Source organism: Mauremys reevesii, linkage group 5, assembly GCF_016161935.1.
Source record: "Mauremys reevesii isolate NIE-2019 linkage group 5, ASM1616193v1, whole genome shotgun sequence".
Lineage (NCBI taxonomy): Eukaryota > Metazoa > Chordata > Testudines > Geoemydidae > Mauremys > Mauremys reevesii.
In genome coordinates, this window is record NC_052627.1 from 23699787 (window position 1) to 23805250 (window position 105464).

At 42.0% G+C, this 105464-nt stretch overlaps 3 long non-coding RNA genes across 3 annotated transcripts; 2 read left to right on the forward strand and 1 right to left on the reverse strand.

Annotated features, from left to right (window-relative positions):
- Positions 1–4052: 4052 nt before the first annotated feature.
- On the reverse strand, positions 4053–10590 carry LOC120405784. The gene is made up of 3 exons (XR_005598868.1): positions 10085–10590; positions 4284–4373; positions 4053–4188 (listed from the first exon to the last, which is right to left on the reverse strand). It is a non-coding gene; the product is annotated as an uncharacterized LOC120405784 (long non-coding RNA).
- Positions 6712–21484, forward strand: LOC120405781. Its single transcript, XR_005598863.1, has 3 exons — positions 6712–6884; positions 7996–8191; positions 20628–21484. It is a non-coding gene; the product is annotated as an uncharacterized LOC120405781 (long non-coding RNA).
- A 15467-nt stretch (positions 21485–36951) lies between these two features.
- On the forward strand, positions 36952–97819 carry LOC120405780. Its single transcript, XR_005598862.1, has 6 exons — positions 36952–37443; positions 60421–60643; positions 60898–60947; positions 85248–85382; positions 86658–86756; positions 97364–97819. It is a non-coding gene; the product is annotated as an uncharacterized LOC120405780 (long non-coding RNA).
- Positions 97820–105464: the final 7645 nt, after the last annotated feature.

Genomic DNA, 105464 nt, shown 5'->3' on the forward strand with positions numbered 1-105464 from the left:
TTCTATTTCAAATTCTTCAATTCATTTGTTGAGTGAGGTTTCTATTGCTGCTTTATCGTTAGCATTTTTAAAAAACGTATCTTGTTTAATGTATACCATTTTCAGCGCCGGGAGTGGAGGTATTGCTCTTATTGTTGCATTCACAAATCACCATCATTGTCACTATGAACAGTATCAGAAAGGGATTCATCATTTTCATCACTTAAAAAAACGAGTTCATTATTTGATAAGGCACAATTTTTCACATACGCATTTTTGAGACTCTTGATTTTTTTTTTGTAGACATTCCTTCCTTGCTGTCGGTAAAGAAATCTTTTGTGATTAAGTTGTCATTCTGCTCCTTGTCTTTCTGATTTTTTTCTTCAGATGTTTATTTTATATCAAAGGATCTGTTACTTTGTTGAATATAAAGGTACTTCAGCACTTCCTTCATCCTACTGTAGCATTTGTTATCCCTTTTTGACCCGAGTGGTTAGCTGAATTTTGGTGTTTAGCACTTTGTTTCGGTTAGGAGGAGAAATTGATGGAGTCAGGTGTGTTTGTGATGCAGTCCTGTTTATTTGGAAAGATTGTACAAAGTTCTGTTCCCCTGAACACTACAGGAGATAGGTTCTTTGGTCACAGTTCAAAGCCCCTTTTTATGGAGTGCTTAAGCCCAAAAAGTCTCTTCAGGCTTTCCTCAGGCCCACACTTCCAGTGCTTATTCTGGCTGTGTCCTTGGCTTTCTGCTGTTTCTCTTTCAGCTTCTGTCACATGCGTACACATACCTCAGCCAAAAAATACCCAGCAAAAGCTCTCTGCCTACATGTGCCTTAGTTTTGGATAGTTGTGTGTGTGTGTGTGTGTGTGTGTGTGTGTGTGTGTGTGTGTGTGTGTGTTGGGTGAAGGTTGCTAATGTTTCCATTATCTAGTTTGAAAACAGTTTAATTTTCTTAAATTTATCAGTAGTGAAGGGCAGCTGTTATTCCCACCAGTTTCACTGAGGTTTAACCCAACCCCTAACAGTATGTCTTATTATAAAATGCTTTGAGATCAACAGATGAAGTGTTCGAGAAGAATTGAGTATCACATAGGTCTCTCTCTAAAGATATAAACACACAGTATGGGCCCGATTCTGAGTTCACGCCTGTCTGATATTGGTGTAATTCTTTTGACTGTGATGAAATAATTACTGATTTACACCAGCTTAAGTGACAGAAGAATCAGGCTGTGTTTATATTGAAACATATCTACGTAAGCCGTGCCTTGTTGGCATGGCACTCTTTCCGCCACCAACTACAGGTTGGTCAGCCAGCTATAGCTTTGACTGAGAGAGCCGGGTCTTTTAGCTTTGACAGCAGAGTCTTACATGTTAAGATCCAGAGGTCCCAGCTTCACTCCCTGATGCTGCCAAGGGGGTGATTTTACATGTGGTGATCCACAAGGGAATTGAACTGGGAAGCCTCTGCAGCTCCAGCTGCAGAGGTTTGAGCTCCATTGCTGATGGCATACTGAGTTACATATAACTACAGTAAGGGTGCTTCCATGGAACGAGAGTTAGGCAGATCCAGTTATAGAATCTAGGCCTCAATCTGTGTATCAATATAGTATAGCCAAGAGTAGGTAAACTGTCTATAAATCATAAAAAATAAAATAAAAGTTAAGTGATGTTTATTGGTCAGGTTGTTTCAGACTAATCTTTTAGAAAGGTACATTTTTTGCTGCTTTTGGCCACTGTTCATTGTTTTTCAAAGAAAAAATGTGACATGTTGTAGCTAGGTTAAGTTGTTACATTAATGAAGGGTCAAGGGAAATTTGCCATTGACTTCAGTGGGAGTAGGAGAGGGTGACCAGATGTCCCGATTTTTTGCGGGGGGGCGGGGGGGAATAGACCCAAAAATCGGGACTTTCTTACATTAGGCTCCTATTCTCCCCCCCCCTCCCTCCCACACACCCATCTCAATTTTTCACATTTGCTGCCTGGTTGCCCTAGGAGGAGGATTAGGGCTTAAGTACTTCTAAGAAATGAACCTGGACAATGATATCATTACACATCCATAATAGCACAAGAAAATGGATTTGAAAATGGCTCATCTATGCACAAATTTAAGGGAAGAAGAAATCCTGATTGTTAGAAACATAATCAACTTACATAATTTAGAGTGCTACAAGTTCTAGTAAAACAGTGAAAATGAAAATACTCCCAAGGCCCATAAAGTACTGAAGGTAATCAAATAATGTTTTATTGCCAATAATTATTGGAAATGTTAACCTATGTACTACTAGGACATGAGATCTCCAAACTATTTCCTCAGTCTAGCACAAACATGATTAGATTAATTAAGTGTCATGATGTATTTGGTTGAGCATTAGGCCACAAGATAATTCTTAATGATTTATTTATAACACAGATTTTCCCTAAATTAAATCCTCATTATGAGAATGACACACATTAAACTTTTATGTTTGTTTGGTTTCTGTTATCAAAATATTGCTGGAGTAAACAGAGAGATGGCAAAATTCACTAACATGCTCCAAATGTAGTAGTATGAAAATGTCTTCCTTTCCACACTTTTTAAAAAGCCAGTTTGGAGGAAGGTTTACAATGCAAATTGTCAATCTAATTTGAGAATTTAACAAATTTGATATTTTGCTGCTGTGATTAGCATAGTCATGAAGAGTTCAGAGAAGATATACTCTTCTGTTTTATTGGTAGTTTTTTCCTAGGGAATTCTAATTGGAGGTTATTCTTGATTATTCACTGTGTGGTGACTTGAGAAATAGGAAAAGAGGCAAGAAGATTCCTCTAAGGGAGAGAAAAATACTCAATTCGTCATTGTAGTGTTCCCTGTTGTACTAAAGAAATGGAGCGCACAGAGAAAAAGTAACATTCTCCCCCCCCCCCCCCGTTTGAGTGTAATGCCCTAGTTATGCTCAGGGGCGGCTCTACGAATTCCGCCGCCCCAAGCAGACGTGCCGCTGGTCCCGCGCCTATGGTGGAGCTTCCGCAGGCATGCCTGCGGGAGGTCCACACGAGCCGCGGGACCAGTGCACCCGCCGCAGGCATGCCTGCGGGAGGTCCGGTTGTCCCGCGGCTCCGTTGGACCCGCCTGCCACCCTGCTGGCAAAAGGACGCCCCAAGCGCGCGCTTGACGCGCTGGGGTCTGGAGCCGGCCCTGGTTATGCTATTGGTGGGCATTATTCCTAGGACCTCTAGCTCCAAAGCACAACCTTTACTACTTGAACTGAAAAAGAAAAAAGCCTATTAGCTGGGATAAGCAATAATCAGATATGAATTTGCAACAGGGGACTATAACACATTTTGCCAGTATTTTTACGTAAGGATATTCAAGTGAGTTCAATGAGAAGTCTTCACTCACAACAGAAATAGTAAGTCACATTTTCTCTAGCTCTCAGTGGGGCCAGAGGATGAAGCATCATTTCATGCTTAGAGAAGATCGCTATTGATGAGGCACTGGGAGGAAGCGTGTGCTGCAGCTGTACCTGCTCTGTGAATCAAGGGCAATCTGTAGCCTACACCCTTCCAAACTACTGTACCCCTTTCAGGAGTCTGAAGCCCAAACCCCTGCCACCTGAGACTGAAGCATGCAACTTAGCAGGGCCTTCTGCGGCAGGGGCAGTTTCCTTGCTTGCCACCTCCTAACAGCAGCCAGGCACTTGCAACCCCCCCCCTAAACCGCTCCCATGACCCCCCATCAGGTTGAGAAACACTGACCTAGATGAGTTGATGTACCCCCTGGAAGACCTCTACATAGCCCTGGTTGAAAACTATTGTAGCCTAATAATTTGATACCTGTGAGAAGTGATAAATTCACCAGAAAGGCAATTCCAGGTCTCTCTCCAACTCCCAAGAAAGTGGTTAATGTTTAAGACAAATTTTCAAACATTATTTTCCATTGTTCTCATTCAGACACTGCCTTTCCCAAGGCAGAGTAGTACAGTAAGGCACAGACTATTAAGTCTTCTTATAGTAGGTACTAGAAAAATACTGTGTGAAGAACAAGAATATACTGTAGCAGCTCTATTTTGTCTCAATACCTTGGTTCCATTCTGTCTTCTAAGGAGGTTCAAAACTGAAACATCTAAAGATTTTAGTACTTATCCATCCTTGTCTGCTGTAGAAGTCAAGCTGGAGCTGGCTTCTTGTTTCAAGGTGGTCTGAAATAACTCAGCATATTGAGAAAAGTCCTGGATTAGACCAGGAACATAATAAGCATGTGAAAGCAAAACAAAATGAACACACACTTTTTAAACTTCAGTTTCTCATTGACCTCTGCACTTACGGTGTTGAGCTAGACTCAAAATTTTTCTTTCACTTTCTTCAGGTCCAGGCCAAGGCGGCCCATTTGATATCGGAGGCCCTTCACAAAAACCTGTGGAACAACATATAATTTTCATCATGATCTTTCTAGAAGTGAAAGACTTAGCATCCACCTTGTTGGCCAGGTTTTATTCAAAAATGTTTCGATAGATAAAAGTAAAAGTGAAGACAGGCGATGAAAAGCCAGGGTAGAAGTTGAAGAGTGGTGGGACTCTGAACAAGCATTGGTTGCTATAGTCGCAGTTCCAGCATTCCAGTTTAGCAGTTACTTCTCTACTTCATCCTTTTCTTTCTTAGCCACTAACAAATGGAGAGTGGGTGTAATAAAAGATTTTACCTCACCCATCTTGTCTCTCTAAGCATGAGTTCGTTTCAAATCCTGATACAGCTACACTTAATGAGTAATAATTAAAGCCAAAATTAATATTCTTACTCTCACTCTAATAAATAAGACCCCTCCCCCCAATCATGCAATGTGGTGTATTAATACACACCCCTGCACTCCCATACATGGGTATGGGAGTCCATGCCAGCAGATCACACTGCAGGATTGAGGTCTATACTTGATTAACACTGTCCCACAAAATTGTCATTTTGTGAGGTATTTCCCTATTTTGCACTTATTTGAGAAAAATCATCCTTCAAAGAATCAATCCTTAATATCTAGAGACACATGGAAAAGTGTAGTGTCTGACCAAAAAATTCATGTACTAAGGAAGGGATTTTCAAAAGCACTTGTGTCTTAGGAGCACAAGCCCTATGTACTTTCAGAGAAACTTACTGTCGTGTTCATAGCATAAACACAGAAGATGGATGTTAAACATAGAATACCCTTTCTGGAAGGCTGCACCATAACACCACTGTATTTCTTAAAATCCAGAACCTTAACAGTATGAAACCGTAAGCAGACAAGCAAAGCTAGGTGGAGAGAGGCAACTAACTCAAACTTGCTTTGAAGACGTCTCTGACTAATGGCATGCTTTGCTCAAGAGCCACCTAGCCTGCAAGCAGGACCAGGAAACACTCCTCCCTCTTCAAGTGATAGCTTAACACTTACAGCAGAGTCCTCAATGTACCCCCCTTACAAAATCAGAATTGGAAGGCTGGAAAGGACCTCAAGGGATCATGTAGTCCATCCCCATGTGAGGAAGGGTCAAATAAACCTAGAACTCTGCTGACATCTCTTTTCAACCTGTTTTGAAAAAACCTGTCCAATGAGGGGGATTCCACAACCTCCTTTAGAAGCCTATTCCAGAATTTAACTACCCTTAACTAGAAAGGTTTTTTTTTCTAATGTCTAACCTAATCCCCCTTGCTACAGGTTTCTAAACCTTTGATCATTTTTGTTGCTCTCCTTTGGGCTCTAATTTGTCCACTTTTTTCTTAAATGTTGCTCACTGAACTAGACACAGTATTCCAGAGGAGGCTTCACAAGTGCTGGTTAGAGCAGGGCAATTTCTGCCCCACTCCTATTAATACACTCAGAATATCAGCATCGTTCACTTTTATTCAATTTGTGAGCCTCTATAACTTGCAGATCCTTTTCAGCATTACCACTGCCTATCCAGGTATTCTCCACATCAGCTTTCATTGTACCTTAAATATTGTCTCTTGGAGGAACTCCCAGCCCTCATGAACTCCTTTTTCCCTTGGAATTTTTCCCTATGGGATCTTACCCGCTACTTCTGACTTTGTTTTTGGTTTGGCTTTTAAGTCCCTTGACCTTACTTTGCTGTCCTTTCTCCTTCTTTTCATTAGACTCATGAAGCATATCATTTTATGATCCCTTTTACCAAGTTGTCCACCATCAGATTCACAACCAATTCTTCTTTGTTAGTCAGAATCAAGTAGAAAATGGCTACTCCCAGTAACTTTACACCTTCTAAAACAAGTAGTTATCTGCAACATACATCAAGAATTTGACATTTTGTCATATTATTTAAACAGATATCTGGGTAGTTAAAATGCCCACTTACTACCAGGTCTTGTTTAGGATAGTGCTGTTTGTTCTAGAAATGCATTTTCAGCCTTCTCCTCCTGATCTGGTGGTCTGATGTCACCCAGTTTCCTCACCCCCACCCTTTTTATCTTCAAGAGACTTTCAGGGGGTCTGCCTGTCACCACCTCTTGAACCCCAGAACAAGTCTATGTATTCTTGATGTACAATGCAACACTCTCCTTTTTTCCTTCCTACCCAATCTATTTCAATATTCCAGTCATGAGATTTATCCCACCAAGTCTCTGCAATGCTATAAGAGAGTGACTCACCCACTAAGGGCTGGGGTTAGCTAATCCTGATTACAGGATGAGCCACACCTGGGAGAGATCAGGGTTATTGCCCTGTTAAGAACAGCAGAAGGCTACAATGAAGGGGGGAAAGCTCAGGAAGTGATATAAAGATTGCAGGGAGTGGGAAAGGCTTCTCCAGGGAAAACCCTGAGATGTAGGGAGCTGTGAAAAGAGATACTGCAGTGAACAGGAGGTTTCTGCTACAGACTCTGATTGGAAGAAGAGTTTGTGGACCTAGAAGCCAGACAGATGAAGAAGGCCAAGCTCCAGCCAGGTAAAGCCTGAGAGACTTGGTACAGGTACCTAGTTCTGGGCAGAAGGGCTTGGGGCTCCCTACCTACAAGGAGAAACTCATGGAACTGGGTGGGGTCCTGTTGGGAAGGACTCAATAAATGGGATCCCAGGAGGTGAATGTTTATTATTTGCCCATGGAGGGGGCATTGGAGAGGAGCAATTGATAGCAGGGCACCACAGAGACCTCTTACCACAAAGGTGTGTTCAGGAGGCTGCCAGTCCTGTTTCACAAGCCAATTGTTATAAATTTTGCTTGTGTATCATGACTTCAGTTGTAAGTCACTTAGGCTTTTTTGACAGTTCCATCCCAAGAGTCCTCTGTCAAATGTTATTAAGATAGTAGGTGACATCAGGTGTTTTAGCACCTTTTGACTTTTGCATACTGGAGCAACTTTTCTGCCACTTGAATCAATCCTTCCTAGCGGCTTCATGTCATGTCCTTTGCATGCCATGTTGGTCTAAGAGTGATGTTGAGAGGGGAAGGGCAGAGATTTTCAGCACTGACTATTGAATCTGGAAGCCGAATTACCATTAATTTTAACGGAGCAGGAAAATTCTATTCTCCGATAAGAGAATACCTGGAGTTAGTGCAGAAAGATATTTGAAAACTAGAGAGCAATGTGTGAAAATTATGAGGGGCTGTAAGGACAGAGTCATGTGAGAAACTGAGAAATTATATATATATATATGTAATTTGGATAACAAACTGAAAGAGACCATAACTGGCAACAGGAATTTGCAATGGGTAATCACAAGGATGGAAATCTATTTAGGGTGGTACAATAAGGAGTAACTGGATTAAATTAGAGTAAAAGGCTTTTTGGCTGAATACTTTTCAAGAAGTTTTCCTAGGAAATCTAGTAGTTTCCCTAGGATGCCTCAACTAATTTCCTGTGAACATACAAGCTAAGTGTACCTAGTGATTAAGGGCACCTATTTCCCCTAATGTTCATGGATTCCTCTATAGCATGTTCCTCCTTTCCTCTGGCCTTTAGAAGCTTGTGTGTGTTTGGAAAGGAGGCAAGGCATAGTGACAGGTTGGCAGAGGACTGCCAGGTCTCACCAGATCATCTTCCCTCCCAAACCTGCAGGCCACAGTTGCAGAGTTACTACAACTTGCTATAACACTTCTGTGCTGTGGAACTCTTCTCTTCTGACTCAGCAACCACTGACTGGTGGTGGTGGGGACTGCTATAACCTGGACTCCTGGATGCTATAGTGAGCTGTGGGGATGCATGACAGCTGCAGAGGCCTCATCTCCATTAATAGATTCTCCAAGAGCCACAGGTTTGTGGAACAGAATGTCTAGACACTCCCATAGGGGAGGGCATGCCCTACTCTGAAAGGGGAAAAGATAAATCCACAGAAGCATGGAGAGAATAGGGCCCCAAATCTATTTTTCCTCCTTACACAACTTACATTTTCCCTTTAACACCATTATTTCCCTTACCCTCTATCCCAGACTGTTCTTCCCTTTCAAAATTGTAGTTCCACATGCCTATGGCACCAAGGAGAAAGATAGAAAAGTTCATTTCAATATTTAGCCCACTCCTTGGTATCAAGGAGAGCCCTGTCACAGTTCATGATAGATTTGAACAAAGCTAGAACCCTCTTATTATTCCATGGATCACTCTGAGGTCTTTTTCCCCCCCTTTCATTCTGCTTTTTTAAAGTGACATTTTATTAAGCTACTTCATAGCTCCTAGGAAACACAAACTTGCTTGTCACGTAAAGACAACAGAAGTCAAAGCATAATGGAATTTTCCTAGAGTGGACTCATCAGTTTCAGTTAGCAACAATGAACACTGAGCTGTAGTTCGATCCAGGGTTCAGTTGACATCCAACACTTGAAATGTCTCCAGTTATTTCTAAACAGGAACCAAACCTTAACACTGAACTACAGCTTGGTCTTAGGTACTTCTATAGATCAGGAACAACTCAGCTGAAGCCAGTGGAATTATTCCCAAATAAAACTGGTGAAATTAAGATCAGAATCTGGCTTCACATCTCCATTTATCGATGCTCGCAAAAATACACATGCGCATATACACTTGCTAATTAAATGCTTGTTGCAAAATATATACAAATACCAGGGTATACTCTATACAAACACCATTAAAAATGGCATTAAGGTGGCAAACCCAAGCATTCAAAGGTTAGGATATTCCAGAATTAAGGTTTTCCTGTAAACCTTTATTTGATCCCCTTATGCATAAGTATTATAATGCTGCCTTAATTACGTGATCACATACTATTTTTCCACCCACAAATCTCTCTCATTCAGTGCACAGGATTAATAATACTCAATGAAGGAACAGCTATTCAGTATTTTGTTTTTTGCTTGTTCAGTGTCTGACTAGAGGCCTTATTTACTTGCCAGTATTCAGAATAGGGTTTGAAGAAATGTCTTCATGGCTTCTTTTATATGGCTTATTTATCTTCACAACACCCTGTGAAATAAGGTGGTGCTATTATCCCCATTTTATAGATGGGGGATTGAGATACAGAGACATTAATGTCACCTGTCCACTAATTCTAGGTGCCCACACTGAGATGCTTGTGGCTGTTTTTCGCAGGGGGTGGGGACTTGTATGCCACCCCCTGCAGCCAAGAGGAACATTACAGGAAAAGTTCTGCTCAACTTTTGTAGCCATGGCATGGAGTATGCTCAGTACAGATTGAATCTTGAGAGAATTTAGCTGGTGAACCCTAATAAGCACGTACACACAATCTTTGAAAAGCTTGTAGCTGGGTCAGGTTTGGCTGGATTTTCACAGAGATGGCAAAAGGCACATCCCTGCCCCTGATTTTAACTACAGGCATCATTATCTGTGCCACCTATCAAATGCATGTACCAAGAATGCCACTCTGTGCATAATATGTATACATACGCATCTATTTCCAAACAGCATTTAGATGAAAGTTAATGGACTATTTCATGCTATTGAAACAGTTAGTGTTCTCGGTGTACATGCAGGAAGTGAACTTCACTGTTTGTGAAGTGGGGGTGAGAGGAAAAAATTTATTGTTTAGGCTACATACACCCAGTAGAGTGCATGTAATTTAATTATACTGTGATTCCTTATTTTAATCCAAGATAGTAGAGTTAGATCAGAATGAAATTATTAAACCAATCTAGCCACTCCAAAGTTTGCCTTGTGAAGGGCTTGCTCTACTCACCACTGGATAGTGCTGCCTGCTAGCAGTTCTGGGGACTAGTACGATCAGGCTGACTTCCCTTCCTGTTGTTACACCCTGTTGGTTTCTCCTCTGCTGTGCCTCTCTCAGGAACTACAGGTGTCCTCTTCATGACTCAGCCCTCTAGCCAGGTCACTATTGTGATTTCTCCTTCCTGGGGGGAGTTTACCAAGGTTCCTGCTCTTCAGCAATCTCATGTGGTCTTCTGCTTCACTGCCTCACAGTGCCACTCCCACAGAGGCTGGCAGAGGAACACAGACAGGGCTTTGGAGCTGTGCTCTGGCTCTGCTCCAGCTCCAGGCAAAAACCTGCTGTTTTGCACTCTGCTCCAAAGCCCTGATCCCAGGCCCATGCTTTATTCAGGTTCTGCCTCAGAGACCCTCTACACAGCAACCAAGGTCTATTCCCTGTACCTTGCTGCTTTTCCCCTGAGCTGCTTACATCTCTTCTGGCCTTTCCCCATCCTCTGGGTTTGCCAGTTTCTTTACTCCTTCCTCCCAAAGATTAACTTTTGTCTTTCTAGCCTCCAAACACTCCTCCTAGGGAGTAACTGTAGCTTTTTCCAGTCATCTCTGTTGCTAGCCTGTCCTTCACAGGTGAGTGTCTCTCTAATTAGCTGCCTCCAGCCTAAAGCTCCCTTGTTTGTAACCTAATTAGCTGAGTGGGCCCACCTGGCTTAATTCAGCTCTTGAGGTGTGCTCCCCACACTAGCCCTGCATCACATACCCTTAAACACACAACTTAGCAAGCCCCAAGCAATCTATGCTGCTGTCACTTAAACTAATCTTTGGTCTCTTTCTATTGGACTGCAGGGTGATACACTGGGGATTGATTTAGCCTCCTATGCTTTTAATATCTACAGCTGTGCTAATTCTTTTCTAGAAGGAAAGTACACTTTTTTGCCACAATTTTTCAAGTGAATAGGCAGTCCAAGTAAGTAGCAACCCTTTTTTTGCCATCAAATTTGTGGGTTTTTTTGCCTTACATGAAAAGAGTTTGATGGTCTCCAGTTCCTAGCAGCCAGCTGTTGACATTACTGAAACCACACAGGTAGCACTCATTGACAAACTTGGTAGCAGTTTCCACAAAAAGACTAAGTTAAGAATAATTACTAACTTCCAGATGTGCTGCTTCCAAGTCAGGAATGAGGTACACAGAAAGGATAACATGGAAAATGTTGCCTATTTATTGCCTTTGTGCATCTATTCCTGAGTCAGAGAAAAATGACATCCTCTGTTTTCATTAAGGATGTGATTGAACATAAATGATGGCATTAAACAGTAAGAATTATAGTACTATGCGAGTCTATCTTGGAACCAGAATTCTTCAGACATTCAAGAAAGAGTTTTACCCAAGGACCCTGGAAATGGATGGATATGGAAGAGGGGGCTACCCCTGTGCACCCTTGTGTGGCCAGGGTGCTTTGGCTCTGCCCTTTATTCTCTCTGTTCCAGGCTCTTTTATGGATACTCCACAAACTTGCTTGTCTAATTGCTACACTTCCAGGGATCTAGGCTTATTCAGAAAATGAGTCCTAAAATCTAGCCCCAAGACATGGCTTCTATCTCAGACACTGGGTGAGCAAAAGGGTTCTTTCATCTAGTCCTTTGCATTTCTTCAGAGGTCTTAGGGACTGACCTGTCTTGGGATTCAGCTTGTACTTGTCCTACTCAGAGCTGATTTCCCAATCAGGTCTGATATAAGGAGCCAGCTGCTTGTGATTCCCTCCCTGTGCCAGGTGTCTTGCATTAGGTCATTTAGCAAGCCTGCTGCAGGCTTCAGGTCTCCTACAGGTAGCTCTCTCACTCCCTTTGCACTCTTACTGTGGAACTGAATAATATACAGAGCCAGTCCTCCAAACTGAAAGCAACTGTAAGAATTTCCTAGGTGAGGAGTGCTTACTCTGCACACATGATTTTCTCTGCCCTAATCAATCCCCCCCCCCTCCACCCATCCCTCCCCAGTACTAGATGAGCAAAGTATTGACAATGCAGAGAGACTACAGCCAATGAACCAGACATGAATTCAGAAATAATTCATACCCCCACAAACACCTAGTATAATATTTTCTTAGGAATTGGGGGTTTGTTAGCTACACTGTCACAAACAATTTAAAAAAAATTGTCCCAAGAGCCAATACAGACGTAGAGAAAAGATGTGCTAGTTATCTGAAAGGTGATTCCTCAAATAATGCAACACCTCTCTAAGAGCAGAGTCCTGTCAGGGGTTAAGAAGCTAGTAATGAAATTAGCATGATTTCAAGTCCTGGTTTGAATTCTTGAGCTGTTGCATAGGAACTGGTGTTGCTAACAGAATATAACCCAAGCCATATAGTGATGTCAGCTGTCTTCTGATACATTTCCTTGCTAAAATCTCCACAGGTGCTCCTAGCGCTGTGTGGTGATATTTACCCTTTAAACAGGAAGAATGAACACAGAACCTATGTGGTAAAACATTCCATCACTCAGCACAGACAAAACTGGCCATCTCATTTCCTTTGACAGGTACAGTGTACCATCCCGATGATATTCCTTATCCTCACTGTCCCAGAATAAGATTCCAGAGCATCTCTAAATGCTAGTTTCCAGCATGCAACTGCTATTGCTGCTTCACCTCTGGATTTGCCCACTACAGCTGGTAGAAAGCTTACTATTTATTCATGTTGGCAGGTTGGTAGCAATAATCACACAGCCAATCGGACATTTTACAATAAAAGCTTAGGTTGGAATCAAATGAAAATTATACTGAAGGGATGTCCTGAAAATAGTTAAACCTCAATTTGTAAATTAGAGAATAATTCTCTCTGACTTTCAAGCACACAAAAGACATGATGGGGCTCATTAGATGGTCAAAAAGCTGCAAGATGTATTTCTACCCAATCTCCCAGATTAGTGGCTTAATTCATTATAATTCATTGTTCAGTCCACTAAGACTAAGGCTCTGGTAGCATTTCCATTCTAAATCACATTATTTAATTGCCTACAACTTAGCTGTTGCAGATGGGGGTGGGGGAGGAGGGGCTGGTATTTTGGTAAGAAGGTTGCCAGGTGTTTGGTTTTTGACTGGAATGCCTGGTTGAAAAGGGACCTTGGTGGCTCCGGTCAGTATCACCGACCAGGACATTAAAAGTCCGGTCAGCGGTGCTGTGGCACTAAAGCAGGCCAGTCCCTACCAGTCCTAGCACCACATTGCATCCCAGAAGCGGCCAGCGGGTCTGGCTCGTAGGCGGGGGGCCATGGGGCTTCGTACTCTGCCCTGAGCACCAGCTCCGCACTTCCATTGGCTGGGAACCATGGCCAATGGGAGCTGGAGGGGGTGCCTGCTGGTGAGAGTAGCACATGGAGCCTCCTCTTCTCCCTTTCCCCTGCTCCTCTTGGAGCCAGACCTTCTGGCTGCTTCCGTGGTGCAGCACAGTGCCAGGACAGATAGGGACTCTAGTCTGTCTTAGCCCTGCTGCACCACTGCCTGAGGTAAGCCTGAGCCCCAGCCCAGAGCCTGTACCCCCACCTGCACTGCAACCCCCTGCCTCAACCTGCAGCCCACTCCCGCATTCCAAATCCCTTGGTCCCAACCCTCCAGTCTGGAGCCCCCTTCTGCACCCCAAACCCTTCAGCCTCACCCTGGAGCCCACACCCCCTCCAACACCCCCCCTGCCCCAGCCCAGTGAAAGAGTGAGGGTGGGGGAGAGTGAGCCAGCAAGGGAGGGGGAATGTAATGAGCAGGGGAGGGCCTTGGGGAAGGGGCAGGGCTAGGGTGTTTGGTTTTGTGCATTTAGAAAGTTGGCCACCCTATTTGGCAATATACCACCTTGGGCTGTGGTCTTGTTAGATGTAATAAAACAAGTGTCAGATTGAAGGTCTACTACAAAATACCATCTAAAGTAAACCTAGAGTTCTGAATTAAGTGAAGGTTACATAATAGGTGACTCTCTTCCCTCTTAAGTATGAACTGAGCCAATCCCCGCCCCCCGAAAAATGTTAAGAACCTATGTATTGTAGGTGATAGGCTATATTCTTGCTTGGCAGAGCTGAAGAGGAAGGGTGCAAAAGTGGCTTTAAACAACCGTTGTGCTCCCCAATCTAGCACTGGTCTGCACTGGCACAAGTTAGGGGGTCAGCCTTCAGGCTGCTTGATGTCCCTGAGTATTTGTTGTGTTCACTTATTGTCTTTTTATACTTAGATTATACATTTATGTGTATGGACAGTCCCTAGCTCAATGGGGTGGTGATCCATGACTGACTGGCCTATAGGCAGGGCTGCCCAGAGGATTCAGGGGGCCTATGGTCTTCGGTGGCGGGGGGCCCCTGCTGCCGAATTGCTGCCAAAGATCCAGAGCGGAAGAAGCTCCGGGGGCCCAGGCCCCGCGACAGCTTTACGGGTCCCACGGAGTGAGTGAAGGACCCCGTGAGTGGGGGCCCCTGTGGGGCTTGGGGCAAATTGCCCCACTTTCCAACCCTCTGGGTGGCCCTGCCTATAGGTGCAAGAGTAATAAAAAATAACTACGTGCAGCAACATGGCTGCAGGAAGAACTACAGCCATAGTTGTTCTTCCAGCCCAGCTCCCTGCATTTGCAGGATGACTTAGAAGCCATTACTCTAGCTCTGTGCTATTCAAAGGTCCTTATATGCATGGGGAATCCTCCAATGGCCTAGTATGTCAGCTTCTGAAAAAGTGTGACCGAGAAGTTCGTTTTTCTCCTCACTTGCATCCTTATGCAGATGAAGAGCAGGTTTTGTATCCTGCCCCATACTGACATACTTCATGCTGCCTGCCACAGAGGGAGGGTTGGACTGGAGGAATCCTGCAACAAAAGCCAGTCCTTCACTGCCCTGAAAAGAAAGTTGGGGTGGGATTTTTTTTGTGCCAGAACATTCTAAAATATTTCTGTTCTGTATTTGAGGGTGTGTGTGGGAGGGCGGGGGGACACACAGATTTGGACTCATGAGATATTTTCTATTCCACTAGTATCTCAGGAGTTGTCAGAGTTGCCAGGCAGGCAGCTGAGACAGAAACAGATGCAGGCTGGAGCAGGATCTGGTTAGTGTGGAAAAAGCACAAATAGAGCAGGAACAAGGGATGGCTGGAGCAGAAGCAAGAGCACCCAATTGAAACTATTGGTAATGGGAGTGTTCCTGAGTAGGTCGGGCCACTGGGAAGGCTAGAGAGACTTCTTTCCTTAGGAGCCTATATACCTACATTGGGATCACCCCTGGGTGGTCCTTGCTTGTGGATTGACTGAACCCTAGTTAAAGGTCTGGGGCTTATAACAAAACCTGCAGGTGATAGCTTGCGGTGACTCATCAGGCTTAAGAAGGCTTGGCCTCAGATATCATGGGCAGTTGTTAAAGTGAAGCTACTGAAGGTAGATATTTTAAAATCAGCAGGTCCAGATAACTTGCATCCAAGAGTTTCAAAAGAGCTGGCTGTTCACGTTGACTTTCAATAAGACTTGGCGCTCTGAGTAAGTTCTAGAACAGTGGTTTTCAAACTTTTTTTCCTGGCAACCCAGCTGAAGAAAATTGTTGATGCCCACGACCCAACGGAGGTGGGGATGAGGGGATTGGGTTGTGGGAGGGGTTTAGGGTTGGGGTGAGGACTGTGGCGTGAGGCCAGGAATGAAGGGTTCAGTGTGTGGGAGGGGGCTCTGGGCTGAGGCAGGGAGTTGGGGTGTGGGAGGGAGTCAGGGCTCTGGGCTGGGGGTGCAGGTTCTAGGGTGGGGCTGGGGTTTGGGGTGTAGGAGGGGGCTCTGGGTTTGGGCTGGGGAAGGGGATTGGGGCATGGGCTTACTTCGAGCGGCTCCCAGTCAGCGGTGCAGTGGGGGTGCTAAGGCAGGCTTTTTGACTGTTCTGACACCGTAGACTGCATTGTGCCCTGGAAGAGGCCAACAGCAGGTCTGGCTCCATATGGCTCCCTCCTTTGGCCACCACCCCACCCCCACAGATCCCATTGGCCGGGAACTGGCCAATGGGAGTGCACAGTTGGTGCTCGGGGTGGGGGCAGAGCACGGAGCCCTGTGGTCCCCCTACCTAGGAGCCAGACCTGCTGCTGGCTGCTTCCCGGGCACAGCGCAGTGTCAGAACAGGTAGGGACTAGCCCGCTTTAGCCGGGCAGCACTGCCGACGGGACTTTCAGTGGCCCGGTCAGTGGTGCTGACCAGAGCCGCTGCGACCCAGTGCCTTACATTCCATGACCCAGTACTGGGTTGTGACCTGCAGTTTAGAAACCACTGTTTTAGAAGACTGGAAGATAGCTAATGTCATGCCCAGGAGTGAAAGTAACTTACAGGACTTAATGGTACTGCTGGAGTCCTGAGGGGGGGCGTGGCCTCATCCGGAAGGGGCATGGCCTCTTAAGATTTAAAGGCCCTGGGGCACCAGCTGTGGCTGGGAGACCCAGGGCCTTTAAATCAACCCAGGGGTTCCCAGCTGAAGAGGTGGCTGGGAGCCCCCCGGGGGGGGGGAACTCTGAGCTTTGCTGCGCTGGGGCCGGGATTTAAAGGGCCCGGAGCTCCTGCCGCTGAGGGGAGCCCCGAGCCCTTTAAATCCTGGCCCCAGCCTGGCCGCCAGAGCCGTGGCCGGGATTTAAAGGTCTCTGGGCTGCCGGCAGCTGCAGGGGGCTCTGAGCCCTTTAAATCCCAGCTGCAGCCAGGATTCAAAGGGCTCTGGGCTGCCCGCAGTCGCAATCCAAGGGTCTGGGATTGGGGGTCAGGAGGCAGAGGCAGCGCTGGAGCAAGGTCAGAGTAGGGCACGGACAAAGCTGGAACTTAAGCTGGGCTTGAGCAAGGCTGAGACAGGAACAGGAACCGGATCCAGAGCAAGGTAGGACTCTAGAGAGTCTTACGATGCAAGACTGCAGAAGGGTTCCTGGCTGAGTAGTGTCATTGAACACACTGCCTGGCAGGGTTGAGGAAATACCTGAGCCTGGGGGTTAACTGGCCCCATGCTCTGCTCAGGGATAGGCTGCTGCCGTGTGCCTGAAGGCTGGGTCACTACAGGCTCCCTTGGAAGTTGTTGCCCCAGACCTGAGTGATGTCTCACTCTGGCTCTATTGGAGGGGCAGCTAAGAGAGCAGTCCTAGTTTGGCTGTGGGTTTGTCCCACAGGGGGATTTTGTCTTGAAGCAGTGACTCTGGGGGGGGGGGGAAATGTGGTGGCTAATCAGCTGAACCTGAACTCCCACTGTGACCAAAAGGGCTAATGTGAGCCCTGGATGCCTACAGAGCTCTAGACGTACATACATGGAGAACAAATATTTAATAATGGACTCTTCAGTCTAGCAGAGAGCACAGTCCAATGGCTGGAAGCCAAAGCTAGACAAATTCAGACTGGAAATAAGACATAATTTTTTAACAGTGAGAATTAACCATTGGAACAACTTACCAAGGATCATGGTGGATTCTCCATCACTGACCATTTTAAAATCAAGATTGCGTTGTTTTTCCCTAATAGATTGGCCCTAGGAATTATTTTGGGGATGTTCTGTGGCCTGTGTTACACAGGATGTCAGATTAGGTGATCATAATTTTCCCTTTTAGCCTTGGAATCTATGAATTTATTGCATTTCTGGTGCATTATGGTGTCCTTGTTACGGTTCCAGCACTGATCTCTCCATAGCCCTCTACTACAAGAAGACTGAAGCAGTTGCAAAAACTTCTCCTGGGCATCCTTAACTCCCTGGGCAGAGCTCTCCCATACCTTGAATCACCCTGAATGGTCATGGGGTTGGGAGTCTGGAATTGCCCCAAGAAAGGAGAGAAATCCCCCAGTACTGTTGAAGGCATGGTCTCACCATAACTTCACTAGCCCCTGTTTCTCACTCTTCCCAGGTCAGCTTTCTTAACTTCCCACCCATTCTCATACTTCCCACACTGGTACCCATAGTCAGCCAACCAAGAACCATAATGAACAGATCCCCATTCTGGTCCACTTTGGAATGATTCTTCCCATTTTAACTTCCCCTTTGAACAGAAGACTTGAAGGGGGGGCACTTTAAAAAGCATAATTGGTAAGTAGGAGCCTAACTCCAGTTGGCTCGCAGGGTATGTCTACACAGCATTTTGGAGCCTGCAGGAGTGAACCTCCATTCTATTTTTAAGTTGGAGATTGACCTGGAGCTCAGGCTCTGATGTCTACCCATTTCACTAGGGTGCAGAGCCTGATTTCCAGCCCAAGTAGCAACTTGTACATGGCTATTTTTAGCGCGCTAGTGCAAGCCCTGCTTAGCCAAATCTGTTGACCCTCAGTGGGAGGTTGGCTCCCGCAAGCTCCAGAATGCCATGTAGATTTACCCTCAGTGTGAATCAGGCACTTAGCTGACATTTATGCCTTTGAAAATGTCCCCCTTGGTTTAACATTGTTGTAAATATGCTTGTAGGAGATGAATATGGCTATACATAAACAAAGGTCAGTACTAAAAGCATGACCTCATTTTCCCCCTAGCTCTACATAAGGTATCTCAGCAGTAGTCAGGGCTGCCATGCAGGTTGACATTTTCCTTTTCCCAGTATTAACAATTCCAGGATATTAAGTGCCAGGGTTATTTGAAATACAAACCATCCTAGACGATTAGTGCCAATATGATGTAATATTCTGGTCAGTTCACTCCACGATTTAATATAGAAGCCAGCTAGCTATTTATGCTAGGCTGCTTAAAGTACTATACAGCACACACTTGAGTTTATTAATCTCAGAGTGAACTGAAGTACCTTCTCTGACTGCACAATTCAAGATGAACCATATATTTTTATAAATAATATGGTCATAGATGATTGTTATACATTTAAAAGTTGTTAATGGATTGTACACAGGTGTGATCAATGGAAATTGAGGGCATTCAACTTCTTGTTGAATTATTGTATTTTATAAACCTGTCACTCATCGCTTAACATCAGTTTCTAACGCATTGACCACTGTTCCAGATCTCTCATATACAGAGAACCACTAGAGTAAAAGACACTCACCCCCATGCCATGTTCAACCTTCTGTCAATATTACTATTGTATTACAGTATCACCTAGAGGTTCAGGATCAGTTGGGCTGGGTGGTGTGTGTCTCTAGTGAAAGACAGTTCATGCCGTGAAGTGCTTACATTCTAAACAGACAGGGCAGACACAGGCTCTCCCTGTGATGTACTGGCACAGCTACAGTCAGAGGAGGCAGAGATGCTAGCTCTCTATACATAATAGAGAGGGGGCTACTGGCAAGACGTGCTCTGTAAGGGCCCCAGGGTTCTGGAAAGTCCTCCCCTGGTCTAAAGTAGCCCAAGTTCGATTGCTATATGGCACACTGCAGGACCCTTTTGGTTTACTCGCCCTTAAAGGTGGGGCAGATGAACTGAGATACAGGTCGGTGTCTGGCAGTGGCAGTATTTATCTATTGACGGCTGCTGCTGCGTAGAAGGGTTGAGCTGATCTGCACTGCATTTAATTTTTGTAAAGGTAAAGTAAGTGGCAGGATGATTAGAACTTGTGAATGATCACATCTGACTTCTTGTAAATCAAAATAAACATAAACGGTCAGAGAAAAGAAGTTCTATTATTCCTGCTTTACAGATGAGGGACTGAGGTACAGAGAGATTAAGTGACTGGTTCAAGGTAACAAAAAAAAAAACCTATAGAAGAGCTGAAACCTGAACCCAGATCTCCTGAATTCCAGTTCAGATTAAGATGTAATAGCGATGGGACTCTACAGATAGTCCTATGTCAGTTCATTAAAGACTATTAAGTAGGTAAGTTTCCTTATCTTTGCCTCAGTGGACTTTCTGATATTAATATTATGCAACAAAGGTTGAATTGTGTGTAATGGCTTTGGAGATGGTGCTCCTGAAATACCACACTGACCCTCTAAGGGACAATTCCAACCCAAGGAAGATTGAGTCCTATTGGAACTTCTGGGACATTGAACAGTGTCATCTCACCAGAGACCTGAAACACAGGATGCTGAAAGGATTGTGGTTAGACTGGCTCTTGGTAGCCTAATTGTACAGTGGAATCCAGGCCATAGCACTTCCAGGATGGTCTTACCATTGTTGGCATGGATACTTTGTAAGAACATTCCTGTTGGTTTAATTTGCTATTTTGTTTTAAGATGGCCACGGCCTTTAGCAGGACTGGCTCTAGGCACCAGCAAAGCAAGCACGTGCTTGGGGTGGCACAATTCCAGGGGTGGCATTTTGGTGGTTTTTTGCTTTGACAGTTGCGCTGGCCCTGGCCTTTAGTACTACACCTCCTGCATCAAAGGCTGAGACTAAATTCACTATTTGTCTAGGTAGGTTCTGGGAGGGAGCACAGGGTAGTTTGTATTAGCTGGCAGTATGGGAGGAGTAGCGTTGATGTGGTGGTGTGGTTTGTCTTTTTTCATTCTGATCTTTCTCCATTGTTCCCTATCCTGAGTTCCCCCTACGTAATAAAGCCCTGGCTACTGTTTTATTACTCTGGGAATTGTGATAGGTATCTCTTTTGTGTTCTATAACAGATTGTGTGTTAAATATTTCCCCAAAGGACAAGCCCCCTGTGCTCTCTTCACTAGGAGAGGCTTCCTTGGGTGAAGGCACCAGGCGCCCCTTATAGATGAATCCAAGATCCATACCCCTGAGAAGAGCATGGAGAAGGCTGCAGCCAGGCCTCAGGGCAAGGAATCGAATGATATGTAAATCAAAGGTTACAAGAAACTTTATCCATTCTAAAGAGATTAATCTTGCATCATCTCAATATGTTTTCTCTTCTACCCTTGTTGAGGACTTTATTTGGAGTAATTGTCACATATTTTAAAAGCTTGTCATGCTTTGGAAGGATTGACAGGGTGCAATACTGCAATTTGAGGACCCACGTCAACATTAGTTGCATTAGAGTTCACTTCACTGCTTCCATCTAAATTATGTTGACTGGCTACCTATATTATTCAGAGAAAGGAAAGCTAAGTGTACAGGAATTGAATGGTGTCCCTTTAAATCAGTGGTTTCCAAACTGGGGTATGAGCTCTCATCAGCGGGTATGTGAGAAAAATCCTGTAATGGTGGACAACACATTTTATTTAGTAAGACTTGGCAATCTAATCATAGGTGTATTATGATCCCATCTCAGATGGGGGTATGCAGTAGATGACAGTATTTGGAAGGGGGTAAGCAGCCTAAAAAGTTTGAAAGCCTCTGCTTTAAATAATGAGAGCCTCCAGTAGTCCTCACTGTCTTCTGCATTTTAGAAGTCACCAGAGCAACAATGTGTTCATGTAACTAGGCCTTGCATGTTGTATATAGTTAGTAAACATGGATGTTATGAGCACAATTAGGTCCAGTCATTTCTTCATTTTATGCATGTTGTATAACAGTGGCTTTCAACCTTTCCAGACTATTGTACCCCCTTCAGGAGTCTGATCTTTCTTGCATACCCCCAAGTTTCACCTTAATAAAAAAAATAATTGCTTACAAAATCAGACCTAAAAAGACAGAAGTGTCACAGCACACTATTACTGAAAAATTACTTACTTTCTCATTTTTACTATACAATTATAAAATAAATCAATTAAAATATAAACATTGTACTTACATTTCAATGTATGGTTGTAGCGAGGCGGTGGGATACCCCACAGACCTGCTGAGGGACGAACCGCCCCTAACATGAAGGTGGGCGGAGCCCTTGGGTCCTGCACCCGCCCCTCAGAGGTCACGGCGCTGACCCGGAAGTATAAAAGTTCACCAGCAGAGCTCAGTGGAGAACCAGCCAGAGGAGAGATCAGACGTCTGTGACCAAGCTCCCTCTTGGGAGACAGCAGCAGGCCCCGGCCGGCCGGAGGTCGCACCGGGCCAGCTGAGCCTACCCCTCGCTTTGCTACCCCGAGGACTGGCTGAGCCTGCCCCTTCCCAGCTACCCCAAGGAGGAGCCAAGCCTGCCCTTCACTGCGTACCCCGAGGAACCGATGGTGTTCGAGACCACCGAGGACGCTAGCCTGACCCAGGTACCCTACAAGGGGGAGTGTGGAAGTAGCCCGGGGGCAGCCAGTGTGGCTGCAGCACTGCCTGAACCTATGTCGGTGTGTTGCGACCAGGATCCCCACTGACAGCAGCGAGTCTTTGCGCTGCTAGGGCCCCGGGCTGGGACGCAGTGGAGAGGGAGGGCCTGCGTCCCACCTGCCACCCACTCCTTGGGTGACAGGCTCCCCCTTGTCCTTTTCCTGGCCTGGAGAGGCTAGGACACTTTGACTACTGACTCAGCCCCTGCTTAAAGCCTAAGTCCTTGACTGTTTGGTAGCTGCCCCACCCTGACCCAGGGCCTGGGCTGTTTTTGAACCACTGACTCAGCCCCTGCTTAAAGGCCTGAGCCCCTAACCGTGTGCTTGCCGTCCCACACGGCCGCAGAGCCCGGACTGATGGTGACTTAGAGCGAGGCGGTGGGATACCCCACAGTCCCGCTGAGGGACCACCCTCGGCAAAGCCCCTCTACAATGGTATATAGAGCAGTATAAATAAGTCAGTGTCTGTATGACATTTTAGTTTGTACTGACTTCGATAGTGCTTTTTCTGTAGCCTGCTGCCAACCTAGGCAAATCTGGATGAGTTGATGTACCCCCTGGAAGACTGCTGTGTACCCCCAAGGGTACGTGTACACCTGGTTGACAACCACATTTGTATAAGATCAAAAGACACTGACATAGAGAATCTACAAACAATAAAAGGCATAGAACATTAATACTACTTCTGATTAATTCAGGATCCATAAAGCAACATGAACCCCTCTATAGTTAGTTACACATTAAACCACAAATATGGTCTGTCATTCACAGGAAACCAAAAAAAAATGAGGGTAGGTTAAAGTTATTTATATTAGAAGCACTGACAGGTTTTCCTGGAGGAAAAAGATCTTCCCTGTATATTGTCATAACATGTTTTCTCAGGTTACCTTTTTTCGAATGTAAAGATTCTCATTGCTAAATATGGAATTTGGCCAGAGAGGCCCATTAAGTTCAGTTTGAATTTTGTGGCTAAATCCCCTAATAAGCTTTGAAAAATGTCATAATTAGTGTCTCTGTGTATAAAATTTGCTCTGTGTATTTTGAACATAGGCCACACATGACAACAAGACTGCTGCAGTCATTATAAAAGCTTCATATTCTGGGACCAACAAAATATTGTGTATTAGAGAGAGGCTGAAGCCACAAACTTCAAATCTGGCATTTTGGCTTTTGCCCATCTCCAATAGTCATTCACTTTGCTTCTTTCTACAATGAGTTATTAGGACAGTATTTTGCTTAATTAAGGGCCACCCTCTGTTGCCAGTGAAGTCAAGGGGAGTTTTGATATTTAATTCCATGGAAGCAAGATGGACCTGAATATATCAAGGCCAGATGATGATCATAATAGCCTGAGCAATTTTCCAGTAATGAATGGACTAGACATGGAGCCCATATTGCCATTTTATACAAATTGTTTACTTGAATTCATGCAAGCACCAGATTGCTGCATTTTTCTTGTGAATGAAATTTGTACTGATAAAACAGTATTATTACTCCATTAGTTTCTAGACAGACACACTGAAGACAAGAGTTGTAGAATATAACCACAAACTGCTCAATAACATCTCTGCAATCCCAGGCGTGGACTTCTACATAGACTGCCACTTGTGCCAAATTATGTGATGTATGTGATGTGCAAAAATGGGGACTAGGATGAGCTCCCTAAATTTGTTAGTCTCAAAGGTAAGTCTACATTACCCACCGGATCAGCAGGTAGCGATCGATCTATCGGGGATTGATTTTTATCGCTTGTAGTGTAGATGCGATAAATAGATCTCTGATCGCTCTCCCGTCGACTGCTGAACTCCAGCTCGGCAAGAAGCAGAAGCAAAGTCGACAGGGAAGCCACGGCAATCGATACTGCGCTGTGAGGATGTGAGGTAAGTTGCACTAAGATACATCAACTTCAGCTACGCTATTCTCGTAGCTGAAGTTGCGTCTCTTAGGTCAATCTTGCACCCCCATCCCAGTGTAGACCAGGCCTAAGGTGCCACAAGTACTCCTGTTCTTTTTCCCTAAACTATTTTCACTTGAGACAAAAGACAGGATTTATTTTTTAAATATATAATGGATTGATTTAAAAACTTGGATCCAAACAAGCCCAAATCCAGATCTGAAATTAGATATTGTGGCCCATCTGATACGTTAGAACAGCTAAGGTCTTGTCTACATGGGGAATGGGGGAGGGGTTAAACCAGACCAAATCAAATTAATTCAGTCTGAAAATGCTTGCATACATGACACAATTCCTTGTAGCACACTGACTCCACATTTATTCTGAATTCTTGAGTTCTCTTTCAAAGGCACCTAACTTTGTTGCAAATGAATTAGCAATGTGTATTGTTTGTGGGCATGCAATGCTGCTGCAAAGTATTTTGGCACTCTTTCAACGGCTATCCCACTGTGGTCTGCAGGCACTCTGTTTGTTTAGCTGTGTGCCCGCCCCGGTTCTAGGGCCAAGTTGACCAGATAGCCTCTCCCCATTTATAAGCTGGCACAGAGCTGGATTTTGTCCATTTGCTCCCAGATTCTAGTATATCATAATAGCTGTGATAATACTGCAGATGCCCTACATTGTGCCTTGAGAAGCTGCTTAGAGCTGTGCCCAGACACTGGATCTCATCACCATCTGGGGAGAGGCATCCGTGCAAGAAGCTCTTGTGGCTAGCCACTGGAATGAAGCCCTTTTTGTGGACATTGCTAGGCAGGTGTCCATGAGGGCCCCTGATGAGGATGCCAGACAGTGACAAATGAAAAGAGAACGCTCAGGAGCACCTACGTTAAACTTTCTCCTGTCATCCCTCATTTTATCTGTAAATTTTTTGAGGAACTGGACAGGATTTTGCATAACTATATAACCAACCAAGAAAGCTTGTGGAGCCTGCTGGCTGTGTTCTCCCCCCTACCCTATCCCCCTGCCCCAGGATGACCCGTAAGACTCTGCAGAGGATGAGCATGAGTAGGCCCATGAAGAGACCTCCCCAGAGAGCCAGGATTTCTTCAGAGCCTAGTACCCTGACACCAGCCAAGTAGAAGGAGAGTTCAATTTCTGCCCTGCAGCAACCAACTCCAGTTCCCAGGCAGCAACCCATACTGGGACTGAGGAGGCTGATCCTACAGAAGGAATTTTGGCATGCAAGTCTTTTTATATATCTTTTTTAAAATAAATTATTGTATAACAAATATTAATGTTTTGCTACATTACCATGATACTATCTGTTCTGGATGCCCCAGGGATGCAGCCATTGGAGGCAGGTGTGAACTGGAAGCCTTTCCAAGTCCTAGGCCCCTGTCTCTTTTCTTTCCTCCTTCCCTTGCCCCATGCTGTCCATGTGCATGCCCCTCTCCTCTTCCCCCCCCCCCCAATATACCTTTCCAAAATGGTAGCTATTCTGGCAGGGCAATTGCTCTCTTATTTTAAAGCCCCAACTAGCCACCATTTTTAGGCCTATGCCTTGAAAGCCATATGCACCTATTTCCTTTTCTGCCCTCAGCTGTCCTGCCCAGCAAACACCCTTTCTCCTACATTTGCCACCTCAAAATGGTGGCGAGCAGCTGCAGCCTCTACCCCACCTGCTCCTGCAGAAGATTGGAATAAGGAAAACATTCTCTTGTGTGACTGAAATGCAAAAGTTTGAGACTGGTTAGAGGGGGGAAAAAAGGTTTTAGTGGTCTCACTTACACAAGGCAGACATTGATACTGCATGCGGTAAAGATACAGCAAGTACAGCTCCCTGCTGAGATCTAAATGCCCTGTAAGATGCATTCTTACAGACTGGGAACAGTGAATGCTTCAAGCAATCATTGCAGAACTCTATTTTTCTCTTAACTCTCAGAACATGTCTTCACAGGAGATAAAGCAAAATCTAAGGCTGAGGAATTGCTCAGTTTTTGGGTTTGCTCAGAGATTGAGGAAAAGCTGCATGGCCATCTCCTCTAGCATAGCTCACAACTCTCTTCCACTCATGCAACACTCCTGGGGAAACCATCTTGGTGAATAGCTTCACAGAGTATTGTGTTGGTCTGCCCTTTGCTTTCTTAAATTAGGCCATTCTCTGCCTCCTAATCACCTGCCTCAGTGTAACTTCATTGAGAGTCAAAACAGCCTAAAGAGGAGGCAGAGGGGATTACTATGCAGCTTGCCCCCATATTTACCCCTCTGACACAGTACCCCTCTGACACCTCCAAGGCACCGCAAAACTGCAGTGTCAGACTGGGACAGAGAGGGCATCCAACATTAATTTTCCAGGGAGATCATTGCATGGGTAAAGTACAGCAGGGCCATTGCCAGGGAAAACATTGCCATGGCCAAAGACGGTATGGAGAAACAAGAACATGCAGAGGCACCTCCTGAAGGCATTACAAAGCCAGAATGTCATGCTGTAGCACATGTTACTATCAGGCCAGCAGGCAATGCAGTACTGTAAACCAACACCCATCTATGTTATGCAGCCTCTGGACACTATAGGCTACTAGGCAAAACAGCTGTTTCTCTCCCCAGCACCTCTGCAGCCATGCTCCCAGAAGCCAGTCACGTCATAGACCTCAGCTCAGTGGCACCTGGGACTCCAGCTCTTTTGAGTCCTCTATCACCCCTGGTATCCTTTAGCCTTGACACTTGCACCAGAAGTCCCATAAACAAGAAAAGGCAAAGCCAAGACATACTCACCTGTGACTTTAAGCCCTTCTACTCATCTACATCTTGGTTCTACCACTGCTGAAGAGCCGTGAGCTGCTGGTGCCACTTAATCTGCACGATGTGGTGCTAAGCCATGTCCCAAGCCAAATTTATCCAGCTCAGAGTGCTGAAATACAGCCCAAGCAGCCTCTACATATTTGAAGTTGCCAGCATAACAAGGTGGAGCATCGTTGGGTCCATTCTGGCTGACGACAATTCAGAAAAGGCACTAGTCTGCTCCTAAAGGAAAGATGGGCTGGAGACAGATGAATTATGGATTTTAGAAAATTTGAGCTACCCTGGTTTCCACTATGTATCCCACAATGCATACTATTCAGCAGCGAAGCAAAGGAGCATGGGATACCCTCTAAGAACACCATACTCTTGGTTTACAGAAAACTGCTACTGTGTGTACACATAGTGATATGAATTGACAGAGGGCACACCGTCTTGTGCGCACACCATTACTTGTGCAGCTTGCGTAGTGTGCATTACTTGATGTGCCACATAAACCTGTGAATTCAAGGAGTTTCTGTCACTTAACCCTGGTCTACATGGGTGGGGGGGCAGGAGATTCGATCTAAGTTATGCAACTTCAGCAACGTCAATAATGTAGCTGAAATCGACGTACTTAGATCGACTTACCGTGGTGTCTTCACCGTGGTGAGTTGACTGCTGCTCCCCCATTGACTCTGCCTGTGCCTCTCACGGCAGTGGAGTACAGGAGTCAAGGGGAGAGTAGGGGGGGTTGATTTATCGCATCTAGTCTAGACCCAATAAATTGATCCCCACTGGATAGATCACTGCCCGTTGATTTGGCGGGTAGTGAAGACCATACCCTTAGATGATAGCGAGCTAGCTAATGAGAGAATCATTGTTTGCAAGGTGTGTATATAAAACATGAACTGTCTATCTAGATTATTCAAGGTTCCAAATGCTGGAGATAAAAACAGCCACCTACCAGTATACTGAGAATCAAGCATTATCACAGCTTTCACTTTCACCCAGAAACCTGTCCAGAAGGTGATGACAACTGACAATAGAAATAGATGGATGGATGGAATTTTTAATCTAAACAGCTACTCTTGGTTATAGCTTGTACTGTATATTGATTTTTCTAACACAAGGGAAAAAAAACCCATGGTTCTATTTTGTGAATTTTTTTTTATGAGCAATGCAGGTCATGAGTGGATTTGGTCAGAGAATGCTACTGCGTTTTTCAAGAGGAAATGTCTCACTCAAATAGCAGAAAGGTTATTCACAACAACCACTTGTAAAATGGAACTCTGAACTTGCTGTGTATAATGTGCCTGTCACTTGGAAGGAGAAGCGCACAATATAAAGTACATATAACAATGAAGAGCAGAAGATGGAGATTTGGCATAAATAGAATCTCGGTAGGGCTCTGCAATGGTTAGAGTAAATGCAAAGAAGGGGGCACAGATCTCAAGTAAGTTAGGTGAAGAAAATGAACATTCCTAAAGCCTGGGCTTAATTTTCTCACTTGTGATGTAGAATGAAAGTAAGAGAGATCTACATTAGTGATAGTTTCACTAGTGAATTATTCATGTGACAATCTGGTAAATTACCTAAGTAAGATGCGTTGGTATACATCCCATTTAACGTAAGTGAAACCTGTCTGTGTTAGGGGGTTGCATATATATAACTACAGTGATGTAGCTATACTAGAACAAATTTATCAGATGTGCCTAATCATAATAGTTTAGTGTTACCCTTAGTATTCTATCTCATTTAGCTCACAAAATGAGGTCAAACACTGGACAAGTATCATAGCCCTATAATAAAATCTAATACCTCTGGCTTTTATATCAGGAGACAGAAAACAGATCTTTTTAATTCTCCCCACCACTTTCTTTTATGATTCGAGGCATGTCCTTTTTTCTAGCTTTCCTTAGAATCTCCTTTTGTAAGATTTTTTTATAATGATAAACAGAGTGATTAGTACTAATAGCTAAATAATTACTGCTAAAATGGGTAACAATCTAAAGTAGAAGTGGTGACTAAAACCACATTTTCCCTAGCCAGTCAGCTTTTTCAATTGTATGATTGGGAGTTGGAACATAGTAGAGGCCTCTGTACCAGAACCACTCCACTTCTACCTTATGGGAGGGATGGCTCAGTGGTTTGAGTATTGGCCTCCTAAACTGAGGGTTGTGAGTTCAATCCTTGAGGGAACTACTTAGGGTAGGGATCTGGGGCAAAATCAGTACTTGGTCCTGCTAGTGACTCAATGATCTTTAGGGTCCCTTCCAGTTCTAGGAGATAAGTATATCTCCATTAATATTATTTTTTTTATGTTAAATGTGTGGATGGAAAGAAAGGGATCGAGAGAGACTCACGAGAAAAAGATAAATCATTTTTTAATCCTCCACCATATGATTTAAATGATTCTAATGAAGTGGACAGTCTTCAGCCTCAATGAAAGTAAAGCAGGAGAAAGAAGGGAAAGCACAAACACTTAGGTTTTTCCCACTGCTCCTTTCTTACAAAGTTCCACGTATGATACTCTTTCAAAAGCAGTGTATGGTCCAATAGTCATATTTAATCCCTGTTTCGAAAAACTTTAGCCCAGATCATGTCCCCCGTTCTATGTGTGTTTGAATACACAAGGGAGGCTGAAAATGTTCACTATTTCTGTAAGGTTAGTTCTAGTACCTGTTACATAGGAAATATGTAGAAATGGGCTGTGTCCTGCTGTCTTTACTTCCATGAGGGTTTTCTTTTGAGTAAGGAATGCAAGGTTGGTGCAATACACATATTATTCAGATTAAATCATTGCTAAATTAACAAAAGTGCTAAGTAAAATACCAAAATTTGTCTTTAAACAATAATGCACTTCCAGACATTAAAATGCTGAGTAGATTGTTTTGTCACAAACTATTCAAAATCAGTTATGAGTGCCAGCAAAAGGGTTTGGGCTCAGTTTAATACTGTGCAAGATAGCTGTGAGCAGACCATCCATGTAGCTGAGCCTGTGTACTACATGTGTGTGAGACAGCTTCCATCTTGCCCTATGGACGAGGTGGTGAACTAGGGACGTCAAGACCTACAAGTGAGAGTCTGTACAGCTTGAGCTAAAGAGTCAAGCTGAGAAATGTAAGACAGTCATACCCCCATGGATTAAGCATGGAGTGGGAGCACAACACGCACTCCCAAGAAGGTCTTGGCATTAGGGATGCAGTGCGGGTGATTTAAGAGAACGGCATCTAGGGCCCCAATCCAGCAAACATATGTATAACTTTATTCAACCAAACAGCACCATTGACTTAAATGAGGCTACTTACCTGCATAAAGTTAAGCAGGCTTGAGGGTCTAAATTATCAGCCAAAAAACAACAGAAAATTGTCTGTTTTGATCAATTACATTCTCTTCCTTTTCTTTTGCTACAGACGCGTTACTATACACTGCATTTTGCCCAGTATTCAGTTTCTGAGTATTAAAATCTTATATATCCTTCCTGAGCAGAAAATAATATGCCATAATATTAAAAGATATTACCTAAGGAATATGTCACCTTCCCAACTATCATCAGTGCAGACAACATTCAAATATCGATTTTTAATGCATGCTAGTAAGAAGAAAATCTGGCAGAATTTAGCTTTCTTTACAACAGTTCATGTTTTTATCATCCACATTTTATACATTCTACAAAACTAGTGTGGTGAAATTGCATCTAGGTCCTGTTTTTAAAACAGTTCAAACCTGTACTTTAAAATAAAGATTGTCCAGCATATTGCATTGTATCTACATCAATGTATTTTTCAAAATCTTGCAAAAAGGTGATCATGAAGAAGCTATTTTGTTGTTCCACCTCATGTGTGTCCTGTACACATTCAACAATTCCACAAGTTGCCTTAACATGCCTATCCACTTAGGGGGCTGAACTTCTAGTGCTCTTTCTTTTGGTAACTAAAGTGCTGTCAGTCATGTCTGAATATGCCTCTTTTTGATGAGTTGATGCTCTGCCCCCTTGCTTATACGCTCATGCAAAGTGAGCCCTACCCATTCTGTCAATCTTTAAGATCAGATTTGAAAATAAATCTTTTTGTGTCGTCTGACTCATGATTTTTTTAAAATTGTATCTATTTATGTAGACAAAGGTGAGCTCTTTAAAGTGCGCTATAAAAAGACAAATGTGGCAATGCAAGAGCTCTTTAAAAGTGTTAACTGATTTGGGGAGGAAAAGTACATTAAAACTCAACAAGAAAACACAAATGCAGATTGATAGTAATATTTCAGATATTTCATATGACAAGCGCTCTCTACACTCTCTTTGCAATCAAAAGACCTTGGGATAATGACACTACTCAGGTGAACTGTTTTTATGAATTTTGTGAATATGTATAAAATCATTAAGGGCCAAAGGACCCAAGTTTAGCGGCAAATATTAAAATTCATTTTAATACATTTTATGTAAAAGGAGGCATTTAAATATATATATGAATGTTCATGAATCTCTTTTTAAAAGGGTTATTATTTTAATTCATGAACTGTCAAGAATACATTTCAAAGAAGTAATATGAAAAATGTTCATGAAATCTTTTGAATAGTTGCTTTAGCACATTAATTTATTCAGTAATTTGGTGCTGTTTCAAAGATCTAATCAACCAAAAAAGTATATTTATTCCCTAAATGTTTTCCCATAAAAATCTTCCATAATTTTATATAATGTGGATGCATGTTAAAAAGACACAGCTAGGGCTAATTTGGCTCCTTCTCCCCAGTTATGTATCCCATGTTAGAGCTTATTATCTGTAACAAATGAGAGATGTTAGCTCTACTGTGTCTTGTTTAACCTGAGAAAAGATTTCCTTGTTTGTAAATTAACAGTTTGGGGTTTTTTTTTATCGCTTTCTAAACATGACAGGGGAGGCGGGGGTGTTTAGTTCCTAGCTTGGATTTGCTATATGTTGAAAATAGCAGCTCCAGTAAGGGAATAAAAGTTGTGCTGGTAGCATCTTTTTTTTATTATGATTATTATTCTTTTTAGTCTCTTTGGGAGCAAGGAAGCAGACCCTTTTCCTCGTCCTGTCTTTTCACAATTAAAAAAAAAATCTCCAAATGCTGCCTTTCACTTCTGTGAATGGATGGTACTGAGATACAGTAGATCTGTATCGGTGGCAAGAGAGGTGGGGACCTGTGAACCATTCTCCTCTTAGTGGGGGGTCATATGAAAGTCCTATCACTGCAGCTTGCAAGGAAGTGGGCCCAGGGGGTTTTGGAACTGTGGCTGCAGAAAAGAGAGGATAGAACAGTGGCTCATCCACTCTCAGAAACCCCCACCTTCCACTGTGTTTCTGTTTGAAAATCCCAGTGGGCAACGCAGCCAGTTAGGCCTTGTGAACCCTGTTGGGGGTGTGTAGGGTATGTGTAGCTACATGCTGCAGTGAAAAGCTCTGGAACCTTGCTCCGCTGCTTGCTCCCTGCCAGAGCCTTTCGCTGCTGCTGGAGTCTTTCCCTGCAGTGGGAAACGTTCCAGCACCAGGTATGCAGTGGGACACTAGACTGCTAAAAATAGCAGTAGATAGGGGAACAGAGGCGGCAGAAGTTTCCTAACAATGAGGGGGGCACGAACACCTAAACCGCAGCCTTGCACTGCCCCTTCCCCATAAGGCCCTGCTCCCACAGCGCCTCTTCCCCGCAAGGCCCCACCCTCCTCCCCATTGCTCCTCTTTACAGCTGGTAAAAAGGGGTGGGCCATGACCCCCTGGTCCTCCCTGTTCTGGCAGCCCTGTAGAGGAAGCCCTGCTTGGGCAGGTAGAGCATGGTGTAGAATACATACTTTAGCACCTAAGCAGGCCCTCACCATCTATGCTGCTATCTATACCTGTGCTAGGGGTGTGTGCAGAACTCCCCTCCCAGTGCTCTGCCTTTGTGTCTCAGGCTTACCTGCTCCACTGGTGTGGGAGACTTCACCCTTGTCCACACTACGCTCCCAAAGCCCCTCTGATTCAAAGTGATAATTTCTTAAAAACTAAAACAGGTGAATCTTGCAGTGTTTTCTTTTCCTTTAATTCCCCTTCCTCCGGTTTCTCCCGGGGAGGAGGTGAACTGGCCTGTAGAATTAGTTTTGTTGAAGTCCTCCCTCAATCCAGGATAGCTCCATCCGAGGCACACCTCATTGCTTTCAGGCTTCCCCCAAGGACCAGCAAAACACCAAATATTGCACTAGTAAAGTACCTCAACTTTAGTCAAGAAGCCCTGAACATTATTGCCGAACTACTAGGTTAGAGGCAAAAACTACTATCCTATCTCTATATTCACGCACATCCTCATGTGTACATACACATACCCACATCCCTTCAGCTGGAAAAAATTGGTTTCCCGTCAAAATACTTCAAAAAGATTCATTGTTTACTTTCCAAAGAAGACTGTGGTTTGACCTTGGGCTATCAGTTCTGGACAGTTCTGACTGCAATGCTCACAAAATAAATGTCTCTGCCAAAACCAAGTTCTAAAATGTAACTGACAGCTGTTTCTTCCCACACCCCCTGCCCAGCTCATATCCACAAAAGAACTCATTTAAAAAAAACCAAAAAACTTAATCGTAGGACATCAGAGAAATCAAGTTTTAATCTGGGAAGAAACTTCAAGCTTATTAATAAACCATAGAGGGAAGAGACAGGTCCTATTCTGCATGAACACTAAAGAGAGAGAGAGAGAGAGAGAGATCAATGAACAGCATCACTAATAAAAATATATGGATTAAAATAAAAATTTCACTTCCTTACAGACAAACCATTAATAACTAACTTTATTTCCTCTCCCCAGTTTAGAGCCACTGCTATCTGTGTGAATTCTGTCACGGGGGAATAAATTAGTTCAAATTCTTTAACATCTAACCTGGCTGTTTCTCAAGCTGAAATATTACTTTGTAACATTTTTTGGACATGTTATACACAGTCTGGGCAGTGAGTTTTTTCTGTGCATCGAAGCAACAATTACTCGCATTCGACTATTTTTTTTTGTTTAAATGTAACACAGAAATCAGAGTCTGCTACAGTCCTGGGGCCAACCTCCTCCCGAGGCTTCAGCGCCCAAGCTGCAATGTCTACATAGCTATGTTTAGTGTGGTAGCATGAACCCCACTAGCCAGAGTCTGTTGACCCAGGTTGGGGGGCTTGCTTACACAGGCTGTACCAACATACCTCAACTGTTCAGTATGTCTTATGCAACCCTCTCTAGTGGCCATTTCACATAGGCAATGAAAGTCTACTCTAGCAGTCAACTGAAGAAGTTACTCCTTTAACTTAAGTTGTAAAGGCTTGTGCTATTAGTACTGGAAACATCATGACCTATGGGCCTCAAAACTGCATTCACAGGAGCAGCCATGCATCAATCCTTCACTGGACAGCCCACTGACAACTGCTGACCCAGACCATGAAGCTCAGCCCCAGTTTGAGGCTCTGCCCTGATGTCCTATTGGCAGAGTCCCAGAGCATCTAATTTGCCCCTGGACCTACTTAAGCCTGAAACAGGAATAGGAAGCTGTCTGAACAACTGGGGTTCACCTGGCTCTGAATTATGTATCTTCCTATTCCCCTGGCATGTTGACCTTGCTTGGCTCCTGATCTCCAGTTTGTCTCCTGCCTCTGATTCCCTGTTATCCTGACCCAGCCTGACTACAGTTACCAATTCATGGTTTTGATTCTAAGTTTGTTTCCTGCTTCTGCTCTCCTGGCATTCTGATCCAGCTGATTCTTGACTCCTGACTGGACTCTGGCTCTGGCCACTAGGTGCTCACAACCTGGCCTTGACAGCAGGTCCCAAATCCCTAGGGATTGTTCTACACAGAACTACCAATTGTCAGGCATCTCAGGTGACATGGATTTACCAGGCCTCTTATGTGTTCCCACAGCCCAGGTGAGGTGTCATGCATTCAAACTGGGCTCTATGAATAACCTGCAATTGCAGCTCAAAGCTGCCAGAGGCCACTGTAGTGTCAGCTGGCTGGGCAGCCAAGCAGCTTCTGGCTCAATGTTTTACCTGCCACATCCAAGTGGGAAAAGAGCAGCTGGAGCAAGCATGCAAGCAATGTGACAGAGACAAAAGGGATGGGAGGCTCAGGCTTCCCTCCTCCCATTAACTAGCCAGCTGCCTCACACAATAGCCCCCACCTCACATCATGTCCCTTGATACCCTCAGAAAATCTGGCTATTCCCAGCATATTCCCCTAAACTCATCCCCTGTGGCTACCCCCACATTCTCCAAGCCTCCCAGCTTTCCCCCTGGATAATCCCAAATATCCAACTCCCTACCCACCTGTCTCCAATCTTGCATTCCCCAGCCCCACAACTAACTTCTAGCTATTCCCTCCCAACCTTCTCCTACAGTTGGCATAACCTGTTACACCAGCAGCCCCATGAAATGAGGCACCTCTGGGTTCTGGTACAGTAGTTAAGCAGTTCATTTGCATGATAAAGACCATCCTGAAGTGTTTCTGTCCCCAGGCTTGCTCGTGCTCAGCTCTCAGGATTAAGACAGCAAGTGGGCAAGGAACTTGAGAAAGCAGGATTGGGCCCCCCACTTAATACCAAAAAGATACACAAAATATCTTGGGTCAGTTTATAAACACAATTTAAGCCACAAAGATATAATTAGAAAAGTGTGTCCTATTTAAAGTAGAGTTAAGCAATGTTGTACACAGTGTTGTTGTAGCCATGTCAGTCCCAGAGTATGAGAGAGATGAGGTGGGTGAGCTAATATCTTTTATTGGACCAACTACTGTTGCGGGTGGAGACAAGATTTCCGGTAAGAAAGCACGACTCTCTCATCAACTGCAAGGGATCCAATAAAAGATCTTAGCTCACCCACCTTATCTCCAGAGTTAAACAAGGTACAGTACATCAGTGCTAATTTGGCTTCCCTCTTGTTTAAATTATAAACAGAGTGAAAGAAAATCTGATTTTGGAAGGTGCCTTGTTTTAGATTGAGCATGTCAATGGCTAAACCTTCTCTAGTGTGTAGGTGTTTTTTAAATATATAACATCCTAACTGAACTAGAGCTGAGCCTAAACCAGTAGCCCAGATCTGAATACTCCAAGTGGCTAGTGAAAGCAGTGTGTTGTGGAGGAAACAGTACAGGGCTAGAAATCAGGAGGGCCTGATTTCTAATCTATGTTTTGTTGTTAATTGAATGTAAAACCTCAGTATTCCCATTTCTAAATAGGTAACACTTTCAGAGGATACATTAGTCAGTCTGCCTATAGAGCTAGCTTTTGGTATGGTAAACTGCTATAATCCTGCATTCTGCACCTTGATGTGGCCGCTGGTCCCAAACCCAGATACAGTGGGGAGGGTTGACTGCAGACCTAACCACCTGGCCTAATTTAAAAAAAATCCACTGGTATAGAGCCAGAACCAAGCTGCCATCCTGGTATGGAAGCAGCAGAAAATGACAGGGAGGAAAGGAAGAGATGTGTCTCCAATCTGAGCACCAACATTCACCTGGGGAGGATGTAAAACAACGTAAAAGTAAGTTTTTTATAGTAATAAAAACTAGCTCTATAGCATGAAATATACAATAATAAATGTATTATGACTGAAGGCCAGCTTCTAACGTTGGTCCCTACAATTACATGAAAATAGATGGAATCCTATAGATACTGTATCTTGCTTCTTGAACAAAGAGTTTAAATATTTCCTTTAACCATAAAATATTGTACTTGGAGATGTTAATATATGTCATCAGTGGGTCTTTGGTTTATGGACAATTATAGCTATGATTAAAGCTGCTGGGTGTACTAAGCATTCTTAGTTCAGGCTAACTGGAACAAACTATAAAATGCTCCTTTTGCGTAGTTATAGCTGAAACAATAGGCAGCTACTACCCAAGACACTAGGCTCCATGGCACAGCCTAAGCAGAGTTCTCTCTTGTGGTCTGAGGGATTTCCCTAAGTGGTTGCAAATGCTGAGTTTAGGGGTGGATTAGGCCCTGAGGCCCCCCTGCTGGAGGATTCAGGGTACTGCCACACCTATCCCAGGAAAGGAGCAGTGGAGCTAAGTCCTTGAAGGGGCCTAAAGAAACTGTGCAGGAAAGCAACCAATCAGAGGGAGGCTGCAAGGGGCTAGCCAATCAGAGGGTTGCAGATTACTATAAAAGGGGCTGCAGTCCAAGGCACTATCCTTTCCTTGCTGGAGTCAGAGGAGTGTAGGTGGTGCTTCTGGCTAGCCAAAGGGAACTGCAGCACCATGTACAGCTCAGTTCTGGTGGGGAGGGTGGAACAGCTTTGAGCTGGTGGCTAGGCCTGAACATAGAAGGGGCCTGAGGTAAGGGTAAAGCTTTGGTGAAGGCTGGGGCATGGGCAAGTGACCCAGGGAACTGCAGGCAGTTTTGTTAAAGGGACGTTGTTGCTATTCTTAGGGTTCTGGGGCTGGGACTTGGAGCAGTGGGCAGACCTGGATCCTTCTCCCATAGGACACTGGGGAAGAGGCCTACAGTTGTATACTGATAACCACCCAGAAGGGGATCTGAGCTACTTAGTGGCCTAGTTGGGGCCAGAGAGGGTGAAACCATTGCTTCCCAGGAGGAAGTCCTGGGGGTATGGCCTGATACCAGGGCTGGGATTCTCTAAAGACTGCAGACACACCTGAGCAGAAGGGGGTGCTTGTGAGAGGTGGATACCATGCTATCAAAGGTACTGTTTTCATCATGGTATAACTACTGGGTTTTACTACTGATGTTTTTTCTTTATTTGCATTACATGATGTCCCTGTACTCTAGAGTGGCAGGTCTCTAAATGTTGGTTATTGAAATATGAAAACCAAATAATTGGCATCTTGAATAGCATATATTTCATGAATGCTACACTGAATAATCAAAAGCTGTGAGTTCGTGAGGATCACAGCAGGTTTCAGAACCTCAGGCGTTGAGGGAGGTAACCCAAAACCACCCAGGGAATTACTGGAATCAAAACTAATGTTTTGTTGAAAAGGAGCTGATGACCTGGTTGGCTGAAGTCCCAGGGGACTGGGTGGAGGGACTAGCATGTATGGTGGTGTGGTCCTAAATATTTTCAAGAGCCTAAAAAAGTTTGGGTTCAGTTTGATTCAAGGGGGTGAAAACATTCAGGCTATTTCTTGTTTACCCATATCCGCTTGCCCAGGTGTCTTCCAGCTATACAATTTGATTGCTTGCTTGGCATCATGATTATATGGAAAGAGACTGTATAATAGGCAGTGAGCCAGATCCTCAGTTGCTCCAGCTCTTTGCTCGGTGCAGCTGAAGAATGGGGGTGGGCAAGGTGGTTTTCAGTCACCTCTGTGTTTCCCCCAATGACTGGGGCTGCTGGGAGCCTTAGAGCTACTCTGATATATACATGTTCACAACAACTCTCTAGAGGCTTATTCATCAGCTAGGGATCACCTCAGCACAGCTCGTGGCCATCCCAAATATCCCATCTGATGCTGCATGGGGAAGGTGTGTGGAGGGGGACAGAACATCAGTTAAGAGTAGTTACATCATGGAAATTCTCAGCTGCCTATTAGGGCATTTTTTTTTGGCCACTTTGTTCTGCCAGAGTGCTGTGAAGGGGGCCAAAAATACTTTTTAAATTCTGTCCTTTCAAGTGAAATGAAACAAATATGATTACACTTTTCCATTGTGGATATTCAGGCGCTATTTCTACTATCACTTCCTCTTTTCATTGTTTTATAATAGTATTTAAGAGCTGCTGCAATGTTTCCCATCATCCTATTTAATGTTTTCATTCAAGTCTGGCCAGTAAACAGCTTCACAAGCAATATTCTGGATTATTTAATTTCTAAACACCCCTGATGAATTCCCTTTAGGATTACATTTAACACACCCAATTACTATGATTTCATGCACTTGTGCAGCCCTTCTCAAATGGTTCTGCTTTCAGCGCTTTCAAGTGTGTGTGTGGTCACCGCGCCAGCACTGGGAGAGAGCTCTTCCAGCGCTGCACGTACTCCACCTCCCCTTGGGGATTAGCTTACAGCGCTGGGAGCCGCGCTCACACTGGCACTTTGCAGCGCTATAACTTGCTGCGCTCAGGGGGTGTGTTTTTTCACACCTCTGAGCGAGAAAGTCGCAGGGCTGTAAAGTGCCAGTGTAGCCAAGGCCCCAGAGTGTGGTGTTGCATCCCTGACCGTCTTGGCTGATAGCAATTGATGGATCCCTTTACTATTCTCCATGGATGTATCTAATGCTTTTTAAAACCCAGTTACACTTCTGGCCTTCACAAATTCCCTGCCAATAAGTTCCACAGGTTGACTGTGTCATGTGTGAAATACTTCCGTTTGTTTTGTTTTAAACCTGCTGCCTATTAATTTAATCAGGTGACCCCTAGTTCTTGCGTTTCAGAGAAGGAGTAAATAACACTCACTTATTTACTTTCTCCACACCAGTCATGATTTTATAGACTCCTATCATATTCCCCCTTAGTCATCTCTTTCCCAAGCTAACAATTCCCAGACTTATTAATTTCGCCTCCTAAAAAGCTGTTCCATACCCCTAATCATTTTTGTTGCCGTTGTTGGTACCTTTTCCAATTCCAATATATCTGCTACCAGATCTGCATGCAATATTCAAGGTGTGGGCGTACCATGGATTTATATAGAGGCAATATGGTATTTTCTGACTTATCTATTCCTTTCCTAATGATTTCCAGCTTTTTTGAGTGCTGCTACACATTGAGTGGATGTTTTCAGAAAACTTTCCACAATGACTCCAAGATATCTTTCTCGAGTGGTAATAGCTAATTTAGACCCCATAATTTGGTATGTATAATGGCATTATTTTTTCCTATGTGCATTACTTTGCACTTCTCACTATTGAATTTCATCTGCCATTTTATTGCCCAATCACTGAGTTTTGTGAGATCCCTTTGTAATTCTTTGCTGTCTGCATTGGATTTAACTATCTTAAGTAATTTTATATTGTCTGTGAATTTTGCTACCTCATTGTTTAACCCCTTTTTCCAGATAATTTAGGAATATGTTGAACTGCACTGCTCTGAGTGCATAACTTTGGGGGTTCCCTTTGTGAACCTCTCTCCCCTGTGAAAACTGACCATTTATTCCCACTCTGTGTTTCCTAGGTTTTAACTAGTTACTAATCCATGACAGGACTTTCCCTCTTATCCTATGACTGCTTATTTGTTTAAGAGCCGTTGGTGGGGTAACTTGCCAAAGGCTTTCTGGAAGTTCAAGTACACTATATCCTCTGGATCACCCTTTTACATATGCTTGTTGACTCCTCTCAAAGAATTTTGTAGATTGGTGAGGCATGATTTCCCTTTCCTAAAAGCTCGTTGACTCTTCACCAACATACTGAGTTCATCTATGTGTCTGATAATTTGGTTCTTTATTCTAGTTTCAACTAATTTGCCTGGTATTAAATTTAAGTTTACCGGCTTGTAATTGCCAGGATTGCTCCTGGAGCCTTTTTTTAAAAATCAGCATTACATTAGCTATTCTCCAGTCATTGGGTACAGAAGTTGATTTAAGCAATAGGTTACGTAGTTCTGCAGTTTTCATGAGTTCTTTCAGAACTCTTCGATAAATGCCATCTGGTTCTGGTGACTTATGGCTATTTAATTTATCAGTTTGTTCCAACCCTGCTCTATTGACACCTCAATCTTGGACAGTTCCTCAGATTTGTGACCTAAAAAGAATGGCTTAGATGTGGGACTCTCCCTCCCAGTCTGTGCAGTGTAGACCAATGCAAAGAATTATTTAGCTTCTCTTCAACAGCTTTGTCTTCCTTGAGTGCCCCTTTAGGAACTCAATCATCCATTGGCTTCACTGATTGTTGGCAGGATTCCTGCTTCTCATTACTTAAAAAAAATAGTTGTACTTTGTGTGTCTTTTGGTAGTTACTCTTCAAATTCTTTTTTGGCTGTCTAATTATACTTTTACACTTGACTTGCCAGAGTTTGTTCCTTTCTAATTTCCTCAGTTGTATTTGACTTCCAATTTTTATAAGATGTCTTTGTCTCTAACTGCCTCTTTTACTTTGTTTAGCCAGGTGGCATTTTTTGGGTCACTTTAATGTATTTGGGGAGGGGATTGGGGGCCTGGGGGAAGGGGTATAAATATAGGTTGAGCCTCTATTGCAGACATTTCACTCTCTGCACTATTCCTTTAAATTTCCATTTAACTAGCTTCCTCATCTTTGTGTAGTTCTCCATTTTTTGAAGTTCAGAACTACTGTGGTGAGCTTCCTTAGTATTTTACCCCCTAGCAGGATACTAAATTAATCACATTAGGGTTACTATTACTGAACAGTTCAGCTATGTTCATCTCTTGGACCAGATCTTGTACAGTTCAATTTCTGATGGAAATAATTTATGAATTATGAAAACACCAGGTCTTTAGATGGTGTGAAGTTAAACTGAGATCTACGGAGAGGGACGCTTATGAGCTGTGCATCTGTGTTTAATAATATTCATAGTGCACAATTCGCGAGGGCAGAATCTTAGAACTCTACCTGACCTTAGCTCTATTCCCAGCATGGCCATTGGCCTGCTGGGTGACTTTGGGCAAGTCATTCTGTGTGCTACAGTTTCCCCATCTGTAAAATGGAGGCAATGACACTGACATTCTTTGTAAAGTGCTTTGAGAGCTATAGATGAATGGTGCTGTACAAGTATTATTATTACTACTAGTTCATCCCAAAATACATGGTTCCATGAGCCTTTGGGCCACCCATGTATTAAGGTGGAGATCACTTTCTATAGCACTGGGTCTTTTGCTGTTCTACAAATATTTTTTTCATGTCTCTTACTGAAGCACGAAGAATAGTGTGCCACTGATAAATAAATGGAAACCTTTTCCCCATAGTTACAATGCCCATAGTTCTACCACAACTTCTCCATATTTCTGGGACTACTTTTAACTAATTACAACTGTTCTGTCCAGCTGCAGCAAATAAGGTGTTTTTACAATGTTCAGTCACTACATACTATGCTTCCTACAGTGGTTGGCATTACATGCATGAAGCACAAGTTCTTAGTTTGACCTGGAGAATTTCCAGAAATGGGGTTTGAATTAGATTGGGACATTATACTTTTTAAATAGAAAGCTCTTCTTCAGAAGGCCTATCTGATGCTGGGGTGCACAGTCCTTAAGAACGTAGTTGAACCCTGCTGCCTGCTGCACAGGGAGGACTGGGGAGGAGAGAGCAGCAAAGGAAATGGCCATCGCTCTTCTCCTTTGCACAAGCATCTGCAGAAACAAAGCCTTAAACTAAGCCTTAGAAAATCCCACCCTTATGTGTGCTGTCACTGAAATCAACCGTAAAACTCCTATTGCCTTTAATAGCAGTAGTATGATTAATCCTGTGTGCTTTTGAAACTTCCACCCTAAGTTTTTTAGGCTTTATGGTTATGAGATGTCTCAGGGCTGCCTAGAGGATTGAGGGGGGCCTGGGGCAAAGCAATTTTGGGGGCCCCTTCCATAAAATAGTTGCAATACAATAGAATACTATATTCTTGTGGGGACCCCTGCAGGGCCTGGGGCAAATTGCCCCACTCCCCCCGCCCCCGGGCAGCCCTGAGATGTTGCTCAAAGATGAGCTTCATTCACAAGGATGCTGTGCTGAGTGTCCTGCAGACAAAGATCTTGTCTAAAACCAAGCTTTCTGTGCCAAAACTCTACCAGTGAGCTCCACCGGGGGCAATAACAATGGAAGTATGAGTGTAGACAACATCACCACTCACTGCTGCCATTTTAAATGCTGTTTAGACCTGCTCTGTGTGGAGTTAGACAACAAGATTGTAAAAGCCCTGGCAGTCATGGGAAGTTTGCTAACATTATCTCACCCCTCACTGGAACTTCACCACTGGAAGCAACAGTAGGAAGCCGAGTATAGGCACAGCCAATGAGCCTGAAACAATAGCTCTTGGAGCCAAAATGAGATTTTTAACTCTGAGCAAGATTTTCAGCTAGTGTAAATCAGTGTAGCTGCATTAAGAATGGTATTTGGAAAGCAGTTTAAATGAGCTTCGAAGTCCAGGAGAAGAACATTTAATATAAGCATGAAACCTGTGGGATTTGCAGAGACCCAGAGGCCCTGTCTCTGTTTTTGCTAATACTTGCTCAGCTCTACTATTATCTACATGGGCTCCCAGTGTTGGTGGTCTGTGGGCTTCAGCCACCATTTTAATCACTATGCCAGGGATGGCCACAAACAACAATCTTCAGAAGTCCAAGAGCTGGGACACACCTGCCAGGAGCCTGGGGTTGGGACTTCAGCACCGCTCCTGCTGATGCCCTGAGCCCTGGCAGGTACACCCCACTGGGCAGAAGCCCCAAGCCCCCCCTCCCTCCTTGGCAGAAGCCCCTCACACGCCACCCTACTGCAAGGCAGAGGTCCTGAGCTTCCCCACTCCAGTCTGGTAGGTTGCAAATGGGGGCTCGGGTGGGCTCCACAAGCCGCACTATAGTGGTAAGTCATACATGGCTCGCGAGTCACTGTTTGACCACTCCTGCATTATGCCATTTAACCCTGCTTGGAGCAGTGAAGATCAAATTGATGAAATGCTTACAATTATGGTGGGTGCCTTGGCTGGCTTGATAACACTGGTGATGGTTTGACTTTTTTTTAATCAATCGTAGTTTAGACAGGCCCAGGGAAGGTATTTAAGTTCCTCTGAAATGAAATATAAGCTATTTCGACCTGACTTTAATCTCTTCTCTGAGTAGAAGAGGTCCAAGGAGTTAAGAATGAAGAGAACACTTACACAGACCTGGTCCCAAAATGCCAGTAGCAGACTGAATTGGTCTGATTCTCATTTACACTAAAGCAGGGGTTCTCAAACTGGGGGTTGGGACCCCCCAGGGGGGGTCGCAAGGTTGTTACATGGGGCGGTTGCGAGCTGTCAGCCTCCACCCCAAATCCCACTTTGACTCCAGCATTTATAATGGTGCTAAATTATATTAAAAAGTGTCTTTAATTTATAAGGGGGTCCCACTCAGAGGCTTGCTGTGTAAAAGGGGTCACCAGTGTAAAACAAAAAAATTTTTGAGAGCCACTGCACTAAAGGTACTTTACACTGACATTGTTGTGTGGAGCAGTTTTAGTTAAATTGGAATCAGGTCCTAAGAGAGGACTACAAAGATCCAGGACCAGATTTTAGTTCTGCTTAAACATGCATAAATCTGCAATAACCTGATGGAAGTCAGTCTGAGTCTGATTCTAATTTATATATTCCCTTGAAACAGCTTTGGAAGATGCTTTAGGGGCCCCTTTCACTTTCGGAGTGGTTCAAATGGGCTGTAGTGCAAATGAGCATTTGGCCCAGTTACTGTTGCGGTTACGTTAGATTTATACTGGTGTAATCAAGGAGAATCTAGCCACAGTAGAGCACAGAACTCTTGTATCCATAGTGAATTGATAACAATTTTTTATCATCGTAATAATTAGTGTTAGTAGGAACTCTGACTATATCAGGGTTTCTCAAACAGGGGTTGCCGCTTGTATAGGGAAAGCCCCTGGTGGACTAGGTCAGTGTGTTTACCTGGCCAGTCCGCAGGTCCGGCCAATCACGGCTCCCACTGGCTGTGGATCGCTGCTCCAGGCCAATGGGAGCTGCAGCCAGCTGGAAGCTTCCATTGGCCGCAGCGATCTGCGGCCAGTGGGAGCTGCGATTGGCCAGACCTGCGGATGGGGCAGGTAAACACACCGGTCCACCAGGGGCTTTCCCTACACAAGCGGCAACCCCTGTTTGAGAAACCCTGGACTATATAACAATGCAAAAAGGTCAAACCAAGAATAAGAAGAGAAAAGCCTGTATGCAGTACAAATTTAAAGAAAATGGTGGGGCATACAAATCCAACACTGGCCAGGAAAGGGTTAACATGCTGTGGGTTTCATGAGCCCCACCCTGCACTAACTACCACAGGTGTAAGGATTGGACAGAGGAGTTAAAAGGGAAGAACCCAGCTAAGTTGGGTGTTGGTTGGGGGGGCGGGGGCGGGTTGCCAGGCCTCACTCCATGAGAGGAGCTTGGTTGGGCCAGGAACTGCTTGAAACATTGCTGCCAGTCACATCCTGCCTGAGGGAAGGTAGTCTTGCTGCTGGACGATAGTTTCACTTTGCTACCAGTGCCTTATTTGCTGTTGCTTGGAAAGACTGCTGCAGGAAGGGAATGACAGCTGAATAACAACCTTTGTCTTGTGTGCCAGATTATGGACCCAGCCGTGATTGGCTATAAGGCCAGGAGCAACCCTATCACAGGGTTACACTGAGTATTTATCTTTCATAATAAAACTATATAACTGTATGGCTGCTCAAATTGTATTCAACAAAAAAAATTAAATGCAGTGAAAAATATTAGTTTCATCTGAAAGCGTTTTCACTTTGTCATTTTTTGGTAGGTTTCATTTTTTTGTTTGCTTTCTCTTCCCCTTAAATCCTCCCCCTACACCCCCCAATTCCATTTCCTCTCATCCTTTCTTTTTCATGATGGTGAAGAAGAAGAAAATGTTTCTCCCTGTGATGGTGTGTCCACCCTACACAGGGCTGGAAAGGGTTAAAGTGGCCAGGTAGGCCTATTAACGCTACAGGCTGCACCTGGAAGGAGCAGGGAATTGATTGCAAGCAGGTTCAGCTGTGCACAAATGGGTGGGGGCCTAGTAAGCCAGGAAGCTGGCAACAGACAGGGGCTGCTGCTGGGAAAGGGCACTCGCTCCCTGGGAATGAGGGAGCTGGTAAACCCAGAGCAAGGAGGGGAACCAGGAGTTGTAGGAGGCAGTCCAGGGAAGAAGCAGCGAGGGCTGGGAAAAGAGAGCCTGGAACTGCTGGGTCTAGGGTCCTTGGACTGGAACCCAGAGTAGTGGGCAGCCCCACTCGCCGCTGAGGATGTGGCATAGACTGGCAGGGCAGTGAATGGGACATTTGTTTGGGTCATTGTGGGAGTGACAGATAACTGAAGGCCTGTGCCCTGGAAGGGGGAAACACTGAATTATCTAGCTGGAGAGCTGAGTCATGAAGGGGATGCTATGGTTCCTGAAGTGGAAGGGGGAAACACCATCCACCACCTCCACTTTTTCCACTGGATTAAAAAATGGGGGTGGGCCACATTTAAAAACTCAAATGAATACTTGATTCACAGTTTGAGAAATCTGTTGCATTCAAACAGCCACTCTTCAGTGGAAAAATCTCTGCTTAAACTATTTTAGACCAGTTGTATATGCTGCCACAATATCACCCCCCCCATTTCACTTGCTCACCCTTAAGTGTGCGTTCATGCACACAAAAAGAAAGATCCATCTGCAGCCAGTACAAAGTGAACCTAAAGATCTGGCAGACGCACCTATGCAAAATCCTACCAGTCAGAATTCTCCACTCCTCTCACATGGAAAAGAGTGTGTTTTATACCCCCTTTGCACAGGTAGAAATGACTACACCAGATGCAAGGCAATAGAGAATCAAGCCTAGGTTAGAAAAAGAATCCTGTGCCTACTCTATCCGTGGCAGTGGGACTGCATGTTTTGACTAAGTGTTGGCAGGATCAGTGCCATAATAGCCTTCTTAATTGGAAATAGCTCAGTGGACATTTGACTGTCTTAATTAGCAGCTTTCCCAGAACAGTAGGATGTCATTTAAAAAAAGTCTGGGAAGACTTAATGACATAAAATACTAACCTGAATAAAGAGTCAAGAATCAAAATGAGATTCACTTTCATCTTTATTTGATCTTTATTTCTTTAATTTCCATTTGGCAATTCTATTATTAATAGACTGGCACAGAGTTGCACCTAATTAACACCTGGTAAACACCACTTAAAATGTGGTTCTGCTGTTGCGAGGTTCCAAGTTTACTTTGTTATTCCATATGAGATTTACTCTGTTTACAAGTCAAGATAGTTTTTCTTACTGACAGCACTGAGAATTGAAAGCTAGTTCTTTCTGGTTTATGCATCGCTACCAGTAGCATAGATTCTGTTCTCAGAAATCCTTGTCTGGGTTGGAGTTTTAGCCATTGGTCTAGCTACAGCATTTGTCGCTGCACCAAGTGCACAATCTGAGACTTGATGTGATGAACCTAGTGTAAATCTGTCTCTTGCGCCACTGCAGCTTCATCCAGTTCTCTTCTCAATGCCTATGCATCTCAGCGAGTGTTCTTTTAACGAGTAATGGAAATGTAAGTAACCAGTTTGAATGGGATGTAGTGAAAGTGAACAGGCAAACGCAGACATACTGTAATGCAAAGTCAGGCACTTAAAAGTTAGGAAATGCCTGAATTAAGGTTCACTAACTCTGTTCTGCATTTTCCAACCAGATCTAGTATCTGCTTAGGATACTTGTACTGCTGAAACTTTTTACATGTACACAGCTGTGCCACTGCAGCGCTTCAGTATAGACACTACCTATGCAGACACGATTCTCCTACAGGCATAGGTAATCCACATAGGAGGGGTAAGGAGAAGGGCTCAGACCCTTCTAGATCCTGGTGCATGTGCACACACAAGTGGAGAACATGGGGGCTGACAGCATAAGTGCTGGAACTAGGGTGCTGCCACACGCCCTGGCTTGAAGTGGTTTCCATTATATACAGGGTTTGCAGTTTGGTTAAATAGCTCTCCGCACCCCCACTATTCACCTTGTTCCAATGCCCCTGTCGGACAGGCCCTATTCTCCCCCAGACCCCTTGCCACTCACCCCTGTGTCCCATTACCAGTATCCCTCCTCCTCACCTGATCTACCAAACCTTCTCACCTCCTCTAATACCTATTCTATCCCCTTGATGCAGCCCTAAACTTCTCTAACACTATTCCTTCATGCCCTAAAATGTCTCTCCCCTGCCAGCAAGCATTCACATCTAAAAATTTTTACAAAAACACTTTGATTATATTCTCCCAAAATTGAATGCGCACACACGCATGCACACACCCCCAGAGACTTGATCATTATGCCTTCCCATCTTCTTCCTAAGGTGAGATTCAAACTGACGGTGACTGTAGGGGGATCAAGTTTAACCCCATGAACTATTCAGCTAGCATGATGCTTTGAAAGCTCAAAATCCTGTTAACTCTTCTGTTCACTTACGGTCAGTGCAATCCTTTAGGTAGAGGTTAAGGCTCACGTGCCTATTCATAACTGGAGAAGCCAAGTCTCTTTCAAATTTGCTTCCCCCACCCCATAGGGCTGGTGGTAGCCATCCACTCTGCTAGGGTAACCCTAGAGCATTTGAGACTTTGGTGTGGTGATCTGAGTTCTGGTTTGATCTCTGCCTGTGAGCAAATTAACTTTGCCAGAATGTATCAGCTTCAAGAACTGCTGTCTCCCTACACCCGGCATGTATGAGCTGAAACTTTGTCCCAAGTATGGGTTCCTGACCATATCCCACTCTCTCATACGGAGCACTGAATTTCAAGGCAATTTGATTGATCGTACAGATTCTAGAGCACTTAGAACAGTCACTCTTTAAACAGGAAGCTGCTCTTAGTCTTAACTATCCACCATTAAACTGTGCGTTACTCGATACCTGGATCAAAATTTGGTGGCTTGAGTCTCTTACGATAGGCCTGAGTTTCAAGGGCTCAGCAGTTGGTGTTAGAGCCAGATACTCAGAAGAGTTCAACTCATGGGGTATTGAGGTCTTTGGAGAATCTGGTCATAAGTGTAACAATTGGAGCTGTGGGGTACTGCAGAAAACTTGGCCCTACATATTAGTGTCCTTCTTTTAAAAACTCTTGATTTCAGATTGACTGAAGTTTGGTCAGTTAGGTAGAACAAGCTCTAGTCACTGAATATATAATCTAGCACTCTTATAGTTTGACATCAGTATTGCAACTGGCTACGTTATGCCGCAATTGCTTTAGTAAGTGAAATTGAAAAGATGTATGCTTTGTCAGAAAATGTTGCTTATTCCTCCTGGATATTTATGACTTAAATAAGTTTACACAATCTTAATTAAAAGAACATTAAAATGCCTGAGACAAACTAACAAAAGTAAGGAAATTCAATGTTAAGTATTCACCATCAAATATCTAAAGGGACTACTTAATATTATCCTGCTGCAGAAATCTCGTTCTGTAGTGCCTACTTCCCCTAGAGCTGGTGACAAGTGGCTCCACCTCCCAACCTCCATCCCCCTCCAAACGCGCGCCCCCTCCCCTGTTTTCAGTGTCCATTGCCCCAGCCTGTCTGCTAACTCTGTACTCAGGCTACATTTTGACCTGCTCTGTCACTGCGGAATCACGACTAGATACTCCTTTCCTTCAAACCACATGTCATACCATGCAATGCACCCCTCTTCTGTAGGCCCTTTTTCAAGGGCATCTGGGCAGCCAATTGGCCAGAGCCAAACATGTATCCTATAGCCGATTATCTGTTCCCAAATGGGCAGGGTTAAGCTCCTTCTGTGGATGCTATTCCCATCTTCAAATGGGAGGAAAGCAGGCAGCAGTCAGTTGAATGTAGATGGAGCAGCCAGACCCACCCTTTTACCTGAGCTCATACCCAAACAGGGCTTAAGGAGCAGGATAGGCCCATTCACAGCTACGTTGCTGACACGAGGCATGTTGTCTCCATTATTGATACTGATAGAGAAGAAGCTTGCCACATATTTGGCATTCAGAGTAAGAGACCACGATTATCAAGGCAGATGATTTTGGAAGGATACAGACTATAGATTTACTATTTAACTCTGGGAGCTCTTCTATTAAATTTTGGGACAGTTATTACTATTAATAGTTGCAGTCACCACTCCTGACATGGTTACATAAACTTCAAGGACAGGGAGACAATTTACTTATTTGTAACACTGATGAAGTTCTGGAACTAGTTTAATGTCTGTTGTAGTAAGTGTGTTAATCCTGTGAGAAATAAAATGATACCTACTTTGCTCCCTTTGTGCTGCCAGCGTGTGCAAAGAGAACAGGGTAGCCTACAGCATTTGACCCATTAATAGCTTTCTCATAGTAGGGACTCCTAAGTTTGCTTCAACACTTTTTCATAGCACAACAACTTCCATTGACTCCTCACAAACCTTCCGGAAAGGGGGAGAGGTGTTGTGCATGCACTGTACCCCAGCCCCCAACATTGTCAGCCAGAACTCAGGTGCAGCAAGTCTGATACTCCTCCCCTGGTTGGGTAAGAATTGAGCAGCTGCATAAGCCAGATGCCACTACCCTCAGGATTTGATTAAGCCTCTGTGGTTGTGGAGCCCCACTTTGCATTCAGTTGCAATCCTTTCCACACTACAGATGCACCCTGAGACAGGATATGGCACTTTACTTGGAATCTGTAAAGAGAGGCCATTTTTAGTGGCAATTATTTGTGACCACTTATGTTACAATAAGTGCTGCACCCTTGACAGTTTTTTTTCCTTCATGTGCTGTGTTTATGCCTAACTTTTGAAATTTTCTGAGTTTCTTTGCTTTTTCTGTATAAATATCATAGTGTGCTACTGTGTACACCCTTTTTCTTCAAAGTCTTTGATCCTTTTTTTATATTTGCTGCATGCAAGTACTTTTCGCTCCTTTTTTTGTAAAGACTCAAACATCAGTCAGCACCAGCATTGCCTTTGATGGCTGGAACAATGTGGCATATGTATGCGGAAATGGAACACTGTATGCAACAACAGAAGATAATGCAAATGCAATTGCACTTCCACAGGGAGGCACCACTCTATTGGAATTCCACAACCATTGGCTGGACAAAATTAGAGGATTATATAACAGTCAATGGCTCCAGCACTAAATGTGAGCCATTTCTCATTCCTTCTTTCCACTCTGAAAAGCTAGAGTCCCCTCTGCTTTAGAAACTAGTCTTGTTATACTGAAAGGACACATCCAAATTTCACCCCTCTCTACTCCTGCAAACTTACTGATAGGTAGAGTTTTATAATATTACTAGCCAAGTTGTACTGAACTGCCTTGTACTTCTTGTAGTGTTAACTCACTTGCTTTTCTTAGTGAATGTTATTTGCTGGTTCTAAGGCCTGGTCTACACTAAGGGGGGGGGGGGTCAAACTAAGGTACGTGACTTCAGCTACGCGAATAGCATAGCTGAAGTTGAAGTACCTTAGTTCGGGCTACTCACCCGTCCAGACGCTGCGGGAACAAAGTCCGCGGCTCCAAGGTCGACTCCGCCACCGCCATTCGAGGTGGTGGAGTTCCGGAGTCGACCGGAGCACGTGGGGAGTTCGAACTATCGCGTCTTGATTAGACGCGATAGTTCGAACTCCGAGAAGTCGAACTCACCATGTCGACCCGTGCGGTAAGTATAGACCTACCCTAAGATAGCCACTGAAGTACAGAAGGCTGAACCAATCACTTCACTGCTCTTACACTTCAGACTGATAAGAACTGATTTTTTTCAGAGAGATGTAACAAATGAGTGTTGCATGCAATGATCTAAGCTACTTAAAATCATAGCAAGAACATATAAAATGTCTGGCCCATGCTATGGTAGCAATATTCCAAAGCATTGCAAAGATGCAGCTTTGGAATCCTGAGTTTTTGTGATTTTGTACATAATGATTTTTTATAATCACTCAAACTCCACAAAGTTGACACTTTCCTTGGTTTATTCTGCTTTTTTAGATCCAGCAAGGGGGGGAAAAAACGTAGACAATCCACTTTGGAGAATAAAATGATATCTTCCTGCAGGGATTCAAGAGCAGATAATTTCTCATTTACAAATCTGTGCTTCAGGCAGGATTCAATAAAATATATACAGCTTTTGCAGCCTTGTGAGATTCCGCAGTGCAGAAACGAGTTATATTTTTATTGAACCTATCTTTTAGAAATTTATCGAGTAACAGACATGAGGTTTTGTTTCAACTCCAGAGAAGTGTTGCAGTTTTATTATTGTGGCATCCAATAGCATTGCTCCGTTTATGACTGATCAGCCAGTTACACTGTAACCGCCTTAACTTTATAGCTTTCAAGCAAACTCAGCCACAGATATTAAGTTTGGGCTCAAAAATAGCATTAAAAAAGAGGTTGCCTTCTGATGAGACACTTTTTGCAATTAAAATAAGCCATTATGTCTTGCCCCCGTCACTCTCAATTCTACAATTTCTGATTCAGCTAAAATCTAATGTTCTCTTTGATTTTTTTTGTTTCCTCGTGATGCTGATCTCCTTGATTCTGTGTCACCTGCTTTGTATCCCTAGCTGCCAAGCAGCTAAAATTAAGCTAGGCGTGGCTGAATTCAACTTACTTTTTATTTCAATAGATAACATAGAAAAAAGTGTGAAAATATCAATTTAAATGTTCCGTTTCAGGGAACTATGGGGGCGTGTAATGGTAATTATTTAATGATGGTCTCAACGTTCTCAAGAAGCATTTTTTGTACTTTGCCTCCTGTAAATTTTGATTATTGACGGAAATATTTTCCGACTGTTTAGTGAAATTGATGTTTACTGACAAATCTAATCCTTCCAAGCCACAGTCCTCCCCTTCCTCCTTGTTGTCTGTACCTTTCTTCCTCGCTGGCCATGCTGAGATGCCTATGTATAGGTACAGTAGGAAACCTGCATGGGGCAATGCTAACCATTAAGAGGCAGGAGGAAGAGAAGCAACTTAGCTGGCTTCAGGCTTCTGGAGTGCAATTCCTAGTGACTGAAAGGTGGAATTGCAGACAAAATAAATTCGCTTCTAGTGAATGTGTGATGTTTCTTCAGGGCTGAACAATGACATGTTATGGTGAGCAAATGTGTCACATCTGGAAGCCCTGCTAAGTATTAACACCATTAATCATTTAAAACAAAAATTAAAGACGTTAGAGATTTGTGAGAAGGCCTTGTGAAAAGCAAACTTGCAAATTGTGGCTGCTTTTTGTCAATTTTGCTCTTAAGAAAAGAATGACTTCCTCCCCATCTTTTGCAACTGCTTTTCACATTCTGATACAGAAAAGTCTCTACAAATTATGTGAAAATGGCTACAGTCTTCTCGAATGAGCACCTGATGTAACTGCGAAAAAGTCCTGTACTTAAAAAATATTAGCTTGCTGTATTTAAAAAAAAATCAGTTTCACCATGTTTCTGGAATGGAAAAATCGATTTGCACCCCTCTTAATCTATGTTTAAGAATAACTTGGTGTCACACAAAGGAGTAAAGGTGGGTTATATGTAGAAATAGTGGGATGAAAATACAAGGAAAACTTAGTCTGAACAGCCAAAGAAATTTTTAATGGTCAGTTGTAGGTTGTGAAATTGTTGAATTATTAATTCATGATGTATTCTTCTAGGATAAGTAGTATATCAACCCCATTGCTAGAAACCTTTAAAGTAAATACAGTGATTCTAATACTATCCATCCTTAAGTACATATTTACTGGATAACAATAGATAATTTATTAAAACATGAATTTTTAAGCCGGTGTTAGAAATACCTGTCACTATCTCAATATCACCATTCAGTGAATGGTGCTTGTGTATCTTAGTGGGAAAAGTCAAGTCTGAGAGCAAGAGCTTTAGTTTTATTGCTATTGGTGCTTTGCTTGACTCGTTCAGTTTTGCATGTTTCCTGTGTGTTTTGTTTTTCAGACCTGGCAGATGAAATGCACTAAAAATCTATTTTTAAAAGTTTTTTTTTGTATCGCTTGCCTTTTATTACCTGGTTTAATCAGATTTAGTAAATACTTTTGAGAAAATAACAGGTCTCTGTTGTTGATGGTGATTATCAGGGTAGAGATGTCCCTGGAAGGTTTCCAAAGGGCAATGGACCTGCCATCTCCCTTTAATGAGGATTAAGAGAAAGCAGCATCATGGCCACATACCATTTGTAATCTTTTCTTTAAATAAAGACAAACTGTGTGTGTGCGTGGAGGAAAAAAATTCTTTGTAATATTGACATAGATGAAATACAGCTAGATAGATGAACGTGGAATTGTGCTTCTTTATGTGCTTAATGCACTAAGAGATCTTATGTGAGACATAAAGCAGTTGTTATAAAGCAAACAATCTTCCACTCTTCTTCAAGCAGATGGGTCCTGTCTTAGTAAAATTGCTGTACTTTCTGCAAATGACAAAGCCCTCATGACTCCACATGTTCTATTGCTCCCGAAGGAGAAAGACAAACACATTTTGCTACTGTTGTTGCTGTCATTGCCGCAGTTTCCACTAAGTTTTTTTTTTTTTAAACCAGTGTGTGGTAGTTGCTTTTTTCCAGAAACTTGCTCCAATTATGTCAGAAATTTTCTTAATCTGAATTAGCAGAATATTACCCAAAACAAAAAGCAGAAAGAAAGGTTCAGGGTCTGTGTGCGTGTTGCTTTTAACATGAAATCCCAGTGTTGCTGTTGCCTACTTGCCTTTTATGTGTCAGGAAGTGCTCCCCTGGAAAAGCCTGGTGTTTTAGGGAATTGGTAACACAGAGGATCTAAGAGAGGTGTCATCAGGCTAACTATTGTGTGTTTCAAAGGCAGTGTGGATTGAGCACTAGAGTGGGATTTGGGAAACCTGTATTCTTTTCCTGGGTCTGCCACTGACCTGATCTGTTACCTTGGGCAAGTCACTTAATTGTTTGTCCCTTTGTTTCCACTCTGACACTTTGTCAGCCTTGTCTTCCTGACAGGGACTGACTCTAGCTGTATGTATTGGAGTCTGTAGGCACTGTTCTAATTACTCTCTTTGCCCACCGAACAGATACAGTCCAGAGTGGCAGTGTATGCTGCACCTAGGCCACTAGCATCCCCTATCCCTATTTTGGAGCAATCACATGGATAGTCTAATTTAAAATGGCACTGATTGCATTACTTCTATAAGAATCAAGAGTCCCGAAAATCTTGGATTGAAATCTGGCTTTACTGAAGTCGATGGGAATTTTGCTGTTGACTTTAGTAAGGCCAGGATTTCTTCCTCTTGTTGTCAGTTTATAGTCTGGGTGTTGCAAAACACATTGTGTTTTGTCCTATCTTCAGTGGACATGGAGAATCTTGATAACAGCCCTTAACCTTTTTGAAGTCTCCTATCAAGTCTCCCCCATAGTCCTATTTTCTCAAGACTAAACATGCCCATTTTTTTAACCTTTTCTCATAGGTCAGGTTTTCTAAACCTTTGATAATTTTTGTTGTTCTCCTCTGGACTCTCTCTCCAATTTATCCACATCTTTCCTAAAGCATGGTGCCCAGAACTGGACACAGTACTCCAGCTCAGTGGTGCTGAGTAAGGTAGGACAATTTATGACCCTTGTCTGTCTTATAACACTTCTGTTGATGCCGCCCAGAATATTAGCTTTTTTAACAACTGCATCGTATTGTGGACTCAGAAGATCACAAACTGAATACATCACCCCCAGATCCTTTTCAGATGTACTGCTACCTCCAGTTATTCCCCATTTTGAATTTCATCTTGTTGATTTCAGACCAGTTCTCCAATTTAATAAGATTGTTTTGAATTCTAATCTTGTCCTATAAAGTGCTTGTAATCCTTTGCAACTTGGTGTCATCTGCAAATTTTAAAAACATACTCTCTGCTCCTTTATCCAAATCATTAACAAAAATAGTGAATAGTACCATACATAGGACTGACCCCTGTGGGACCCCACTAGATATGCCCTCCTGGTTTGAAAGAAGATTATTGATAACCAGTCTTTGAATATGGTCTTTCAACAGGTTGTGCACCCACCTTTTATAGTAACTTCATCTAGATTATATTTCCCTCGTTCGATTATGAGACGGTCATGTGGGACTGTCAGAAGTCTTCATAAAAACCAAGATATATCACTTCTACTGCTCCCCCGCCCCATTCACTAGTTCACTAACCCTATCAAAGAAGGAAATTAGGTTAGTTTTTCATGAGTTGTTCCTGATAAATCCACGTTGGCTATTCATTGCTCTCTTGTCCTCTAGGGGACTTACAAATTGACTGTTGAATAATTTGTTCCAGTATCTTTCCAAGTATCAAAGTTAGACTGACTGGTCTATAATTTCCTGTGTCCTCTTCTCCCCCACCTCCCCTTTTAAAACATAGGTGCTTCTCCAATCTTCTGGGACTTCACCCATCCTCCTTGAGTTGTTGAAGTTAATTGCTATTCAGGTAGTTCATTAAGTACCCTAGGATGAATTTCCACAGATCCTGCTGACTTGAGCATCTCTAACTTACCTAAACATTCTTTAACCTGTTCTTTCCTTATTCTGGTTTGTGTTCCTCCCCCCCTTGTTGTTAATATTAATCATGTCAAGTATCTGGTTGCCATTATCCTTTTTAGTGAAGACTGTAGCAAAATAGGCTTTAATACCTCAGCCTTCTTGATGGCCTCCGTTATTAGCTCTTCTTTGTCACTAAGCAGAGGACCTATAGTTTCCTTCATCTTTCTCTTGCTCCTATTGGGCTTAAAGAACCTCTCCTTATTGCCTTTTTATGGTATAACCTTGCTAGGTATAACTCATTTTGTGCCTTAGTCTTTCTGAAATTGTCCCTACATATCTTTGTTAAGGAGGAGTACAAAAAATAGCAATTTGTCCATATTTTGACTTTATGTAGGATTCTTTTGGGATTTTTCAGGTCATCAAAGAGGTTTTGATGAAGCCATATTGGCCCCCTACTATTCTTCCTCACTTTCTTTGCATTAGGATAGTTTGCAGTTGTGCCTTTAATATTGCCTCCTTGAGAAACTGCCAGCTCTTCTGAATTCCTTTTTCCCTTAGATGTTCTTCCCATGGGTTCTTACCTACCAGTTCTGAGTTTGTTGAAGGTGGCTGCTGCTACACACACACACACACACACACACACACACACACACACACACCCCTTATTCTGCTGCTCTCACTCCTTCTTTGGAATGAAATAGGAATCCCTGGAATCCTTACCAAGGAGGAGCTCTGTCAAGCAGACCAGCATCTTTGAACCCCACTGTTCTCATGGTATTATTTTCATTTGTATACCTCCCACAGTGTGGTAGCTGCTGTACAAACTAGTAAGGAGACATGGTTATTGCCCCATAGGCAATGCTAATAGATACTAGAAAGCAATGCTAATGTATATGAGAATGACACTTTCCATACTAATACAGAAGTTTGGGGCTAATGATAATACAAGTCCTGGCATATCGTATTTTATTCTCAGACTCGTAATGAATCTGCTCATCCTTTATGTATTATCTTTGTCTCTCTCTAAAACAATTATCTTTTGGAATTACTTGTGCCCTGTGTGTGTGTTCAAATTTTTTGTAACTGTTAAAGTGAGTTTATTAGGTTTTTTCACTGTGCTGAGACTCCCAATGACATATTTGCTCCAGGGCTGTGCCAAAGAATAATGGGGTTAATGGCTCAGCCTTAACATATTTATTATTGTTTCATTAATAGTGCTGCTTTGGAGCATTCAAAACTTTAAACTGGTATGACAGAGGTAAAAGGTTGAATATATTCCCTCTTCATTGTTCACTGCTTTCTCCTCTCTTCATGCAGCTCATCCTCGGCTATTTGATTGTTTGTTTGTTCTCTTCCTTCCCTTTGTGGTCTATATTTCCCCTCTGAGAAGCATTAAGGTTGTACTCCTGTCTTCCTTTATTAATAGTGTCAGAAAGTGCAACTGCTGTGAATAAACAGGAATTGTGTATGGTTCAATGAAAATAATTGATAGATTGTAAATGCACCTCATGCATAATTCTGATGCATATATTATCACTTAAAGTACCCTCTAGTGGCTACATTTGGGAACTGACCACAGGTTTTTCATATACTTTGCATTCTGTGTATTCTCGGCTGAAGCTATTACAAGAATCGTAGAAGATTAGGGTTGGAAGGGACCTCAGGAGGTCATCTAGTCCAACCCCCTGCTCAAAGTAGGACCAACGCCAACTAAATCATCCCAGCCAGGGCTTTGTCCAGCCAGGCCTTAAAAACATCTACAGATGGAGATTCCACAACCTCCGTAGGTAACCCATTCCAGTGCTTCACCGCCCTCCTAGTGAAATAGTATTTCCTAATATCCAACCTAGACCTCCCTCACTACAACTTGAGACCACTGCTCCTTGTTCTGTCATCTGCCACCACTGAGAACAGCAGAGATCCATCCTCTTTGGAACCCCCCTTCAGGTAGTTGAAGGCTGCTATCAAATGCCTCCTCACTCTTCTCTTCTGCAGACTAAACAAGCCCAGTTTCCTCAGCCTCTCCTTGTAAGTCATGTGCCCCAGCCCTCTGATCATTTTCATTGCCCTCCACTGGACTCTCTCAAATTTGTCCACATCCTTTCTGTAGTGGGGGGGCCCAAAACTGGATGTGATATTCCAGATATGGCCTCACCAGTGCCAAATAAGGGAAGTGATTATTCCTCTCTGATCTGCTGGCAATGCTCCTACTAATGCACCCCAATATGCCGTTAGCCTTCTTGGCAACAAGGGTACGCTGTTGACTCATATCCAGCTTCTCATCCACTGTAATCTCCAAGTCCTTTTCTGAAGAACTGCTGCTGAGCCAGTCGGTCCCCAGCCTGTAGCAATGCATGGGATTCTTCCGACATAAGTGCAGGACTCTGCACTTGTCCTTGTTATCAGACTTGTCATCAGATTACTATTGACCCAATCTTCGAATTGTCTAGGTCACTCTGGACCCTATCCCTACCCTCCAGCGTATCTACCTCTCCTCCCAGTTTAGTGTAATCCACGAATTTGCTGATGGTGCAATCCATCTCATGATCCAGATCATCATAAATAAAGATATTTCTGATGTTGCAAGTAACTCTTTCAAATGAGCTCTAAAGATGTTTTGCAGGCATTTACTTGACTGGATTGAGTCACTATTCTGTTGTACATTTCCAATACTCTAATCCATAAATGAGGACAGACATGATGATGATGGAGTTAAAAATGTGTATTTTTGTATCCGTGCTAATCATGCTACTTTTCCAAATCTTTTCAAGTTTGTGAAAGTTGTTTGTTGCTTAATATCTAGCATGAAGTGCCATTATTGCACAACTCTCTCGAAAGTGTTAATTTAAACTGTTTAAGGGTGCATCACACAGATGGAAGACACCAAAATAGCAGTGCACAGTGAAGAAAAGAGTGTCTCTTATTAATGAGACAGGTCAACTACCCTTTAACATACTAATATAAATATAAATATTTATATTAACTCTATAGTCTATTGCATATGCAGTTGTAAAGACCACTAGCAGGGTCAGATGTAACTTTTGATTAAACTATTTTATTAAGCAAAGTGAGTTTATGCCTGCAACTATGGTTTTAAATATCTATCATTGGAATATAGCTGAATTTGTTTTACTGTGCAAAAGCAAACATATCATTGCTATCTACTACTTTATTAATCAGAATAATAGCATCTTATCAGGAATGTACATGAGACTCAATGGCTGTGCGAAAGGCTTCCTGGGACTCCAGAGTGCAGATGGAATTATTGGTTACATTTCAGGATTACTTGAATCTGAAATGTCTCTTTGGAACAGGGCAATATGAAAAAAAATGACCTATTTTAAGCAGTCTCTAAACTTATGATTCATAATATCAAAGGCCTGGTTACTGAACAGTACATGGAGTACAATACAATAGGCATGATATTGCTAAGCTGTTGAATCAAACAAGTAAAAGTTAATAAACTAATATCAGTAAATAATATGCAGGCAAGGGAAAACTATGTTGGTAGAAACATTATTTGTATGGCTTATGGAAGTTATGTATTAACTACGATAGCCAATTCATTAGGGGATATTGAAAAAGGAAAACTGCCTGATTTTATTAGCAATAAACAGCTAAATGGTATTGCCCTCAGTGTACAACAACTGGTAAATTGGCAAAGTGTTAAATCATGTAGCTAAATTCCGTACGTATTGTTCTTCTATGATATTGCTACCAATAGTGGATTCTGACAAAGCAATATTTGATAAATTAGGTACTGTCCATTCAGTAGGTTACCTGGATATGGCATCTACAAAAAAGTCTAGATCTACCTCAACTACTGGTGTATCACTCAGCAATGCAAATCTTCTGGATACTGCACACAGCTTGTGGTTCCATTAAGGGAATTGAGACATGTGCCTATGTGGTGGTGGTGATATCACAACTCCAATGTGTGGCTACTAGCAGTGAGAATAATCTGAATAAGTAGTATTGTTTGGTAACTAATTACAAAACAATTTATAAAGACCTCGCTTATAATTTCACTACTCCAAATTTCTAATTTACTCCTTATTTACATAGCATTGTGGTCAGACAATAATACTTATTCCAGTTTCTCAACATAAATCCAAAATTTACCACACGTGGAAAGAAGTTTCATTTAAAGTTTTGCTCGTATTATAAAAATGTATTCGTTTTAATCATATTAATTATGTATGGCCACTTGCATAGTTTTCTAAAATAGTACAAGTCTAATATGAATGTTTTTATCTTTGCTTCATATATTAATTTAACAAAGGTGTTGCCCTGATATAATAATCAGAGTGACAAGCAGGGGCCTGTGAGCCAACACATATGTTAGGTTACTATACACATTATACAAATGCCTGGCAGTTACAAGAGCTGAACTTGCCTGTCTTTTTCCCAGAGTTCTGTTAACTCATGCTAAGTTACATTCCACAATACCCTGCAATAATACAACTCGACATTTGGCTTAAATATGTAGGAAACTTGTGAAAATCAAGATACATTTGTTGTATGTTTTGAGGCCTGGCCTAGACAATTAGGTTGGTTTAACTATGTCATTGTTAAGCTGACCTAAGTTGCTGTGTCCACAGTGCTAGGTCAAGGGACGAATTCTTCAGTCACCCTATCTACTGCCTCTCAGGAAGATGGATTATCTACTCTGATGGGAGCATCCTTCCTGACTGTGAAGAAAGTGTCTACACTAGAATTCAAATGGCACAGCTGTGTAGACACAGTTCCTAGACAACCCCTTACTACCAACTATAGTGATGCCTGCACAGGCCAGTACCTGGAATACTAGTATCGAAAACAAAGGTAAGGAAAGGAACAGAAGAAGTTAAAGAACTAGGACAAAATAATGGGGTGAATATTAACGATGTATAAAGAGTTTTGTAACTTGTAAAATCATCCTATAAATATTCCTAGCATGCTTTCTGCGTAAGATGAATGTAACAATGCTGCATGAGACATTTTCCCAGAGTCTGGTATTGTATTGCACCGTTTCCTTTACTATATCATGGGCTTTTAGCAATAAACCTGTCTGATATTGGTTTTGTTCTCTTTACTAGATTTCATAACAAACCAAAGTGTAGTCAAGCAATTGACCATACAATTTATCGTAAGTAAAATGACTGACTTCTGGTGTCTTTCTATCTACTCTGGTTGTTTGGGGACATCGTTAGCCATATAGTTTCTCTTTAAACAAATCAACTTCTTTTGCCATGTCTGTCAAAAGCTGGGTCTTTTCTTCCATGGAGGGATGTGTTGAATTAAGCAGAACAATAATATGAGACTGGGGTGTCAAATGTTTGAATAGCACAAATATTGGCCCAAGACTAGAATTTGCCACCTCTAGCCAATATAATCTTGTGGGAAGGGAACCTTCGGGTTTATGGCTCAGGGATGATGATTTGAGCTTTGTTCGTAACTGTCAGACATGCTGTGTGACCTTGGATAAGCCTGTTAACCATCCTGTACCTCCATTTCCCATGCTTTAAAATGGCAATAATTACACATTTGTGAGGTTGAAGAAATATTTTTATCTCCCACATGGAAAATGGTATAAAAGAACAAATTATTTTGAAAGGTCTAGACACTTCTCAGTGGGGTGAGTTTTCCTTTGTGCCAGGCCCCTGTTGGAGTCATATAATACTCCAGGAAAGACTTGACACTAGAAGCAAACTTCTAACAACTCCGAAAGTGCAGCTCAGCCATGTTCTTACTGAAGACGAGAGGATGCTTTTATAGATTGCTTCTTAGCCAGCCTGCAAATGACTACAGGGCTGCTCTAAAAAAACACTTCTTTTTTGCAAAGAAAACTATTCCTAGTGCTTTTGGTATCAGGCAGGGATTTTTTTATCCCTTGCCAACCAGTTTAAAAAACATACTCTGAAATTTATATATATAATATATATAGCTGGCAAAAACATACTCTGAAATTTTTATATATATATAGCCAGTAGGAAGTTTTTAGATGATGCTAAAATGCTTCCTGTAGGATCTAAGATTTTGTAGAAAGCCTTAGAGGTATGGATCAGCTGTAGTCCTGAAGTGCAGATAGTAGTATAATTTCAGTACCTGATCTCAAACAGTAAGCCTCCTAAATCTTTTCTTAACCCTGACAAAAAGGCTATCAGCAGGCCATAAGGAACACATGTTTAAGCTGCACATTGCCTTCTCCTTTTTCATCTTTTATCATCCTTCAGTATATGTAAATTTGCAGACACAAGAGACTTGTGGGAGTCTGAGGATTAGCTTGGGTTTATTACATCTGACTGAAAACATTTCACATGGCAAAATAAACCAAGTGGGCGAGCAGGAAGGGAGAAGAATTTTAGCTGTATAAAGATGTGCTATCTATAAACATGCCCTGCTAGCAAAGACTTAGCAGTTAAAATGGTCAAATTACCCAGAACAGAATCTGGGTGAACATAACGAACAGCAAAGCATTCCAAAACATGCACATGGGAGCTCTGAACTGGGGAAATGATCCTGCAAACATGGATGTTGAAGATACTGATATGTGTAAGTGCTTGCAGGATTGGGGCCAAGTAAGCTCTGTCGTGTGTGTGTGTGTATATGTGTGTGTTTAACTAAACAAACTAACAAATTTCTAGCACAATTTTTTTTTATATAGATCACCTGGATCCAATGCTTTTTGCTTAAACCAGTTTTACACTGGTAAAATACCATAATTTTCAGGGCTTTAGATCAGGCTCTAAATAAGGTAAGTCAGATGACTCCCTTAAACTTGGAACAGTTTATCAGGGATTGTGGTGGATTCTCTGTCTATGGCGATTTTAAAATCAAGATTGGATTTTTTTTCTAAAATACACGTATTTCAAACAGGAAATATTTCAGGGAAGTTATATGGCCTGTGGTATGCAAGAGGTCAGAATAGTGGTCCCTTCTGAACTTTGAATCTATGAATTTCAGTAAGCTTTGGAGCAGTCACTGCTTATGAGAAGAGAATCAAGTCCACAACCTTGTGGTTGAACTACCCTTTTTCTAACTTGATTTTTTTTTTAATATGAGATTCTTAGGAACAAATTCTCCTCCTCCCCCCACCCCCCCATAGTATTGTGACCCCTTTTGGAGAAGTGTATAAATGAATGCTGTAACTTTAATGGGAAAAGTTGATAGATGTATACTTTCCAGAAGTTATACTCTTCATACAAAATGCAGTCTGTAGAAATCTAATTTCTTCCAACACAGTTATAAAGCTGAGTAATATAGGAACAAAGTATGCATTAATTAGCATCACATTTATAATTATCAAAGATATTAAACATGTTTATTAACCATAAAAGTCTCAAATTGTTAAGTAATGTTAAATAGCAATCTGTTTTCTTATATTAAATCCTTGTCATCTTTATGTAATTAATATTAATTTTGTCTAATCGTATTAATCTTGCAGGCGAGATAATAAAGCATGTACAATAATCTTTTCCCAAGTAAAAAAGAAAGCTAACAAATGTAAACAACTAATTAAGACCCTGATCCTACAGCTCTTACTCCCTTACTCATTTATATAGAGGAATTAGTCCTAAAATAGGATAAAGAACAAATGGGGGGGGGGGGAAACACACAACAGATATACACAGCTAATTCCTGCTGCGTCAATGCATAATTTTCCATGTTTAACTACTTATATGAGCTATATATTTTGTTTGCTTATCTGGTACTGGAATGTGATTAAATTCTCATATTCTTGCCATTTGAGGCTAGAGGTCCATTATACACAGACCAGTGTTTCAAAATTTTAACACTTCCATTCAGCTATTGGAAAGTGTGGCTTCAAACAGGTAGCCCAAGCATTTAGCCCAAGCAGCTAGTTTAAAAAATGAGGCTTGCAGCTTGTTCCAATTAGGAGGTAGAATTGATGATAAACCCAGTTACTTTCGGATACAATCGTGTTTATTTACATAGTGTACAAAGTCTTGTTTTCCTGAACACAGGAGATGGTTTTCTTGCTTACAGCCCCAAACTTTTTAGTCAACACTGGGTGCAGATCTTTTTCTCAAGGCTTCTATCACAGCCTGGACACAGATGGTGTTTAGTTCTGTCAGCAGCTTCCTTCTCACTCTTTTTCTGTGTGCCTCTTTCCTGCTTCTCACCTTGTCCCATTTTTTTGCACTCTGTGTCTCACACACTCATACACATTTTCCCTTACCCAAACAATACCCAGAGGAGCCCTTCCACTCACATAGTTAAGGACCATTATGAAATCATTCAGATTCTTGAGTGGCCTTGCATGTGCCTTTGTTTTAGTTTGAAAACTGACTACTACTTCCCCTATCTTAAATGAAGGGCTGCAGTTGTGAAGATCATGTCTCTTCAAGAGCTAGCCTGTGACCCAGTTGTGTCTCTGGGCTTGGCTACACTGGAGAGTTGCAGTGCTGGTGGAGGCTTTACAGCGCTGCAACTTAGTCACCGTCCACACTTGCAAGACACATACAGCGCTGCATCTCCCTGGCTGCAGTGCTGGCTGTACTCCTGCTCTGCCTATTGCAGTGCTGGTGCTGCAGCGCTGGAGTGCAAGTGTAAACAGTGATTAATCTTACTACGCTGTAACTGACCTCCAGAATTTTCCCATAATGCTTTTAACTAAATTACTCTGTTTTGTTATGATGCCTCTCTTTGTTTTGTTGTGAACTTGGGGCTCCGGGAGCTGCTTATCTAAAAAATAAACACAGCTCCTGTTTGCTGTGAATGAGGCAGGCAGGGGGATGAATGTCTACAGCTAGTGTTTGCTTGAGGAGAGAAACAGCACGGCGGCGGGGAGAGGGGGAGAAAGGGAGTCCGTCGGAGCAGCTGCTTATCTGGTCTGCAGGCTATTTGCATTTAAGAGTGAATGAGGGATCGAGGAAATGGTCAAATTTTGCAAGGCAGGGAGCTGACACACAGTGTTGGCTCCAAAAATCCACTCTCTCTCTCTCCCCCGCTCCCTGTCACACTCCACCCCACCCCCCTCTTTTGGAAAGCACGTTGCAGTCACTTGAACGCTGGGATAGCTGCCCATAATGCACCACTCCCAACAGCGCTGCAAATGTGGCCACATGCAGCGCTGGTAGCTGTCAGTGTGGCCACACACCAGCGCTTTCCCTACACAGCTGTATGAACACAGCTGTAACTCCCAGCGCTGCCCATCTGCAAGTGTAACCATGGCCTTTCTCTCTCCCTCCCTCTCTCCTCCCTTAGCAGCTCTAATGAGTTGGTACATCTACCCACAGAGGTTTGTTTTGTTTTTAGCAGCTCTTACATGCTGGAACAGGCTCAGTGTTAACTTCAATAAAGAATCATCTTTCTCAAGCACTGGCTTCAGACTCTTTTGTCAGGACACTCAAAAGAACACAGCAGCAATTCAACGTGGCTTAACTTGTAACAGTATATCCTCCTCATCATGGCAAAAGTCAAAGAAATGTGGCTTCTTCACAGACTGAATGCCACCCATATCAATCTCTGGCTAAATTCTTAAGAGGGTCTAGCTGGATATTCAGTATGTCCATTACTGGCAATCTTATGATGCTACTGAATTTCTTGGGCACCCAGCTGATCACCAATCTTTGTAGTCGCATTGCTTGGAACATATGCTTCAGAATTCATTGGTTTTTACATTCTAAAATACCATACCAAGAAAGCTGCTGGAACTGAGTGAGTGGTGATAGAAACGATTGATGGATTTGACTATGAATAGCCTCATTTTGGAATTTGTCCTGCCACTTAATAAGGAATAGCTGACGAAAACAATGACAGTAGACAGTATCAATCTGGTGCTATTCAGCCTTCCTCAGTGCCCACGTTTTCACTTCTATACAATACAGTTGGTTTAACTGTGGTTCTATAGATCTGCAGCTTTGCAGCAAACTTGATGTCACATCTTTCCCAAAGAGGTCTCTGAAGCAGCTGCTAATATACAAACATCCACATTTTTTAAGTATCCTCCAGCTCTATGATGCTGCCCAGATATTTGACAATTGTCACATGCTCAGTCTCCCATCTGGACAAGTTAATAATGAGTTGTTTGTAAAGTGGTGGCTGGTTGATGGTAATGGCCAGAAAATGGTCAAGAAGGAGATCCTGGAGTCCTTGTGGACAGGTTTCTGAAAACATCTGATCAATGGTCAGCAGCTGTCCAAAAAAGCTAACGCTATTTGGAACCATTAGGAAAGGGATAGATATAAGATCCTGGGATAGATGGACCTTTGGTCTGACCCAGTATGGCTGTTCTTAAGATAGAAAATATCATGATGCCACTACATCAACCGATGGTATGCCCCACATTTGAACACTACATGCAGTCCTTGTTGCCCTCATTTAAAAAAAGATCTATATTAGAATTGGAAAAGATGCAGAGATGGGCAACAAAGATGATTTAGGTGTAAGGAATAGTTTGCATATGAATTGAAATGAGAGAGACTGGGAATATTCAATTTAGACAAGATGGCTAAGCAGGGATCTGATAGTCTATTAAACCATAAATGGTGTGGACAGAGTGATAAGGAAGTGTTATTTACCTATTTACATAACACAAGAACCAGGGGTCACCGAATGAAATTAATAGATGTTTTTTGTTCTCTTTTTAAAAAAAAGTAGTACTTAACACAATGCACAGTCAACCCATGGAACTCAGTGTTGTGAAGGCCAAAAGTATAACTGGGTTCAAAAAAGAATTAAGTGAGTGGAGGACAGGTCCATCAATGGCTGTTAGCCAAGCTGCTCAGGGATGCAACCTCATGCTCCGGGTGTCCAACTGCCAGAACCTGGGCCTGGATGACAGGTAATGGATTATTCAATAATTACCCTGTTCTGTTCATTACCTCTGAAGAATCTGGCACTGGCCACTGTGGGTGACCATCGGTCTGTTGTAGCATAGCCATTCTTATGTAAAAAAGCTGTCTCAAGGTAAAGATATGGTTGACACTGTAACAACCAGGTCTAAAGCCACATTGAGTGTCCTGGACTTTGCCATAAAGTGCATACTTAATAATATATTAGGGGTCTTTAAATCTGGATAATACCTTAATGTTTCATATTTTAGAAAGTATGTATTTCATTTGTATTCTAGCCTAATGAAATCATCTAGCTAAAAAGTTGTCTAGCAGTACTGGTTCCCCCATCTATTGTCTCACTTCTCCAACTCAAACACACATTGGGTGAAAATTTAAATCAATGGGAGTTTTGTATTTGACTTTAGTGGGGATTTCACTCATGTCGTCTTTACAGAATTTCTAAGAAATGATTGTCAACAAATGTTTGAACTGTAAAACCAAAGGAAGGCGGAGTTATTTGCAGTGCCTTAAACAACAGGGAAAGAATTAATGCCTGGGGACTACTAAGTTGCTTAGTCTTAATAATCTTAACAATGAAGGTAATTTTGTAGTGTAATTATCTGTTTAACGTGAGGCATCAACACTAGAGGTGTTTAAGAGTTGGTAAAATAAAACATTTGAGAGATTAAGCAGAAGGATGGCAAGAAGTGGGATTAGATTGATACTAAGACTGAAGAAGACCTCTTAGGCTATAATTCAGGTATAAATGAGGCAAAATCTTCAAACTGCCTGAGGATTGATAATTTTAAAGAGGGCTGATCTACACTAATCTCACATTCAGAAAGTTATTGGCTTTCTCTCCCTCTGTTGATGGAATCATCAAAAATAACAGAAAAGGGCCTGTCAGATCATGTAATCAGTCCACCTCCTTGCCAATGCAGCACACTTTCTAATTGTGAATTTTTGCTATTTTGCACAGGCTAATCTGCAATGTCTCACCGAGTTCTCTTGGAACAGTATTGTACAGTCTAATAAATGCGTTAATTCACATGGAGTTGGAACACAGACAAGCCCTCAATCTGATCTCTTACCAAGATAATGCCATTGACTAATTCTCATCAGTGTCTGTGTGAGAGCAGAATCTGGACCTATCAAAATTAAACAGAGTTAAATCATCTTAAAATTCCAAGGGGAACATCCCCAGCTCACTTTGAAGGCCAGACCCTTATTTTATTATATGAATGGGTTAGCTCTTCTCTGTACATCTTGCCTGTTTCCCTTCAACACCATCTGTTTTAGGCAACAATTTTTAAAATAACTTTATTGATCAGACCTTAAAGATGTCTGGATGAGGAATGTGGCATGAGATGAATCACTTGATTTTTTTTTTTTTTTTTTTTTGAAATTTCATGTACAAAATTTACAATCCATTTTTGCTCACAACAGCTTTCTGGGTTTTTTCCCCTAAAAGTATTACAGGCTGATTTGAGCCACTTGCATTAGCATTTATTTTTCTTCTATTTTTATTATTTCACAGTATAGATCATATTTAACAGACAAAGGCCAGCCATTCACTTTCCTCATCTATGAATGCCAAGTTTTCCTTAGTCCATCTTTAGAATTAAGTGGCCTCTTTTCAAAGCTTTGCTGCTCTGCAAGTCATTCTGGATAAACATTAATCCTTAAAGAGTCAAAAAAATATAACTTGTTTGTGATGCCTTCTAAGCCAGTTGTAAGTGGATGAATTTTGTCACAAAGTTTTTTGCTGGTATCCACCAGGCCTTGTATTTATAGCCACAGCTGATGTATGATGCCATAAGCATAAGTGAATGCAATGATAGTGAAAAAGGAGTCAGAAAAATAAGCGATCATCTCCCTGCTTCCTTCAGTAATGAAAATGATTCTTTACAGTTAGGATACTGACTGAACAGCAGGAAGAAGTTGAAAGAGGTATTTTTTTAAAGGTTTAAAGGTTTTAAAGGTTTAGTCTGGGAATGAAAAATGAAGGTAAACGTAACAAAGAAATAACTACTATACTAGAGTTCTTCAGAAAGACTTGTCCACAGCCCAAACAATCCAGCAAGAATAAGGCAGGGGGTGCTGTGGGAGGGAAGGAGACCACTCAATTGTTGCCAGTCTGCCAGCCTTAAAATCTGTTTGGACTCACTTTGGGTATGTCCACACTTACCATGCATCCATGCTGTGGCAATCGATCCACCGGGGCTTGAGTTAGCGGGTCTAGCAAAGACCCACTGAAGTGACTGCAGATCACTTTCTTGTCAACTCCATTACTCCACTGGAATGAGACCCATAAGGTAAGTCTATGGGAGAAACTCTCCAGTCGACCCAGCGCAGTGTAGACACTGCCGTAAGTTGACCTAAGCTACGTCAACTCCAGCTATGTTATTCACATCACTTAACCCCATAGTGTAGTCCTGCACTTTATCATGGAATCTGACAGTGAGCAAAACTCTCGGTACTTTGCCTACAAACAAAGCACCAGGAAAGATCATAAGAGAATCCAACTGGGAACAAATATGTTAATGAAATGCATGCTCCATCATAGCATCAATCTTGCCAGAAAAAAACCTGTGCACACGTGGTAGTGGCTAGTCTGTGTGGTATGATACTCGCACATCTGTTGCTGCTTCATCTTGACTCCTCTTTTTGGACGTCCACACCAAAAATACAAAATAAAATTCAATACTCGTTCTTACCAGAGGCCATGGGGCTATGAATAGAACTACTGGCAGGTGATAGTGTTACCTTTGACACTCAGTCTTTCCTCATTATTGAATATGCAGGCTTTAAAAGGCCACCAGGAGAATTACAATACAGTGAGGCATTTACTTCTTTCTCCCCTCTATATCTTATCCCTAGTAGGTCTATGACGGTCACAGAACTCATTGTACAGCAGGGTGAAGGAGGGAGGATTAATTTTGCTGAAGATGTCGACTAGTGCAGTAAATGAAAGACATGGCAATGGGTCAGTTTCAAGGTAGGTGCACCTGTAATTAACCCCTGGTTAAAAGCTTAACAGATGTCACCCCATATCTAGTCTCAGGCTCTGGTAAGTGTCAGGCCTTCAAAATCCACAACTCTGCTTTTTCCCTGTGGTTACAGGTTCATAACTCTGATTCAGAACCAGCACCCAGCCTGGCAGTTGAGCCATTTCTTTATACAGTTTGGGCCTTTGATCTCCCATCTCTGGGAACAAATAATCAGCAGACAATCATCCTTTCCTCAGGGAGTAGCTTCAAAAAGCTGGGATTTTTGCCTAACCAGAGGTGTGGAATTTGCATTAACTTCTCCATATGGGGGAATCTCCCTGAAGTTCATTGATATCTGGCACATTTTTCAATATCATACTTTGAACTCCCAGGCCTCACGTCTGTTGTGTCCCACCTAGAGAATACAGTAATACATATACAATTAGTTTAAGGCAGTGGACCCAAAAGATACTTAATCTTTAATTCAATAAGATCTTCCAAGGATATGCAGAAAATTTGCTGTATCTCTAACACAAAGCAAATGAAACACAAACCAAACTTTTTTTTTTTGAGGAGAGTAAACATCAGGGATTATAAACTGCTTGGGCAAAGACAACAGCCTAGCCTTGTTTTCCCCCATCACCAAAGGATTGTTTCAGTTAAATTCAACCAGTTTATCCTCTTCTTTCTGCTACTGAAAGAGATCAGTATAAACTGGAACCACTGTATGAGAAAAGTATGCCAAAGCCATGACCAGAATGCATTTAAAACGTCCATGTAGTACTACAAGGTTCCTGCGGCAGGCTGCCCAAGATGACATTTCCAGACATAGCAGCAAAATATCTGTGAATAACAGCTATTGGGTAAACTTTGCAAGATAAAGAGAAGCATAGGATCACTAACCAAACCATGTGGACATCCTTGAACACAATTTATTTTCAAACGATAAATATAATGCTCTCCTGTGGGGGCGGTATACAAGCTCCACAGTGGGCAACAAGGGGTTAAGTAATTGCTCTGGGCTCAGCCAGCCCTGCCCCATCACACCTGGAAAAGATGTGTGGACTGGAGGAGGAGTTGAAAGGGAGCAGAACAGCTCACTTGGTGGCAGAGTAGAGAAGAGAGCGGATCAGTGAACTGCAGCTCCTCAGAGAAGGCAGGATCTCTCTCAACAATGGCCTGAAGATCTCTCCCTGAAGGAAGGCAGGATCTGCTTCAGATGCACCCTCAGAGGGAGGTACTATTTTTCCTCCCCTCTCATATGAATTCAGTTTGTGTTGATTGTCCTTGTGCTGTTTATGGATTATAGAACAAGGGAGAGACTGGGTATTGACCTGGCTGGACAGCCAAGTGACAGGAGGAGGCAGCTGCTGAGCCGAGAGAGCTGCCAAGCACAGCCACGAGGAGGAACCCAGCGGTGAACTGACCCCTTTGCGCCTTCTTGCCACTGTCTGCGAACCTTGGACAATTGTGGAGTGGTAAGAAGTGGCTCAGGGAGGGCAGTCTGTAGATGCTCCTGGGTGTCAGACTTTTGATAGCCCTCACAGGGTCCTGGGCCAGAGCCAATGGAGTGGGAAGGCCTGGGCTCCCCTACCAACCCCACTCTTCCCTGCATGTCAAAGGGCCTAAGCCCTGACGGTTATTCAAAGTTTCCCATGAGAGCAAGCCGTCACACCTCCATGCGATCACCATTCTTCAGGCATGGACAAACTAATGCATTTGAGGTGAATTTTACGCAGGTGCAGAGAGTCAGCACAGGGTCTGTACATCGCTTACATCCAACTTAAGCATTTGAGAACTGATTCTATCACAGCAAACCTACACTCTTTGTTTGGCCTTCCTGAATGAGCAGAGGGTCCAAAGCAATTACGTTATTACAAACTGCTCTCCCTCGAGGTGCTCTTTTCTTTACTAGTTTACCAACCATGGAATGAGAGAGCTCCATTAGACACCAAGTGAGAGGAACTCGTACTCAGAACTGACTTGTCCTCATGTCCGATATTCAAACCATTTCCCTTCTAATCATAAAGTGCAGATCCTTCATGCAACCAGGATGACAGGGAATTTGACTTCATACAGGATTTTTTCACCACCATGATTCTTCTGCAGCTGTAGTGTATGTGTGTGTGTGTGGGGGGGGGAGTTAAGCTGATTTTCAAAGGCATTAAGCACCTGCAGTTCTCTTTTACCACTAGTGGGTTCAGTGAGTAGTTAGCGGTTTTGAAAATCCAGCAATATATTCATAAAATGGCCTGGGGAAAACATTCCAGAAAAGAAGTTGATTTGCAGTTAAGAATATCCTGCTATTCTTTTTGTTGATTGGCATAAGTCCTTCACTGTACCAAAAGAATCATTAAAAATTCATCTGTTAAACATATCTAGCCAACATTTATTTTATTAGTGATACGAACAATATTTAGGGATGGCTGGCAAATGAAGAGGAAAAACTTCCACAGAAAATGTAGCAGAACTTTTCCATCCTGTGATAAGACTGATTTTTTTTTTTAACTTTCTGAACAGCTCCACTTAAAATCTTAATGATTAAGCTGAAATGTTCCAACTTGAGTGCCCCCAGCTGGGACCTAAAGCCATATATAGGCAATGTCAGTGCAATGATTTTCTCAGATGCTGAGCATGCATCAGGTCCTATTGTCATTTATAAGAGTTGCAGATATCCAGCACTTTGAAAAAATCAGGCCACTTGGGTTATGTTCAGGGCTGAAAGTAACTTAAAGGACTTACCAGTACACCGGAGTCCTTAACAGGGGCGTGGCCTCAACCGAACGAGGCGGGGCCTTTCAAGATTTAAAGGCCCTGGGGCTCCGGCTGTGGCTGGGAGAGCCCAGGGCCTTTAAACCACCTCAGAGCTGCCAGCGGCAAAGGAGGCTGGGAGCCCCGGGGCTCAGGGGTGAATTAAAGGTCCCGGGGCTCTGGCCACCGCGGAGCTCTGGGCCCTTTAAATCACTGTGGGAGCCCGGCTGCTGGAGCTCCAATGGGGATTTAAAGGGCCTGGGGATCCCCGCAGCAGCTGGAGCTCCAGGCCCTTTAAATCACCACCGCGGAAGCCAGTTCAGTATGGCATGGCCTACTGGCTCTTGCTGGTACACCGTACCGGACCATACTGGCTTACTTTCACCTCTGGGTATGTTTACATTGCAGTACAAGACCTACTGCTGGTCTGGATCAATTGACCCAGGCTGGAGGAATCTGGGATATGGGGCTAAAAACTGCAGTGTAGATGTTTTGGATTTGGGCCAAGACTGGTCTCCAGCCTAAGACAAAATGTCTACGCCGCAATTTTAAGCCTGAGTCAATTGACCTGGGCTCCGAGACCCTGAGCTGTGGATTGTTATTTCAGTGTAGGGTCTGATCCCGTGATGGAGTGGGTGTGCTTTACTCTGACTCTCAGGAGAGTCAGAATCAACACCCTGTTTAGGTACCTAACTTCAGGCATTATAGTTTGAAAATGCGGAATACACTTTATTTTCTGCTGTGATTAGTGCAAGTCCCAAACTGAGATTTCCTTTAGATGATCCTGAGGATATCCTTTCTTTGAAATATAATAAACCTGAAACCAGAGACTCTCCTCTACCTTCCTTTAAATATTTACTCTGGAAGAGCTTGTATTATGTTTTGTATTTCTGCATTGAATATAGCCAGCTAAGTCACCCTTATCACATTTGTCTGTTAAATTTGTTCTTCAAATTCTTCTTTGTTTCATTTTCCATTTCTACAGTAGGTACAATGAACATTCATTTTTATGGTTGACCTTTCCTTAGATTTTTGTATTGATAAATTGCAGCTTAAAACTGTCATTGTATTATTACAAGCTCCTTAGGTATTAAGCCATACAATGTAGCCTCTAGTGAGGCATTTGCCTTTGTTATTCTACCTTCCCAAGATCAGAAACATTGAATGTGACCATGCCACATTTGTAGTCCAATCCTGTAGACTCTGAAATGTATGGCAAAGATAATTGAAATACTGAATTAATGTAGTTCCATTAAAAATACGGACTCACGCTTTCCATAACATAGTCATAGATTCCAAGGCTAGAAGAGACCACTGTGATCATCTAGTCTGATCTCCTGTGAACCAGGCCCTAGAACTTCCCCGTACTAATTCCTAGAACAGGTCTTTTACAAAAACATCCAGAGCTGATTTTAAAATGCTCAGTGATGAAGAATCCACCATGACCCAGGGTAAATTGCCCCAATGGTTAAACTCACCATTAAAATGTATGCTTTTATTTCCAGTCTAAGACCTCAACAAGATTGTTTGACTTTAGTTTGGCCTGCACGAACTTTAAAGAAAACATGAAGAAATGGAAGACTTGCTTTGCTGGACGTTATCTATTATTGCTTATCATGGCAGAAACATTTTTATGCATGCAAAGGAAGACCTATTGATGTCAAGTTAAACAGAAACAGGCAGGTGATCATCAGCTGATTTTTAAACCAATACTTGTTTATATTTCCTTAGGAATTAGACAGCAGGAACATTTTGTACCCATAACTGCTGGCAAGAAACTACCACCTTCCAAGATTTTTCCCCTCAATAGGTGGAAAACCAGCTTTCTTTTATGGACTGTGATTTGATTTTTCATAGCAACCAAACTTTGCAAACTATCGCAGGGGTTGGCAACCTTTCAGGAGTGGTGTGCTGAGTCTTCATTTATTCACTCTGATTTAAGGTTTTGCATGCCAGTCATACATTTTAACGTTTTTAGAAGGCCTCTTTCTATAAGTCTATATTATATAACTAAACTATTGTTGTATGTAAAGTAAATAAGGTTTTTAAAATGTTTAAGAAGCTTCATTTAAAATTAAATTAAAATGCAGAGCCCCTCGGACCGGTGGCCAGGACCCAGGCAGCGTGAGTGCCACTGAAAATCAACTCGCGTGCTGCGTTCGGCACACGTGCCATAGGTTGCCTACCCCTGCTGTAACGTATTAGGGTAGTTTTAAATGAAAAGGGAAAGAGAGCTTAGCAGAGGAAATGATCTGAAAGCAGTTGGCATGGTACAGAAGTGCCACAGATTTCTGTCCTATTCCTCCTGAGCCACTGTTGTTCTCTCTCTCCCACCTGTATGACTTGTAATGGACCAACCCAAAACCCCAAATCCGGACACGTTCCACTTTGGCTTCTAACTCTATAATAGGATGAGCCAATATCCAAACAACCATGAACTCTGGGGAACTTAGGACCTGAATTTCATAGATCAGATCCATCTCTCCTCTCAAGTGTAGAGATGCTTCAGATCAATTATTTAATGAGAAATAATGAGGAATTGAATAAGCATAAATAAGTTCCTTGGTTTGTGCCTGGTGCATACAGTCAAGAGTGTAAAAGTCTCCCTTAATGAGCATCTCCCTATATTTATTGTTATGTATTCTTAATACATAAAACTAACTGAGCAGATTCTTGCATTCTGACCAAACATGTTATGTTTGGCTGAGTCACTGAAGACCTAATCCAAATGCATTCATCCCGTCTGTGTTCGTCAGGGCTTGAATCACCTTACCAATCAATTATTATTTCTTATTGTTCAAGAACAGGCTTGGAGGTTAACTACAGCTAGTCCAGATTCAAGTACAGATACAAGTTGAAAGGTATGCTGCCAAAAAAATCATATGAAAAATGTGTTGATATTACCTTTGATTACTGAAAGTAAAAGAACATTAAGACACTAATTTAAACTTTTTTTAAAAGAAAAAAGTAAACATAAAAATCAGATTGGACAAGGCAACCAAACCGTCTAACTTCAGTTCCTCATTTTCATGAACAAAATAGAAATATTCTCAGTTTATTTGAATCAGGTAATACTGAAATGCTTTAAATTGGGAGCCTAAAACTGGCAATGTCACTTAAATAACCAGCAGCAAGAAAGCCTAATTATTTAACTCCTGAATCTTTTTTTTTTTTAAGACTATATCTATTGCAAGCTCTAGGGCCCTGTATTAAAAAATTTAACATCCTACCATGAGTGGTGCCTGGCTCAGTGGCACTAGAACAAGCTTTTGAAGCTGGGAATCTTGAGCCCTAGTCACTCTTCTGACATGGATTCCTCTGTGACCCACTGAAAGAAGTGGCGAAAGTCCTGTGGACTTCCATGGAGTAGGATTGAGAAAATCAGCCATAGTTCTTTCTCATTGCTTACTTACTGATATTTGAGCGCTTCTTTCGTTCTACATCTCAGGGTGCATCTCCATTAATCTAATAAAATGCACATTAGTAAACAAAGGGGAAAAAAAAAGTGAAAACTCTCCAATGTCCTCTGGCAAAAGTTGGGCCTTTCACCAAAAGGTTAACACTAGGTTAACAAACCAGCATTTTATGTCTTTGTTTATAATGGACATTTCCCCCATGATTGTTCTCACTGGCACAGATCCATTGCTAGTATCACCTGCAAATGCCATTGCTTGTATCCTTGTGAGTCTAGCATAGAGGAGCCATTCTGAGCAGTGTAAAATGACACGCTGGTTAAAGCACTAGCCAGAGGTCTATGCAAGTGTACACACCATTGCTAGTGTGGACAGGCTGTTATACGCGCATCCCTTTTAAACCTTCCATTGGTTTAGTGGTCAGCATGCCCATTCTCAGCAGTCTCCGCTTAATCCTGTGAGGGGCAGTGAGAGTTGAGGCTGTTCAGTACTTTTCAGGATCATTATGCAGTGTGGGTATAAGAGTATCAACACAAAATTGATTCCACTTGTATATTAACAAGTGAACTTCCTTTCCCTAGTCCTTTGTTTAGAAATACCCATGTTACTATTCCAAGTTGTGCAAAAGATTTCTAATAGAGTGTAACTTCTAATTCTGGCACTGCTGTGTGGTGGTTAGAATGGCTTCTGTATAGGGAGCAGAAAAGATTGAAGTGGTGAATGTCTTAGAACTGTTGAGTAGGTTCATTGGCTATAAAATTACAACTGGCTTTGGCATAGCACAACTATCCAGAACTGCCTGGAACACCGTCACTGTGCACTGATCCCAAAGTGCTATGTTGAAAATGGAAAACAGATAAGGAAGGGTGAGGGCAGGAAGAAGAAAACGATACACAAATATCAAATCTGAATTCGTTGGGGTACAGTAGGGCTTGATTATAGCTTTTATTGTGTCTTGAACACACTACATGAAACTCAAAGGAATTCCGAGGAGGCAAAGAAACCGCTTCCTCCTTTTTCAAAAGACTGTCAATATATCTTGCTTGGTATTGTTTTCTTTCATTTTGTAAATAGCCTGTTTATTCCACATTCATTTTAGTACGAGATTTGTTCCACCGCGGTGTAAAACTTAATTAATCTTCAGTTGTTTGTCCTGTTTTATCTATGGCTGAACTTTGTAATAAATGCTTGGACTATAAGCAGACAGCTTCAGATTTCTCAATGTTGTTCCATGCCAATACCATCTCTGTTCTGTCACTTCTAAGCAGGTTCATTAAAATGGCTGTTGAGTAACATGTACTTGAACGGGCATTATTTTTGGCACAGGCTCTGAAACAGTTTCAGCTTCTGATTGATCTTGAAAGCTACTTTGGTTCTGGTTTTACTATACCCCTTCTGGCATATTTTTTGTCCTCCCACTGACATTCATCACAGCCAGATTTTCAAGCTATTTAAAACCTTCTGGGCAGCTTTTGCATTAGTCCTCATTTTAAAGTACAGTGAGGTTTTCAACTCTGAGGTTAGATTGGTACAGAACACTAGTAAGAGGTTGTTTCTCTTCTCTGCAGTCATCTACTTTCAACAGTTCATCTATCGCAAGTTACCAACTGTAATACGCTACTCCCACACTCAGGGCAGATCCTCAGCTGGTGTGAATCCTCACAGCTCCATTGATAGCAATTTGCAAAAGCTGAAGAGTTGTCCTTGTGTTTTTTACCTTCAGTTCTAGTGCCTAAACTCTATTCTGTTCCTTTATAAAGCAAGAGTATGGCTATTAGCTCAACAGATTAGGATTTACACTGTTTTAATCAAGTTGAATTGGGCCCAGTATGTGTTTTCCAGCCCTAACATTGATTATTCTGTAAAAAGGGAATATTTCTAGATTTCATGTAGCTACTTGCATTTGAAGGGAGCTGAGCATTCCCGTATCTATGACCAGAATTAGAAAATATTTTAAAATGGAGGGACACTTCAGCTATTTTGTTTGTCTTGAAGACTGATAATGTGGAATAGTGTAAGGTTTTCCCATCCTTATTACTAACAAAGTGAAAATGGAAGGGGCACGTCTCTGAATTAATTAATTTCTGCTTGCATAACATGGCTGTATTAGAATGAAACTTTCCTCTCCATGGCCCCTGTTACTACTTACCATTTATTATTTGTGTTAGTAGAGTGCCTGGGAGCCAGAGTCATGGACCAGGGTCCCACTGTGCTAGGTGCTGTACAAACACAGAACAAAAAGATTGTCCCAGCTTCAAAGAGTTTACAATCTAAGTATAAGCCAAGAGACAATAGATGGATACAGATACATGGGGGGAGTACAAGGAAACAATAAGACAATATTGGTCAACATGACAGGCTGTGATCTCAACACATCAGCAACTAGTCCATTGTCAAGTTTTTTGTAGTTTTGAAGAAGGATAACAAAGTAGCTATGAGGAGAGCCTCCTAAGCATGAGGGGCAGTTGGCTCAATTTTCCTTTTCTAAAGACAACTTTCCCCAGTCAGGTAGGGCAATTTAATGATTGGACCCTATGGCCAAAATAAATTTTCTCCCTTTCTGGGCAAAGAAGTTTCTTCCCACTTCCCCTGCCAAAAAAGTGCTCACAGAGGTAATCCTGCTGAAGTCAAAGGACTTTTCATGTGAGTGGCTGTTACCCTTACTCACACAGGTCATCATGCGTTAGCTTTTAATGTTTACTGTCTGTGTTAATGAGAGCATAATTTAGCCCATCAGGTCATCTTGTCCATTACACTTCTTGTTCCCTACACTATGTTCTCTTTCCCTTTGCCTACTTCCTCTTTTAAAAAAAATCAGATGATGAGGCTCTCACTGCTCCTATCCATAGCCCATTCCACAGTCAAATGGGGTGACACTGTTTGGGTATTTTCTGATATACAGCCTATTTTTTTTTTACCTGAATTGCATCCCATTAATTCTAGTTATATCTCCTAGAGCCACCCTCAATAATTCCTCTTTTTGACTTCTTTAATGTCATACTGAGAAACTCACTAAGGTTATGTCTATTTATACCACTACAGTGGCAGTGCTGTAGTGCTTCTGTGTCGACACTACCTATGCCAATGGGAGGGGTTCTCCCACTGGCATAGGTAATCCATCTCCCTGAGAGGTGATGGTTAGGTCAATGGAAGAATTATTCTGTCTACAGCAGGAGTTAGGTCAACATCTATATTTCTCAGGCACGTTGATTTTAACTATGTAAATTCCCAGTGTAGACCAGTCCTATGTTTTCAAGTAGAAGTTTTTGTATGCTGTCAGCTCCTTATTTTTTTAACTGTTAAATTTGCACTTGCAATGTTGTCTTCAGTACAGCTTTGGAGCTGCATTCACCCACCCAGTCAGAAAGGAATAAACTCTCATTTATCTATTCTCATCTTGTCTTCTGAAACTGGCATGTATGTGAGCTTTGACTTTAGCTTCTGGGCTCTAAAGTTCACTAGAAAATTTTAAACATTACACTGCCCACCCCCATATTTTAAAATTTAACTAAACTAAATCAAACTCTAGCCCAACCTTTTCGCTTTGCTTTCTTTTCAGACCCCCTTTCACACTTTTGCTCTCTTATACCTTGTTTCTTCCTCAGGGCCAGATTCTATCTCCTTTACTCATGCTGCATTGTATCTCACTCTGAGTAACCCTGTTGAAAATGCTAGTGCTGTTTCTGGAGCTGCAACTGTGGTGTGAGTGTTCTGATTATGAAAAGGCAACATACTGCAACGATACTAGATCTGTGATTGCATTAAGGGATACCGCTTTTCTGTTAAAGTGTGGCTCCACTAAGACCCCCCCTGCTCGCTCACTTACAGACCCACCTCGCCTTCTCTCTTGCCCTATTTCTCCTCTCACAAGCCTTTCCCTCCATACACCATTACTACTCCCAAACTCATTGCTTTTGCCTACGCTTGTGAATCTTGATTGTGAAGTCCTTCATCAAACTGAGTAGCACTTCAGTGAAACTACTCCCATGAGTAAAGGCTATTATCAGACGATGAGGGCGTCCTAGGGTATATTACATATATTCACAGTTGCAGAGCCATCATGAGGTGTGCTGTGATGTTTCTTTATGGAACTAAAGAAACAAAAATCCACATATCCTGAAACACTGACAGTACTACCATTTGAAAAACTGTGATCACATGAATCCTAGCAAAATGTTTGCTTCCCTTGTTAAAACGTGATACTATGAAGGTTGAGTTTTCTTGTCACTCATTTGTAAATCCAGTCCCAGTTTGCCATGTGCTCCTCTTCCCCATCAAAATGAACAGCATGATTACCTTTGTATTACACCATAATTTAATTTCAAGGTCAAAATGGCCTCTCTCCAAACTACAGACGAGTGATTTAATGAAGTGTGTGTGAGAGAGAGAGACTTTATAAACCGAGGTTGTTCTACAGCAGAAAGCAAGATCTGTCAAATCCATCTTTTTGAGTTCATAACCCAAGAACCTGTGTTCTTCAAGCACACAAATGGAGAGCAGCTCTCTCCCAACTTTTCATAATAGGCCTTTTAGAAAATCTGTAATATTATTCCAGAGTGGAAATGTCTGTTTCATCCATATCTTTAAAAAGATCAAGAATAACAGCAGTGGTAACTGCATAAATATTCCAGTCTTCTCCGCATTTTCTGTTGCTTAAATTGTATGCATAATGATAAAAACAAACGTACATTCATTAAACGGAAAATATAATTACCTTACATAGCTAGAAGAATACAATGCAGGCAGGTAGACCACAGAATAATTGCACCACAACAAAGATAAAGAAAAATTACTCTCAAAGGGTTACATCTTATTTGTGATGCTCTTACTCCAGTTCAGTAACATCTTACTCCACACCTAGTTGCTAGGACTACTCATGGAGTTAAGTTATTACTGAATAAGAGTAAAGTGTCAGAATCTGATTGAGAATGATTAATTCTTCTTAATCTGTGTTCTGGTACAGTATAAAGCTCATTTGGCAATATAACTGATAAATATGAAACAAAGTGAAATATGTAATTCTTCCTGAAATTAATGCTATGTATTTTTATCTACGGTATTTTTATATGAGCCTACATTTCAGAAAGCTCATTGCTGCGATTGGATAAGTGTGTCCCACTATCTAATCTAATATACACGTGCACTGAGAAAACAGAGTGAGAAGGTTACTGGATGTTATGGCCCACTATATCTTTTTGGCTGCAGCAAAATCATTTGCACATACTATTAAAATTAGAAAATTAGATTTTAACCTCTAATGTGTTTTCAAACATAGTTAGCACATAACTAACCAGCTGGGCTTATTATAGATCCAGAACTTTCAGAATTAAACACCAGGCTTAAAAAAAACCAAACTAATCTGAGATACATGCTCCTGTGTAATGCTGAATTCATTTAGCTCCCAGTAAAAAGTGGGAATCAGTGCACAGCATTTTACAGGTTTGAGTCTACAGAGACTACAATTTTTGTTCTTTAGCATTTTTCAGTAATATTTAATATCCAACAAATGCAGATTGCCAGCTATTACACATCTTGCAACAATAACATACTGTGATAGTTTTTGGTATAAGTGATAATCAGGAGCACCAGAACATCTCTATAAATAATACTTTTCTTTCCATTTAGCCTGTTTATTGGTGTGGATGGATGGGTCCCAGCGGTGTCCACAGTTTTCAGCCTCAGTGCCAAACATCTAGAAAGGTCAAGGGACCGAAACAGATAGAGGTAGATTCTTTGGCCTGTTCTACTCCCTTAACACTGCAATAGGAGCAAAGGTACCCAGAAATCCTCAGTGGGGATGTTCCCAATGTGTGGAAGTAGCCAGTGGGTGTACAACTTGTTCTTATGTCTTGTTCGTCAAGCTGGGAGAGGGAGTGGCTAGACTGTGGTGAGCTTATGGGTTCCTGGTGACCACAGGCAACTAGCACAAGTTACAACAGCCCAAGTACAGCTCTGATCTTGGCTGAGGCAGGGAATCATTGAACGGTGGCTTTTGGTTCTCAGCTCCTTCTGTTCTCCTTGGCTGCTCTGGGTCCCCATTTTGAGAAAGGGAGCCATCTTTTACTAGCCACTCCCTATGCTCAGGCAGAGGCAGCTGCGCTCCTATCCTGCTTTTTGTTGGTGTTTCCATAGCCCAGCCAGGAAACAGGCAACGAAGAAACCAGAAATTCTCTCCTTTCTCCCCTGTGATACATGAGGAGGTCAGTAGGAAAGCTGCTGAGCAGTTACAGTAGCAAAGGGGTTCTGGGGAGGCAGTTGGGGAGGAGATGCTGCCACCCATTCCCTCTAGTGATGAGGGATACTCCCATGCAGGATAGGGCCCCATCTGGACTATAAAAACTATATTGCCTAGCAACTCTAGCAAGAGTGACAATACCACAGCCCTTCCTGGCTATTTCTATGTGAGATTACTTTCCCATACAACTCTACTTGGAATTTTGGGGCCAATTTTTCAAAAACAAGTGGTCACTTGTGGTTGGAAAAATGCCTAGTGCAGTTGCAGTGACTTCACAAATAAGAGGGTTTTTTTTTCTGCATACAAGTTGTGGTTAAAACACTTAAAGGCATTTGAACATGTGACACATCCAACCTACACACCCACTTTCACACACACACACAAGTGTTTTTGGAAAATTTGGCCTTTATCATTTTCCTTATACATCATCTTCTGTTGGAGTATCTGAAAGCACTTTACAAACATTAATTCAGCCTCACATCAGCTCTGTGAGGTAGATAGATATCATTTCCCACATTTTACGTATGGCGGAGCTCTGGCACAAAAAGGTTGAATGACATGCCAAGATCACACAGCAAGTCAGGAACAAGCCAGGAAAAGAACCTAGGGATGACTAGTCACTAGACAACAGACTTCACTATGGATCAGATTTCTAAAGTAAGTTTGCTCAGAATAGAGGACAAAGCCCAGATACTATTCAGAATCTGTTTGCTAGAAAGGCTTTTATGAAGAGATGAAGTGGTATGAAATCATAAGGGTATAAAACAAGTACTTCTGTATGCTGTTAATTATTTCCTTAATTTCCAAAGATGTTATAAATCCAGTTTATTTTACAGTGGAAGTGATCTCAGATTATCAAACATATCATAATTTCTCTTGGTAGGAAGCACAGGGCTAAGATCTTCTGTGCAAAGAATGCCATATTCCAGACAGCATTCATTTAAGACATACTTCAGCTTAAGTCTTTATGAAATTTACTTTTCTTAACTCTCAGTTCAGAAGGGATATGATTAGGATTTGCTCATTGCTTTCACACTCCATGTTCCAGTCAGTTTGGTGCAGTTTAGATATTAGTTTCCTTTGAGTATATATCAGGATGTTCTGAGGTGATATTGGGCATCCACAGTAAAATTTATTGGTGTGAGAAGACACATTTTCATCAATCATAGTCTGTTTTATTGCTGTTTTCCTTTTACTAGTATCAGTATAAGCAAGCACAATAAATTCTAGATTATGATTTGATATGTACACTGTTTTTCTCTCACACTGTTTTTGGTAGTGCTGTATTGTTTCTATTGTTTTCCTTAATGTTTTTAATTATTTTTTCTTTTATAAACACAGTTTTGGGTTATACATTCCTCTTTATGTTTGGCATTTTTCAGAGTCTGAAGTTATGCGGCACTTTCCTCCTCGCTGTATTCTCTTCTTCATTTTCAACATTCAAGACAGCCATTCTGCCGCACACATAAAATTAGTTTTGCTCAATGTATTTCTTGTCATGCACATGCACAAAGCTTCCAATTTAAATTTTTGTTTTCCTCTGGTGACTCATTTTGCCACATCTGTGTTTATTCTATAACCTGTGGATATAAGGCATGTTCCCTAGCTGGGAGCTGACGGGGCTTCTGCGATGACTGCCATGTGGTGGTTTATTCTTGCATGGAATTCTGCCTTGATTTTTCTAATACACTCAGCATCAGAATTCCCATAAGGTATTCTGCATAGTTCTTTTCAGGGCTCTCAGGTGGAAAATTTTATTCTGGGTTATGAAGGATGTCACAAATGCTTTGTCCTTTGTAACAAAGTCTATTTCCTTCATACTCTTATCCAAGTTTCAGTGATGCCTTGTGTATAGTATATACTGTTGCAGTTCTCCGTTTTGTTTCTCTTTACATGATGATTTTATTCATGATGATCTATTTATGTCCCTGTCTTCTAGAGTTCCCTCTAGACAGTGTTTCACAGCATGTTTTCATCATAGGTTTGATCCTGCACCATTCCAGTGATCTGGAGTTTTTACATTGACTTGAAGGGTAGCATGATCAAACTCCATGGGCCAAGCCCTAAAATCTTTTCCCCTGGGGCCAAAGGATTTGTGGCTGAGTAAGAACTTTGGGATTGGACTGAATGGGATCAGAATGTTGTATGTTTTGAGTGGGGAGAAAAGCTAGTTAAGAAATATATTTCTCTAATGTAGGATTTAACATGCAAAGGCAAATTTTAAACTTTGAAAGTCACAAAAGGGAAAAATCTGAAGAGAGGTATCATTTAAAAACAAAAACAAACATGTCAACACACCAAAATACTAGGACAAATGATTGAAAATCAGGATTAACCAACTGTATGGAGATATTTTTTTTCAGTCCTCAAGGAGAAATCACAATTTAGGTCTATGAAGCAGGGCATACTGTGTGTCTTCTGTCGGTTAACCTTGTAAGAGGCAACATATCAGGGAAAAGTCTATCTGCAGCTGAACAATCCTCTGTTTTGAAGTAATGATGGAATTACCATTATCGCATAACTCAGAGTGAAGTTTTGTACAAATATGCCTAATACAGAGTATGTACAGTCAGTACTATTGGATCATGCTTAAATAAATTGCTGATCAGGGAGACTGCAGTCAAGAACTCTGGGTACCAGGAGATGTAATATTCCCCCTATCTCCACCCAATCCTCTTCCACCAACTCAATCTCATACCTCGTGTACAGTTGATTTTATCTCCAGCTTCTGGCATTCTCTATAGTTTCCCTCTCCTCATCCTTTTTACCAGCTTGTAAACTTTTCTTTAACATTACTGGACGTGAATACGGATTCATGTAAGTAGTGTACATCTGAATGTGGTGGTGGTGGCCAAAACAGAGGTGAATAACAAGCAGGTGAGGCCACCAGTAAGGCTGAGGGGCTGCCTGTCCCATATATGGAGTTCTAGTCCCTGAAGAGAATGTTGCACAGTACCATGATCTGAAACCCCACCCAAGCTTTCTGTCTTTGTCTTCCTACTGCCAATAATCACCCTCTCACTCCTTTCATGCTCTCTCACATGGACTCTTCTCCCCCCCCCTCTATTTTTTCTCTTGGTCATAACTGAGTGAGGGGGGCATGGAGACTGGAATGAATACTCACTCTTTCCTTTCACAGTCTGCTCTTCTGTGATTTCACAATCTCTCTCCCCTTCCACTTGTTCTCCCTAATTTCACTTTCACCCTCACTCTCTCTTTTTTTCTGATTTCACACTTTCTTTCTCTCTCTTTTGCTAGGTATTTCTCAGGTACCCATCATGGTAACATCTGAACGTCTCCGAAGACAGTCCTAACTCAAGAGAGGATCTAAAGAGTGCACACTACATTTTCTCTACATGCCAGGAGGATTCTTTCCCCCTTCTTTCGGAGCATGTATCCTTTCTCTCCCTATCTATTTTCTTATTTATTTTTGCTATTATTGTGGGCAGCTTAAGTTACAGGGCAGTCTGTCCTCTTTAAGAGTAGCTGTGGCTTGTATTCAGTCTAGAGCTAGGTGAAAATTTTTGATCAAAATGTTTTTTCAGTGAAAAATAAAGATTTGGTGATTAAAATCAGCATGAGTTCACAAAACATTTCTATCAAATGGTTTGTTTCAGTGGGGAAAACTCCCCAAAATCTAAAAAAATAAAAAACATTTCATTTTGACATTTTTCAAAGCAAGTTTTTGAAATTTCATAAAAGCTTGATTTTTTTTTGAAAATATTAACATTAAAATGGTAACAAAATATTCTGTTTTGGGTTGTTCATTTGACCAAAAATGCAATGTTTTAGATATTTTGCTGAAAACTTTGAAAAAATTTATTTTCAGTATCACCATTTTTCCCTGATTTTTTTTCATAACTGCCAGTGAATCAAAAAAATCAATTTGTTCATCCACCTCTCTAGTCCAGCCAGCCCTCTACCAAGGTTTGGTCATTGAAGAACAGGCAGGCTGGGATTTGTAGCTCACCAGAAGGTTCACATGACCAAGCTGGGACTAAGCCCTGCTATAGAATGGAGATCCAATATCAGTCATGTGACTGGATGATTGTATATAAGTTAAACCTGTGTCCTCTTTATGGGGAGATTTGCAGTGCATGAGATGTGAGGAGGCTCTTGTTGAAGTGCCTGGTTCAGATTAATTCCCAACCTGCAATTGGGGGGAAATGAGAAATGACTGAGCTCTCAGTAGTGAGACTGCAGAGGAGGCTGGGTGGGGTGGGCAGCTATTGGGGAGGAAGAGCTGTTACAGAGAAGACTTAAACACACAGAAGAACCCTGGGAGGGATTTGTGTACTGGGGAACCAGTTAAGAAGTTCTAAGAGATTTGGGGATTTAAGGAAGTATCCCTGGGAAAAGTGAAGTGGGGTATGAGGGCAGACAGCTGCTTATAACAAAACCGAGTCTTTGGGGCTGGAAAAGGAGGAGGGCTGCCCAGCAATGCCACAGAGAAAGGACAAAAACCCTTGGAAATGAGGGTAAAAGGTTAGGAGACAGGAGATGTGTGATTACACCACAGAGAGGAGAAAAGGTAGACCGGTTTGGGTGGAGGGAGGGCATATTGGGAAGAGTCAGTGACCAAGTAAAAAAACTAGATAGAAGTTTTCTGGAATTTTCATTTCATTTAGAATCTTATGTGGACTCTGTTCCCTTAAGGGGAAAATTCAGAGACTTGTCAAGAGGATTAATCAATCACCCATCTACAATGGGGAATACTGTGGACTAGCAGCTGGAAAATGGGAAACTGCATCTCCATGCTCCAAATAGGTACATTACTATTACAGCTAAGCTAAGCAAGTTGTTTGTTTTATTGCTCTCAATTCACACACTCCTTCTCTTTTTTTTACATGCATTCCTTCTTATCTTTAATGCACACTCACCTTCTTTAATTACCCCTTTCTTTCACTCTTCTTTCCTTTTCACCTAACCCTTCCTTACTCTAGACTTCTCTCCCCACAAATAAGTAGGAGCCATTACCGGAGTAGCTTCAGCTGCTCCTCTCTGTGAGGCTCTGTTGGACAATCTGTTCTCAGTCAGAATCTGAATCCTTGCCGAGCCCAACCATGGTCAAGAATCCTTCCTGTCTGTCTTCCCCTTCCTGGCAGTGACTCTATCTGATCATGACAAAGCTGATTCAAGTTACAGTACACTTGAGTGACTGGATAGAGTGCCTGATCTTTCCTACTAAGATGAATTGTGGGTGTTTCACTTGAACAACGACTACAAGATTGGGTCTGTACTTCATAAAATGCCTTGGGATATAGCAGATGAAAGAAAGTGACATCCTGGCTCCATTGAATTCTATGATAGTTTTGCCACTGATTTCAATGTAGCTAGGATTTTACCCACTATATGTAAGTAACAAGGTGCAAATTATTAAGTTTCAAAGCAATCCTTTAACTAAAATGTCCAGTGACATCAATAGGAGTTTTGCTTGCATAAGACTTCAGGATCTTGCCTATTTACTTTTCAGATGACAATGCAGTGGACACTATAGTAGCTAATGCAGTACACGAGACAGTGGATTTTTATATTGTTGCTCACTAAAAATTTTAAGTGATGAGTGCCCTCAATCCCAGCTGAAGGTAGTAGAAGCTGAAAGCACTCAACATCACTAAGGAGGTGCTCATTACATCCTACACAAGATAGTCTTAGATCAAATTTAATTACTGCATATTCTAAATCAGCTGCAGCAACTAGAATTCCAGGAGAGAGAGTCACTGTCAAGCATTTTTCTAAATCAACATACAATATGAAGGAGATAGTTCAGAGTTGTCTTTTATGACCAAGGTACTTTAAAACCATTGTGGAGTTCCAACAAGGATGTAAAAACTCTCTGCTATAAAGCTCAGGCACTTCTGAAAGCACAATTTTGGCAGAATGCTCTGAAAAATGCATCCCTCTGATTTTAATAACTTAGGTGGCTATTAGGTGAAACTTTGTAGCAGAGTGTAAATGGATTCAATTGAAATGTGTTGTATGAATTGCATTCAAGTCAAGTTCTAGCAAAGTGTGGAATCGCTTTCAGACTCTTCCCTGAGAAATCTTTTGCTTAAAGAATAATTGTATTACATTACAGTCCACATCTTTGAACGCTGCCTGAATAAATGGGAAACATATGTGAGTGTTAAAATGAGTTTTGCTTGTGTGCAAGATAAAATGGCTCCTTTTGGAGTATTCCTCCAGTCTGTGCCTAGATAATGTAAACATAAATCAGCTTCACAGGCTTGGGGAAGGTACAGAATCTTTGCTCAGAAACTTTTACTTGCAAAAGTTAGTCTAATTTCCATCTTCTACTTGTGTAACTACAGTAGGCTTTCAGCTGCATCCAACCACCTGTTCAGCACATCCACAGCCAGATTTGACTCCTTAGAGAGAATGTTTCATGCTTGGTCCACCAATATGTCAGACCATTTCTTTGAAATTGGCTACCATCACTTCTCTTAAAAACAAATCTTGTCAACAACTGACAGCTGTTCAAGAATACACTAATATTTGTAATATTTGGCACTTATTTAGCAGCTTCCATCCAAAGATCTCAAAACACTTTTAGAAAAATGAATGTATATAATCTCTCCTTACCACTGTGAGCTAAGGAAGTATCATTATCTGGTGAAAGTCCATTTTTGTTTACTTTTAAGTAACATTTTCAATATATATGGTAGTGAGAATAATCTCATGTAATTTCTTGTAAGGGAAAGTCTGATTGGGTAATAGAACACCTGTCTCAGGATCTGCTCCTTTTTCTAGTAGACAGTCCTTTGCTAGAGGTGTGTTAAGCAGGTATTTTAGCAACTTTTGACTTGGATCACAATTTTACAGGCTCATCTAATACTGGGTTGGATTGCTTGCTACTGTCTCTACTCTCTTTTGGAGTGACAAGGTGGGTGAGGTAATATCTTTTATTGGATGTTGGTGAAAGAGACAAGCTTTCAAGCTACACGGAGCTGCTCTTCAGGTCCCTTTCAGAAGCTGTCCAGTAAAGATATGACTTCACCCACCTTGTGTGTGTCTCATACCCTGGGACAAACATGAGCTCTACTCACTTTGACATTTCTCTGTCTCAAAGGCCTGGTTGTTGGTGGTTTCAGGTTGTGGATCTGCTTCCAGCACAATTGATAGTATTTTCCCGTGTAATATAACATTCCACCACTTGCTGTTATGTGTGGGTGGCATGCTAGTTTCATTGTTACATGAAAAAAGTTCCTTATTTGTTTTTTTCCCTTCTCCTAGATTAGCTTATGCTTCAGTGCTGTTGCTTAAATAAACATTAGTTCTTTAATTGATACAACTAGCTGTTGCTTTATCCAGTTAAAACTGACTTGCTAATGCCACAAGTCAACAATGGCGCAAATGGGTGCTTTCTGGGCTTTTGGATGCAATATGTTTGGCCACTCCTTGGTGGTGGGAACACTGGGAAGATTTTGGGTGATTAGCTCTCCCTGGCTTTTGTTGTAGCCAGAATAAAGCACAGAAGAGCAAATTGCTATGTATTATAGAGGTCTGGGGATGCATATCTGAAAAAAAGATAATTTGGTCCTGACTTTGTAAGGCTGAAGTGGACTGATGTGGTTGTTTTGTTTTTTGGGGAGAAGGGCAGGGGTTAAAGCTATTTTCATTATTATGATGGTCTTCACACTGCTGTCATATAGCTGCATAATGGGTACAATATATGCCTAGTAGACTTTTCACAGGACTATGATTACAGATCATATTACTATTGTATATTGGCCCATTGGCTATCAAATGAGTGAATTTTAAAATATTGGGGTCAAATCATTCCCTTCTCTGGAAGGAGTTCTGGGAAGAAACTGTCTGAAGTTCCTATTGTAAACTTTCTGTCAAAGTTAGATTAGACAGTGGGATTTTCCCACCCCAAGCTCTCTGTATTAAGTGAGGGACCTTCTCTCAACCACCCCTTCTCTTGACTCTCTCTATACTACTTTCTAAATGTCAGTTGTCTCCAGAATGGGGACAAAACAAAACATAAACTAAACAATCCCATCATGAATTTCAAAACAACAGTGTTCGGAATCAGTGGATGCTGGCACACTCCATAACAGGGCATTCTCTGGTAGTGTTTCTCAACCCACAGATTGTGACTCAAAATTGGGTCACCAGAATGGGTCAAAGGGTCACGGGGATGGCTGGGCTCAGCTCCCCATTCTGAGCATTGTGACCTGGCACCTGCGGTCACAGCCCCCTCAAGTTTGGCCCAGGCACTCCAAAATCATGATGACTAGGTGCCACATGGGTCAAATATGAGTGAGTGGTGCTGCACTCCATGTGACCCGTCACCACAACTGAAGCATGGAGCCAAGCTCAACCAGCCCTGCAGTACAGAAGCCAGGAGGGAGCAGTTATGTTCTCCAGTAAGTACTGGGTTCCCAATGAACCTCTGCCCCAATGAGCAGGTAACACCATACCCACCCAGCCCACTTTACCTCCAATTACTTCAAATTGCCCCACTCCTTTAGCCTCTGCCCCCCATGGGCCATGTGTGGGGGCTGTGTGTTTTTTGGAGAGGTGATGTTTTGCTGCCCATCCCTCAGACCTATCTGCCCCATATCTTTCCCTCAGCCCTGCACTGCAGCACTACAACCCTCTTTTCCCCAATTCCTTCTCCCGACACCAACAACCCTCCAACTCTTTCTTCACTACACCCCTAGATCCTTCGCTTTCCTCACTTCACCTCCAGGACCCCACATCCCTCCCCAACTCTTATTGTCTGCCCCCAGAAATGGCAGATCTGTATATTTGGGGGGAGGTGGGGGAATGTATTGCCTCACCATCCTTCCTTTGAGTTGCCGATGGGCAGATTCCCCAGCTGTTCATATCTTGCTGGAGCATCTGGAATCTTATCTCTGAGCTTCCCCCACTCTATGGGCCCCTGTGGGGGAAGTCATTGGGTCTGGATATGTCTTGGGGGTCTCTGGGTTGCAACAGGACACCAGTGTTTACAAAGGCGGCCTGAGCCCATAAAGGTTGAGAACCACTGTCCCACAGGACATGGATCTTGCAGGAGGGACAATAAGTCAGTCTGGGACTGGGCATGGAGTATATTCAGTCTGATATCAGCTGCACCACTGGGGCCCCCTGAATGCATGCAGACATCTGTGCTAGCAGCATGCAGGACTATCTACCATGAAAATAGTTTCTTCTTTTCTTTAATGAAGCCTTAGATCTTAGAAAATCTCAATCTTTGCTACGTTACAGGGCACACTTCCTCAGAGATAAAGGATACTCAAACATGCTATCAAGCTGACCTTTGTCACCCTCAGGAGGAATTCTGAAATTATCCACAGAGTCAGCGACATAGCCATACTGCCAAAAATCAAATTAGCCAGAAAACCTGCCAAGGCACCAGTCAGGGGGCAGCAGTCATAGACCCTGAATCAGTTCCTGGGAAAAAAAAATCTGTTCAAGAGCTTGGCATCTGGGTCCACAGCACACTCCGTGCCAAATGTGTGGCCACAGCTGTTGGCTTGGATTTAAAAGCAGAGTGCGCACAAGGGCAAAAGAGAAGCCAAGTCAAGAATGCTAGAAGGAGACAATGCCAAATAGTCTCTAAATCATTAAGTAATTTGCTTTACGATGGTCTCAATATTTAAGAGTTTTATGCTGTGGCTATGAAAGTCTACTGTGTGCTTATGATAATATGCTAGGGAGGTATGTGTGCAGGCACTTTAAAAAAGAGCATCAAAGAAAGGCCTCAATTCTGGAATCCTTGTGCATGCACTGTCCTCTGGGAAAAGACTGGAAGCTTGGGGTGCACAACAAATACAAGCCTGAGCCTAAGAAGCACTGGATTATTGTATTACTGCAGGGGTAGTCACGTTTTTTTCCCACAAGGTCCAAATTTCTTGATCAAGGTATAGTCAAGGTCCAGACTCCAGAGAAAATAATAATAAAAAAGATTTTGGTGTCCCTTCCAAAGCATCTAGTGGTCCAGCTTTGGCCAATAGTCTGCCTATTGACTACCTGTGTTACTGTCTATAGGCTGTGTTCTGGCTTTGTTGTGGTACAAGGTGCAAAGCTGGCCAGAGCTGCGTGGTTTGGCCACAGCAGACAATTAATAGCCTGAAGGTCAAGAATCTTCACAGTGACATTCCATACAGCTGCTCTGTGTACTCTAAATCGCGTTTGCTTCCTGTGACTATTTAAAACTCCCAGGGCCAGTGGGTAACCATGCGGAGGCCCTGTACATTAAGAGATTATCCCTGGCTAATAGGGAAAGGAGGCTGGGTTCCTACATGGTTCAGTGGCAGAAGAACCTTAAAAGGGTTCCTGAAAAATGACTTCAAAATAGAACTGCCAAAATACCACTGACTTGGCAATGGAGAGTGGGGATTAGGGACGGGGGCAGCCACTTTTGTCGGGGTGTATAAATCATTTCCTTGTTCCTACCCAAGCCTGGAAAATAAGAGTAAATGGATTTATGGGAGCTCTTGGGATGGTTGCTTCTGCCAGTTGCACACAAATACCATCTCACTACAACTATGTGGTAAAATCCAGCCCATCTAAAGAAAATGTTTTGGAATTTCATTGCACTAAAATTTCTCCTGAAGCCAGGGAATGACAAATACTTGTGTCAAGCTTTGACAATATTGTTTCTAAGTGTGATAAATATTGCACATAATCTTGAATGTTTGTGGAAGCTCTGCAATCTTGAAAAGCAGTGAACCTTAAGGACAGTTTCACACCCAGCTCTGCTTGATAACAGCCATCCCCAAATCACACAAAGGTCAAAATGCTTTACTCTGCAGCTTTTAAAAACAAAGCAAAGTGCTTTTAAATTTCCACTCTTACTCTAGACACTGGGCTTCTTCCAAATGACAAATAGCAATTACAGGAAGAAAATGTGAATAACTAGAAAGGAAATTGTACAGTCTTGATCTCCATATTTTTAATTTTCTTAAATTAACACTGTGGGGTCACTTAATTTCAAGAGGCTAAAATGAGTTGACTTCAGCTTTTTTGCAGTATTTCTCAGGAGACAACAATGATCACCGCTGAGATTTGCCACAACGAAGATCAGACTTACTGGGCTGTGTTTACTTGTCAATTATTGATATCCTCCTGGATCTCTGTTCATAAACATTATTCATGCTATTCTGACACAAATGTCATTTTTCTGCACATACCCGCCAAAAGCTGCAAAACACTCTGAAAATAAGGCAGATAGCATTTTGATATTCCTTAATCCTCTTGAAATAAACTAGAGCATTTGAGAGTTTAATCCAAGTATAAACAAGTTGATAGATAAAAATGGCAATATAACATGCACAAAAACTAATCTCCATCTCCTTGTGGTAGGTGTGAAATGAATTGAGTTCACATCTCATTAAAACCCTGGCTTTTAAAATGCTTCTGTTTTGATTGAAAGGAAGAGAGCCCGAGACTCAATATAGTCCACTAAGGACCCTGCCATTCTGACTGATGTGTAAGGCACTCAGACCCAGATCATCCAAGGTATTTAGGTGAGTAACTCCCAGTGGAAATTAGATGCCTAAATACCTTGGAAGTTCTGCACTTCCAATACAATGGTAAATTGGTTACGGTATAAAATCCTAAGATAACCAGAGTGCAAGATTTTGGGGGCAGTCGCGTTGTGGTTTTTACAGTTCTTAGTACTTTATGTGGGACTATGTCACCAGCCTTTCTCATAAGTGAACTAGATGAAATTAGTATCAGGTAGGCACCCAGCTCGATGAAAGACTGTTTTCAAATAATATTATCAATGGTTCACTATCAAACTGGGAGGACATACTAAGTGGGGTCATGCAGGAGTGTGCTCTGGATTCTGCACTATTTAATTTTTTTTTTTTACAATCCCTCTGATTCACTGTCCTTGATTCAGATGAACTCCAGAATGTCTGCAGAAAGAGTTGGTGTCAGGAATGTGCATGTAAATAGTCACATGAGAATTTACATGCAAGGCATTTGTGCAGACACTTTACAAAATCTCTTTACATTTGGGAATTGGAAGGGGATGTAGGTAGAGTTTGGTAAAGAAGAAGAGAGAACTAAAATCAAAACCGACAGCACTGGAAGTGGGGGTAGAGCTAGGTCACCATCACCACCCCTGGGACCATTTTCTAGTATAAAGAGCTGGGACAGTAGCAGGGGCAGTGTGACAAGCCTTTCAGAGTAGGGAGGTACCTCGTGAATCCTAGATGACTTCAAGCAGCAGCAGGAGTAAAAGCATTATTTATTACATCAGGGACACTTGGATACTATAATAATGGGCATGATATAAACAGCTGGACAGATGCATCAATCAGAGCACTGCCCTAAGTATCGCAAACAAATATACCATCTACACCTTTTTGCCTAATAAGGAAAAACCTGGTTTTACAAAATAAAGCCACAACTTCAATTCTAGAACTCTGGACACATCACCAAGAGCATCTTCTTCTTAACTCTTCTTACACATAGAAGGTGCATGTTACCTAAGCAGCACCATGCACTATAATGGAAAGCTGTCAAAGGAAAATGTGTGTAATGTAAACTAAAGCCAATTAATCAGATTACAGAACTCTCCAAAACTTCTTTTAGTGTTCTTCTTCAACAGCAGACTGTCGAGTGATGCAACTATATTGCCTTTTTTTCACAGCAGAGACAGATGTTCCAAGGAGAAAACTGCAATTTCTAAAAGATCTAAAAATAAACCAAGGGTCCTAATTAAAGGGAAAATGACCTGCTGACTTGAAAATCGTATGTGCCTGAAGACTGGAATTTTCAAAAGGGGACTAAGGGAAATTAGCCAATGAGAAGTGCTGGGCACCCTAGCCCCGAAGCCCTTTTTGAATATTCCTTAAAGGCTCACGTTAATGGAACTGTTGTGTGACCAACCACAACAAAAGCAAAATTCTAAGAAGTGAAACAGTCGTGTCATGCTGCGTTGCTCTAGGGATACGTTGTCTTATACGGTTCTGTCTTCTTTGCCAGTTTCTGAGCACTGAAATTAGTTCCCTCTTCTTTGTGCTGCCCTGATTTATGAGTTACTTGAAATTAAATAGCACCATGCCTAATATTTTCCAAGGAATAGGTGGCTGAATTTAAGCTCCTAAATCCATATTTTAAGTAGCCATATATGTTGCCCGATTTTTCAAAAATGCTGACCACCCACCTGCTCCCAATGAAATCCAGTAGTCTCTTCCATGCTCATTCAGTTTTTGGCCCCTCTGTGGACCCTATCAGAGAATTTGGTAATTGAGATATAGACACTGTGTCACATGCATCATTGCCTATCTGCAAGAGATTCTAACCACTGATGTAGGTGAAGGGCTGTCTATTATTTTTTCCTCCAATGAATGCCTTATTTATTATCATGAATGTTCTGGCTACATTTTCTATTAATTTTAATTAGTAAAAAATACTTTTCATCTTTATAGCACTTCACATTTTCAACATGTTGTATAAACATTAAGTTAATAACGTCTATAGGACAAATCAAATATGTTTGCTGTTGACTAGATAATTTTTTTTCTCAGAAAGTTGGGCAAGAGAGAGAATGTCCATTGGCTTGTGTATTATCGCAATCTGCATTCAATAGGCAGTGCTGTTAAATGCAGTGGCTGGAGTGGCTGCAGTAGGAAAAAAAAATTGAACCTCAAAAGTGTGGGGTTTTGTTCTGTTTGGATTGCAAAGATTCTTTCTGTGTTCTTGGGTGAAGGGTAGAGTGAATCTTGGGTGTAGGATGAAAATATGCAGCTTCGTTTTCTAGTATAAAGAGCCGGCAAACAGTGGAGCTAATAGTAGCATGTGACCTGATGCAGAAGATTCACTGAAGGTTTCCTCTCACCTCCATCAAATGCCTGATTGCTTTGATGGGCAAAAGCTTGACGAGAAATTTTATGTATGTTTTGTTACCTGTTCTGTTGGAGAGATGATAGTCTAGAACAGGGGTCGGCAACCTTTCAGAAGTGGTGTACCGAGTCTTCATTTATTCATTCTAATTTTAAGGTTTCGCAGGCCGGTAATACATTTTAACATTTTTAGGTCTTTCTATAAGTCTATAATATATAATTAAACTATTGTTGTATATAAAGTAAATAAGGCTTTTAAAATGTTTAAGAAGCTTCATTTAAAATTAAATTAAAATGCAGAGCCCCCCGGACCGGTGGCCAGGACCTGGGCAGTGTGAGTGCCACTGAAAATCAGCTCGCGTGCTGCCTTCGGCACGCATGCCATAGGTTGCCTACCCCTGGTCTAGAAAGTCACACAATTAATAGCATGTGTAGGCCAAGTGCATTGCACCCACCATGGGCTCCCTGCATACTATCCTTACTTCCCGCTTCCCCCTTTACAAACACTGCTTGTAAGGGTATGTCTATGCTGCAGCTGAAAGTGAGCCTCTCAGCCCAGGTAGAGGGTCTTGCTCAAGCTAGAGCACTAAAAATAGCGGTATGAACATTGCCACTCAGGCTGGAGCTTGGGCTTTCAGGCTGCCACCCTCCCTCTCAACTTTGAGAGCCCAAGCTTCCCCACTACCACAAGTCTGTTCAGTCATGTTGGGAAGCTGGCTTCTAGCTGTAGTGTAGACATACCCTAATGCTTCTTTTTTTCTGTTAAAGTTCAGATTATAATGTCCCCACCAGTAAACTAAGCTGTTGCTTCTGATGTGTGTAGGTAACGGTAGCAGGTGGCAGTGTGGAGGCCCTGGTTTTCAGGCGTTCTGGCGTTTTTGATTACGTCAAAATCATTAGGGTTTTCCCATTAATAACTAGAACATTCCCTGAAATTTTGGATTTGTTAGATTGGCATTCCAAAGTCATCATGTTTACAGACAGAGAAATGCCAGTGAGTTGAGTGTTTGACTTTGCTTCATGCAGCCAGTTATTTGTTATCAAAGGGACATGCACAACGAGCCTGATTAAAAGCCCACTGAAGTCAATGAAAGTCTTTCCACTGACATCAGTGAGCATATGTTAGGTTCAATATATCAATCTGAAATTTTAGGTTTTCTAAAATCAAAGGTTTACAAAAAATAAACAATATTAAACAATAATATTTCTCTGAACCTTATTTAAAGTAATAGAATTTAAAATAAATGTTTGGATATAAACTTTCCTCTGCAGGATTTGAAACCCTAACACTGCAGCATTATTCCAGTGCATTTGAGCCTAGAAAGTGAAACTGACTCTAAACAAAAGTGAAGTTGCCTGTCCTCCACAGTATTAGTTTGTAGGATTGTGCTCTTAATGTGGAAAAGTTAAATTAGATTTTAAAATTACTTATTTTAACAGTCTTAAGTGCTGCTAGTAACAGAGGTTAAGGAAATTGAATGATTATTTTAATCTGATTGTTTTTAGCTTTAAGAAAAGTTTAATAAGAAATTTTGTGTGGTCAAATTTTCTTACCTCCTTGAGGGCTTGTAGAAATCGTATACTTAACGACTCTAATGATGGACTTCAGAAGCCTGAGGAAAGCTTGAAAATCCTAATGATGCATCTTCTGGGACTTTCTACAGAACAAAACAGGGGAGGGAGGTTGCCTTTCGTTTTTATACAATACAGATACTAATTTTCTGACTTTTAAAACATGGATGATTGTCAGTGACTAAGTCTAATTAAAGACAATGCCACTAAAGAGCAGGAATCAAGTATTTAAGAGATACAAAATATGGATGATGAAATGGAGTGGAAAACTGTACATTGAACCATGTAATTGCAGTACTCTGGTTTCACCCTTATGAAAATCAACATCATATACACAGAGGATGATAAAAATAAAATGTTAACTGAAATAATCGTGTAGTAAATTGGTTTGAAAACTATGAATGTTGTCCTGCAGATAATTAAGATTTCAATTCTATTTCCTTTTGATACTGTAGAATATAAATTGTATTTTGGCTTTCTGTGGCAGAGTCTAGTGTTTTTCATCTTGTTTTGACTATTATTAAATCAAATGTTTCCTTAATGCTATCGATCTTTATCTGTGACTGTTCAAAGCAATTGGAGTTGTTTTCCCTCTTTGAAAATTTACCACTATAAAATGTGATTATTCTTATTTAATGGCCAAACAGTAAAAAAAAGGAAGCAAGGTCAAATAGCTGTACATGATAATGTCTGATTTAGTACAACATCATGATATATCAGAAGTCAGGGTTCATGGGTCAGACGAAAGATCTGTGCCACAATAGTTGTCAATTGTGTATTATTTCTCTCTGTCATTTCCATATAAATAGTTTTATAGGCTAATATCCTATGTGCAATGGTGACCTTCTTTTCTAGAATTTTGCACTCTAGAGCAGGAAATACTCTGGCAAAATATCTAAAGTGTCTGTTTCTAAGCATAGACCATTGTAGTTCTCCATATGTGATAAGTTAGCCCACTTTAATGGGACTAATGCAACAAGGTATAAAAAAAGACAGTAGTTCAGAGCAGGTCCAGACAACATGGTGGCCAAAATGCTGGCATCTACCAGCAGCCTGTCTACTCTGGCACTCCTACCTTCACTACAATTGTGGCAGTTGTTACAGCAGTAGAAGAGTGGGGAATTTGAAGAAGACTATCTAAAGCTTTAGATTCTATCTGGTATGCAGATGCAAAAATGAACAGCAACTTTGCAGGTGCAAAAGACAGCACAGTTTTACAAATCATACCCTAAACTTGTTTTCCAGTTTACTCTCTTTGATGTGTATATCAACTTGAATAAACAGGAAAAAGCTAACAGATGTACATAAAGGGCCTGGGTTAATTCAGACTAATTCTACTGTATGCTGTAAATCAGAGAGATCAGTATCTGTCCCGAAAGATTTTCAGATGCAACTAAAAGATTCAACTGAAGGATAGTAGACTCCTATAGTTTAGAAACAAGTGAAAATGACACTTTAAAAAAAATCACTTTCCACTGCCCTCTGCTGACTGTACACTATGTATACTGTGCGATGAATCCAACCTGTGTGTATTGTTTCTCAGAGCTCTATGCTTGGGAAACAGAATGTAAGCCATTGTTATGTGAAGATGAGTCTTTGAGGATAGTCTTCATTGCTAATATTGCTATAATATCTCAAAGCTTTCCTACATGTTTAACAATAGGATATCGCTGTGTTCTTGTAGATGTAAAACCAAGCATGTTCAAATCAGCTATGATTTATATAATCATTGACTTCATTCCAAAACACAAATATGCCAGGTTATTCTAATACGCACCAAACTACATTACTAAATGCAGTCTGATATAAACACTGCATTATCCACTTTAGGAGCATACAATTCACAAACTGTTGTGAGGATCATAAAACAATTTGTGTGAATTGTGGCCTAGACCTAATAGTGTTGTGAAGCACCCTCTAAACTTTGTTCCAAGCCTCTGAAGAAAGCTAGGGTCAGAATCTATGCTGGACTTTCCAAAGGTGCAGGGATGAAGGACAAAGATGGCTTAAGCCTTATGACTTCTGCTTTCCTGATCCTAAGCTGCTTAGGGACAGAAACAGCCCTGATGTAACACAGATGCCCAGGAGTTGCCCTAAATTACTGCAACCTCTGCCGTGGGCAGCATTGTCACTGAGAGTGCCTATAGTGCTACAGGAAACGAGGCTCCCCCTAGCATGCCTCCTATGCTAGGGATTGTTGGAGTGGGCCTTGAAACAGCCATAACAGGGGGGGAAAAAATCCCTCCCCTATAACCCATTTCCTATAGCCTACACCGGGGGTCGGCAACCTTGCAGGAGTGGTGTGCCGAGTCTTCATTTATTCACTCTAAGGTTTCGCGAGCCAGTAATACATGTTAACGTTTTTAGAAGGTCTCATTCTATGTCTATAATGCATACAGCAATAGTTTAGTTATATAAGGTAAATAAGGTTTTTAAAATGTTTAAGAAGCTTCATTTAAAATTAAATTAAAATGCAGAGCCCCCCGGACCGGTGGCCAGGACCCAGGCAGTGTGAGTGCCACTGAAAAGCAGCTCACGTGCTGCAGGTTGCCTACCCCTGGCCTACACAATCCTGCTAATAAGTGATCAGTTGAATTGGTAGGTGTCATATGCAGGGGTTCTGGTAAGAGACTGAATTTTATGTTCTTCCTCCCGTTAACAGACATAGGTCAGACCAGGGCCGGCTTTATGAAGGGCGGGCCTGATTTGAATACTCGGCGGCGGTCCAGGGCTTTGGCGGCACTTCAGTGGCGAGGGTCTGCTCCAGGTCTGTGGCGGCACCGAAGGACCCCCTGCTGCCGAAATGCCGCGAACCCCGAGTCAACCCACCGCCGCCAAAATGCCGCCGCAGCCCCGGACCACTGCTGGGTAAGTTTAAAAAAAAATAAAAAAAATTAAAAGGTGCCTAAGGTGCGGGGCCCGATTCCGGGGAATCGGGCGAATCAGCCTAAAGCCAGCCCTGGGTCAGACGCAGTACCAAGGTCAGTGTCTGTTGCCTCCAGTGGCTACAGTTACAGGTATTCACCCACTGTTAAAAATAATTAGAGGTTATAAAAATGAAACTAGTTAGGGCTTGATATTTGTGGGTTTTCTAGCTCTCACTTTTGTAAAAGGCATACACAAGTTCTTAGTTATTACCACAGTTTCCTCTAATGATGCAATGTTTAGCACACCTCTAGCACACTAGACAGGAGATAGATAATTAGTGAGGTATTTTCAGGTCATATAAATACTCTTTCAATGTCCAGGAGTGTAACATTCTAAATGTGGCTACTGCTCAGGAGAAAGGTACAATACCACAGTTAGTCTTGTCTTTGTAATTGTTTGTTCCTCACTTTCATTCGGGGTACCTGCAGGCAACAGTCTCCAGTTGATGCATAATTTAACACCACAAGTGGTCGTCATGGCTTTATCAGATGCTGCTGCAATGCAACCTGTCTTTTTGGCAGCCAGAGTTATCTCTGAGTCTTGTGCCTTCCTTTCCTCTAAAGTCCAGGTATTCTTTTTTTGGCGCACATGGGAGAACACATGGAATCTATTGTAAAGAAGCATGTGGCACCAATCTGGCAGTTTTGGCAGAGTGTAGAGGCCTCTACAGAAGAGATGCATTTTAGAGGGCTATATAGTCTGCCCAGTGTGAAACCTTCCACCCAAAAGCAAGTATCATTCAACTTGTGAGTTGGCACCTCCCCATTCCTGTGGATGGTTGTTAGTGTAGATTGCCAATATATCACACCTGTGCATTCTGTGCATTGGATGAGGGCACGATTCTATATGAAATCAGTGTAAATGTTCAAGAGTTTAATGTAGCTGGGAGGAACCATGATATATTAAAGCCTCATTAGGAGGGAGAAACTCTGTAACAAAATTTCTAAAGAGGATGGAGCATATGCATATTTAAATGTTTTATAGGTTAAATGAGTTTGAGATTAGAGATCTTACTGATTTCAGACATTGACCCCTTCCTGTGTAAAGAGAAGTAAATCACAGATATGAAATCTGAAAAATACTGCTTTCTCAGTGCCTCAGAGAAAAAGAACTCTATGCATCATAGATCTTGTCTGCTTGCTAACCTCAGAATCTATAAGACTAATCAAATATTTTCTGACATTCTAATTCAATTATGGCTTCCAAATTTAAATGTATCTCATTCTCTTCCAAGGAAAATTCCCAGGGAAGAAGGCAGAATGACCCAGAAAATCCACCAGATTAACATTGCCAATTTTCCAAGAAATTGTTTCCTATGGTGGGAAGTTTTTTGGGGTGAGCATAGCTGATAGGTTTTCTGGGGACTTATAGAGGTGTACTCCATGGTGGCAAAAGATATCCAAGTGGAGAAGTGGCTGGTTCTTTTATTATACTCTGATAATTCCTTCTGTAGCCACACAGCACCTTCAGGAGGTGTGATGCCATTGGCTGAATTCCCTGTGGCTGATATTAGAAACTATGGAAGGATTCAACAGGAATTAATGGTGCTTTTAGGATTAATAATTCCCCCTTTGATATCTATTAGGAGATCTTTGACATCAGCAGGCGATTTGCCATGGAGAGCAGCTGGTCTTTTACTTCACTACAGCCTCATGTGTACAACCCTGTATATCCTGAGCTCTGTGGGATCCCTATGTCTGAAATGTTGCAGTAGAGCCAGCAATAACCCCAAGATGAGTTTGAGTGATCTGAGTTCCCCTCCACTTGCAGAAGGGATAGTCCCGCCCTTCAGAGATATAGATATATTCAAATGTACTTCCCAAAGTAGATAGGAACTTCTGTAAGAAAGAAAAATTGCATACAGGCAAATGATAAACATAAACTAGAAGGATTTGGAAACACATGAACACAGAGTGGGATAGGTTCATCAAGCAATATGTCACCAAACAAAACAAGATTAAGGGCTTGATCCTGTGAATTGTTTAATACCTGTAACCCCCCTCTGAAGTTAACAGAATTTCACAGTGCACAGCACCTTACAGAAAGATATCATTTTGGGGCTATTGTTTCTTAAAACAGTTTTTCTACTGCTACCATTAAGGTTAAAGTGCAGTTTTATTTTGAAAGGTGACTCGTATGTTAAAGCAGAAAAACCAAAAAACCAAGAGTTTCCATGTCTATTATGTGTCAAATAATTCCCAGATCAGCTGTGCTCCAGTTACAAGAAAAACAATGTTTTCCTAACTGCCAACTCTGTCAACTCAGTCCGGGCACAGTCATGCTTGGTCTTTTCCAACTCGTGCTTCATCACAGGTAATAAAGACGGGACAAGCTAAATTAGGCCCTTGGTTTATTTCTGTGCAGTCGCGAAGGGTTTGCAAAATGTAATTGCTTAGAATTTAGTGACATTGCTGTTGACAGTGGGCTGGAATAGAATTCAGCTTACTCTATCTTATCTATGTTGGCTCTGCAGGGCTAAGAGGAGTAAAACATACACACACACAGTCACCTTGTTTTTGTCACTAAAGTCAGCAAATATGAGGCTGATTACAGGAAAGAAATATATCTGAGTAAAAAGGTGTCATTTTTACATAATGACTTTTCAAATAGTATTGCACTTTAAAATAACCTCCCTTAAAATTGTCATGAGAGTTCTAATTTAACTTAAAAAATACTCTTCATGTCTTTTAGTTTTAGTGTAAAAATAGCCTAATTGTTGAAGATGATGATTCTTCCCTTCTGGTAATATTACTGGGCAAAAATAGATATTGTCTCAGCATTTGGGGGGACTTAAATATTACCAACGAGTAAAATGATCACCATTTAAAAAAGTCAAAACACGCACGTCTCTGAGATCCTGACAGCTACATACCATAGAAAATAATTGGTCATTCAGATATCAGTGTTTGGCAATGGTTGGTAAATGGTGGCTTTTTAATAGTAAATTTGTAAACTATACATACTCTCTGCATCTCCATCACAAATTGTCATCTATTCTTAATTTATTACTGCAATCGAGTGCAATAAAGTCTGTGGAATATTTTTATTGCATCAGTTTTAAACTAGCATCTGTGGGCCAAATTACATCATTCTGTGCAAAGGTGAGTATAGACAGCCTCTCCAAGTGCCTCCACATTTCCACGGAGAACAGCTGGTTCCCTGTTTCAACTCCTCTATCACCCTTAACTCTCTGTAGAGGCCAGATTCTGCAATGCCCCAGTGGAAGAGATTTTACAAGTTACCATGGAAGGAAATAGTACTGCAAAGTCATGGCCAAGCCTTTAGATAAAATTTGTTGGATCTCAGTCCCCTCCACTAGTAGAAGTTGAAGAGATAATTGGAGCCCAAGGCAACTGTGTAGATTTTCCCAGTTATAATCCAGACCACATCAGAATAACTGAACCCCTATTCTTCTTCAAGAATAGTTGGCGACACTGAAACAATTTAGAGCTGTGTGAATAATTTTGCAATGAATGAGAACAATGCTATTTCCTGGTGGGTAGGGCACTTACTGGGGGAAGGAGGGAAACATTCAAGTTCCGGTCCAGGTTCCAACTGATACTTACGTAGTCTCCTCACTGGCGCTCACTACACAGAGCGGCGTCTCCCCTCTCTTTGCATGGTTTGGGTCCTGGATTCTGTGTTTTGTTTTATGTGTGACACCTGGTGCCTCATACCAAGGTTACTCCACACTGTGCTTGGGTGCTCTCCCTTGGGAAAGTGAATAATGCTACCACTGCTGGCAAGGAGTACAAAACCCCGGATACAAGAAACATAAAGTACATCAATACAAACTCCTGAAAAATAACAATATAACAAGGGGAGGGGGACTTTATTAGGAACAGGAAAATAGGATCTAGGGCACAAAAAGGTTAAAATTAATTCCTCAATACTAAACATTCATAAATAAATTCCCCAGCTCATAACAGTTTATCCCAATCCCCAGCTCCCTGCCTGGAACATTCATCGGTGGATGGTACGCTGAAGAAGTCTAGGATGAGTGCTGCAGGGCCGTGAACAGTGGCTGGCATAAACAAAAAAGGATCCCCTTACAGGGTCTTTGCCTGTGGGTGGGGCAAGGTCTTCTCCTGGCTCCCTGGTCTGGAGTCCTGTGGAGGTCTCATCTGGCTGTCAGTGAGTGCTTTAACAAAGGTCGACGGGGGAGCACCACTACTTTCTCCTATGCAAATGGCACCTATCTTTTGCCTTCTGACTATCACCTTGTGACAGTCTGTGTACCCTCTATGTTCGCTCCTTTTAGAGGCTTATGGTAAAATTTGTACAAAGTATGCCATATCATTTGAAAACTCATGATTTGCTGATCATTATTGTCTTGGTAAAATGTATATGGCAACTCTCTATGTAAAGTTATAAGATTCCACTGTCTGGTATTACTGAGACATGTTGCAGCATGTTCTGGAGAGCAGTCACAAACCAGTTTCCCAGATACAAAAGGCTATCCAAGGGCTCAGCCAGGTGTCAACAAGATCAAATGGACCATCAGCTGATTAAGTGGCCATCTTCTGCAGCAGAGATGGTGTGGACAAAGAATCTACATTTTTACAAAGAAGCAGCTTGAGGTTCGTGTCCACACAGACTTTCTGTCTCTTGAATGTCAGATTCTTGTGTGAGAGAAATGGCTAGAAGGGGAGAGAGCAAACCAACTCTCCCTTTCTCTCCACCCTCAGCATCAACAACACTTGAAAAACAAAGGAAGCAGCGTTGGGGAAGGATCTTGACTGAAAGATTCAGCCTGTAAGACTGTTGGGACTTATGGTGAGAGAGCACTTTGTTTTGAATTCACTTAACTTGTTAAGTTAGGTATTAGTTACATTTTACCTATTTATTTCTTTGTATCCAAGTCTCACTTTTATGCCTCATTACTTGTAATCATTTAAAATCCATCTTTCTGTAGTGAATACATTCATTTTAATGTTTTATCTAAACCAGTGTGTTTGAATTGAAGTGTTTGGGAAACTTCATTTGGGATAACAGGATTTGTGCATACCATATTCTATTAATGAAATGACAGATTTTATTTGAGGTTGTATTGTCCAGGAGGGTGCTGGGCAGTACAAGATGCACTTTTCTGAGGGGAAGTCTGGGACTGGGAGTTTGCTGGTGTTACCCTGCAGTGTAGTTCATGAGTGGCTGGCTACAGCAC